Source organism: Xiphias gladius, chromosome 23 (genome assembly GCF_016859285.1).
Source record: "Xiphias gladius isolate SHS-SW01 ecotype Sanya breed wild chromosome 23, ASM1685928v1, whole genome shotgun sequence".
Taxonomy (NCBI): Eukaryota; Metazoa; Chordata; class Actinopteri; order Istiophoriformes; family Xiphiidae; genus Xiphias; species Xiphias gladius.
In genome coordinates this window covers 14,397,611-14,522,412 of record NC_053422.1, presented here as the reverse complement: position 1 = coordinate 14,522,412, position 124,802 = coordinate 14,397,611, and the positions used below count along the sequence as shown (strand labels likewise).

Genomic DNA, 124,802 nt, shown 5'->3' with positions numbered 1-124,802 from the left:
GACTATCTAATGCATGTATACTGTTTGTTCAAGAAAAATATATGTCTAAAATTGTGCATAAAATCCGTGTGTGTGTAACACATAGGGACACTAAAGTGCTGAGTTATGCCTCCTGCACTGTGTCAGTATTGTGATCATTTATTAAAGGGGCATGGGAATAAAAATAAGTGAAACAGTCCATGATGGAGGCAAATGAAAATACTGTCTCTCATGGGTGGAAGGGAACGCAGCACTTTGAACGAACTTTTTTAAAAAGAGTTTCACCCATAGATCTATGAAACATCAAACTGTATGATCAGACTTTGCTTAACAGTTATAGCAGTTGTGATTTGGACTGATCAAACTGTAAATAGATGAACAGCTGCAATAGTTATGCAACAGAATCCTAATACAATTGCACCATTAAACTGGGATGCGACTTTGAATTCAGAAGTGGAACAAGGAGGCTGTGTCAACTCTCATGTGATTTTCATGGCCCAAAAGTGCTGTTTATGTGATCTCTCCACACTGTAGTTACAGTATATGCTCAGCAATGTCTGGCCCAGTTCTACAGTTTTAGAAGGGAGGTTATGCTCGTTTTTGGTGGAGAAGACAAATTAAGTGTGTATAATCTACCCCAGAGAGCAAAGACGTCAACCAACAACAAATATGATGTTATGATTCCCTTACATTCATTCAGACGAACAGTGTTAAGTGAATCAGTTTGGGATATAAATTGCGTATGGTTTAAATTGGTCTGTTTAAATGCAGAGAGTGAATGGGAGAGATTGGACTAGAGGGTAGCAATCAGTGAGTGGGCCACACGTAAAGAATATTATTATAACAGAAGACAAACTGAGAATCCCTGCAGCAAGGATAGAGAGAGTAAATTCACAATAAACACTGAGCTCTGACAATCTATTTGTAAATGTATTTGTTTGTGTGTGTGTGTGTGTGTGTGTGTGTGTGTGTGTGTGTGTGTGTGTGTGTGTGTGTGTGTCTGTGTGTGTGTCTGTGTGTGTGTGTGTGTGTGCGTGTGTGTGTTTGTATGAGCGCTATGTTCCACTCTATTTTTTAACGGACAAGTTTAGAATTACAAGCAGATTAAAGCCAAGTATGAAGGTGAATGTAGGTGTATAAAATGTCTTCACAAGTATAGTAGTAGAGGCTTGTGCGTGTGTGTGTGTACTGGGTGCCTAGAGGCTTTCAAACTATTTTGGCTGAAAGTCATGCAGCTTCTCTATATAGTGTGTTAAAGGTTAATCCCTCTCTCTCTCCATTTCTGCAAGACACGCCCTCCTTTGTTTTGTTCTGCTTACCTTAGCTACACCCTTGAGGTTTTTGGAATGTGTGTGTGTGTGTGTGTGTGTGTGTGTGTGTGTCTGTGTGTGTGTGTGTGTGTGTGTGTGTATGGAAAAACAAACTATTGGTTGTCTATTCGCTGAAGATAATAGGCTAGAGCCAACAAAATGCATGGAGAAAGTTAGGGTTATAATCTAAGCCTGGGTCAGGGTCTACAGTATACAGTCACTCTAAATGACCTTCATTATTGTTGTTATCAGTGGAACAAAACAAGGTGAATGGAAGTCAGTGCTGTCTTGGTACAAATAAACAACAACTATCACTGGAGGCAGGAAAGGACAAGGACCCCCAAACTGCCCAGCTCCAACCACAACCTGAAATGAAGAGGACACACACCAAACACACAGCAGGCAAACTCAACTCCCACCGGCGAGAACGTGAACTAGTGCCGTCTAACTGCTCTTACCTTACCTCACTCTGATCACACTGAATCACTGCGAGTAACAGCTCAAAGCTAAGTCTGACCAAATCATAAGGGCAATTATGTAATTTGAAGAATGTGGTGAAAAAAACGCTCTGCTTTTATTTGTTTTTTGTGACTGATCAAAGTGCTTTTGAGACTTTACAGGCCTTAGAGTTACGAAAAGTTAGCTGTTGTTAATGCATGAAATATTCTACTGTATGTCAGAGCAAGCACTGATGCACTCTGAAATCACATCATGAATGATTTTTTGAGCCAGAAGAGAACAAAAATGAAAGTAAACAGACACATCAAGTGAGCGATGCAAGAGGAAGGCTGTGTCCTGAACGGGGGATATATTTGTGATGCTATATGTGATCATAGAGATCTTATGGGTGAAATAATACATTTTACATCTGTGTGTGTATGTGTGTGTGTATGTGTGTGTGTGTGTGTATGTGTGTGTTCGTTTTTCTGCTTATCGTTTTTATGTTTGCTTGTGATTCATGTTTCCCACGGCACAAGAGAGAATTATGAATACAGCGTAACACCAGCTGAGTGCAACATACACAGACAATTCAAGAAAAAAATGAATGAAAAACAAGTACTATTTGAGATATATTAATGATCTCTTACTTTGCAATACGTTACACGGGTAATCTAGTTTTGGATAGACAAACGATAAACAAATCTGATTGACTAAATTGTGAGTGCCAGCATTTTCTGATTAATAAACAAACTGCTGTGGCAAAAAAAAAGGGAAATTCTGGATAGTGTTTAGGATATAAGAACATGTACTACATTGATTTTGTATGACTGTTGCAAACCTGCGAACACTTATATTTGTCAATTGGGATCTTCGGAGTCAGTTTCAACCTTGCAATTACTCAGGAATTTGATGAATACATAGCAATCCCTCACTAGGAATCTGTTCGTTCTTATGTCCCCTTGAGACAAATGGGAGTTACAACGGGGATCAGAGCACAACAGTGGTGAAAAGACAGTGGCTCAGTGGGCACATGACTACAGCACAATACAAGCCACATATTCAAATACACAACAACATGAAACAAACATCACATCAATTCGCCATATTACGCCTCTTATTCTGTTCTGATTACCAGTAATATTTTATTGTTATCACAGTATAGAGACTAGTAAAACCTATATGGCTTGATTGGACCCAAACTGAGCTTTCTGGACACAAACGCAACAGAAATGCATCATTACCATGAAATCGTTGGAAGATTTGTAAAGGTAGATGTTAAAATCATGAACAAAATAGAGAGAAATCCTGGAGGCAAATGGTCTTTATTTATGCTACTGTAAACATGTGCAAATGGTTTCTTTTTTTCCCAGCAGGATTTCCTCCGGTCTCCAGAACTTTTTTGCCCTTCCCAACGCTCTTCCTTATGTTTAACATGTATTTTATATGAAAATTTGACAGCCTTGGGGAAAATAAACCGTTGGAACAGATGTGTGTAACCCAATCTCATCAACACTGCCTTGTGAGGAATAACATCTCAGCTGCCAGACTCCACTGCTAATCTTTCAAGTGCTTGAAATATTCAGCCAGACTTTCACGGTCAAGAGGCTTCTGAGATGAGTGTTGTTGTTGTTGTTGCCTTTGTTATTGTTGTTGCTGTTCAGAGCCTGAGTGGTAACGTGGCAGGTGCAACTGCAAGACTGGTCGGTTGGGTGCCTGATGTACACACTTTTACAAAACTGCAGCCGCCACTCCCAGATACACACACACACACACACACACACACACACACACACACACACACACACACACACACACACACACACACACACACACACACACACACATCCAAACACAAACATGCTTTTAGACAATCAACATAAGCACATTCACACACATTAAGCTCAGTGGGGGCTCTGAGAGAGACCAGATTGCATGTTCAGAGAGTGTCAAATGGTCAGGTTGCTGATCTCAGCGTGGAGCTGATGTACACTTCACAGGGAATCAAAAAGTTATGAACCAAAACACAGATGCTTTTCTTCTTTTTTTTTTCTGGGAATACGGATTCAAATCTAATCTGTGATGGTTAATAATGCAACTACATTAGATTATTTACTGTAGCAAAAATATTTTGAAATCCAAACCATAAACAAGTCGAGGGGGCCATAGGGCAAAGTGAGGAAAGGGCAGTAAAGTAATGAAATCCATAAAACAGTAATAGGTTGACGCTCAGTCTTATTACCATCCAATATGGCAGTGACCTCTGCCTGCTGAACTGCTGGGCCAGCATTAGTTAAAAGAAAAATGAGGGTTTCGCTACATGTTTGTGTGTATGTGTTTGTGTGTGTATGTGTATGTGGCAGGTGGATTGTGGGTGGGTGGATTTCTTCCTCAAAACACATAAAAACCCGTCAGCTCCACAGCAGACCACTTGCTCCCTCTTAAGGTTTTTTTCCTTCCAGTCCCTATCAATCTACCACTCCCACAACCCCCTGGGGGCTGGAGTTGAGAAACAGCCCTGCTGGATGCTGCTGCCACACCAGATGATCATCTTTCCCCTCCTTGCCCTTCTTGTTGCCGAGCCACCTGTCCGGTGCTCAGGTCCAAACAGTCTCTCACCTTCAAACACTGTCTCGTTCCACTTTCTTTTGCTGTGTTCACTTCTCTTATCTGCTGTGTTTTCTTTATTGTTTTATATGTTTCTGTCTTTGCCGTGCTATCGCGTTTAAGCACTTAATTGAGGAATTATTAAATTAATTCTGTTGTGACGCTTTCATTACTGTAATAAGCTCTGATTCATTTCAGTGGGTGGAAAAAAAAAAAAGGGGACAGCGTGAATGCTAATGTGACACATCGCCAAATGAGAGAGTGGCAACAGGGGTGGCTGGGCAGGAAGCCCTGTCATCCATCATTCCCCTCTCACTTTCCTCAGGGTTTTCCTAACAGAGCAGAGCCCTTCGTCCTCTCCAAGCCAAAACAAGAGTTTTATATGTGAGATGTGTAAATCCCCCAGAAGAGATGTGGCAGCAGTTAAATGAGTCAAACGATATTCACATTCATGGCACACACAAACAAATGAGCACAGCATTTGCAAATAGATACAATAAATTCTGCCAAGTGATGATTTTGCCAAGTTTTAGGGACAACTGCAGAGAAAGCAGACTGTTGAAACAGTTATTACAACCTCGGTTCAAGCAGAATCTGAAACCTGAACAGAAATAACAAAGCATATTGAGGCCTAGGATCTTTGAACTCGGAATGATGCCAAAACCAAACACATCACAGCGATTAAACAATCTTCCATCTAATATTGATCCCAGTAGTCGCAGTGTGCCCTGGAGCTCAGCGGACAGGCTGCAGGTCGCATTTTTGATGGCTGCACTGACAGGACCTGAACTGCACTTTCATCGTGAAATGAAATATTCAAAAACAAACAACGACAAAAAAAGCAGGGAACGTGCACAACATACAGTACCTGTAAGATCCCATACAGCCATAAATGCGAAAATCAAAAATACACTACATTACACAAATACCCACCAGAAAACAAGCAAGGATACATGAAACAAAAAAAAACAAAAAACGTACAAGCATGAATCTCTCACTCTTTCAGCAGCAAATATGAGATGATGCATGACCTGTAATCCGCAGGCATGAAGTAATCTGAGTGAATGTGCATTTGGATTATCAGTCTGGAACAGTCTAATCTGAAACACTTCTCAAACTGGTTGACCGAGAGGTCATGAAAGAGCTTCAGCAATGTGGAGATGCAGTGTAACAGTGTTTGCTTCTGTGTTGTCAGGATGATGAGTAGCAGAGGAGGTCTCACCCAGCTTTGAAGTCCAACTGGGCAGGTGCAGACCACTAGTTCTACAGCTTCAGCTACATAATATATGCTGCAGCAGTTTTAGTTTACTTGGGTTCTAGTCCCGAGTTTACCTCCTCTGTTGGCAGATATCAAGCATGTAACTTGTTTCTGTCCTCACTGGCTCATTGGTTACTCTTTAGAGTTCCTTTGGCTGCTACCACACCCTTATATGAGATTCAGCTTTGTGACTTCTATCATTTATCATGATGCATTGTGTGACAGCTGCTATGACAGGCCAACCAGCTCCCTGATCAGATTTAGGATGTGCAAATTGACTTTTCTGTTGAACCTAGCTTGCATCATGCTTCCTCATGAACTGCTAAAATTTATTCATCTCTTCCACTTTCAAAAATTTGCTTACAACTGCCCAAAGATTTTACAAATGTAAGTGAAAATATCATGTTATCACTTTTAAATAGGCCTTGTGTATTAGGACCTTTGGATATTTCATGGGTTGATATTAGTGCCCTTGGAGATGATTAATAGTAGGAACACAATTCAGTTATTGATGCATATTCTAATAACACGCCTTCAGAAGAAAATCCATGTCACTCATCGCACTTTTTTGGTTAATTTGATCTTTTTTTTTTTGTAAAGTCTCCCTGGGTGAGATATCTTTTCACTCATCATACACTTCAGAGACTGACACTAAAACCTGACATTTAGTACTGATATTTTTTATCTATTGGAGGGATGAAGCTGCAACCAACCATTTAACTCCTAAGATGATACTTGACCTCTAAAATGTTGCCTTTGCACATGCATATTCACCAACAACTGATGCGCTGTCTTACTATCACCATGTTTTACTTTTGCTCTCTGTGTCGCAGCTGTGTGACTGACTGCATGCGCTATCTCTGATGTAGTCTGTAGGGATTAGATTCCCAGATAGGGGACAAGTAGCCGCTCTGTTACATGTGAAATTCCATCAGACCAAATTAATGCAAATGACTCCAGCTGCAAATGCTCACAGAGCATCCTTATTTAACACGCACACACACTTTGCTGGAGAAGAAAAATGGCCACGTACACACATTAACACATCAGCGTGTGCGCATATGTAGACTTGCACACATGCATGTTCACACGTATTTTGTTAACAGGAAGTCACACATTCTAAACAGGAGACGATAATGGTCCTATCCCAGTGTCTGTCCATTTGCTAATGTCCCATATGCGCTTGCTTGGTTAGAATTCAGCCCTTCTGCCTGTCTGCATTTGTTTCAATGAGTCACAAAGTGGGAGTGCATCCCTTCTGTGTAAATAAAGCATTAGTTAAAGGAAAAACCCATCCCAAAATAGACTTTCTGATATAATCAGTATGTAACAGACACTGCATCTTATTATTTCCTGTAATTTTGTAATCAAGTGTGATGTGCTTTTTTCATGCTTTGTCAAGTCAGTGATTTCATTTCCGAGAATAATCTTTCACCTAAAATGAGGATTTTAATAAAAAGGTTGTATGTATGATACAGTAATTGTTGGCATGTAGCTGGTAGTACCTTTTATTTGAAACACTTTTCCTGACTATACTGCCTTCTGGTGTAGTGATGCTACTGCGGTAGGAGAGATTCAAATGTCTGCCTGTTTTTCCAGTGGTATGTAATTGTTGAACACTGGTTCATAATGGCTATTTATGAAAACAAGCCCTGAATCCTTCGTTGTGATGGATTTAAGTTCATTGTTCATTTATCTATCCACTGTAGCTGCACTGGAAATACAAGAACAACAAAAAGCATCCAGCATCAAATAAGAGACACGGCTTAGAAATGCATAAAAACACACATTACCAAATGCTTAATGTTGATCTTTAGCTGTGTTGTAAGGTTTTTTTGTAAACCAAATATTGAGGGGAAAATACTGCTAAATTTAGAATTGATCTTATTTATATGACACAATGTCTGTTCATCTTGCAAGTTTTCTCAAACTATATATAAAAAACTATAGAAATTTTAGAATTTTGTACTAAAAAACAACAGCAGCAGCCACTGTTTCCTAGAGAGTCATCTAATCTCTCTGTTTACCATTCAAATGTATTCTGACACCTTCTCTCTACTTACACTACATCAGTAGTCACAGTTTGCCATCAAATCCAAGTAATATGCACTGTTGAAGATCTGGCATGAGGTTTTGTATTGGCTTTGAATTTGGATTTACAGTTTGTGGGTTGAAAAAAAGCAAACTGTGCACGGATCTTCAGCAAAATTTGATGAGCTTGACCGCCACACGACACAGAGGAAAGGCTGAACACTCAATCTACGGCAGAATAATTAAGTTTAACATTTTTGGGCCAGTCCTCCTCTCCCCTGCAAATGTGAAAGAATGGAAGAGTTTTCTGTCAACACTCCAGTTTGTGTTCAATTCAAGTGGACAAGTTTGCCTGGACAACACCCGGAGGAGGCATAAGAGATGAGAGGCACTTTTCCTCCAAAAACCCCACTTATTATTTCCTGGAGCTATGTGGGTTTATTCTGACTGCAGGAAGTCTGGAGACTGTGCACAGACACAAAGCGATAGTAGATTTACATCAAAGAACATTTAGTGAATCACAGGAATAAACTCAAATTTCTGTTGCTTGAGTCAGTTGCAGAGAAAGTACATGAAAGGCTACATTCTGTCAACTTACAGTTATTTGAAGGAGAAATGTCACGAATGCGTTGAAAATACTTATTTTATAATAATAACCACACATTTTTCAAATGGTTCATATATAATTTTGAAAACATTTACAGTTCTAGAGAAGAGATGTGTTCTGCAGCCAGCAGCCAAGAATATAATTTCAGCCAAGAAATGTCTGGATACACTGCAAACCACAATCAATACAAAGCACCTCCGACCAGAGTTCTGTATTGGAATTTTAACAGATTAATGTATCAAATTAGCATTAAGTTCACTTGACATTTATTACTGGAGTGCATATTGATGTTTTTAAACAGAAGAAATAATAATTTGATCTTTCTTCTGAATCAAATATATATAGTATGACATGACCATGCTTATAGTCATCATAAACTTAAATTGAAAGTCATTATGATATTACTATATTATCATCATTATCATCATCATTGCTATCATTTTCTACACTGGAGTGTTTTTTTAGTTTTGTTTTTTTTTAGCACTGAAATTTGTTTGCAAAATCCTCTTAGAAATTGCTGTAAGTTCCTGGATCACACGGCTCGGATGAAGGATGTCTTAAACCTGTTGCCACAGCTCTTCCATTTACAGTAACATCAATCCACATGGCAGTTAAGCCTCATGAATGATGTCCACTTCACTGGTGTTTACCAATCCCTTTTTTTTTCACTTGACCCACAAGCTCACCACTCATCTTACTTCTCCTGCTCTCTATCATGCCCCATTTGACATGTGTACCATGACAGGATTTATCTGCCTCAGGAGAATAAAGACACGGTGCAAAGGCTCCCCAGACTCCTTTTCCAGCTCGCAACAGGGATACAATCTTATTGATTTGTCCATCAGTGAACCTACAGACTACAATAAGAGATGAGTGAAAGCCTCCACCTGAGAGCTGTTGACCTTTTTTTTCATGTGATCAAACTGATACTGTGATCAAATTGGCCTGTTGTATTACATTGTATTCCTGGTCTGAAGAGCTACAAGATGAGTGATGTAAGGCAGCCCCACACCATAAATTAGCCTTGTCTGGAGCCTGTTGTCTCCTTTTAATAATAATAGGAGACAGGACGTTCACAAAGGTTGGTGCTTAATGAGCAACTGTAATTGTACATGTGCTGTTTCTGAGTCATAGGACACTTTATCAGGGTGATAAGAACAGGGCAGTAGAGGCCTGGGGTTAAAACTGTCTCCTTCACATAGTTTAACAATCTGTCTCAAGCTCTTTCAGAGGATTTTAACGTGGTCGTGTTTGTACTTTGAGAATACCCTTCCACTGAGGTAAATATCCAGTTTATTTGACTTTCAGGCTGTGAATGACTTTCAGATTGTCGCTCAACACGTTAACACCGATGAATCATTTGAAGTACTTTGGGCAGAAATCAGTCATTGACTAGAGCTCTGTTCACAGTCTCAAGTATGAATACCTCCTAAACGTGCAAGCGAGCAAGCCGGTTTTCAAATGCAATCAAAAAAGACAACCCAGTGTGTGGGACTCGAACATCACTTGCACATGCACACCAAAGTGCATCTTCTGGTGATGCCTGGAGTCATTTGTGACTTGTATCACTTTAGAAAGCACACAGCACAGGGACATTGGCATTAAAAGTAGGTTGCCAGAAAATAAACTTTGGGGGAAAATGTTGTGCAGCATACGAAAATCAGATCAGAAACGAGACAAAATACAGCACAGATCTGCATCCATCAAGTCTGAGCCTAATCTTGTTTGTTGAATAAGAGGCCTCAGAAGAAATACTGTAAATGGTCAGCTTCATTTTAATGATTCATATGACACTGAAAACTGGTGTGTGCAGCTGGAGTCTCAAATGAGCAGCCCGAATGGGGTATATGAGCCCATTATTCTTTTACCGGTGTAAATTTAAGCCATTCCAATATGTATATGGATGTGTTGCCATCTGGTGGTTATACACAGTCCCACCACTGACTGTGCTGCCTGCAGTGGACTGTGATACAGAGTATTTATACTTAGTCAATTATTCTCAAAACAATGAATCTTCTTTTGTGAGATCTAATGGAAAAGTTGGAAAAACAAGAGTTAAATCTTACTAAGAATCAAGAAAAATATAGTTTATTTAGAAGACAAAGGGGGAGGCTTGGAGAAAGTTTTTGTTTTAAAACTTCAGAACGCAAGCTTGAGAATTATGGTAGTTACACACCATAATGCAAAACATCATAACAAACAGTTCTTTCAATTGATTTCCTAAACAAAGAAAAGAAGAACTGCCTCAAGATTCTGAATTTCAGGTGGTTATTTTTCACAGGTTTTAATATACAAAAAAAAAAAAAAAAATTATGGGAGTTAAAAGACAACTGTGGTGCTTTGTGAATTCTCTAAGAAGATACAATCATTACGTTTCATGTACACCTAGCTGCAAAAAAAATAACTTGTCGCCCACCTCATGGAAAGAGTCAAATGAACAACTGGAACCACCTCCAATTCAAAAAGTCAAGGTCTATAAACAAACATCATGACAATATTTAGACACAAATAGAATAAGTCACCAATAAAACAACAAAAACGAGAAAAAACACACAGCAAGGTACACATCTCACAAACTCAGGCTGTCTCTCTCACACTTCTTCATCATATGACACAACACAGTTTTTAAAAGGCCAGAGTAATTCACATGGACATTTTAACATGAAAAAACTTTGGAATTCCTCAATTTTTGGTGCTATTTTCAACGTGGAGGGCCTCTCCTTTCTAAAACCTGCCACCTCCTGTATGTCCCAAAAACAGTTTACATGAAGTATGAGACTTTTGATTAAAAATTAAAACATTTACAAAATGATTAATAAGGTTATTTCACTTTCTTTCCATGTCAAGTCTCTAGTAGTCATCTATTTCACCACTGAGTCAGTCAGGTTACTGTAGTGCTCAACTCAATATGTGTGAACATATTGTTAGTGTCACATGTGACCTCTTATGATGTTGTCTGTAAAACGACTCCCTTTTCACTTGCCCTTTCCCTCTGCCATGTCCTTGCTCTTGTCCCGTGGTATACGGCCCATATTGTAAAATTCTGGGTTTGGCCTCATGTCGGTGAGATGGGCGAGCCGGTTGGACATGGCAAAGAAGGCAGCAATGGCAGCGATGTCCCAAGCATCCTCACGGTCAAAGCCCACTTCCTCCAAAGACTGGAAGTGCTGTTCTGTGATGGTGTCGCAGCGACACACAGCCATCGCAAAATCCAGCATGGCACGCTCCCGTGGTCCCAGCTCGGCAATCTCATAGTTAACAACAATCTGGGTGACAGTAGGGAGACAGCTGATTAGACAGAGTGGAAACATTTGTTTTGCTCTGATTGGTTTCTAGTTAGTCAGAAAGATCCCAAAAATAAAACACAACATATGCAAACGATATAAAAACAATGTGAAATATACAGATGTGAAAATGTGAATAATTGAAGCACACAATGTGCCGTTGTAAATGCATCTTAAAAAAAAGAACATGATTAATACAATATATACAATATTTTTCTTTTCCTTCCCATTACAAACACACTGTGAAATGTATTTTGAAAAAACTTGCATGCAGTGGCAGATATGTATTATTTATGAGTTAGAATGTACACAGTTGTGTTGATCATTCTGATCATTAAAAAAAATTTAAAAATTGCCCCAAATACTCTGGATCTATTGCCAGTAGGCATGAGGTAGGCAGCAATTTCTCTATTTAATACTTTCCATACATTACAACACACATCTGCTTTCAGCTGGGTCCCTGAACTGACCAGAATAACCGACTACTATATAAAACTGTGTATTACAGTAAGCAGAGCAGAGGCAAATCGGTGAAAGGTGATACCTGATCGGAAAGAGTGGGTTTCTTAGAGTAGATGCGGTGCAATGCACTGTGGGATACCACACAGTAAAGGCAGTTGTTGTGGATGCTGGTTGCCACTACAATCAGCTCACGATCTGCCTTGGTTAATCTGCCTGGAAGACATTAGATGTTGAATTAATGTGAAACCAGAAAAAAAAACCAAAAAAAAAACACATGGACAGACTAGTGACACGTTCACACAACAATTTTAGGTTACACCTCAGGAAATACTTGGAAAAGAGTTCTAAAAATACGACTATCAGGAAGGCTACTTTGATGAGTAGATCATCAGTCCATGTTCCAGATTTGAGTTATTTCAGGTCACGGCTTTACTCAACAAAGTTATACAGATAAATCAGTGAACAAGTTTTCTTGGAACAGGCCCCTTTTATTCAGGGAGTGGCCACAATACCAGAAACACTTGGAAAAAATCTCATGCAAAAGACCCTTATAATTCAGGGTCTGCATTTCTCCTTAGATACGCAAAAAGTCACAGCTCACACGTAGGCTAACAAAACACCCACTCAAGTGTATTTCACAAAATGAAAACAAAAACAAAAGACCAACTGAAGTTTAAAACCCACAAACCCTGATACCGCATGTATTCCATAGATCTCTTGCACCAGTGATGACATCCTCTTTATTACTACATTCAGTGGGTCGTAGAGAGCAGACACATTCAGGTGATTACACAGCAGCCCGACTGACACCTCAACAAGCGGCGCATGTGCCAGCAATTGGTCCACCAATACCCACCAATCCCCATCGTTACCACAGGTGTCCTTCTGTTTTAGTTTATTCAGTTTAACTTGATTCTATTTTGACACCTGATTCGCTGCATTGTTAAAAGGAGCTGATGAGTAAATGTCTTTTAAATATTGTATAAATGCTATTTTATATCACTTCCATAGAAAGCTTCTTTATGGCACATGTTTTGATAAGCATATAACTATGTAATGTGGTCTTTCATACAAATTGGCACATGACTACCTTCACAAGTTCTTCAACTTGCCAGCTCAGAGAAGATATTTAGAGAAAAAAAAGTAACTAAAAACAGCAGCATATAAACTAACTTGTCAGGCAGCGGGAAATTATTCTCTCTCTTTCTTACAGTGGGAATGCCAGAGGTAAACTCCCCAACTAGAGCTAAAAATTTAAATGATGTGCTCTGTGCCAAAGTCACCTGAAAACTACAGACTCCGTGAGAGACTAGATGCAGCCTGCGTAACTGAATCTGTGTGTCTGACCACCTTTCCACTCTTACATTGGGTGCAAACCGTCAATCCACAGCGCCTCTTTAAAGCGCCACTCTGTATGGGATGGATTGGGTTTCCTCCACACGACTCCGGCACACCAAACAGCACATGCAACGACAGTTTGTTCATTTTGTCTCCCTACCTGACATGTACCTGATATGTTTCTTACTGGACCGCATTCGCCACAGCTTTGGCCACACTACCTGCCACTGTCTGATCATCAGCTGTAAACAGTTCTGCATCCCACCTGCCACCCCATGTACCCCCTGCACTCCAAAATACGTTCTCCATGCCCCCGCTGCCTACAAAGAGCAGCACACCAGAAAAGCCAAATAGTGTGCAACCCTGAAATAAAAGAGTCAACAATACTCCCTAATTAAAGGCATCCATCTTGACAAATGACATCTTGGCTTATTCAAGCGTTGGATGATGTGTCGTCTGCCACTGTAGAACAAACGTGCTGGGAATTGTAGTGCTGAATTTGAAACTGAATCTGAAAATGAAGTGCTGTCGTCGAGGTGCGTATGATCTCGTGCAAGACCTCTGAGAAGCTACTTGCACTTACTGCACTTACCCTCACCTTGTTAACCTGGTCACTCAGGTTAACAAGGTGAGGGACAGTACAGTACAGTACAGTGCAGTGTTAGCAGAAAACATAAACACACACACACACACACACCTGTCTCCTTGTTCATTAGCTCATTGTAGTAGGCGAAGAAAGCTCTGAACTCTGCTGGCCTATGAGAGAGGACTTTGAAGACATTTGGCAAAAAGCCTCCCTGTAAAGAAACGTGAGGTTTAGCAGGTAGTAAATCTGACTATTTTGACAATGTTAATGTGCAGTAGATTAAAATGCCTCAAATATCAAAGTTCTTTGGTTTTTTGTTACCTTTGACTCCACTTCCTCCATCAGCTCCACTATATCATAAGGTAAGTCTTTCTTGTAAGGAACTGGATAGCGACTGATTTTCTCCGGAGGCGGGTCGCTCGACAAAAGTCTGGTCCCCGTCCCCGCCACCGCCTTTCCCCGCGACACGCAGCCCGACCGGAGGGACGCCTGGGGAGAGGCGTAACATGAGTCCTGCGGAGAACGGGACTAGGGGCAGCGCACGGTAGGAAAAAAAAAGAAAAAGTATCCGGCAACTTACAAGCTGCGTGAACACAGGAGGACGAAACAGCCTGGAGACGAGGTTGCTCGCCATGTCAGTCAGCTGAGAAAAGCGGGCTGGTTTTTGGTGTAATTTCGCCTCGTCGGGCCGGAAAGTGCAGGAGAGCTTCCCAGAGGGGGAGTGTCGAGACCAGCAGTGAGCTCGGATAGTTCAGTCTCCCCACGGTGTCTAAGGAAGTCGGTTACCTGTGGCACAATTACAAACTATTTTTGATCAGTCTTTCCAACTTTAAGTCACCAGTCACTGTTGTTCAATTAATGTTACCCTAAATGTGATAGGTTATATATTAGGATCCTATGTTGGCTAGTTATATAAAGTGATAATCGTGAGTAAACTTACAATTTGTCTGGTGGTCTTGTTAGAAATCCTCTGTTTTGCTTCGGTGACATGAGATGTTCACCGTCCAGTCTCACAACCCAATCATTGTTGCGGCCCTGAGTCACGCCTGCTGTCTCTCTCCGCCCTCATGCACCATTCCTCCCCACCGCCAGGAGTCAGGCTGTAGTGTGGACCGGGCAGTGTTGCCATCGGGCTTTTATGCCCGTATTGTTAGGCCGTTTACAGCCAAGAAACCACACAGAAAAATCATTTAGTTTAAGTTGAAGATAATTACAATAAGGCCTGTGGTTGGGGTTGGTGAGAGTTTTGCGTCTGATTTGTTCCACAGGCCGTGCGGTCCCTGAGAGACAGCAACCAGGGCAACAAAAGTCGGCGTCATCGGCGGTCGACTCGATGCCCCGGAAGGAACTTTGTTATGAAAGAGCGACCGGTTCTCATTCATGAAGTAAAGCACGGCTTGGGTAATTTATCAAAACAAGATTATCAGTCGAGGCCAAATTGAACATTACAACCGAAATGTTTTACCATGTAAGTATAGACATTATTCTACCTGTATATGAGCCGACTATTAGCGCTGAACAGATGTTTATAAATGTTTGCCTAGCGTAATCGCTGCTTGGTTAGCATTGCTAATGTAGCTGAACAAAACTTTTTTCCAAATCGTGTTTTGTCATATTGGCATGCAGAAACACTAGCGCCCCCCCCCCCCCCAACAAAATCACTTTAGAAGCACCAGCAGTTTGTAAAACACTTAGAACACTAAAATATCTGTAACATTATGCGTTCACTAACAATGGAAGCGTCGTCTCATAATGCACGCACTTTTTGTGTTCACAGATTTCTCTGGAGCATGAAATCTTATTACACCCGAGGTATTTTGGTCCGAACCTCCTCAACACCGTGAAGCAGAAGCTTTTCACAGAAGTGGAGGGTACCTGCACTGGCAAGTGAGTGGCTGCAACACTCAATTGTGTGCATAAGATTAATTAAATGATATAATTTGACTGGACAGTGTTAACGTGCCATTTTCTTGACATGCAACATATATTAGATTGGATCAGATGTCCCTGAAGTTCAGTGAACCCAACCCAACCCAAATCAAACACATGTGTACACACTTTCAGGTGAAGAGGCAGAAATAAACAAATAGGCACTTTCCTGTATCCTGGTATTAATTGCCTCAGGATTGTCAGTGCTATTTGAGAACTTGTGTCAAAATATGTTTAATGACTTTAAAACCTTAAGTTTAACTGTAGTTATTTTGAATCTTCCAGACCTATGGCCAAAAGTTTAGAGTTTAGACTTGGCAATTTAAAAAAACCAAAAAAACAAAACTTTAAAACCAAAGGAAACAGATCAGGGCCATTATTTATTTTGGCCGTTAAGTTGTCATGACAATATAAAAACGCATAACAAATATATACATTTTGGATTCATATTCCTGCATAGAAAAGCTTGACATATGCATGTTGTTTATTTCTGTCGTTCAGGTATGGCTTCGTCATTGCTGTCACCACCATTGACAACATCGGGGCAGGTGTAATCCAGCCAGGCAGAGGGTTTGTCCTGTACCCAGTCAAATACAAGGCCATTGTGTTCCGCCCATTTAAAGGGGAAGTGGTTGATGCTGTGGTCACTCAGGTTAACAAGGTGAGGGACAGTACAGTGCAGTGTTAGCAGGCACTGTGCAGAATTTTTAGGCTTGAACGTAATTTTAATAGGATGTTGGCCTTTTAATTCCCACTGTGGCCTTTCTCCAAAGCTTGCTACCATCACCACAATCCCTCCATGCAGTTCTCTGGATGATACTATAATACATCATCTTGACACTGCATTGCTTAATAAACTTTTGTAATGTGCACTTTAACTTCTGTAGCATATTATAAATGGTTATTTTAATAGGTAAAACTCATGTTTACATATGTTTTCTGATTGATCACTTGGTTAAAAAGTGAAACGAGATGCATTGTGATATCAGATATATTAATTATAAAGAAAATAATGTACGTCATGATTTTGACCATGATAATTATTCTGGTACATGCCTAAGTTGAATGGAATTCTTTATTGTTGAAGCACCTAGATTTGAACTTTATTATAAAATGCTTTGAGTTAAGATTGGTTGATGTTTTAAATATGAAGTGTGCCATATTTAAATTATATTTTTTCCTGTGTCTTGCAGGTTGGATTATTCACAGAAATTGGTCCCATGTCCTGCTTCATCTCTCGCCATGTAAGTCAGTGTAACATCTACAGTTGTTGACTGAATTGGTTGCCTTTGGTAGATGTTCAGATATATATTTTGTATCTTATTTCTCACAAGAAAATTTCTTTTTGCAGTCCATCCCCTCAGAAATGGAGTTTGACCCCAATTCTAATCCTCCTTGTTATAAAACAGTAGATGAGGTAAGAATATTCAGTTTTGTTATTACCAGCCACTGGTTGGAAAAATTTTACATATTACACAAAAGTGTTTAACAAAACAAATGCCATTTACAGCTGAAAAAAAACTTCCAGGTAAACCAGGTAATTATAGTCACACTGTCTAAAGAAGGTATTTTTCAGGAAATGTAAGCGATCAGGACTGGAGAGTCAAGTATAGCATCATAAATTCTTTATGCAAAGTAGCTATGTGCTGCTCACTGCTGTTCTGCTCCTGTCACTTTACTGTTGCTGAGTCTTGCATTTAAGAACATTTTCTTCTCTTGTTTTCAAGGACATTGTAATCCAGCAAGATGATGAGATTCGGCTAAAGATTGTGGGAACAAGAGTGGACAAGAATGACATTGTAAGTGTTTTCTTTCTTTTAAAAAAAAAGAAAAAAAAAGGATATATTTTTTCTTGCCACAGGAAAAAAAATAACAAAAAATATATGACTATAACTCAGATGCTACATTGTAGTTTATAGAAATGGCGCACGTATGTTAATTTACAGAGAGTTAAAAGCAAGCTTTTCCCTTGTTTTCCAGTTTGCTATTGGATCTCTCATGGATGATTATCTGGGTGAGTATTACACCACAGAACATTGTCATACAGGTGGTAAATATTCTCATTAAATGGGCATGAATTGATAATATGAATTGCATTATGTAAAATTATTCTGCCCAATAATGAAAATGTTCATCGTCTGACAAAACAGGCTTTTTGTTGCTTAAGTTTGGTTACTGTGGTTGCAACGGAACAAATCTAGGCATCCTGTTGATAAAATTTTTTTATTTTCTGTTTTGTGATTGATCGCTGAACTTGCATTCAACTTTATTTCCAGGTCTTGTGAGCTGATGTGCCCCAGAGGATGCTCATCACATGGGACATTTTATGTAGTTGCCTATTTCTTTCTTTGTTAAAATTTAATATTTTTCTACACTGATTCATATGGGAGGGTGACAGGTGGTGAAGCCCCATGGCTACTTTGTGTTTTATTATTGTGTTCTACAGTCTTTGTAGGTTTTTATTGGAAGTGGTGCAAGATTCAAAGAAAATGTTGTTAACCAACAATACAGAAGCAATTCATATACTTAATTTACAGTTTTTTCATATAGCATTCGTAATTTCCATCTCAACTATATATTGTTTGTTTTTTGTATGTGGACTGTAATAAAACATTTTATTTGTTCTTATATTTTTGTATCCTTTTCTGTTTAAAACGTCAGATGTTATGTTAATGTGATCTTTTTTGTGTGAAAATAGATTTGATGCGCTGCTGTAACTGTATGCCATCAGTAGATCATGATTATACATTTTAAAATCAGACCAGATGCGTTGAAATGTGGCAGAGCATCACCCCGCCGGTACAAAACATGAGACGAAACGCGAACGCGGACACTTCAGGGGCGCGCACGTCATGTGTCCCTAAATACGTATGAGCGCGCCCTCGTTCTTTCTTTCTCTCGTCCTGAAGATGGCGGCAGGGGTGAGTAAGATGGAGAGATGGCCGGTCACGGAGCTCTCTTTAAACTTTACTGGCGCAATCCGCTGAAAATCAGCCCCATCGTCGCTCTTACTGAGTACATTTGCATGTAAACAACGCTCTCTGTTTGTTAGGTAGCTGTTATAGGGTGTATTTAGCAAGATTTTTAATTCAGAGTTCATTCTAACTGAGGTTAGCCCTTGCTATCCTGACGTTGCATTGAAACTGAATGACGCCCCTTTCCTGGCCCAGGCTTGTGCCACGTTACCCGAGCTAATTTCATGCTGTATATAATGTGCTGTTAAATTTGTTGATGTTTTCGCTTAACCCCATTACCTCTGTCTACTTTTGGCAGCGTAAAGGCTGGCCTTTTTTTCGCGATTATGATTGAATGCTATTCAAACGAAGACTCCGGTCATATCACCGGCAATGATGGCTAGTTAGCATTTAAAGCGAGCTAATAGCCACGTGAATATAACTGTTTTTGCTAGTAGTTGGTTACCAGACGTACATTTGGGAGTGGTAGCCAGCTTCTATGACAGTTTTTAAGCTTCACCCTGTTCCCCTTTTTGGCCAGTGCGTATTAAGCGGTCAACCATCTGTATTTGGATGGCATCGTTCTTTTATGTTTAGAGTACTCAGTGTCCCAAGTTACCTCTTGAATGGATTGGCGGCTTTATTTACCAGTTTTACCTTATTCCGGATTTTTCATAGTGTTTTTTAAGGCGATAGTATGCAGCTGTCTTACTTGAAAAATGGTGATACATGTTGAATTATTTTTGTTGCTTTTGATTTAGTAATCTCAGTGTTGTCTCCCCTCCTTTCAGACTCTGTACACGTACCCAGAGAACTGGCGGGCCTTCAAGGCCCAGATTGCAGCCCAGTACAGTGGTGCTCGCCTCAAAGTTGCCAGCAACCCCCCTGCCTTCACCTTCGGGCAGACGAACCGTACTCCTGCCTTCATTACCAACTTCCCTCTGGGCAAGGTTAGTGCTGTTGGTGTAGCGGGTGAAATGGGATTGGTCCAGTTTTGAATATGCATCTGTTTTCAGTTTCGAGGGTCTCCTTTATCAAAGCAGATCTTTTGGTACTGTTAGCTATGAATATGGTCAAAACAGTCGCTGCATTTATTCCTGAACTTTACTCATTGACCAATTGCTAAATGTAATTCAGTAAAAGGGCTTTAAACACTTTGACTACACCATTGTGTACTTACAAATCTGCTAATGCACTTAAATGTTTTTCTTTTTTTTCCTCTGGATAATATACTAAATGTGTTTTTCAAGTATTCTTTCTATTCTGCCATTGTTTGTAGGTACCAGCCTACCAGGGAGATGACGGCTTCTGTCTGTTTGAGAGTAATGCCATTGCTCACTACCGTAAGTCTCAGATTTACTAATAAATGAATGGTTCTTGCCTTATGCACTCTGTTTTGGTGTTCATTCAAAACGTCTATTTACAGTTAAGTCTTAAAGGAAGTAGAGTAAACGCCACTTCGTTTAATAGACAGTTTCTCCATGAAGACTTAAATGTTAATCACAAGTGTAGAGTTTGTGGTGGAGTATGTCATTCGAGCCAGCAGAATATTAAATTCACAGGTCACTTAAAAAAAAAAAAAAAAAATTAGCGCTCTCATGGCAGATATTTAGATTGTTCATTGTAGAGGTGGGCCAAATGTTTGAAATTTCTGTTGCACATCTATGCTCCGTTCTGTCAAATTTTTAAGTAGTCTGCACTTGTAACTGCATTTCCATGCATGTGGTTAAAAGCAATACATTTCTGCTGAAATGCTGAGTTCATGCCATTAAAACATTTATTGTATGTGTTCAGTGCACAAAATGTGGAATGGCTCTGAAATTTTGAATTTTTTTTTTTTTTTAATTAATTACAAACCACATTAATCACATCAAAAACATTTTTATTTCTTTCAACTACAGTGAGCAATGATGCCCTGCGGGGTGCCACTCCCCAGGCTGCAGCCCAGGTGCTGCAGTGGGTGAGCTTTGCTGACTCAGAGATCATCCCTCCAGCCAGTTCATGGGTCTTCCCCACTCTGGGAATCATGCAGTTCAACAAGCAGGTATGCAGCTCAGCATTTTCTGGCCAAGCTAAAGACTTAAATGATTATATTTATATCTGTGGTGGAAGGCGGGTGCCAGTTGGCCAGAGTGCAACGCCCTGCTGTTGTGACTTGGTACTTGACTATATAGTAGACTTTAAATATTGCGCAATTCTGCATAGTCATCTTTTTGTCTGGGTCTGTTCAGGCCACAGAGCAAGCCAAGGAGGATGTGAAAAGGGCCCTTACGGTGCTGAATCAGCACCTGAACACCCGTACCTTCCTTGTGGGAGAGAGGGTCAGCCTTGCTGACATCACCGTGGTCTGCTCCATGCTCTGGCTCTACAAACAGGTTTGATATGCACACAGCAGATAAGTTACACAAACAGCCACACACACTCACTGGTAAATAATTTTGACATTTCTTGGGACAACACTTGATCTATGAAATGATATTTGAGCCGAGATGCTCTCCTAAAGACCTTGACACCTCTCTTTATCTTATAGGTCCTTGAGCCTTCTTTCCGTCAGCCATACCTCAATGTGACCCGCTGGTTTGTCACCTGTGTCAACCAGCCCCAGTTCAAGGCTGTCCTTGGAGAGGTCAAGCTGTGTGAAAAGATGGCCCAGTTTGATGGTAAGTTACAGCAATGAGATCAATTAGATTGAAGGGTGAATATAGTACTTTCCTTTTGTCACTGAATTCTTTATTGTTCAGCTGAAATATCTAAAAAAAAAAAAAAAAAAAAAAGTAATAAAATAGTTGTGCAGCCTTATTTATTTTTGGCTGGATCGCAACAGCAGGCCCAGCCGTATAAACGCAAATGTCCGTGAATGACTGACTAGTGCGTGATAAAGTCAAACCATTGGTCAGCTGAATGTTACGTGGCTGAGTGCTGAAAAACCATTGGGCGGTTGGCCGAGTGTTGGAGTTTCCCTTATGGCCATTGCTCTTTCAAAATGAATTGGCGAAAACAGTTTCTATTGCATCATTGGGGCGGTGTTTACAGGCAGTCTTTCCAACTTTTGGCGCCGTTGTCGCTAGATTTATCGAGTTTTCACACCTCTCTAGCAACTCTTCTTAATGAAATTACCCAGCAAGAAATCTAGTGAGTTTTTTTTACAAACGTTCACTACTTTCCGAACAACAGCTGACACAGATGAATGAGCCTTTAACTTTCTCTGAGTGATCATTTTACAAGTAAATACAGCTGAAATCAGACTTTGTCAGATGATGTTGCAGTTACACAATCAAGATCTTAGTAATGCAGAGCATTAGCTTAGAAATGGCTTTGAAGTGACTGCTGGTTAACGTAGTGCTAATGGGCCGCGTTGCAGTCACTATTTCATATGTTCCGTTGTCTGATTAACAGAAACAGAAAAACGTGTAAATGAGAACAGCTTTATTGGGAATTCAGCTGTCTTAAATTACTTTATATGTGAGCACAGACAGTAGGAGAGAGGCAAACAAAAAGCGTGGTCCAGCCATACACTAGGTTTTGACCTAGCCTTGTTACACTACATGGGTCTCCTGCATCCCTTGGTAAATTGCTTGTTATATTTCACAATTAATTTCCGAAGTCCTTGCCAGTGAGTGGTCCCAGAGACTGCAAAACCAAAGACAGATAACTGGAACATTTAAAAAAAAAAAACATGTTTTTCATTGTTTTGTTCTATTTGTCCAGCCAAGAAGTTTGCTGAGATGCAGCCCAAGAAAGAGGCCCCTCCTAAGAAAGAGAAGGGAGGAAAAGAGGCAGCCAAGCCCCAGGAGAAAAAAGAAAAGAAAAAGGAAGAGAAGAAGCCTGTTGCAGAAGAGGAGATGGACGACTGTGATGCTGTTTTGGCTGCTGAGCCCAAAGCCAAGGACCCCTTTGCACACCTGCCAAAGAGGTGTGCAAAATCTGTAGGCTTTTCTTGTCTTTAGTATTCGTTTTGGAATGCAGTTTCATTTTTATCATCCAGAATTTGTCACATGTCTAGGTAAAAAATTTATAGGTTTGTGAACCGGCAGTGGCCAACCATGTGCCATGGAGGGCCAACAGTCTGCAGCCTTTTATTCCAACTGATTACCTCAACAGAATATTCCTGAGTGTTTCCCCTCTGCTTAAAAGGAATAGTAGTCAGTGGGGCGAGGTTGACTCTCAATGGGGCATTTGGAGCATTTGATTACATATTTAACATTGAATCACTCACAGGGCAAGATGTTTGGTCACAAGACCGTGTGTTGGGCAGTAATGGGCCTGTACACCTCTCAGGAAACTCCCCTCTTCGGGCAAAGCAGATGCATCCCCTGTCATTGGGCAAGGCAGTGTCCAATCGTGGCACCAAGTCTTAATCTGACCGGGGAAGAGAAACTCAAGACCATATTCATCCCAGTCATCTCTGTTTCAGTGAGCAAAAGGCTGGTTCATGCTATGGCCACAAACAAGATTCAACGAGATGGAGTAGGTTGTGTAGGTATTTCCAAGTGCTTTAGTATGGACTTTGTCACTGGCCAAAGCTGATTTTATTTTATTTATTTTTTTAATATTTCTTAACCTTGTCATTCTCTCCCTTCCTACATGTAGAAACAGCAGACATATATGACTGGATCTGTCTCCCTTTTCTGTTGTTTTTAGCACATTTGTCATGGATGAATTCAAGAGGAAGTACTCCAACGAGGACACCCTGACAGTAGCCCTTCCCCACTTCTGGGAGCAGTTTGACCGTGAAGGATACTCCATCTGGTATAGCCAGTACAAATACCCCGAGGAGCTTACGCTTACCTTCAAGAGCTGCAACCTTATCACAGGTGAGACTCAGCAGCAGCCAATTTACCCAACATGCTGATCGACCGAATGGAATGACTTCAGGGCTTGTGTAGTAAATTGACTTAATTTTTGTGAAGGTACATTTATTTGTTTTTCAGTCCTACTTAGTTGTTATCTTGAGCGACATGGTGGCTCAGTGGATGGAAAGAGAGCCCAGAAAGGGGTTTTGGCCATGGTCCTCCTAGTATGGGCGTTTTCTGGTTCATGCATTGGCATGAGTTTTCTCCATTTAAGGTTGGCTCCCATGGTCCAAACACAATCAGTAGATTCTTCTCATATTTTAATGTGAACACAAGAGTTTGTACGCCTCTTTGGCAAGTAGAAAGTAAAAGATAAGTGCTGATGAAGTATGAATATTCGACAAATCTTTATCTTTCAATAGTGGCTTACACCATGTTTATACATATTAAAGGTTACATGTATGTAAATGTTTTTGTTTTTTGTTTTTTTTAAATAATGGAATGTGTGTTAAGAAATTGAATTCTTCAACATCAGCTATAGGACTAATGTGTACAGTCTTAAATGACAGACCTGTATCTCTACATCTGTGGGTTTGGTTTTGGTCCATATTTCAGTGAAGCTAAGCTTTTTGGGGGAAGTTCATCGGGATTGTGTTCAGATAATACATAACTAAGGATAAGTAAACAAGGGTTGGTCACTGCTCAAGCCAGTGCTGAAGAATTTTAAAACCTCACCTGCCTCTCAAAAGATACAATGCAATATCTTAGTTTTCTTGGCGCCAAGATAACCATGGCCTCCCCAGTAATGTTCTTGAAGAGAGTGAAGAAAAAAGAGGACGTTTGAATTGTCTGAGTAAACATGTTTTTTTTTTTTTTAAATGACATCTGATATTGAAATTGTTAAAGAATGCATAATGGTGTGTACCAGGGTCTGTGTTCAAATGCAAGACTGTTTGATTAGAAATAGGCCTGTACTAAAATCAAGAGTCAGCCCTCTGTGGGGAAAGCAGAGTGTCCCCTGTCATTGGGCAAGGCAGTGTCCATGCATGGCACCAAGTCTTAATCTGACGGGGGAAGAGAAACTTGAGACCATATTCATCCCAGTCATCTCTTTCAGTGGGTAATAGGCTGGTTCATGCTGTGGTCACAGTAAAACAAGACTGACGTTGGGTTACTGAAGTGTTAGTCTGAACTGCTCTACCCATATTTTAGTTGGAGCCTTTTTCTTTGGCTATATCTGACAGTTGGGCATGAAGTTGTGAATCATCCAGATTAACTTCTTGGAGTTAGGTGTTTTGTTGCACGTCTTTTACAACAAACTCTGGTTACAAACATGACGGCATTGTTCTGTGTGTCAAGTAAATTTGCTATTACACTGTATGTTGTATATTTTTCTTTCTGTCCATTGATTAAAATACCCACCATGTATTAAATGACCTCCTTGTTCTTCACAGGTATGTTCCAGCGCCTTGACAAACTCAGAAAAAATGCCTTCGCTAGCGTCATCTTATTTGGCACCAACAATGACAGCAGCATCTCTGGCATCTGGATCTTCAGAGGCCAGGACCTGGCCTTCACTGTAAGTATTTAAAAGAGTAAACACACTTTGCATGTTGCAATGACTTTATAACGTCCCCATCCTCAAGCATTGACTGCCTGTTTTTGACAAACTGATTTGTTTCCTAAGAGACAAAATGATGGATTGGATGATGGATTTATTATTTTGGGGTTAGTAGATAGTCCCCAGTCATTGGGCAAGGCAGTGTCCAATCATGGCACCAAGTCTTAATCTGACAGGGGAAGAGAAACTCAAGACCATATTCATCCCAGTCATCTCTGTTTCAGTGAGTAAAAGGCTGGTTCATGCTATGGGCACATTAAACAATATTAAAACAGAGTTTGAGAAAATTAGTCTTATTGGCAATTGCTTTAAAATTTGCCATTATTTGGAATGTTATAGCGCACTGCAGTTTAAATGGTCTGCATTTGAATGCTCACCATGTGATGGTCCAAGTATTCCCTGCTGGATAAACTGGCATGAGCTAATCATCTGATAATCGGTGGTTGTGATACACCATCAGTTTATCAAACCCCAGGGTTAATTCACTCTCATTCAAATAAGCCATTGTTTTTATTCCTCCCTTAGCTGTCTGAAGATTGGCAGATTGACTATGAATCATACGACTGGCGCAAGCTGGATCCAGACAGCGAGGAGTGCAAGACCATGGTAAAGGAGTACTTTGCCTGGGAGGGAGACTTCAAGCACATGGGTAAAGCCTTCAACCAGGGCAAGATCTTCAAGTGAGAGGACACTGGGACAGTCTGAACGAAAGCACTCTGCGCTTCTGCTCTCCACAATTTAAAAACTACAGACTTTCAGCCAACACGTGCTAACTTAAATGCAAGAATGACTTGGAATGAAAGAGTTTAAAGACAAGTGAATTTTGTCTCAGTGGCCCCAAAGTGGGTTTTTGTTGTTTTGACCTGCGAAATAAAGCATTTTCCATAATGCCACCTGTGGAATTTGATGTCTGGTGTATGATTTCATTCTGAATGTTTTTAAAGCTTAGGGTTGTTTTTGTTTTTTTTACTATTCAATTTAATTTAATTTAATTTTTTTATTTTTTTGGAATGGCAACCCATCTACAAATGCATTTGATTTTTCTACATCATTTCCAATAAGTGCCACCCAGAAAAGGAACAAAGAGAAAATGCTATGGTGAGAACATTTTATTTGGTGCACACCATGGTCAATAAACAGACCTGCAAAGTAATGCAACGGCAGTTGATAAATTTGCCTTTTTATTTATTTTTTTAAAATGTCATCTTAATCAGAAGTTGAAGGTTATAAACTTGCTGCAGCTATTTATCTGTTCAGTAGACTGACATCACTGTTGTACGGTACAGCAGTACATACTTCTTACCACACCCAACGGTAGTGGAGGGTGTGGCTGGAGAGGTATCAGATTTGAATATATCAACCAGAAGGTGTCAGTGAAACCATGCTTTTCAGCTTGATATCAAGTTGCTATAACATTTGTGAGTTACTACACTTTCTGTTCCACTTACACTGTTGGTTCTGTGAATGGGTGAATACATGTAGCATCTAGGAACAATTTTAGTCTGTAACACTTCCGGTAGTCCCAAGCAGCTGCTGTTCCTAAATAGTGTAGAATATAGGTCCAGCTGGTGTTGCAGTGTTCTGTAATCCCTGCAGAGGGCAGGCAAAGATTTATTACTGGAAAGCTGATGGGCTTGTATGGAGGGCCTCCAATAAAAGGAGCTCAGCCGAGCTCTGTGGTTTGCGCAAACTAAGGCGAGAATGTCGTCTGCTTTAAACTATGGACTTGTTTTGATGTTGCTTGTACATCACCAAGGAGAGGAACCCTGGAGCAACTCTTTATAAAGAACATTGAAATGGATGTTGCTTGAAATGTCATCATCAAGGCGTCTACAAGTTTTATGTTCATTGGTTATAAGCATAAAACATGTTTACGTTTAAATTACTCTTGAATAAGACACCAGAAAATTTAGCTTTGTCATATTCTAAGTTAAATCCACTTACATGTTCATTTTATGAATACATTAAATCTGCATTGATGAAATGAGAAAAGCCTGCACACTGAAACAAAATTACAAATTTATCTAAGCAGACAATTTTGGTATGCCAGTTATATCTTTAAATTAGTCCTTACTATTTAATACTATGAAGAAGTACATACATTGAGTATATTTTAAATGCTTAGTATTTGAGAATTAATTATATACTTGACGTGAAACACATAAAAATCTGTTGTATGGTTTGACCACACCCCACTCAAATGCTGTGTTTCAGATGGTACTTCTGCAAGTTGGTATCATCAAAGAAGAAAAACATAGTATTAAGAGGGATAGACCATGTATAGGCCATTTTCTGTGCATACATAGATTCAGTTATCCTCTCATGTCAGACTGAATGCCTAAACTGAAGGTAAAAACCTTTCATTTTCCTTTCAATTATATTGATTATAGAAAATGTTTTTGAAACTTTTTGAATTTTGTCTGTGCCAGGTGGAGTTAATGTTGGACAAAGACAAAGAACTGATTTAATCAGACACACACAACTGTATTAAAAATTGTGTAACACATTATTCATTGTTGACCGTTTGCACACCTGCGGCGGATTTCTTTGTCGGGTGCATCACTGTTTGTTGTATGAACAGTTGCTACAGGTAAAACAGGACACCTGGACAAGCCCATTTAACGTTTATTGATATTCATATTATGAACTCACATCATTTGAATGTCAGTTTGGAGATGTTCAGTGATATATTTCACACAATCAACCTTTGTTTAATCACTGAATATGTTAAAGTCTAAAGTCTAGAAAATCTTGGGTGGATCTCTTTTTGTCTCTGACATACACACACATTCACAAACAAATGCGAGATGCACCAGAGAGGAATCTCATCCTGGAGTGATTCAGGTGTGTCATTTTTTCCAGCTTGCTAAGCGTGAATGAAGATCCTTTTGGCGCAACCATCTTCCACCATAGTGTTGAATCAGGGAGGCCATTTTAGTTTGTTCTGCGGTCTCAGGGAAATCAGAAAATGGAAATGTTCCCATAACAGCAAAGCGCCCAAGTCCTTGAACGCATGACTCACCCATCCTGTGGATCACGGTGGAAGAGGGCTGTAACTTGAGCAAATAACTTCGACTTCACTCACAGCATCGCGGCAGTTAAAAGACTCCTGACGGCTAACCCTTTGACTGCTGAAAGAGGGGTGTTACAAAAGCCGTCTCGTTCATGCAATCAAATGTGAAATTCATTTCATATTTGATTGCTTTTTCCCACGCAAAAGCAGCAACATAAAGTCCATACAATATTCTGGTCCTTATTTGTGTTTAGTAACTGCGGAGTTAAAAAGCTAAACTAAACTAAGCCACAAGAACAATATGCAGTCTTATGCCAACAGCAACATTTTCTCTTCCAGCGCTGCCAGCCTTCCTCCCCCTGGTCTCTCTTTCTGCCTTGGCCACAGACTCACTACTTATTTTTCCTTCCTCTGTCTCGATCCTTACTCCCTGCCTGGACATCTTTTTTTTTCTATGTCTGTGCATGGGGGGGGGGGGCCTCTTAAAAGCAGTTGCAGCAGTTAGGAGTGCTAGCGAGGGAGGAACAGAGAGAGAGGCTGTATTGTTTCACCACACAGAGTCTCTGTGTGGCTGTCAGCCCCCTGTAGGAGCTTTAGGCATGGTATGCATGTGCTGAGCATCTGGTGGTTACAAGACACACATCTGGAAAAGAGTGAGGCGGTCGGTGGAGGGCTTGGAACAGCGAGGTGAAGAGCTAACAGTGGGGAGTCCAGTGTTGAAATCCAACACCGTTTTCTCTGAAGAACCTCAGTATATTGCAATATAATGCAGTTACTCCTCTATGGGTTTAGCATTTTTTGTGACTCTAAAATGAGACAGTTATAATTAGACAGGGTAATTTGCAGGTTTTTTTTTTTTTGGGGGGGGGGGTGTAACTGTGGCTGCAAAGTTTTCTTCCCCTTAAACATATTTACAGTTCTGCTATATTGTTTGGGCCTAATTGCCAATACGAGAGTGTTGTCAGTGTTGTCAGCTGTAGGGACGTCTCTAAGCGGAGAGAGGCAGCACTCAGCCACCACACGTATCAAGTCCCACCCCCGGAGTTTTATGGAGTTTTCCCTAGACTCTAGTCTTGGGTTGGGCTCCAAGTCTCACTGACACACACGCGCGCACACATACACATACACACACACACACACACACACACACACACACACACACATTAAACTTGGGCAAAAGGAATGGGGGCAGAAAAATGGATCCTTAGTCAGCACTTGAGGCTGCTGCTTCACCTCGAGTGTCCTCTCCTTTGCATTTGAGGTACAGCCAGGGACTGGTGAATGCTAAACTGGAATTCAAACAAACACGAGTAAGGACTCTGATAAATACAAATAAAAAAAGAGGAAAATTATGAAAACTATGCAAACTTGGTGGTAGAAATTCATATCTACATACATGCTAGTGTTTCTTCTATTACGAAAGAAGAGTGACTTTCGGATCTTAACCTCTGTTCTGGAGTGAGGGGCGTTTCCTTCCATTAGTGTACTTAAAGGGGTGCGAGCTGCAAATTTCTCCGTGGCACTGAAATGCAGAACAGTAATTCAGTACTGGAATGGAATGAGGGAGGTCAAAGGTGAGTCTGCTGAGGGGAAATAGCTGAAGAAGGCAAGGAAAGACAAGATGATATGATATAGTAACCAAGCAGTCCTGGCTATATAACAAGGCCTACAAGTAACATCCTTAAACAAGTCACTGTTTAGAGGAGTGATTATTAATTATGTATTTTCTCGGCGAGTTTGTGTTCCCCTGCAACAGAGGTTGCCAGCGTGAGAGTGGAGTGGAAAGTGCGTGACACGAGGGAAGAGAGGAGAGGTACTGTGGAGGGAAAACAGACAGCCCCTGCACTTTTGGACATGAAACCCCAGAGTTGCTTCTGGCTCATATTACCAGAATCTGGAGGTGGGGCACGAGGAGTGATGTTGTCAAACTAAAGCAAAATGTAATACGCCCTACCATGACTCTCAAGTGCCGAAATATTGATGACTGCCCTGGAAAAACAGACTTGAGTAATAAGATAAAATAAAAATATAATAACAATGATATAATAATAGCAATAATTGATTCCCTTTTGTCCTTCCCTTCGGTACGTCTATTAACACACAGTATTGTATATTAATAAATATAACATTCAAAAATTAGTCAGATCAGTATCAGTCAATTTGTGGTTTGGCTGCATACTGATCCTTTGATCTTTAAAGTGGTTGCTGGCTATTCATAATCTTCTCATGAAACAAAACTACTAGTAGTATTTGTCCTGTTGTAAATAGTTTAATTGCAAGTGCAAGAACTAAACTCACCGCAGTTTATACTAACTTCCATTGTTTCACTTCCTTTAAAGATATTTAATAGATTTTCTCTTGCCATGCTCCATTAAGCAAGAGGCTGTCGAGACCTGGATGAGCTTTCTGAACAAACAGGTACCCAAACCCTGCTTGGGAAATAATTGATTGCCGTTTCATGTATTGACTTGGTGGTGGTTTACATCCCACCCACTGAAAGAGTTGGAGTGTTGGAAATTTTACAGCGACGACTGGAATGCGCTGCTCAGGAAGGTATCTGCTGGTGTTGAGGCACAACAGATGGTAGGTGAGCCACACACAGAGGAGAAGCTCCTGCAAAACCCCTTATCGCACTGACTAGATCAATTATTCAAAACATTTACAGTAAACGGCGACTGATTGTCAGACGCTGTAAAGTAACTGCTCACACAGTAGACTAATCACATGGAAACACAGTGGTATTTGTGTGATTGTGTCAAGTCTGCGGAGTTGCTTCACTGTCTGTTGGCTGATGTACCTGTAGGTAAGTCTACAGTAACGTTATTATTCCGACTGCACAATGTGTTTGCAGTGGCAAGCCCAAACCCGTGAAAGGTGTTGCCAGCATCGGTCTGTTTAGATGAGTCTAGTCCCCACACATAAAAAGACCATTCAAGCTGCATAGGAAAAACAGGAAGGGGGGGGGGTAATCATCCTCTCTGAGAAAAAAAAAAGCCAACAATTACAAACTTTGTGCAAAAAAGTAGAGCAGAGTTCCTTACTACATTACAAACAGCTTTTTGGCATGTGATATTTATCCATACACACACAGAGCATTGCTATGGAAACATCCCTGCAAGTACCTGCCCCCTTGCTTATTATGTTGCTATAGCAGCCATCCCAGATTAGTTTCTTTTTTTCCCCCCGTCCCTCCCTCGTGTTCGTGACTCACAACTTTACAGTGGAAACCACAATTCAGTCTGTCTCTTATTCCCCTTTTTTCCTTTACATTCTTTTTCTGCCCCCAAAGGAACAACTCGCTTTTCTGAATCATCAGTGTGTGTTTGTGTGTGTGTGTGTGTGTGTGTGTGTGTGTGTGTGTGTGTGTGTGTGTGTGTGTCTGTGAGTAAGGGTGCACAAGCTGTGGGGAATTCCAAAAAGATTACCAATGATGAGTTACTATGGTGATGGCAAATATCAGGCGGGGTGACCTGTGTGTTGCAAGATAGTGTATCTTGAGTACTTTGCGCCGTCATTAGCTGACTGTGATTTCTAACTCTGCTCTCAGTGGTTACTTCAGGTCCACTTTGTTTTGAGAAGTCCCAGCTTGCTTACTCATAGGGCTGCAGGGGCAGGAGAGCACAAAATCATGTGTGGTAATACCTTGCATCCAGTGTAACAGAAAATATATCTGGTAATTGATTTGAGGCTAAAATTTTTGCTGATGTGTTGAACAGGAACATTATCCCCCTGGTTTTGCCTCAGCTCCATGGTCTAATTAATTTAGCGAGAAGATGAAGGAAATCCAATTATCAGTGTTAATTAAATTAACTTAGATGGAAGTTAATTTAAAAAAGAGACATATTCACATAGAGGATGAGGCCATTTCTTAACTTTCACAGCAATTTTACAAGTCAGGAATTTTCCAATTATATTTAAAGCTTCACTGGTCTCAGTTTGAAAAAATTAGGGATCGAAGGAATAGTCAGTAATTTTCGCTCAGATGACTAAGAATCTATTTTATCAAAAGAGATGACAGGTTAACATTTCAAATTTTATTCAAACATGTTTGGAGTTTTTTCTATTATAAGCAATGATGGAGGACATATTCAGTTCCTTTTCTTAAGTAACAGTAAGAAATACCACACTGTAAAAGTGCCCCACTGCAAGTACATGTCCTGCATTCAAAATCATAATTAAAACAGCTATTTTTATAATAACAATGTTTCAAATGACAACGTGAAAGCAATGTGACATTGTGAAAGGAGTCGCTCACGATGAACCTATGGAGAATTATCACCTGAATGTGCAGCTCATTGTTTAGCCGCAGCTTTACTGTTTTGGTTCAGTCTCACCGCTCTCACAGCAGCGTTTTCAGTCGCAACAGGCAGCTGTTTTCAGAGAAAAAGCTTTAAAAACCCATTGTACACTACCTGCCCAACACCAAACAGCACAGAGACTCCGAGTCAGCTATTTCTTTTTGTAGTTAGCAGATAACAAAAACAGAGTTAAAAGAAGAGTGAATTTTGGATTTACATTCTTCAGGTGGCTGTAAAACATGACTCAAAATGAATTTTAACATTGCGGGAATTAAAATTCATTTTATTGTTGTAGCAGGTTGAGGTGGAGAAAAATGTAAGTACTTAATATACTGTTAGGTGGTGTAATCTATAAAATCTGTGGAGTCATTTCTTGTAAAATTGATAACATGTATAATGTTTTGAGTAAATGAAGTAACTAGTAACTATAGCTGTGAAATAAATACAGTGGAGTAAAAGGTGCAATAGTTTCCTCTGAGATCTTGTGATCTTGCACATGTATAAAGTAGCATTCATTCAGTACCATTCATTAACTGCTCCTGGATGAATTACTGTAGTTACATTCCACCACTGATTATAAAGAAAAGATCCCACTACTTTGGATAGTAATGAAGTGCAGTATTTCAGATGTTAATGAATTAGGTATCAGTTAGTAAGTGTGTTTATTTGTATAAGAACATATCAGAGTACTTGCTTAGACTATACAGTGAAAAAATAGGCTAAAAAAAGTTGAAATTCAGGTTATTCATTTCCAAACACTAATTGTATGTCTTCTGTTTTCTTTTCTTTTCTTTTCTTTTCTTTTCTTTTCTTTCCATTTTTTTCTCCTCTTTTCTGTTCTCATTCCTATTCTATTAAAATGCATGACATTATTTGACACTGCATTGCATTTGATTACAATTCAATTCTTCTCATGATACTACATAAACACTATGTTGATCTGAGGGGGATTAACAACAATCTTTAGAGTCAAGTATTTGATTTGATTGATACTGTTATCACAACAATGCAGATAAGTAAATGATAGTTTCAGAAATTCCACTGATAATATGTGACTCACTGTGTTTTTATTAACCGTACATATACAAGTAATAAAACATATCTGTCATCGTCCTGAGTTAAGGACTGGAGCTGAAAGAGTAGATTCTGCAGGTGATCAGAAAAAACTTGCATTCATTACAATCTTTATACCGGAGAAAGGTGGATTTTTATCACGATTACTATTTCCTTACAACCTCGGAATCCTGCAGATTCACTATTTTTGAAATCCTGTTGAAATAAACAGTAAAAGGACAGAGAGAAAATATCAAAGACAAATAAAACAGCGGAGACTTCATTTTGTATTAATAAACTGGAAACAGGAGTAGGAGCATATGATAAGGTCATTATTTGTGCTGCTTAATTTCTGCAGCTTTCTTGATTCATCTTCAACAACAGTGCATTCATTCATTTACGAAGAACACAAGCTGAATCTGTAGTACATTTCCTTTGACATTCTTTGACACTGACAATGCCTCTTTGACAATGTTTATCTGACTGTTGCTTCAGCATTGGCTAGTGAAACTCTTTTCCCAATATTGACAATGATACATTGTGTCAAAGAATCTAATGAAGTTTGTATACAAAGAACTCTTCTATTTGCACACAATCTGGTTTGTGTAGTAAAGTGCTCGCTTTTAACAGTTATCTTTCCAAATGCAAACTGGACTGTTAACTGGACTGGTATGACTTTTAAGTTTGCTGACAATCTCAAACAACTACAACTGCAGCAAGCAAGATCCCTTTCAGTGAAAGCAGACACTTTGAATAGGTTGGCTGTTAATGTAAATCACTGTTTTGTTTGGGAATACTGCCAGTGTTTTCAATTCAGACCAGATGGTGATTAAATCACACCGACACATGAACTTTAAAAATCTGACACATGCTGTTGCAGAAATAAGTTATTGATTACACCTTACTTACATAATACTTGATAATTTATCATTTTAATTTTACTATAATTTTGTAGTAATCGCTTCTAACAAAGAAGGGACGAGAAACAAAGAAATAAAGAGCAGAAATCACTGAGTTACATTCTCAAGTGTGTTGGAATAAAATCCTTCTATTGCATCTCATGTTCATGAATTATCTTGGTGACTCATACAAACAGGCCATTTGCCAAGTACAGTGCTTGCATTGTCTGAATTTAGGAAAGAATTTCAGTTAATAACTATGACATTTTGTAGATATAATACAATAATTTTTTTTCTATTTTGACCACATTCTAACTTTTACCAGCTATTTTCAAAAATATTGTACATTCCGTTGGATTAAAAACTTTCTGAAATGTGTTCAGATAGTCCTTTGTGTCTGATTAAACCTGCATTATACAATCAAATGTGCAACTCCCACCCATCTGACTCTTATATCTTTGGGCAGGGCCAAATAGTTGCTCAAGGAGATTTGATTTATTTGAATTTAAATAATCATTCGATCCGGGTTTGGCGTCACTTTTCTCTAATCATATCACAAGTTAGAGTTTTGCTCAGGCCAGTGCCATGTGACTTCCCTTGTCCTACGTACATTAATCATACACACAAGCTCACATGTAGACAAACAAGCACATGCAGGCACACACACACACACACACACACACACACACACACACACACACACACACACACACACACACACACACACACACACACACAAACACAAACACACACACACACACGTTCACAATCCATGCCCATCTAATCCTCTGATTTTCCTCTCCTTTACAGCCTGAGCTACCCTGTTTTCATTGTAGTCATGGGCCGTGACTCATCGTGCGTCTGAGCCAAACTATTTGTGTTGTTTCACACTGGCTGACACACCTAGGACCAGGAAACACACCCATTCCCACATATCCTTGTATTCAACTAGAGCGACCTGCCACAAAGCAGTAAGAGGCAGAGGGAATCGAGTGTGTGAAAACTTGCACTGGATGTGCAGAAATATTCTGGACATCTCCCTCATGTTTAAGTTTATTCCTATTGCACAATCCATGTTGTAGTTGTCTCAGAGCTCATTCTCTTCTACTTATCTTTATCTTGATCTCCAACTCCTGCTGTTGATTGTTTTAGACTTAATAAGAATGAATCAATGAGTGATAAAGGTTTTTTAATCTAGATTTACCTCATCAGTTTAAGAATGAGTCCTTGAGTAAGAATGAAAGTGCAAAAATATGGTCATTCTGAGCAGTAAAACACATGCAGTAGGGCAAGAGTTCACCGTGGGGTTGTTTTGTGGCCGTAAACATTGAAAACCTGCAGAAAAGAAAAAGTTGTTGAGCAGGACACAGTTCAGACAGGAGTCCTCCAGTTTACATGTGCACACTTCACAGGAGTTGTCTGTCTCGAAGCAGTAACTGCACCAAGGTGAAACTGTTCTTCAAAGGCAACAACAGCCACACCTCACCTGCACCAAGTCAAACATGCGTGGAGCTCTGCAAACAGGTGCAGTAGCAGGACACTTTGTTTGGGGAGGAGAATGATCATTTTTGCCGATGCAGCAAAGGTGTTGTGTAGCCGATATTCTAAATTCTGTCGAAAAGCACCAGAGGGTTACTTTAAAAAAAGACATCATGTGGACAATAGAAATGATCTCTGCAGTCAATGAAATGACGTAATACAGGTTGTTCACCTACTCAATCACATAATATGTTTTCACAAAAATATCTGATTCCTATAGTACTCTGTTTTATGTTTGGAGCCTTTTTACTGTCCTCTGGAATTGTTTGTTTAAAACACTGTTACAGTCCAAAGAGTAAAGCAATACCACAATTCATAGAAACTAGGCTTCCTGCTTATCTTACACATGGTTGGGATTACTCCTTCACTTTTATCTCAGCATGCACACAATTACAAGCAACTGCACTCGCATGCACACACACAAACAGTGGGTCTTCTTTCTGTGGGACAGCTGCACCCTGTTTTTGAGAGAAAACTAAATCAGAGCTCTCTTGGATGTTGGGTGTAATGTAGTAATATCAAAATATGTGTGTGTGCACACGTACAAGCAAGTATGTGTTTGAATGTCTATATGTGTGTGTGTGTGTGTGTGCCACTCCCTGTCTGTTCCCCACAAAGCCACACAGTAATTTCTGTTTGCTCTACTCCTTGCATGTTGTATGCTATTTCACCTCACGGAGCATCGGTGTGACATGTGAACAGGGTGGTAAGGGGTGTTTCAAGGAGTCTGAACATTGATGGGAGACATGAACAAGGACACACAAATTAACACACATACATGCACATACATCCGCATCACACATGACGTCCCCTTTGCATAACTGTATGCAGACAAATATCCTACATCCGTTTGTCCCAACCAGGAGTATTTGTACAGGTGGAGGTGCTTCTGTGAAGAGATTATAGAGTAACTCCACTAATTAGAAAAACAAACAAACTAGAAATTACGGTTTCAATTAAAGATATATCCTGATATTGACTCAGCTGTAACACCAAAAAACTAAGTTACGATTGAGACTGTGTGAAAACTAGTTAGCAAGTGAGCAGAGACAACAGTTTAGTTAATAGATAAATGGTTTAAATGGATAGCTCTAGTTAATTCATTAAAAATTCAACTTAGTTACGTAAAAGTAATGGATAAATGGTTGAAATTGTTAGCTAGAATAATGCATAAGTGTTTTAAAATAGTGATCTAGAAGAAGTGGATAAAAAGTTTGAAATAGCTAGCTAAAAGTAATGGATAAATGGTTGAAATACATAGCTGAGAGAAATTGAAATTGAAAAATAGAGAAAAGTCATGGGTAAATGGTTAATATAGCTAGCTGAAAGTAATATATAAACGGCAGAAATATGTGAAAGTAATGGAGAAAATGGTTGAAATGACTAAATGTAATGGGACAATAGTTGAAAAGCAATTAGTTACAAGTGATGGATAGTTGAAATACAATGTGAAAAGACACGAATAAACGGTTAAAATGATAAAAAAAATAATGGATAAATGATCGAAATGTTCAGCGTCTGCTACTCAAAGTGGTAGCAGTACAAATGCAAACTTGAACAACGCTACCTAAACATTGAGAGTTCAAATTATAGTAACAATATCCACTTTTACAATAAAATTGTTGATTAACATCTGCTTTAAAATCAGTTCAAATGAAGACATGACGGATGGTGTTGATCAGGAGGTACTTGAGTTCATCTGACAGGGCTGTGTGGGTAGGTCAGACACCTAAAATATTGTTTTAATTACTGAACTCACGTTGTATCAGACATTTTTATCTATAACCCTGTAGGGTCTCATTTGCTGACCCAATATTACTCATAATCCTAGGCTGAATCAGTTTGAGGAACCACCCAATATGACTGTGTCAGTGGTTAATGTCATCTCTTTTATTTCACCACCACACTGAAACAGATGCACAAATTCAACTCTGCCATTGTATAACTCTCAGTGTAAATTTGCAAAAATGTGAGTTTTCTTGAACAAAAGTTGTGGAAAAAAATATTTTTGAATATTCAGACTGAGTTAGGATGCATACTGTTTTGCTCTGGCTGGCCCTGCATTAGAGTTTGTAGAGACAAGATCAGCCATGACAATCATCTCTGTCATGGCTGTAAAGTATTCTTAAAATACTTGAAATAACAGTGGTCTGTAAGAGGAACCGTACCTATGAAAAAGGAAGAGTTTCAATCTAAAATAAAGTCTTTCATATGACACTGGCTATTACAAAATTAAGCAGCGAAGACAGTACGGTATTCCTACTAACAATTTCTGAGACTTTTCAATTGCTGTTTTCATCTTACGAAATTGGTGATTGCGATTGATGTTTTTTAAATCTAGAAGAGAAATAAAGTTATTTAATATAAAACTTCCAGCTAATGCAGTTCAGTAAAATCTGGTTCATGGTGGGCATTGTTGAAACAAATAACATCTGTGACAAAGACAGAAAATCCTGTCTTGTAAATAGATGCTTTGCCCTTTGTTTGTAAGTAAAGGACTCATTTCTGAGTACTTTAGTTAATGATAACTTTATGTCAGTTTGTGTGCAGTAATTTAAATGCTGTAATAACATGTTTATGTCATTGTCTATCATATGACACCCATTTTGTGGTGCGTTACTCTGTTTACTTCGTTCTTATCCTGAAATCTGAAACAAAAACTGATGAAAAACAATTTTTAAAAGTTTAACTTTTTTTAAATGACACGAAGCTAAGAAAAAAAAAGACAGTGGATTTGGACTGCTGTGCTGTCTCGCATAAATGTATAAGCATTTATGCGAGACAGTCAAAGGCCATCCTTTGTGTACTGGCATCTGTTGAGTATAGTGAGGTGTGTCATGTGCCTTGAATTAGCTCAAAACGGTAAAAAATTATGTCCAGTTTTGGTATTACTACTGGCAGCAAAAATTAAGCAAAAATGTCCAGCCCATGGCAAAAATGTCACATAAGGACAAATTTTTTGCTTACATAATGTATGACTCAAAAGATATCTTCACAGTCATTGCTCACTTTGACAGAATAAGAACTTTTTAGAAACACAGTTTCAAAAGTAAAGACTGCTGTTATGATTTGGAGATAAATGTAGGTACTTATGGAAATTTAATTTTGGTGTTTTACAAGGAATTAACATTTATTTTCATTCTTTAAAGCAGAAGTTACTTTTCCTGTTGCATGTCATCGGAGCCCTCAATGTAAAGCAGTGGGTGGTCCCACGGCTGCTGAGGACCACTCCCTTGCTCCGGTTCCCTCCCCTGCATTCCCCTCCTTTTGCAAACCAGGAGCCCTACCCAGCTCCCTGTCCAACCACTCTGCTCAGCCCCGAAGAGCAGCCACATAGAAAAAAAAAGAAGTTAAATTCAACTCACAGCAGAGGAGGGAGGGAGCGAGGGGGGAGAAAACGCCCTGGAAACTTGGTTGATCAAGAAATAGGAAAGGAGTGACATAGTCCTAACAGACTGCAACGCTGTGACTGGAAGAAGTGCTTTTCTTGGGCTGGGGAGAAGGGGAGAGGACATGTTTTCAAGGATGCTCAAGCTGGTGTGAGGCTTCTTGGGCGCAAAGACTGCGCACAGGTAATGATACGCTTTTTTCTTCCTTCAGGTTGAAGTGAATGTCTTTTTTAAACTGTGTTTCCGATCTTTGTGGCCAGTTGTGCTTTGCTTAAAACTTAATTGTGCTACAAGGTAGAAATTCACTCATTCACACATAAGTTGACCAAAGTTTAAACAACAAAGTTGCAAAAGTGTCAAAGTTATGAGTCCGACATTCCTGTAATATTCCAATTGGCACTTGTGGCGAATGTGTATCGGTGGTAAGAATAAAGTGACTTTATAATGTGTTAATCTCCTGTGGTATCCTATGGTTTTTCCTATGAGAAGGTTTTGCTGTGGTGTTTAGTTCTATGATTGTATGATGAGTGTTTTCTGTGAGGATATAAAGTGGCAGTAATTGTGTGTGACTATCATCATGAGCTTTAAATACTGATTTAAAATAGTGCAGCACATGAGAGGTGGGTGTGTACCCACAGCCACCACATGAATGCAGAGGACTTGACTTGAGTTGCGCACTTCACTTTTCCTCTAACCACACACAAAGGTTGTTATCCAGTGTGTAAATAAGTGCTGAATCCACTGTTCTAGAGATAATATAGGGTATCGTCATATGATTGTAGTCCCTTTGGATATGAGAGGTAATATCTCTTCACTCTGTATTTATATAGCCATTTGAGTGTTGTGCAACGTGGAGGTCCTCCATATAAATAATCCCTAGACTTTGGGATAACAAACTTTTTTACAGCACTGGAATATCCCACACACTAGTTAAAGTTTGAATGGAGGAAGTGCCAGAGAGAGCTTCTGTGTGTGTGGATGTTATTGATCAGGTATTTCTCTTATCTGTCCAACGCCCTTTGCTGAGACTTGGAAGTTTAAAACGTAAAGGTACTTCCCTTTGATAGCCTGCAGCAGCAAGCTTGGGTGTGGATTCCTCTCCTTCACCTCCCTCCGCCACCCCTCCTTTTTTTCTCCTTCCCTTTTTGCTTCGCTGTCTCGTCGCAGAGGCACACCCTTTACAGCCAAAAATATATAAATAACTAAATTAAAAAAAACAACAAAAAAAAAAAATATGATTCAGACAGTCGTCGCAGTGCGTCTCTCCAGGCACATCCAATGGTCTTTCATGGGATATCCAGGGGGTTCCAGCAGAATGAAAAGTATTGATCTGAACTTTTTCTTTGCCTGTCCGCTTGGTTGTAGGGTGCTGTATAATTATCAGTCAAATGGAACTATGACAATCTCATATATGGGCCTTTTTAATGCATACTGCTTTTGTGGAATGTGCTGAACTTGTCTGAAGGTTCTTACTATGATATAAACCAGTTTTTGAACGTGGCGTACCTCCTTTCCAGCTAGTGTTACATAAGAGAAAGTTGCAAACTATCACTGCCGCTTTGTACTCTGGCATGTATTTTTTTTTTAAGTCTTAACGCAGAGAGGTTTCTCTTTCTCTCTTTTACCTTGGGTCTCTTAACCTAGGCTCCCGGCCAGGGTGTGCAGGGGAGGAGAGAGGGGAGAAAAGGAGAAGGAGGGAGGAAGACGGGGTAGGAGAGACAGGGAGTGAGAAAGTGAGGGGGGATGGGGCGGGGCGGGGGCAAGGAGGGGAGTAATGGAATGTAGTGGTTTGGAAAGACAAGCTAATTGAAGCCAGGTTTGAGGCATAGAGGGGGAGCGAAGACTTTGCACATTTGTAGGAAGAGAGAAACGCATTTTAAAAACCCAAAAGCTGACAGATGTTAATTTTTCCAACTAACGTATATATTTAAAGCATAAACATCATCTTTGCAGGTGTGGTTCAATCTAGAACCATCATATATAGTCTGCGCTCTGTTTGATGTGATGTATTTGTTCGAGTTGAGGACAAAGCAAAAAAAAAAAAAAAAATCCAAACCAGACATAATCCTTTGTTGAATCTCACTTGGAAGTCAAATTTTTTCTGTGTGCAGTTGCCTGCCCTCCACAGCTCCCTCTTGCCACACCCAAAAGTCATTCCAGTGCACTGATAGGGAGAGCCGCTTTTTGCTCCGCTCTGCACAGTCTTTTCTACAATGTGCACTTAACTCATGTTTAGTGCCCCAAAGCTGTAAATGTCTGGCATTTCTCAAATTGGTCTTGTCAAGATGATTGATTGTGACACAGACTGCTTGAAGAGCCAAATAGTGACACAGGGCTGAAAGGTCGTGGGGTAGTAGGGCGTCATTTAAGCCATAACATGTTTGATGTTCTTAGCATTTCAAAAATTCATGTTTTACATGCTGATGATAGGGCGAGAAGTACTGTATTCCATATGTTACTACAGATGGAGAGTTTTGCTGCAAGAAAGAGTATGGACTTATAAAAACAAAATAAATATGGAACCTATATTTCAAGTGTGGAAACTTTCAGAACTGGTTCTTGACTGCCTGCAGCTGAAATGCCTGTTAGTTAACAGTGCCTCATCTTGGCCTGGGGCGGTAACTGTTTATTCAGATACTTGCGCAGTCTACCACTGCAGCAGTACAGAGGCTTTATTATGTTGCCACCTAAATTAATGTGAGACCTTTGGAATTCCAAAAACCACATTGTGAAATTTTGAAGAAGATTTCTTGATAAAATGTTGCTCAGTCATCATAGCCGATATCCCACTGTGAGAGCCACTCGTGGTTATTTTGTCGCACCCATGTGACAAACAGCATCTTTACTAGCCTGAAGAAAAGGACATGCCCCTTGATTGACTGGAGTCTTAGCTCGACCATGTCAAAACAAACGTCACAGCATATATTCTTGCTCTGTTGACTGGCAGCGCAGACGAGGGGAGCAGTGTTACTCAGCCGTGCCAGTGCGAAACGGAAAGAAACTGTTCTCTAGCACACTTCCTCTGCTATTTCCTCATAGGTTTGTTGAGTGGGTGGTTGGAGGGAAGGAAAGCGTGGAAAGGAAAAAAGAGGGAGGTGGATGTAGCGAATAAGTTGAAAGAAGGGAGGGTGATTGCAGTCAAACTGTAGTTTATTTTTTTGCACACATGGCGTTCCTTTAGAAGCAAAGCTGGGCTCTCTGACCTCCTGAAGTTCCACCAGATTCACTAAAGTCCCACCCTAGAGACCGGTTAAATGAAACAATAGCAAATTTGTAGGTACACAACTGTACCAGTGAGGGAGGTTTAATTTTCCCCCAGCTGCAAATAAACATCTAACTGTATTGTGTGATTTTAGAAAGTCTTTCTAAGCAAGCCACCCAGCAGCCACTCCCTTCTCATCCATCCAGTGCCAGTTAGGAATGTTTCAGCATGTCCTGAGTATGCTCTATGGATTGCTTATCATTAACATCGGCTGCCTTGTTGTTGAGCAATAGTGCTTCTAGAGGTATGATATGTCAGTCATGACTCTCATATAATACCCCTCTAAGTAACATGCATGCACATGCATATAGTTCAGACTTTTTTTGTTGCTTGAAGCTCGGTGGGAGTTTTGCAAGCATGTCATTTAAAAAAGGGTGTGAATCATTTTTCTGATAAGCCAGTCGAAAAAAACAACAAATCTTACATAACTGTAGCTGTGCTGCACTGCCAAACTGCCCCCCACTAACTGCCTGACCTGCACCCCAACCCCCACAAACACTGTTATGTTGCGCTGCACAAGGAATGACATGCAGCATCTGTTACAAAAACTATTTGGAGTGAGGCGCCCAAAATGTCAGGGCAGCAGGGCTTGGAATGTAAATTTAGAAATACATTCAGCTTTGTTTAGGCTTTCTTTATCTGGCACAAGATACTCAAGGGTGGCACTAACCCCAAACCCTCACAGTCCAACACTCTCTCTTGTTCTAAACAACTCTGCACTACTCTGGTGTGGTCTAAATAGTAAGTATGAATACATATCCTAACACATTGCTTATGCTTCAAGGTCTACAGCTAAGGAGGCCTTATATCTATATATACTCTCCTGCTATGGTTTCCATCCAGCCCACCTCTTAACCTACTTGCCTCCTGCTCCATGAATGGACTTGCATTCGTTCTTATTCAAACAGCAGCTGCGTAAGACTGAAAGAAATCCCAACTAAATTGCCAAACAAAACTGAGTTGAAGTTGGACAGTTATATGGCATGGTTATATAAGGCTGGTATAGTTGTCTGCAAACCTCAAATGATATCTTAATTACGTGGCGGAACTGTAAAAACTTCACTGTCTCTCTTTTCCTCTTTCTGCTGTAACTAGTTATGCCAGTTATGCCCTCCTCATCTCAGTTATTCTGTATGTCTCTGTGCAGAAGAAACATGGCTGTGCTTTTCCTTATCCTGTTTTTTTTACTTTGGTAGTGCTCAATTTTTTTTTTTTTTGCTCTGAAACTGCCTGTATGAACCAGCCCAGGATCACTTCTCATTTCAGAACTTCAGCTATAATCAAAATGTTGCGTTTCATTTTTTACAAAAATGTTACTGTTGTATTATTTCAATTATTATGTCACCTATCTTGTGTAGCCCAATATTCCATATAATGTCTCAGAGCGATTTCCAGGCACACCACAGTAACAGGTCATGATTTCAGCCTAAGTTCCTAAAAAGACAAAGAAAAACTCCGCTTAAAACCTTAGTGCATGAGGAAAAAATGGAAGAAACCCCAGGAGAGGAAATTCAAAATGAGATCCTCCCTCCTTGGATGTGTAGTGGTGTAACAGAGATCAATGATTAACGATAGTGGCCATGGGTTATCTGGCACTTACCACCACATACAGTATAGAACCTTTCCGCTACTGTACTTTTGTGAACTTGAGGCTTAAATATAATTTAAATTAAAATCAATGCATAGTTGAAATGTACTCTCAGCGCAATCCCTCATCTTGTTTGTGATCTCATAAAAGTGAGAGAAGAGTGTTTTAAGAGTTTTCATCAGTTTTTCCATTTAGCGCACAACTCCTGCCAAAGTCACAATGGTTTAATCAGCAGCAGGCCAAGTTGGCGTCAGTGGGCAGGCTTTGGTCTTCTGCAGGACTTGTGGTTTGGTTTAGGGCTATGTGGACTATGGAGTGCAGAAAGAACCATTTATTTTGATGTGCATTCCTTTTATATGCGTCGCACATGCATGCCCTTTCTGCATTTTTGAGGGGAGAGTGAACCTATGGTGGAGCCCGCTCTGTATTTGTTGTCCTTGCTGCGTCAAACTACAATGCAGAGAGGGGAACACAGTCTATTTTTTTTGGACAAAAAGACTGATTTGGTCACTGCTCCTCTCTCCCTATTTCCCTCTCTGCACTGAGACCTTTTTATTTGCTTATAATCAAATCTTATCACTCACCAGCACCGTCGGGCCTGATTCACTTACGATTGAGCTTTAATCATTATCACACTGCTCCTGTTTTCTGTTCACTAAACTTATTGGATTTGGCAATCAACCAGTGGGATTGACTAAAACCACTTTGATCAGTTTCCAGTGTGCTGTGACCTACTTAAGTACAAACTATGACAGTCAGTCAGTCCAGGTATGTGCCCTCAAGGCATAGAAGAAGAGATAAGTCCTGGAGTTGGCTGGAAATGGATAGTGGTGAGGTGTAATGTGCTGTTTGTTGTATCAACCGAGTGCACAGGTGGAGCCAGCTAAAATAATTATGATAACAATGTTGATATGGATGATGAACATGCATAGAATCCATTTAGCCGACTCTGTGTTACTTCTCAGCGTTCTTCTGAGAGAGTGCGTTTCAGGTTGCCATTAAATGTGCATATCTGGCTGAATGTGGCGTTCTTGTTTATTTGAGCAGAACCTGGAGGTGGGGGGGGGGGGGGCCTTCAGGAAGGGTGCAGGGTGGGCAGCACAGAATGAAGCTGGAGTCAGAGTCTGAGAGAAAGAGGACATTTCTTTGGAGTTAGTCACTGTGGGGAGAGGCTGGGCTCCCTTCCAGCTGGCCTGATGGCTCTATCAAGGAATGTGTGTGACTGGAGGCCTGGGTGGGGCTGTGCACTGAGCTGGTCCCTCTGTAAGCAGAGAAACAGAGGCAAAGCGATGTGATCCACCTCGTGGACTGTGGCGCGGTATTTCTACTCTTCAACATGGCATGTGTTTTTATTTGCTTTCCCCACTGGTGGTGACCACATTTCACCTTACTGTGCATGCCTGTGTGTGGTCTCACCATCGTATTGAGTACAGAAATTGGGGCAAACCCCTTTTTTTATCTTTTGAGTTTGTTTACTCAGATATGGTCATTTAAAAAAAATTCGACTTCATGAGACTATATTTGGTATTTTTATTTCATACATCTAGAGGTTATCACAAATCACATTCATCAACAAATCTAACAAAAAATTTTAATAAGTCTATCACTTACACTTTATCTAATTTTGTTTAGGGCATCACTGATACAAGCCGGTTCTAACTCATGTCTAACCATTAGACTGGCACCTTGGAAAATCACACTCAGTCAGCCCTGTACCTGAATGACTCCCCAACATGGCGGTCTGATGAATATGCCTCTGTAACTAGAGTATGGGCTAGAGAGTGTACACAGCTGCTGTGGCTGCCTACACAAACATATAATGACAACCATGTGCTCGCTGGCATTTATCTCAGCTATGTCCCATCTATTTTAGTATAGGACCAGTTCAAAAAGGCAGTCAACAACAGTGCATTCTTGGGCAAAACTTTAAAGCATTTTTTAGAGCCTTGCAACAATATTGCTGTTTTTAAAGGACATGTTTGCTCACTTTCTCTCTATTGCATTTATTATTTGGCATAGGTAGTTAAAACCTGACTGTTTAGAAATGGTTTCAGAGTCTCACAAACACAGCTATTTGACATAATTTTCACCACAGTAATGAGCCCTTTATTTTATTGAACATGGGGGACTGGGGAGGGGGAGGTTAATGATGGGGTTGGAGAGCCTGTCTCAGAAGAATTTTTCTGAGGGACATGTTCCCACCGGCATATGCCTGTCTGTACACACATCAACTCTGGTTCTGTTTGTACTGAGACTGACAAAGAGAAGGCTTTGTTTCACAATAGGCCGGTGGGTTGAAGCAATAATCCTTGTAGGTCTTGTAAGATTTTGGGCTAGTTACAGTGGGTAAAAGTAAGATTGACTTGGCATGCAGAATGAAACTCAGAATCCAAATAAGAAATACAGTTGCGACAGCAATATTTTACTGCCATATTGGCTTATATGGCTGCTCATCTCTGCTGTTACTCCCTGTTACAAGGATTTTCTACCTCACACCTGGGAAGGGAAGTCTTTTCTCAGAGTCATCGCTCAAAGAACAAATGTAGAGCAGAGGAATTCACAAACATATTTCAGAGAACATATCCTTTTAGAATTCCTCTACAACTGTATTTGCTTCTTTTTAACTCTCAATTTCAAATTCCATCAAACTGAACAGAATCCTGGATATATAGTGTGTTAGTGTGTCCATCTATTTTGTCTTTGGCATATCTAAGAGCCACACCAAACAAGCAGCTGGATTTATTTACTAAAATGGATTTTGCATAATTACTTGCCAGGATCAATACTGCTACCATGGGTTGGTTAATTATTAAAGCCTCTGAAGTTTCTGATTGGTCATGGAGTGTCCATTGAGCACGCACACTTAAATGTCATGAGTAAACCTTGACTCTAACACCAGCATATGTGGCTTTATGTCATGTGGGGACAGAACTCTTAATGCATCAGTGACTTGTATGAATGAAGAGTGTTATTGCGTAAAAGAGCAGCATGATGAATTCAGTTAATGAAGAATTGATGAATTCAGAGTTGCTTTTGTATTGCTCATGATAATTTAATTAAAAAAAAAAAATCATATTAAGTAAACCCCAATCCTTTTCTTGTTTTTTGTCAACAGAAGTCAAGAAAGAAGAACCACAGCATCAGACTGAAGCCCTTGGCATTGCTTGAGCAATCCAAGGTAAGTGTCCTTAGACCTGATGCAAAAGATCCGCACACCACATCTGTGGTGTAAAGAATATTAAATTTCATACTACCCATCACTCCACTCAAAGGCCATCTAGTCAGTGTCACCTTAGAACAGCGTTCTCTCATGTGGCCAGATGCCAAACCTCTGTTGGAACGTTTGTTGCAAATCCTCCTTTGAACCTGGAAGGTCATGTCACTGTCATTCAGCTGTGAAAGGCCTGCTTGTGGAAACCTGACACTTGGCTTCTTCTTGCTCCCTGTGCCTCCTCATGCACCCCTCCTTCCTCCACCAGCGACCACCTGTTCCACTCAAACCCCTTTCCCCTTCTTATGAAACAACATTGCCAAAAGCCCGCCAAGCTCACACTGTTCTAACTGTTTGTGGTCAGCTTCTTTGGAAGGTTTATTCCTTTTGAGTGGAGGAAAAGCTAGCTGAAGAGGCAATGCTTATCCCAAAGTGTACACATCCCAAAGTGTATGGTAGAGGTGTATCCTCTACCATACATACCAGGCCATAATAAAAGGTGATAGATAGATAAGCTCATCTATCTCCCTTTACCCTAATTTTCTCCCTGCCTCCACGATTTCTTTTTGGCTTTTTGGAAAAATCTAATTTTGTGTGACCTTCAACTATGCTTTAGATGACATCACAAATCAAATTTAAGGACATGTGACACTAGGATTATCACTCACAGACATGAAAGACAGAGAAATGAAAGGGAAAGAATAGAGGACTGGTTGATTGTCATGTTGCCTGATCATTTTGAGTCACAAACTGTCTGCCTGTCTTATGATCCCAAGAACAGAGGCTTACTTATTTAGCATCAGTTTACATCACAATCCATATTTAATCATATGATCATTTTGGATCATTATTTGGATTCATCTTTGCTCTATATTCAAAATAGTTGATGCTATCTAAGAGCATCTTCTAAGTTTGTCCAAAGATGGATGTTCTGACACTAGAGAATAAGTTTACTGAAGAGTGAAAAAGGAAAGGGAGACATTCATGTGAATACTCAGGATGCCCTATGCACAGTATGGCGCTGTAAGGCTCTGAGAAGACTTGTCAGTAATAGCCCCAAATTTTTTCATTTCTACTTGGCTGTCTTACCCCCTCTTCACTGTTAACTTGTAGGCTAACATTCCACAGAACAGTTTCACAAGCAGTCCCCCCCCCCTTCTCTCTTGCTATCTCGCTCACTTTCATTTTTTTTTTTAACCATTTCCTCTTCTTTCCATCGCACTCCCTCCCTCTAAGTTCCTTCCTTCCCTCCTATATTGATGCAAGCCTCAGCTCCTCCCTGTAGCTTGCTGTGAGAAATATGTCAAAGCTGTGAGAACAAGGACGACCCAAACAGTTCATTCTCTATCATGGAGAGCCTCAGAGCAAGGGTAAAATGCAGGAGGTGGAAAGGAAGTTTAAATATGAAAGGTGATTATGTATGAAAATAGTCAGATGGATAGGGTAAGAGTAAGTAAGAGAGTTGTGTCCAGAGGTTATCCCTATGAGTGAGAGTTTGAGAAATGAACAAGACAACTGTTTTCGCTTCCTTGCTCTTGGGGAATTTTTGTGAACACATGGATGTTTCCTTCCCCTTCCCACTGTGAGTTTTTTTTTCTAAAAACGTAATCCAGCCAACAATAATACGAGTCTTGTTTGAGAGTTAAAATGCTTCATCTTCACCCCTCACAAACGCTAAAGTAGTTTTATGCAATATCAATAAGCCCTGACAAGCATGTGGAAGAATGAAAAAAGTGAGTAAACTAAGTTCATGCGAAAAGTTTTTCAGCTGTTTTCGTCTGCTTTCATTTACTGAGTGGTGGAGTTGGATGTGTGAACTTAGCTGCATTGTGACCTATGGGGAAAACACAAATTCTTTTGGTTCAGTCCAAATACTCTCAAGCTGGGATCAGAGGGACCTGGTTAAAATAGTATAACTGGCAGTGGAATTTTATCCATATGAATTAATTGGGCAAAGGTGAATCTTTGGCACTGCAAAGTGCCTTATTTGTCCCCTCCATACTCACACATTTCAGCTGTATTTGATGCCTATAATTGGACAGATACTGTAAAGCTTGAGGTCTCGACAAGACTCATATTTCAAACTTCAGTTAAGTCACCCTTACAGACACAGTGAGATTGAAAAAGGGAGGAGGAAACAGAGAGAGGGAGGGGGAAGAAGATCAGGTTGTGGATGCCTGCGAGTGGTTGGCGTTATCTTTGGCATAAACACCATCGCTATTTCTGATATTATCACTGTCAGTGGCCCTGGCCCTTCTTATTCAATCCTGACAGTCTGGGAAAAAGTTATTTAGAGAGAGGCCTTAATATTACATCAAAGCATTGCATGCATTTTCCAGTATTCCCAGTCATGCAGGACCAGTCTATTTATAGACTTGCGTTAATTGGTGTATTGCATGTTATGTATCCTTGGACAGGGAGACCAGTTTGGAAATCACTCTGCATTCCAAAATGTTTGCTTATTAATGCTTTCTCACACACTGTACGTTTGACAAAAATCTGCTCTGTTAATTTTAGTATCATCATCTTTATTGACACAGAAGTTTTGACAGTTCTGTTTTCGATGTTTTTTTTGGTAATTACGATGTTGTACAGTTTGATAGGTTAGGTTGACATGCAAATGTTCAGGCAAAGAGCAGATAAATTTTGTCAAAACATTTGATGTATACATATATGTCAAAAATGTACAATATATTCTGTCTCTATGTCAAGCCACCGGAGCAAATCCAGGCATAGTTACTGTATGCCTGGTAATATTTTTAATATGCTACCTAAATAATAATAATTAAAAAAAGCTATTGAGAAAACATTTCCTATGGTTGAGATAAAAAAAACCTTTTTGTATTTCTATCTTTGTGAGGACAATCATTAGCATAATGCATTCCCTAGCTCCTTACCCTAACCTTAACCATCACAACTAAATGCCCAACCCAAACGCTTACCCTAAAGTTCAGCCTAAGCCTAATTCTAACCAAAACCCTAAAACCAAGTCTAAACCGTCAAACAGCCCTTGGAAGATGTGTCAGAAAGTGAGGATTGGCCTAAATGTCCTCACTTTCCCCAAATGTCATCACGCTGATGATTTAAAACTCAAACCGGTCCTATACAATGTATAGCCATACAAGCACACTCACATTCACACACACACACACACACACACACACACACACACACACACACACACACACACACACACACACACACACACACACACACACTCACGCACACAGTGTCTCTTCTTCCAAACTTCTCATTTGTTTAAAATATTGTATGTTGGCAGTGTGGAAAGAGTGGCAGATGGCCGTTGAGCAAGTGATGCATATTACCGACCCTTTTGAAACAGCTGTTTCTTTATCTTTGCCTCAGGTTCCTCTTGTTCCCAGCAGCTTGTTATCTTGCAGAGCAGTGTGGAAATTTCAATGAATGGGGAGGGGATTTGTGGCTTACTGGTTTAATTATGTTGTTTACAGTGGTGCAAAAATAGTATGGAAAAAACATGTTTTTTAAAGTAATTATTTCTCAGATTTTTAATTTTACTGACAGATAATTTAAAAAACAGTGAGAATGTAAAGCCAGAATAAAAATTTGTAAGTAGTTTTTTCTCAGTCAATTTTTTTCCCATAAAAAGTCTTATATAGACCTTAAATTGGTGTTTCTGATCACATGGAAATCCAACTTTACAACTAGAATCTGGGCAAAGCATTCTGCCTTCCAAATAAAGGCTCAATTTGTCTCCACTGACATGTTACAGGCTGGTTAAGGCAGTTTCTTCTGAGGTTACAGGTCTTATTTCGTTATATATTCAAGGGTGTGTGAATTGAATGAACGGCCACAGCTTGTTATGCATTATCAGTCTTTATGTTGTCACCGTAAATAATGGTTTTAGAGGAAGCCTAGCAAAGACAAGCCAAGTGAATGGGAATGGGTCACAAAGAGGAAGAAGACATGAAAATTAGGTGAATTGCTGACCACCCAGAAGTTGTACCTTGCCATACTCTGCACAGGTATGGCGTAGGGTGATGAAGCTAGTAAAAATCCTCTACTGTCCCATTCGAAGTTGGACTCTGGTTGTCAAGTCCACCCCATAAAAACACAAGCAACAAGTCACCACCATGACTCACATCCTGTTTCTTTTGTGTCATCCCATGGATAGGCTTTTACCATTTATATTGTCTGATTACAGGCAAATAGACAATTTGCTGAAACCCACTGAACTGCTGCACAGTTTGATGTGGTAAGCTGCACAAGGCAGCAGCAGAATGATTCTCTCAGTGAAATTACTGTGGTTTTACAGCTTTTATTAGTGTCTCACGGAGCAATCTCATTCAACAAAGAGTTTCAGTACTGTCAAGTTTTGACTGGTTGCTTTTGGTGTGATAAAGTCAAATGGTCAAGCAATGAAAACACAGCACACTGAATGAACTTGTGTTTTTTTTTACAACAAAAATCTTTTTGGTTTTGGATAGCAGACAGCTTTTTCTTTTTTCCTGGCTTTCTGCTCTCTTTTCACTGTTCCAGTAATTATTATCTAGATTCTCCATAGTCAGTGGACCCTCTGGACAATGAACTTTTGGTTTATGCATTGAACCATTAAATGGTTCAGGTGGTAGAAAGGGTAGTCTTTTAATGTTAGGGTTGGTGATTTGGTTCCCTGTGTTTTCATGTATATGCAAAGCATCTTTGAGCAAGAAATGAAACATCAAATTGCTCCTGAAGTGTGTGTATGTATGTGAAAAACTGACAAAAATGTGTGCCAAATGTATGCAAGGTAAAAAAAATGTAAACCATTGACTAGGTAAAGACACATGGCTCAGACCGCATTATGTAATTGAAAGGGTGGATTGTGGTGAATTTGGTGATAATGAAACAATGGGGAGAGTGGGTACTACTCCGCATGTTTGAGGAGGCAGGTCAAAGAATGATGTAAACAATCCTTATTATCATTGTGATGTTTGTTAAATATGTTTACTACAATGTACATAGACGGTTACAGAAAAGTTAAGCATGCCTGTAAACTGGCTTGATATGAGCAGATAGAAAAATGGTTAATTGTTGCAATCATTGTTTGCTTATTCAAAAGGATTCTGTATCATGGCCACAATATCTAGTAAAGTCTAATGACCACACCCAATAAGTAACATGATATGTGCTGTTGTATTGCTGATATGTGATTTTGTATGTGCTTTTTGTAATTGAAAGGGTGGATTGTGGTGAATTTGGTGATAATGAAACAATGGGGAGAGTGGGTACTACTCTGCATGTTTGAGGAGGCAGGTCAAAGAATGATGTAAACAATCCTTATTATCATTGTGATGTTTGTTAAATGTGTTTACTACAGTGTACATAGACGGTTACAGAAAAGTTAAGCATGCCTGTAAACTGGCTTGATATGAGCAGATAGAAAAATGGTTAATTGTTGCAATCATTGTTTGCTTATTCAAAATGATTCCGTATCATGGCCACAATATCTAGTAAAGTCTAATGACCACACCCAATAAGTAACATGATATGTGCTTTTGTATTGCTGAGTGCACCTTAAAGGTGATAAACTTTGTGATGCAGTGAAATATATGGTCAACCTAGACTGAAACTGATATGTAGCTGTCATTAATGAACAAAATAAGAAGTTTTGGTGTGCATTGTGTGTATGGGCATATAGAAATATGTAATTTTTTGATTAACACGTGGATGTGTATGTGTGTTGATGAGAGAGCGTGTGGTAACATGTTGATGTACAACATGTTACTGTGCATGTCTGCACCTCTGTGTGTGTTTTCCTAAAGCAAAGCAGCTTTAACCATCATTGTTCTCCATATTGACATTGGACCTTGGGTGTAGGCACAGAATCGGGCTGCTTTCCTCAGGGTAGGGTGTGGTCTGACTCCAACCAAACTTCCAAAACACAGAGCACCTTATAGGGAGGGAGAAGATGGTTTGCTGTTTTGGGGAGGTAGAGGCTCTGTTGTCTGACAGAGTTTTAACACCATCTAGTGTTCACTATTAGATCCTACAAGCCAGACCTACTTTTAGAGCGGCATTGGTAAATGTTTAATACAGACAAATTTATCATTTATTTTAAGGATGAAAGAGGAACATTTTGTCTGGAATAAAATACCTTGTGAATTCAAAGTGATGTTATTTAGTTGTTTGTCTTAATCATTACTGATGTGTTTTTTTTTTATGTAGGAAAACCAAGGAAGATTTTCTATCACACCAGGGGTTAAATAGAGGAAAACATAAACAAGGTATTTTATGAAGTTAAAGTCACAATTAAACCCTTGTATTTTCTATATTTCCTCATGTATACCTACATGCAAATTCACAACTTCTTAGCAGCAACCTTGTGTTTTTTATTCTTGAACCCATTATTCTAATGGTTATGTTTGCAGATGGCTGAAGAGGAAGAAACCAGGGAGGTACTCTTTCCAGACTGGGAGGGTCCAGACAAAACTGGCTTGACCATTGAACAGACAAGTGGAGGAGAGATATTTGTTAAGGAGGTGAAAGGAGAGTCACCTGCAGCACGATCAGGAAAAGTATATGAAGGTAACAAATTCCTTTTTTTGTCTCAAACCAGTGTCTTTCATCGAATATGAAGTAAGATTGGTCTCACCTATGTACCGTCTAATCCCTAGTATTCTTAACACACTTTTTTGCTGCCGTCTCCTCTTAATTCACAGGTGACCAGATTGTGGGTGCCACTATTTACTTTGATAACATGAGCTCAGAAGAAACAGCTGAGCTACTGAAGACACTGAACCGCCACAAGGTTGGACTGAAACTACAAAACAAAGACAAATCCCCTTACTGCTCGCCCTTGAGCACACCGTGTCGTTCACCAATGGGCACACTGACATGGGAAGGGAAGACCCGGTTTGGAGGTTCCAGTCCAGACATCATCCTTGTACGTTTTTTTTTTTTTAAGTTATATGATATCCAAGTTGTTTGTAGGGAAGCCACTGAACAAAATACATGGTATAATAACATTTCTATGTTGTATACTTGCTTGTCTTGTTCTATCAACAGAGTGGGGATGATGAGGACTATAAGAGAATATACACAAAAAAGATCAAACCAAGGCTGAAGTCTGAAGACCTTGCAGAGGGAGTAGATGTTCGCACAGAACGGCACAGCAGCACAAGCAGTGATGGCAGTACAATTACTACCATCACCCGCCGCATCACTACCTACACTGTGGATGTGCCAGGTGGCATAAGTGAACAACTTGAACTTTCAAGCCCAGAGGTCAAGGGGCTAAGGCACGAATCTGGAGATGGCTCTCCTCGTATCAGAATCTCACATGGCAGCCCTTCAGGTAAAGAGGGAGCAGAAGAGGGAGTTTTTGACTCAAGCAATGTCTCTTACACTGGGCCACACATTAGCTCCACAGAGACACGCTGGGGCAGTGGGGGAGTTAAGACCACAACAATTACAAGAGAGGCAGAAAAAGAAAGAGGTACAGGTCTAAGATTTAAAGGGCCAAACTTTGGAATTACAGGTAGTGGCCAGGGAGGGTTTGATATCTCAAGAGGGAGTGGAGAGCAAGGGGATGGAATCATTCAGGTGTCAGAAACAAGCATGACACTGAGAGATAGCACAAACACTGGGAGTAGGCATGTTACAATAGGAGGGTTGGGAGGAGCAGAGGTAAAGTCGACCGGTGAGAATGGAGGGTCAATTAGTCTGTCTTTACCAGGAAAAGGCATGATGTATACTACATCCATGGATAAAACACAGGAAGGAAGTGTTGACACCAGTTTAAGTGAGAGAACAAAGGTGAAGGTATCTGAAATTACCATCAGTCACCCGCAGACAAAGGGATCAGGCAGTATTGATATTCCGAATGTCAGACATGGTGGAGGTTCCATAGATGCTGATATTGAATTGAGAGGTGGCCGGATAGGAGGATCAGCAGTAACATTAGGCAATGTTACCTCAGGATATTCCTCAGGGCCAGGCAAGATTTCAGTGGCAGGTGTGGATGTTAACCTCACAAGTTCAAAGTTGAAAGGTGAAGTTGATGTCAACCTGCCAAGCACAAAGGGAGGAATAAAAGCATCTGGAATAGACACAGAAATTCCTGGCTATGAAACTGAGGGCACTGTGAGCGGCATAAAAATGTCAACAATCAAGATGCCTGGATTTGGAATGAAAGGAATCAAGAAAGAGGGAACTAGTCTTGAGGTTAAACTCAGTGGTGATGCAGATATGTCAGTACCTGTCAAACATGAAGAGGTGCGAACATCAGAACTAGACATGAAAGGGACAGATATGCAAATCAAAGGTTCTAGTGCTAATATTCAAGGGCCAGTTGTGCATGTAAAACTTCCAGAGGCTGACGGTGACTTCACAGCACCTGAAATAAACTCTAGCATTCAACTACCAAAGAGTGATAGCAAATACAAAATGGAGGTGTCTAGGGTTCAAGGGTTATTTGACATTAAAGCACCACAAGCTGTTGGTGAAAGCAGTTATGTAAAAACAAAACGAACCAAAGCTGACATTGATGCTAAAGCATTTAAAGTTGACATTAAAGCACCAGAGGTTGATGGTGGGGGAACTACTGTTAAATCAGGAGGACTAGAATTCGAGATGTCATCCAAAGAAGGACCGACAATGCCAGACTGGGACATCAACCTGAAAGGATCCGAGCTAAAGGGAGATGTGTCAGTTCCAAACATTGAGGGACAAACAACAAAACCAGTTCAAATCAAAGGACCAGAGGTTGATACTGAAATACATAAAGGTGGATCTGAGGTGCCTAAAATCAAAATTCCATCGTTTGGCTTTACAGGACCTAAGGCAGAGGCTCCAGACTTTGATATAAAACTTACCAAACCCAAAATTGATGTCAAAGCCAATGTAGGTGACATTAAAGGATCCAAAGTTAATGTTGAAAGCCCGGATGTAGACATAAAAGCCCCAAAAGGGAAAGATATTGAAATGCCTAAAATCAAAATGCCATCCTTTAGCATTAAAGGTCCGAAAGTGGAGGGTACAGATGTTGATGTAAACCTTCCCAAAGCGAACATTGATGTGAAAGCACCTGAGGTTGACATTAAAGCTCCAGAGATTGACATTGAGGGCCCTGATGCAAAAATCAAGGGTCCTAAAGTCAAGATGCCAACAATAAAAGGACCCAAGATGCCAGATTTTGACATCAAAGTAAAAGGTCCTAAAGTTGAGGGAGATGTGGATGTTTCACTTCCAAAGATTGAAGGAGATATAAAAGCTCCTGAAATTGATATTGAAGGACCAGATGTCGAAATTGAAGGCCATAAGGGTGGATTCAAAATGCCTAAATTTAAAATTCCATCCTTTGGAATAAAAGGTCCAAAAGTAGAAGGCCCAGATGTCGATGTAACACTTCCCAAAGCCAACATTGATGTGAAAGTGCCTGAGGTTGACATTAAAGCTCCAGAGATTGATATTGAAGGACCGAGTGCAAAACTCAAAGGACCCAAACTCAACATGCCAACCATTTCAGGACCAAAAATCTCTATGCCAGATGTGGATTTCAATCTGAAAGGTCCCAAAGTCAAGGGTGATGTGGATGTGTCAGCTCCAAAGATAGAGGGAGAAATAAAAACACCTGAAGTTGACATCAAAGGTCCAGAAATTGATATAGAAGGGCCTAAGGGTGGATTTGAAATGCCTAAAATCAAAATGCCATCATTTGGCTTTAAAGGTCCAAAAGTGGAGGGTCCAGATGTTGATGTAAACCTTCCCAAAGCGAACATTGATGTGAAAGCACCTGAGGTTGACATTAAAGCTCCAGAGATTGACATTGAAGGCCCTGATGCGAAAATCAAGGGACCCAAAGTCAAGATGCCAACAATAAAAGGACCCAAGATGCCGGATTTTGACATCAAAGTAAAATGTCCTAAAGTTGAGGGAGATGTGGATGTTTCACTTCCAAAGATTGAAGGAGAAATAAAAGCCCCTGAAATTGATATTGAAGGACCAGATGTCGAAATTGAAGGCCATAAGGGTGGATTCAAAATGCCTAAATTTAAAATTCCATCCTTTGGAATGAAAGGTCCAAAAGTAGAAGGCCCAGATGTCGATGTAACACTTCCCAAAGCCAACATTGACGTGAAAGCACCTGATGTTGACATCAAATCACCAGAGCTTGATATTGAAGGACCGAGTGCAAAACTCAAAGGACCCAAATTCAACATGCCGTCAATTTCAGGACCGAAACTCTCCATGCCAGATGTGGATTTCAATCTGAAAGGTCCCAAAGTCAAGGGTGATGTGGATGTGTCAGCTCCAAAGATAGAGGGAGAAATAAAAACACCTGAATTTGACATCAGAGGTCCAGAAATTGACATTGAAGGGCCTAAGGGTGGATTTGAAATGCCGAAAATCAAAATGCCATCATTTGGCTTTAAAGGTCCAAAAGTTGAAGGCCCAGATGTTGATGTAAACCTTCCCAAAGCGAACATTGATGTGAAAGCACCTGAGGTTGACATTAAAGCTCCAGACATTGACATTGACATTGAGGGCCCTGACGCAAAAATCAAGGGACCAAAAGTCAAGATGCCAACAATTTCAGGACCGAAACTCTCCATGCCAGATGTGGATTTCAATCTGAAAGGTCCCAAAGTCAAAGGTGATGTGGATGTGTCCGCTCCAAAGATAGAAGGAGAAATAAAAACACCTGAAGTTGACATCAAGGGTCCAGAGCTTGACATTGAAGGGCCTAAGGGTGGATTTGAAATGCCTAAAATCAAAATGCCATCATTTGGCTTTAAAGGTCCAAAAGTGGAGGGTCCAGATATTGATATAAACCTTCCCAAAGCCAACATTGATGTGAAAGCACCTGAGGTTGACATTAAAGCTCCAGAGATTGACATTGAGGGCCCTGATGCAAAAATCAAGGGACCTAAAGTCAAGATGCCAACAATAAAAGGACCAAAAGCCAGCGGATTTTTGACATCCAAAAAAAAAGGTCCTAAATGAGAGAGATGATGTTGTTTTTCACCCAAAGATTGGAAAGAGAAAATAAAGCTCCTGAGGTGAATAGGAAGACCCAGATGTGTTGATTGCCATAAAGGTATTCAAATTCAAAAAAAATAAAATTAAAATCCCATTCCTTGAAAAGAAAAAAAGTAAGAGGCCCAGGATGATGATGTAACACTTCCCAACCAAAACATTGAAGTGAAAGCAAAAAGCATGAATCACCAGACATTGATATTGAGCTGATATAGAAGGACCAGGCTCAAAGGACCCAAATTCAACATGCCAACAATTTCAGGACCAAAACTCTCCATGCCAGATGTGGATTTCAATCTGAAAGGTCCCAAACTCAAAGGTGAAGTGGATGTGTCCGCTCCAAAGATAGAAGGAGAAATAAAAACACCTGAAGTTGACATCAAAGGTCCAGAGCTTGACATTGAAGGGCCTAAGGGTGGATTTGAAATGCCGAAAATCAAAATGCCATCATTTGGCTTTAAAGGTCCAAAAGTGGAGGGTCCAGATGTTGATGTAAACCTTCCCAAAGCCAACATTGATGTGAAAGCACCTGAGGTTGACATTAAAGCTCCAGAGATTGACATTGAGGGCCCTGATGCAAAAATCAAGGGACCCAAAGTCAAGATGCCAACACTAAAGGGACCCAAGATGCCAGATTTTGACATCCAGCTAAAAGGTCCTAAAATTGAGGGAGATGTGGATGTTTCACTTCCAAAGATTGAAGGAGAAATAAAAGCTCCTGAGGTTGATATTGAAGGACCAGATGTCGACATTGAAGGCCATAAAGGTGGATTCAAAATGCCTAAATTTAAAATTCCATCCTTTGGAATGAAAGGTCCAAAAGTAGAAGGCCCAGATGTCGATGTAACACTTCCCAAAGCCAACATTGACGTGAAAGCACCTGACGTTGACATCAAATCACCAGAGCTTGATATTGAAGGACCGAGTGCAAAACTCAAAGGACCCAAATTCAACATGCCAACAATTTCGGGACCGAAACTTTCCATGCCAGATGTGGATTTCAATCTGAAAGGTCCCAAAGTCAAAGGTGATGTGGATGTGTCAGTTCCAAAGATAGAGGGAGAAATACAAACACCTGAAGTCGACATCAAAGGTCCAGAGGTGGACATCGAAGGGTCTAAGGGTGGATTTGAAATGCCTAAAATCAAAATGCCATCATTTGGCTTTAAAGGTCCAAAAGTGGAAGGTCCGGATGTTGATATAAACCTTCCCAAAGCCAACATCGATGTGAAAGCACCTGAGGTTGACATTAAAGCTCCAGAGATTGACATTGAGGGCCCTGATGCAAAAATCAAGGGACCTAAAGTCAAGATGCCAGCAATAAAAGGACCCAAGGTGCCAGATTTTGACATCAAACTAAAGGGTCCTAAAATTGAGGGAGATGTGGATGTTTCACTTCCAAAGATTGAAGGAGAAATAAAAACTCCAGAAGTTGATATTGAAGGACCAGATGTCGACATTGAAGGCCACAAAGGCGGATTCAAAATGCCTAAATTTAAAATTCCATCCTTTGGAATGAAAGGTCCAAAAGTAGAAGGCCCAGATATCGATGTAACACTTCCCAAAGCCAACATTGATGTGAAAGTACCTGATGTTGACATCAAATCACCAGAGCTTGATATTGAAGGACCGAGTGCAAAACTCAAAGGACCCAAACTCAACATGCCAACCATTTCGGGACCGAAACTCTCCATGCCAGATGTGGATTTCAATCTGAAAGGTCCCAAAGTCAAAGGTGAAGTGGATGTGTCCGCTCCAAAGATAGAGGGAGAAATAAAAACACCTGAAATTGACATCAAAGGTCCAGAGCTTGACATCGAAGGGTCTAAGGGTGGATTTGAAATGCCTAAAATCAAAATGCCATCATTTGGCTTTAAAGGTCCAAAAGTGGAGGGTCCAGATATTGATATAAACCTTCCCAATGCCAACATTGATGTGAAAGCACCTGAAGTTGACATTAAAGCTCCAGAGATTGACATTGAGGGCCCCGATGCAAAAATCAAGGGACCAAAAGTCAAGATGCCAACAATGAAAGGACCCAAGGTCCCAGATTTTGACATCAAAGTAAAAGGTCCTAAAGTTGCGGGAGATCTGGATGTTTCACTTCCAAAGATTGAAGGAGAAATAATAGCCCCTGAAGTTGATATTGAAGGACCAGATGTCGACATTGAAGGCCATAAAGGTGGATTCAAAATGCCTAAATTTAAAATTCCATCCTTTGGAATGAAAGGTCCAAAAGTAGAAGGCCCAGATGTCGATGTAACACTTCCCAAAGCCAACATTGACGTGAAAGCACCTGACGTTGACATCAAATCACCAGAGCTTGATATTGAAGGACCGAGTGCAAAACTCAAAGGACCCAAATTCAACATGCCAACAATTTCAGGACCAAAACTCTCCATGCCAGATGTGGATTTAAATCTGAAAGGTCCCAAACTCAAAGGTGATGTGTCAGCTCCAAAGATAGAGGGAGAAATAAAAACACCTGAAGTTGACATCAGAGGTCCAGAAATTGACATTGAAGGGCCTAAGGGTGGATTTGAAATGCCTAAGATCAAAATGCCATCATTTGGCTTTAAAGGTCCAAAAGTGGAGGGTCCAGATGTTGATATAAACCTTCCCAAAGCCAACATTGATGTGAAAGCACCTGAGGTTGAAATTAAAGCTCCAGAGATTGACATTGAGGGCCCTGACGCAAAAATCAAGGGACCCAAAGTCAAGATGCCAACAATTTCAGGACCAAAACTCTCCATGCCAGAAGTGGATTTCAATCTGAAAGGTCCCAAAGTCAAGGGTGATGTGGATGTGTCAATTCCAAAGATTGAAGGAAACATAGCAGCACCCAAAGTGGACATTAAAGTTCCGGACATTGACATTGAAGGAACAAAAGGCGGAATTGAAATACCTAAAATCAAAATTCCATCCTTTGGAATAAAAAGTCCAAAAGTAGAAGGCCCAGATGTTGACGTAACCCTTCCCAAAGCCAACATTGATGTGAAAGCGCCTGACGTTGACATCAAATCACCAGAGCTTGATATTGAAGGACCGAGTGCAAAACTCAAAGGACCCAAATTCAACATGCCGACAATTTCAGGACCGAAACTCTCCATGCCAGATGTGGATTTCAGTGTAAAAGGTCCAAAAGTCAAGGCTGATGTGGATTTGCCAGCTCCAAAGATAGAGGGAGAAATAAAAACACCTGAAATTGACATCAAAGGCCCTAACCTTGATTTTGAATCTCCAGCAGGAGAATTTACTGGGCCAAAGATGAAGTTACCAAAAATATCTGGACCTAAAATGTCATTGCCAGATCACATCAACCTTAAGGGGCCAAAGTTGAAGGGTGATGTGAAAGGAGATGTTCAACTGCCAAAAGCTGAACTTCAGGGACCAGATGTTACAGTTGATGTTCCAGAAATTAGCACAAAGAAAACAAAATTTAAAATGCCAAAGTTTGGATTTAAGGGTCCAAAGATAAAGGCCCCAGAAACTGATGTGAAACTGGGTCAAGGGGATATCAGTATCAAGGGAAAAACTGGTAGCTCAGAAGGTCTTGATGTTGACCTAGGATTGCCTGGTCCAAAGACTAAAGGATCCAAATTCAAGATGCCAAAATTTGGTTTCAAAGGCCCAAAGGCTGAATTGCCAGAAGTTGATGTTAATCTTCCCAAAGCTGATATGAACATTGAAGGACCAGATGTTAACATTGAGAATCTTGATGGCAAAATCAAAGGAACAAAACTGAAAATGCCAGAGGTTGACTTTGAGAGTCCTAGTGGCAAGATCAAAGGACCCAAATTCAACATGCCAACCATTTCAGGACCAAAAATTTCTATGCCAGATGTGGATTTCAATCTAAAAGGTCCCGAACTCAAAGGTGGTGTGGATGTGTCAGTTCCAAAGATTAAAGGAGACATAAAAGCACCTGAAGTTGAAATCAAAGTTCCAGAGGTTGACATTGAAGGTCCTAAAGGTGGATTTGAGATGCCTAAAATCAAAATGCCATCATTTGGCATCAAAGGTCCAAAAGTGGAGGGTCCAGATGTTGATATTAATCTCCCCAAAGCAAACATTGATTTTAAGGGACCTAAAGTTGACATTAAAGGGCCGGAAGTTGATGCTGATGGTTCTGATGCAAAACTGAAAGGCCCGAAAATCAAACTGCCATCAATATCAGGACCCAAGCTTCCAGATTGGGATATCAATCTGAAAAGACCCAATCTAAAGGGAGATGTGAGTGTGGTAGGTCCCAATATTGAGGGAGATATAGAAGCTCCTAAAGTAGACATTGAAGTACCAGAAGTTGACTTGGAGAGTCCTAGTGGCAAGATCAAGGGACCCAAATTCAAAATGCCAATTATCTCAGGGCCAAAAATCTCTATGCCAGATGTGGATTTCAATCTGAAAGGTCCCAAACTCAAAGGTGATGTGGATGTGTCAGCTCCAAAGATTGAAGGAGACATAAAAGCACCTGATGTTGACATCAAAGGTCCAGAGGTTGATATCGAAGGTCCTAAAGGTGGATTTGACATGCCCAAAATCAAAATGCCATCATTTGGCTTTAAAGGTCCAAATGTGGAGGGTCCAGATGTTGATATAAAACTTCCCAAGGCTAATATTGATGTTAACCCACCCGAAGTTGACATTAAAGGATCAGGAGTTGATGTTGAAGGTCCTGATGTAAAACTCAAAGGACCAAGAATCAAACTGCCATCACTATCAGGACCCAGGATGCCAGATTGGGACATTAGTCTGCAAGGGCCCAAAATGAAGGGAGATGTCGACGTGTCAGTTCCAAAGATCGAGGGTGATATGAAAGCTCCCAAGCTGGAAATTGAAGGGCCAGATGTTGACCTTGAGGGACACAAAGGAGGATTTAAAATGCCTAAATTCAAAATGCCATCCTTTGGGGTGAAAGGTCCAAATGTAGAAGGGCCTGAAGTTGATGTCAACCTCCCAAAAGCTGATATTGATATTAAAGCCCCTGAATTGGATATCAAAGGACCAGAAATTGACTTTGAGAGTCCTAGTGGCAAGATCAAAGGACCCAAATTCCACATGCCAACCATTTCAGGGCCAAAAATCTCTATGCCAGATGTGGATTTTAATCTGAAAAGTCCCAAACTCAAAGGTGATGTGGACGCGTCAGCCCCAAAGATTGAAGGAGACATAAAAGGACCTGAAATTGACATTAAATGTCCAGAGGTTGATATCGAAGGTCCTAGAGGTGGTTTTGAGATGCCTAAAATCAAAATGCCATCATTTGGCTTTAAAGGTCCAAAACTGGAGGGTCCAGATATTGACATAAACCTCCCCAAAGCAAACATTGATGTAAAGGCACCTAAAGTTGACATTAAAGGGCCGGAATTTGACGTTGAAGGTCCCGATGCAAAACTCAAAGGGCCCAAAATCAAACTGCCATCAATATCAGGTCCCACAATGCCAGATTGGGACATTAGTCTGAAAGGGCCCAAAATGAAGGGAGATGTCGACGTGTCAGTTCCAAAGATCGAGGGTGATATAAAAGCTCCCAAGCTGGACATTGAAGGACCAGATGTTGACATTGAAGGCCACAAAGGAGGATTTAAAATGCCTAAATTCAAAATGCCATCCTTTGGGGGGAAAGGTCCGAAACTTGAAGGGCCAGAAGTTGATGTCAGCCTCCCGAAAGCTGATATTGATATTAAAGCCCCTGAATTGGATATCAAAGGACCAGAAGTTGACTTTGAGAGTCCTAGTGGCAAGATCAAAGGACCCAAATTCAACATGCCAACAATTTCAGGACCAAAAATCTCCATGCCAGATGTGGATTTCAATATGAAAGGTCCCAAACTCAAAGGTGATGTGGACGTGTCAGCTCCAAAGATTGAAGGAGACATAAAAGGACCTGAAATTGATATCAAATGTCCAGAGGTTGACATTGAAGGTCCTAAAGGTGGATTTGAGATGCCTAAAATCAAAATGCCATCATTTGGCATCAAAGGTCCAAAAGTGGAGGGTCCAGATGTTGATATTAATCTCCCCAAAGCAAACATTGATGTTAAGGCACCTGAAGTTGACATTAAAGGGCCGGAAGTTGATGTTGAATGCCCTGATGCAAAACTCAAAGGGCCCAAAATCAAACTGCCATCAATATCAGGACCCAAGCTTCCAGATTGGGACATTAGTCTGAAAGGGCCCAAAATGAAGGGCGATGTTGATGTGTCAGTTCCGAAGATTGAGGGTGATATAAAAGCTCCTGACGTTGACATTGAAGGACCAGATTTTGACATTGAAGGCCACAAAGGAGGATTTAAAATGCCTAAATTCAAAATGCCATCCTTTGGGGGGAAAGGTCCGAATGTAGAATTGCCAGAGGTTGAAGTCAACCTCCCAAAAACTGATATTGATATTAAAGCCCCTGAATTGGATATCAAAGGACCAGAAGTTGACTTTGAGAGTCCTAGTGGCAAGATCAAAGGACCCAAATTCAACATGCCAACCATTTCAGGACCGAAAATCTCTATGCCAGATGTGGATTTCAATCTGAAAGGTCCCAAACTAAAAGGTGATATGGATGCGTCAGGTCCAAAGATTGAAGGAGACATAAGAGCACCTGAAGTTGATATCAAAGGTCCAGAGGTTGAAATTGAGGGATCGAAGGGTGGTTTTGAGATGCCTAAAATCAAAATGCCATCATTTGGCTTTAAAGGTCCAAATGTGGAGGGTCCAGATATTGATATTAATCTCCCCAAAGCAAACATTGATTTTAAGTCACCTGAAATTGATTTGAAAGGGCCCGAAGTTGATGTTGAATGCCCTGATGCAAAACTCAAAGGACCCAAATTTAAGCTTCCCTCCATATCAGGTCCCACAATGCCAGATTGGGACATTAGTCTGAAAGGACCAAAATTAAAGGGAGACGTAGATATGTCAGTTCCAAAGATCGAGGGTGATATAAAAGCTCCCAAGCTGGACATTGAAGGACCAGATGTTGACATTGAAGGCCACAAAGGAGGATTTAAAATGCCTAAATTCAAAATGCCATCCTTTGGGGGGAAAGGTCCAAAACTTGAAGGGCCAGAAGTTGATGTCAGCCTCCCAAAAGCTGATATTGATATTAAAGCCCCTGAATTGGATATCAAAGGACCAGAAGTTGACTTTGAGAGTCCTAGTGGCAAGATCAAAGGACCCAAATTCAACATGCCAACCATTTCAGGACCGAAAATCTCCATGCCAGATGTGGATTTCAATATGAAAGGTCCCAAACTCAAAGGTGATATGGATGTGTCAGGTCCAAAGATTGAAGGAGACATAAAAGGACCTGAAGTTGATATCAAAGGTCCTGAGGTTGATATTGAGGGATCAAAGGGTGGTTTTGAGATGCCTAAAATTAAGATGCCATCATTTGGCTTTAAAGGTCCAAAACTGGAGGGTCCAGATGTTGATATTAATCTCCCAAAAGCAAACATTGATTTTAAGTCACCTGAAATTGATTTGAAAGGGCCGGAAGTTGATATTGAATGCCCTGATGCAAAACTCAAAGGACCCAAATTTAAGCTTCCCTCCATATCAGGTCCCACAATGCCAGATTGGGACATTAGTCTGAAAGGGCCCAAAATGAAGGGAGATGTTGATGTGTCAGTTCCAAAGATCGAGGGTGATATAAAAGCTCCTAAGCTGGACATTGAAGGACCAGATGTTGACATTGAAGGCCACAAAGGAGGATTTAAAATGCCTAAATTCAAAATGCCATCCTTTGGGGGGAAAGGTCCAAAACTTGAAGGGCCAGAAGTTGATGTCAGCCTCCCGAAAGCTGATATTGATATTAAAGCCCCTGAATTGGATATCAAAGGACCAGAAGTTGACTTTGAGAGTCCTAGTGGCAAGATCAAAGGACCCAAATTCAACATGCCAACCATTTCAGGACCGAAAATCTCCATGCCAGATGTGGATTTCAATATGAAAGGTCCCAAACTCAAAGGTGATATGGATGTGTCAGGTCCAAAGATTGAAGGAGACATAAAAGCACCTGAAGTTGATATCAAAGGTCCAGAGGTTGATATTGAGGGATCGAAGGGTGGTTTTGAGATGCCTAAAATCAAAATGCCATCATTTGGCTTTAAAGGTCCAAAACTGGAGGGTCCAGATGTTGATATTAATCTCCCAAAAGCAAACGTTGATTTTAAGTCACCTGAAATTGATTTGAAAGGGCCGGAAGTTGATATTGAATGCCCTGATGCAAAACTCAAAGGACCCAAATTTAAGCTTCCCTCCATATCAGGTCCCACAATGCCAGATTGGGACATTAGTCTGAAAGGGCCCAAAATGAAGGGGGATGTCGACGTGTCAGTTCCAAAGATCGAGGGTGATATAAAAGCTCCCAAGATGGACATTGAAGGACCAGATATTGACATTGAAGGCCACAAAGGAGGATTTAAAATGCCTAAATTCAAAATGCCATCCTTTGGGGGGAAAGGTCCAAAACTTGAAGGGCCAGAAGTTGATGTAAACCTCCCGAAAGCAGATATTGATATTAAAGCCCCTGAATTGGATATCAAAGGACCAGAAGTTGACTTTGAGAGTCCTAGTGGCAAGATCAAAGGACCCAAATTCCACATGCCAACCATTTCAGGACCGAAAATCTCTATGCCAGATGTGGATTTCAATATGAAAGGTCCCAAACTCAAAGGTGACGTGGATGTGTCAGGTCCAAAGATTGAAGGAGACATAAAAGCACCTGAAGTTGATATCAAAGGTCCAGAGGTTGATATCGAGGGATCGAAGGGTGGTTTTGAGATGCCTAAAATCAAAATGCCATCATTTGGCTTTAAAGGTCCAAAAGTGGAGGGTCCAGATGTTGATATTAATCTCCCCAAAGCAAACATTGATTTTAAATCACCTGAAATTGATTTGAAAGGGCCCGAAGTTGATGTTGAATGCCCTGATGCAAAACTCAAAGGACCCAAATTTAAGCTTCCCTCCATATCAGGTCCCACAATGCCAGATTGGGACATTAGTCTGAAAGGGCCCAAAATGAAGGGAGATGTTGATGTGTCAGTTCCAAAGATCGAGGGTGATATAAAAGCTCCCACGCTGGACATTGAAGGACCAGATGTTGACATTGAAGGCCACAAAGGAGGATTTAAAATGCCTAAATTCAAAATGCCATCCTTTGGGGGGAAAGGTCCAAAACTTGAAGGGCCAGAAGTTGATGTCAGCCTCCCGAAAGCTGATATTGATATTAAAGCCCCTGAATTGGATATCAAAGGACCAGAAGTTGACTTTGAGAGTCCTAGTGGCAAGATCAAAGGACCCAAATTCAACATGCCAACCATTTCAGGACCAAAAATCTCCATGCCAGATGTGGATTTCAATATGAAAGGTCCCAAACTCAAAGGTGATATGGATGTGTCAGGTCCAAAGATTGAAGGAGACATAAAAGGACCTGAAGTTGATATCAAAGGTCCAGAGGTTGATATTGAGGGATCGAAGGGTGGTTTTGAGATGCCTAAAATCAAAATGCCATCATTTGGCTTTAAAGGTCCAAAACTGGAGGGTCCAGATGTTGATATTAATCTCCCAAAAGCAAACATTGATTTTAAGTCACCTGACATTGATTTGAAAGGGCCGGAAGTTGATGTTGATTGCCCTGATGCAAAACTCAAAGGACCCAAATTTAAGCTTCCCTCCATATCAGGTCCCACAATGCCAGATTGGGACATTAGTCTGAAAGGGCCCAAAATGAAGGGAGATGTTGATGTGTCAGTTCCAAAGATCGAGGGTGACATAAAAGCTCCCAAGCTGGACATTGAAGGACCAGATGTTGACATTGAAGGCCACAAAGGAGGATTTAAAATGCCTAAATTCAAAATGCCATCCTTTGGGGGGAAAGGTCCGAAACTTGAAGGGCCAGAAGTTGATGTCAGCCTCCCGAAAGCTGATATTGATATTAAAGCCCCTGAATTGGATATCAAAGGACCAGAAGTTGACTTTGAGAGTCCTAGTGGCAAGATCAAAGGACCCAAATTCCACATGCCAACCATTTCAGGACCGAAAATCTCCATGCCAGATGTGGATTTCAATCTGAAAGGTCCCAAACTCAAAGGTGATATGGATGTGTCAGGTCCAAAGATTGAAGGAGACATAAAAGCACCTGAAGTTGATATCAAATGTCCAGAGGTTGAAATCGAGGGATCTAAAGGTGGATTTGAGATGCCTAAAATCAAAATGCCATCATTTGGCTTTAAAGGTCCAAAAGTGGAGGGTCCAGATGTTGATATTAATCTCCCAAAAGCAAACATTGATTTTAAATCACCTGAAATTGATTTGAAAGGGCCCGAAGTTGATGTTGAATGCCCTGATGCAAAACTCAAAGGACCCAAATTTAAGCTTCCCTCCATATCAGGTCCCACAATGCCAGATTGGGACATTAGTCTGAAAGGGCCTAAAATGAAGGGGGATGTCGACGTGTCAGTTCCAAAGATCGAGGGTGATATAAAAGCTCCCAAGCTGGACATTGAAGGACCAGATGTTGACATTGAAGGCCACAAAGGAGGATTTAAAATGCCTAAATTCAAAATGCCATCCTTTGGGGGGAAAGGTCCAAAACTTGAAGGGCCAGAAGTTGATGTCAGCCTCCCGAAAGCTGATATTGATATTAAAGCCCCTGAATTGGATATCAAAGGACCAGAAGTTGACTTTGAGAGTCCTAGTGGCAAGATCAAAGGACCCAAATTCCACATGCCAACCATTTCAGGACCGAAAATCTCTATGCCAGATGTGGATTTCAATCTGAAAGGTCCCAAACTCAAAGGTGATGTGGACGTGTCAGCTCCAAAGATTGAAGGAGACATAAAAGCACCTGAAGTTGATATCAAAGGTCCTGAGGTTGATATCGAGGGATCAAAGGGTGGTTTTGAGATGCCTAAAATTAAGATGCCATCATTTGGCTTTAAAGGTCCAAAACTGGAGGGTCCAGATGTTGATATCAATCTCCCAAAAGCAAACATTGATTTTAAATCACCTGAAATTGATTTGAAAGGGCCCGAAGTTGATGTTGAATGCCCCGATGCAAAACTCAAAGGACCCAAATTTAAGCTTCCCTCCATATCAGGTCCCACAATGCCAGATTGGGACATTAGTCTGAAAGGGCCCAAAATGAAGGGGGATGTCGACGTGTCAGTTCCAAAGATCGAGGGTGATATAAAAGCTCCCAAGCTGGACATTGAAGGACCAGATGTTGACATTGAAGGCCACAAAGGAGGATTTAAAATGCCTAAATTCAAAATGCCATCCTTTGGGGGGAAAGGTCCAAAACTTGAAGGGCCAGAAGTTGATGTCAGCCTCCCGAAAGCTGATATTGATATTAAAGCCCCTGAATTGGATATCAAAGGACCAGAAGTTGACTTTGACAGTCCTAGTGGCAAGATCAAAGGACCCAAATTCCACATGCCAACCATTTCAGGACCGAAAATCTCTATGCCAGATGTGGATTTCAATCTGAAAGGTCCCACACTCAAAGGTGATGTGGACGTGTCAGCTCCAAAGATTGAAGGAGACATAAAAGCACCTGAAGTTGATATCAAAGGTCCTGAGGTTGATATCGAGGGATCAAAGGGTGGTTTTGAGATGCCTAAAATTAAGATGCCATCATTTGGCTTTAAAGGTCCAAAACTGGAGGGTCCAGATGTTGATATTAATCTCCCAAAAGCAAACATTGATTTTAAGTCACCTGAAATTGATTTGAAAGGGCCGGAAGTTGATGTTGAATGCCCTGATGCAAAACTCAAAGGACCCAAATTTAAGCTTCCCTCCATATCAGGTCCCACAATGCCAGATTGGGACATTAGTCTGAAAGGGCCTAAAATGAAGGGGGATGTCGACGTGTCAGTTCCAAAGATCGAGGGTGATATAAAAGCTCCTAAGCTGGACATTGAAGGACCAGATGTTGACATTGAAGGCCACAAAGGAGGATTTAAAATGCCTAAATTCAAAATGCCATCCTTTGGGGGGAAAGGTCCAAAACTTGAAGGGCCAGAAGTTGATGTCAGCCTCCCGAAAGCTGATATTGATATTAAAGCCCCTGAATTGGATATCAAAGGACCAGAAGTTGACTTTGAGAGTCCTAGTGGCAAGATCAAAGGACCCAAATTCCACATGCCAACCATTTCAGGACCAAAAATCTCCATGCCAGATGTGGATTTCAATATGAAAGGTCCCAAACTCAAAGGTGATATGGATGTGTCAGGTCCAAAGATTGAAGGAGACATAAGAGCACCTCAAATTGACATTAAATGTCCAGAGGTTGATATTGAAGGTCCTAAAGGTGGATTTGAGATGCCTAAAATCAAAATGCCATCATTTGGCATCAAAGGTCCAAAACTGGAGGGTCCAGATGTTGACATAAACCTCCCAAAAGCTAACATTGATGTTAAAGGACCTAAAGTTGACATTAAAGGGCCGGAAGTTGACGTTGAAGGTCCTGATGCAAAACTCAAAGGACCCAAATTTAAGCTTCCCTCCATATCAGGTCCCACAATGCCAGATTGGGACATTAGTCTGAAAGGGCCTAAAATGAAGGGGGATGTCGACGTGTCAGTTCCAAAGATCGAGGGTGACATAAAAGCTCCTAAGCTGGACATTGAAGGACCAGATGTTGACATCGAAGGTCACAAAGGAGGATTTAAAATGCCTAAATTCAAAATGCCATCCTTTGGAGTAAAAGGCCCAAATGTGGAAGGGCCAGAAGTTGATGTCAGCCTCCCAAAAGCTGATATTAATATTAAAGCTCCTGAATTGGATATTAAAGGACCAGAAGTTGACTTTGAGAGTCCTAGTGGCAAGATCAAAGGACCCAAATTCAACACACCAACCATTTCAGGACCGAAAATCTCTATGCCAGATGTGGATTTCAATATGAAAGGTCCCACACTCAAAGGTGATGTGGATGTGTCAGGTCCAAAGATTGAAGGAGACATAAAAGCACCTGAAGTTGACTTCAAAGGTCCAAAGGTTGATATCGAAGGTCCTAAAGGTGGATTTGAGATGCCCAAAATCAAAATGCCATCATTTGGCATCAAAGGTCCAAGACTGGAGGGTCCAGATGTTGACATAAATCTCCCAAAAGCTAACGTTGACGTTAAGGGACCTAAAGTTGACATTAAAGGGCCGGAATTTGATGTTGAAGGTCCCGATGCAAAACTCAAAGGACCCAAATTTAAGCTTCCCTCCATATCAGGTCCCACAATGCCAGATTGGGACATTAGTCTGAAAGGGCCCAAAATGAAGGGAGATGTCGATGTGTCAGTTCCAAAGATCGAGGGTGATATAAAAGCTCCCAAGCTAGACATTGAAGGACCAGATGTTGACATTGAAGGCCACAAAGGAGGATTTAAAATGCCTAAATTCAAAATGCCATCCTTTGGAGTAAAAGTTCCAAATGTTGAAGGGCCAGAAGTTGATGTCAGCCTCCCGAAAGCTGATATTGATATTAAAGCCCCTGAATTAGATATCAAAGGACCAGAAGTTGACTTTGAGAGTCCTAGTGGCAAGGTCAAAGGACCCAAATTCAACATGCCAACCATTTCAGGACCAAAAATTTCCATGCCAGATGTGGATTTCAATCTGAAAGTTCCCAAAGTCAAAGGTGATGTGGATGTGTCAGTACCAACATTTGAAGGAGACATAAAAGCCCCTGAAGTTGACATCAAAGGTCCAGGTTTTGATATCGAAGGGCCAAAAGGTGGATTTGAAATGCCTAAAGTCAAAATGCCATCACTGAACATTAAAGGTCCAAAAGTGGAGGGTCCAGATGTTGATGTAAACCTTCCCAAAGCTGACATTGATCTGAAAGCACCTGATATTGACATCAAATCTCCAGAAATTGACATTGAAGGCACTGACTCAAAAATCAAAGGATCCAAAGTTAAGATTTCAACCATAAAAGGACCAAAGATGCCAGATTTTGATATTGATATTGGAGGACCCAAACTCAAAGGTCATGTGGATTTGTCAGCTCCAAAGACTGAAGGAGACATAAAAATACCTGCCATTGACATCAAAGGTCCAGAGTTTGACGTTGAAGGACTTAAGGGTGGAGTCGAAATGCCTAAAGTTAAAATTCCATCAATGAACATTAAAGGTCCAAAATTTAAGGGTCCAGGCATTGACATAAACCTTCCCAAATCTAACATCGATTTTATAGCACCTGATCTTGATATAAACCCTAAGGGGCCTAAAATCAAAGGAGAGATTGATGCTTCATTGCCCAAATTGGAAGGAGATATCAAAGGTGCAAATGCTAACATTAAAGTACCAACCATCACTATGGAAGGAGTAAAGACAGGTGTTACGTTTCCTAAGTTCAAAGGTCCTAAGTTTGGAATGAAATCCTCAGACGTGGAGGGCCCTGAGTCCATGGTTAAGACACCCATGTTCAGTGTAGGAGTAAAAGGTTCCAAAACAGAAGTCAGTCTCCCAGATACTGAAGCGAGTCTGGACGCCCCTGATATTGACATCAATGTAAAGGGGAAAAAGGGTAAATTTAAGCTTCCTAAAGTGAAAGGAAAGGCTAAAAAAACTGATCTTGACATAGAAACACCAGCAGTAGACCTGGATGTAGACACACCCAATATCCATGTCAAAGGAACAAAGACAAAGAAGCCTCTTTTTGGTAAGCTTCATTTTCCTGATGTGGAATTAGACATCAAATCACCAAAAGTGAAGGGCGATGGATCTTTATCAGCGGGACTGAAATCCCCTGACATAGATTTGCCCTCTGCTAGCCTGAACACCAGTATTGAGGGTTCTGGTATTGACAGTTCAAATGTTAGTTTGGAAGGGTCAGATGTGAAATTAAAGAGTCCTAATGTTAAAATGCTAAATGTGAAAGGTGGAGCAGACATTGATGCAAGTATTTCAGGGCGCAGTGCAAGTGGTGATCTTCAATACCCAGAGGGTTCAGTAACATTTCCCAAAATCAAGGTACCCAAATTTGGTATTGCTCTGCCTCAGCTGGAAGGCCAAGATGGGGGCAGAAATGTTGAATCAGAACTTTCAGCTAGTGGAGGAATAAACATACAGTCTCCATCTGTTAGTTGCCAAGCCGGTTCACAAAATATTGAGGTTCCCAGTCCAGAACTGAGGCACAGTGAAGGCAAGGTAAAGGTAAAGATGTCAAAATTATTTGGCAAATCAAAAGCAAAGGGCAGTAGTGCAGGTGACCTTCGGGGACCAGAGGTAGAATTAACTACTAGTGGAAAGGGCAGTAAGGTGTCTAAAGACCTAAGTGTACACACTGGGGAACTGATGGGTGGAAACTTAGAACTAGAGGGTGATCCTGGACTCAGTGTGTCAACTAAAGGCAAGTCAGCCTCACTGGATCTATTCAAGAAGTCAAGGCATCGGTCTTCTTCTCTGAGTGATGAAGGGGGGCTTGCAGTCAGTTCTCCTTCAGCTCACCTAGAAGCTGAGGGTGGCGACATTTCATTAGACCTAGGAGGAAGCAAAGTCAAAGGAAAGAAAGGCAAGCTGAAGTTTGGCACCTTTGGAGGTTTTGGTTCAAAGTCAAAGGGCTCATATGAAGTGACACTTGGTGAGGACAGTGAAGCAGGAGCAGAGGGAAGTGCAAGTGTTTCTCTACCCTCTAAAAAGTCGAGATTGTCTTCATCCTCAAGTAGTGACAGTGGTTCAAAAGGTGGTTTTAGGTTCCCAAGAGTTGAACTATCTGTTTCACCAAAAAAATGATTAATTATGAAACAACTTAAACTCTCTCATGTACAATGAAATACATTCCCCTAATATGGTAAATCCTTTAAACTTTATCTCTTTGAAACCTAAGGGGACATACACAATCATCTCAATCAGTTAATCACCAGTAATTCTTTTTTTTTTTATCAATTAGACAGGAGTGCATGAGATTGTTTAAAATCCCTTCAAACTGTAAATAAGATTAATTTGTATTGTAATAATAAATATTGTGTTTTTTTGTACATAGTCCAGATTTATTGAAAATATGCCATTTACCAAATATTCATCAATAGTTTATTACAGGGTCTGTCAGTTTGTCCTATTTCATTCTATTAAATGAATGTTTTTAATGAACGGGTGTCGTATATTTGTATCCAGGGGTCTATTGCACAGAACAGATAGCTACAATAATTATTTTGAAGGAAATGTTGTTTATACACCAGACACAAATATAAACAGTTACCACTTTTTATGTATGAGATGATTTCATTTTCAAGCTTTGATCTTATATAATCAGTGCAGAAGCATATATATGCAACATAGAGCTGGCCCTGTATAACACATTCTAAAGAGTGATGGTGTTGTATATACCCTAATTGCAAAGACAATCCTTGTTTGGAAACTATGAACTCTCTAAAATGCTGTCAGTACTTTTCTGTTCATTTTTAAGAAAATTTATTCAACCTTAAATTCTATGCCTTTTACCGAAAATATGCATTTCTCTTAATTTGTTTTAAACATGTTTTGCTTCCTAATCCTGTGTCATTTTCATTCTTATCTGTTTAATGATCCTCTGTTATTTCCTTTGTCACTCTCTCTTTGTACACACCTCTTATGATTACGTAAAAACACTGTCACAAATAAACAGTCACCTTTTGATGTCATTTATTTGCAAACAAAATCTGAGTTGATAGAGAGTTGCATAGTTTTGATAAGATATGATGGCAACAGAACATGATTCTTTGGGTCTATTCTTTTGTGTGCATTCTGCCAAATAAACTGAATAAAAACATTTATAGAATTTATAATGTTTCTTAAATCAGGATTTGCCAGTTTCTTAATCACATTATATGATGTGATATGATATGATATGATACGATATTATAAGATGATATGGGCTATAATTAAATTTGTCTGTATCTAGTTCCACATTACAGTAATTTTATCCAAGTATTCATTTTCCATTAAAATCCATCATGTCGTTCAACTACATTACCTTGAAAAGTTTACCATATGTCTAAGGCCATTATGCTCTCACATGTATTTCAGTGAAAACTTTATGCAGTGGTGAAGGAGGCACTTCAATTATTACTCATTTTATGTTTATTTTTTATACTTATATTTTGATGAAGATATACCTGTTAGGAATCATCCATCAATTCATCTGATTTGTTCACCACTGATGCAGAGACATAACAGCTAATAGTGGATGAAGGGATACATTAAATCTAGTTAAAAGTTCAGTGAACAGTGGGCTGTAACACTCCATTTCCAAAACATAAAGATATATTCTCTCAGTGTACATTCATATACTATGGCATACAATAGGGTTGCAGCTGAAATGGAACATTACTATAATGAGTGGAATCAGGTTTATTTAAAGATGTTGGGGACACCCCTTTAAGAGTATATTCCTATTAAACTAAACTGAATATGAAATAAGTAGTAGTAAGCAGTAAGTAGTTTTATTTTGTTTTGGTGTTTGCCTTAATTGATGTGAGGAAATGCAAACTAATGAAGCATTTATGTATGGACTATCAGTGAAAGAATGGCTCATATAAAAGGCATTTGGGCAGTTAAAACTATCCTGCATATCTACTGCACATTGGTAAAATAACAGGTTGCAAAGGTTAAAAAAAGAAATGCTTAAATAAACATAACCAGAAACAAGAAATGTGTTTTGCTATAAAAACTTCTGGGATGTAACTGACATGGTAACAGGGCACTTAACCAAAAAAACAAAACAAACAAACAACAACCCCCTCCTAAAATCAGCATTTCACCTAATCCAAAAACTCAAAAAACAAAACAAACATACAAAAACAACAAATATCTGTGACATCACTTGGTGGTTTCTGAAAGGACTTATGAAGCCTGAATTTGGCAATTTTTCCTTCCTTTGTCATCTTTGTGGTAAAGCAGCTAGTACCATGTAGCGCTTGGTTTAGATGTAAAAATACCAACAACACCAAAAAATAAGTAGGCCTGTGCCTACTTAACATGTTTACAGTTTAACTTACCTTTTGTAGTATGTCATGTCACTATCAGGCCACCAAGTGATCTTCTGCTTCAATGTGCATCCACACATTCTAAGGGAATTAAATGGCAACAACAAGATTAGTATGTATTGAGTTCAAAAACCTTTTTTTTTATTTATTTATTTATTTATCACATGAACTTTCCCATATGTACAAACCTTGTTTAAGGGTAGGACATTGCCAGGATTGGATAGGATAGCCAAATAAATACATCTTTTTTCTAAACACTCCTATGGTGTACATTCAATGCACACTTTGCAATATGCAGGGTGCTGTATTTCAGTACGAATGCTGCTAATGTACATTTCCATATACATTTCAATTAACAGTTATTCTTTTGGTAGCAGCTTTTATCCAAAGCGACTTACAAGTGGCTGTAGCCACTGCTGTTACCAAAAGTGGCCACCGCTGCTGCCAAAATGGGGGGACGGTTAGTGGTGGAAATATCCCTTATGCACGCTCATTCGTTGGCCATTCTTTGTATCAACTGTGGACCAAAAAGAGCACTTGAAGGTGGAGGACGAAGCTCTTCCTGTCCACTCTGTCTGGAGGACCAGCTGTTTTTCACCGAGATGGGGAATGCGTCACTTCCCATAATTGCTAAGTCTTTGTTGTTGCATGCTCCTGCTAAAATTAATATCAAGAGGGAATTTGCATTAGGATTTTTATGTACAGTGTAGGGCTTAGCTTTGTTTTGGTGATTTTGGTAATTGCTAGTTTCTTTGCTTATGCAGCTGTTATCTACCTAGCTATGTGAAGTACTGCTATAGGTAGGTATTCTTCACGTTTTCTCCACAAACACAGTATATTTGGTTACGATTTTTAAATCATTCAGAATCTAATGGGTTTATCTATAAGTTTGCTTCATTATTCTTAGTTCTTCACATTATAGACATTTAACTACTTTTTGCCATTAAGCACATATCTATGTACTGATTGTCCCCCTCAATGTCATGACACTTAATTTGATAATAAAACATTGTCTCCTTCAAGCCATTATTATTAGCATGCATACATTAATAGTTACCTGCTGCCTGTAACATGCAGCATATCAAGTGGATTAAATGTACAAAAATCTACCTAAATCTGTCTAAATCCTGTCTAAACCTGGTGACAAAGATCAAAACCTAGATGCTAAATATCAGCTCTCTGCATATTCTTATGAGAGCTAGCTGACTAAACTATGGTTGGGATTTAGTTAATTTTAGGCAATTAAAACTATTTGGTTAAGGTTAAACTTGCAATAACTGATTTTTTGGCCACTTTGGAGCAGGAGAAAACAAGTAATTAATATAACTTTGACATATCACCTTTTAATAATATGGTGAACCTTATTTACACATCTAGCACTTATGGGGCAATATTATCATTCATTCAAAGTCGTGTTTATGAATTTTTTAAATATAAGTCCAATATTCACTCTCCTTTAAAGTCTGTTTTTGGTTTCTACCAACTCCTGATGGGAAATATCTGGCTTTTTAGCTGCCAAATTTTCCACTATGATCACCAGCTAGTCGTTAACTGTGTCCTTCTGTTACGTCCATTTTTTGTGACTTAGAGAGGACAATCAAGTATTCACACAACTGCAAGAGGTTTCCTGTTGGAAAACCATAAATAATGGTTATGTGATATGACTAGACAATCACATTTTATTGCACTGTTGTGTTTTACAAATAGTAAATTATTATACTGCCAAGAAAAAAACTGTTCATTGATATTTTTGAAAGTGGATTCATTCACATATCTTTACTCTCAAAAAATATGATCCCACTGTTCACATTATATACAAGATAACTCAAAGTTGGCTTGAATGTGGGAATGTTGAAAAGAATAGGATAATTCTGGCAAAATAAAAATGTTTTATAGCCCTTTGAAATGCCTTTAACAATGACACAGTGTATTGAAGGGTCTTATTAAGAGAAATGAAAAGTACGCCACACAGTGGCTGAATTATAATACACCCCCGGTGTTACAAGGATTTGATATTCACTGATCAGCCACATCATTAAAAGCAGTTACCACTTTTAATATATTGGCTGAATGGTGTATACAGTATATACAGTATATAAAGTGTGGTCAAAAAGTCTGAGACTACTTTCCCATTCAACTGTTGGACTTTGGACCCCACTGTATATACTGTATATACCATTCAGCCAAAACATTAAAACTTGCACGTGGTTTTAATGTTGTTGCTGATCGGTGTATACATCTTCAAAACACTTGAGACTTCTGACTGACCTTTTGTGTTTAATTAATTCTGGACTGTAATTTATCCAACTCATAGATTAATGCAAAGCTGCATAATTATTTGCAGTTTTTAAAACTTTTGATTACTGTTAATTACTATTTATATGGCATTATATAACCTTAAACTGTATTTGCAGTACACAGATATGGGCTAGTGTCAGTAATAATAGTTTTTATCAAGCAGAAGTTTGAGATCTTCACATATTAAACACATTCAAACCCATTAAAACAAGTGTTAGAGAAACATGGTTTGTAGGTTAAGGCTTTGTGAAAGCAGTGTTGTGCCTGAAACACAGGATGTGATCCCATTGCCCCTAGTTGCATGAATGCAATTGTTGTGGTAGTGCAGAGGAAGGAACTTATCAGGAGTTTCCTTTAAAAGAGGAAAGTGCCCCTTTCCTTTCTGGAGAGGCAAACATTTTTGGGCTGAACGAGGGACACAGGAGATGAAAAAATTGGAACAGTGCTGCACACTTTTGATGTGTAAGTTATTGGATTACATGTACAGTAGATCTGCAATGATAGTCATTCATTTTAGAGAATAATTCCACTGTTTGAATGCTGAGGAGTAACACTTAGAATCAATTTTTCAGGTAAGAAGAAAGATTACTGATTGTACTTGTTTATTTTTCACACATTTTTCAAAGACATTTGCTGTCATTTATTATACATTACCATAGAGGAGAGTATTCCCAGAAAAAAAGATTTTAATTTAACCACTAGCATATCTTTTTACGATGCATTCTTGTTACCTGCTTATGTTCAGATGTGTCTAAACCATATATGCTATTGATTGAGGAGGTGCAGTAACCTTGTCTGCTGGTTCAGCCATAAATGGAACATTAAACATAATTTTCCCATAAATCCTGAACTTGTCCCTCCTGACCTCCGTAGTGAGTGAAAGGCTCAAACTCATTTCTTCACCATGGCCACGGACATATAAGGTCAGCGATGTTTCAGCAAGGAATTAGAGATTCATTTGAAGGTAGTATTTTATGTTGCTCTGAAATTCCAAATCCGCATTTATATGTGTACAGTATGCTTTAGTTTAAATGCTGTGTGAGTACTGGTGAGTATGTGAGCACATTAGTGTGTGTGTGTGTGTTTGTGTGTGTGTGTGTCTGTGGATGTGTTTTTCATTGCATTTTTATTTGCTGAGCTGTAGCCCCTACTCCCGTGAATATGGACAATGGTCAGTTATATTTGAAATATCATTGCCCAACACAGCATAGAATTTAAGATGTGAGGCCTTGCTTTCATCTTTCCAGTAAGCATTTAGTTGATATTCATGCTAGGATCTTGCAGTTGTAGCTGTTGGCAGAGGGGGTTTCCACATTTATCCAGAATACTCCAGAGTATAACTTTGTGACTACAATGTAAAATGTATATTTGTGTATGGGTGTGTAAAAAAAATAAAATATATATATATATATATATATATATATATATATATATATATATATATATAACATGAATGTTGTAGTTACTCCTCTTTTTCTGACATGGTACTTCACTTTTTAATGATTACAGTCCTTAATATATGACACAATTCCCTTCCAGTAATACATATAATTTATTAGAATAAAACAAACATATAAGGCATTTAACTTTTCCAGCCTGATTTCTTGTGCAAGTGGGGGTCGTCTACCTGTCTTGCACACCCAAAGAACAGCCATCCAGGCATGTAGGTAAAGTGTGTTCACTGGGGAGGCAGATGTTGGATGATAACACCACACCAGTCTGACATCTGACATCTCATGTGTCATGCAGAGTGCAGCCAGATGGTGTCCTTGACTCTTCCAAGAATAAAAGAGGTTACCCAGTATGATGTGTTACTACACATTAGATCATATCTCACTCTAATAGACCTTTATCTTTATGATATACCTAGACTTTATAGACAAGATAGCGTCGACAAAATATCCTATATATATTTTATGTAACAATAATAGGAGTGCTTTTATTAAGAATCCATTGTCATGTGCTGGTGGATAATGCATTAAAGCTAGAGAGGATTTTGAACGATAGTTTAGTTTCTGTATTAATGTGTTTTTAGTGGTCATGAGAGATTCTAGGGAAATTATTATTTCCCTTTTTTTACATTCAGTTTCTCCTTGTGTTTTGGGTAAAAATCAGCACATATACAGCTTTATTTAAAGATTGTTTATAAAAGTTGCTTTCATAATATGTTGGGTTTAAAATGGTATCAAGTGCAAAGGAGTATCAAGTTCCTCCTGGACTAAAATAAATGCATGGGGGATTCATGAGTAGAATTTCTGTGCAATAGGAAAGAGAGGGGATATTAAAGTATCACTGAGTTCTGTTTTCATGAGTTCATGCATACACCTGAAGCTATCTGGGGTGATAATGACATTTAGTGATTGAGGCAGGAATATTCTATCAGGGAATAACAACAGAACCAAGAAAGTACATAATTAGATTGTATTGTTACAAAATTAACTGCAGCATGGGAAAAGATATGGACAATAATATTCCTTATTATCATTTTGTTCAGTTAAACAAAATTATTATTTACATGATGTATGCATGTAGTTAAGAGTGTCCTATTATGGTTGTAGAAAAGCAGAATGAGGTTATTGACACAATCATTTTAGGAACATTTAAACATAAAGTATTGCATGTTATTACAGCACTTAATACGAGTAGTTATAGCATCACTCAGTACATCACCATAAAAGATGTGTGAAACATACTAAACTTATGATCAATAAATACTGTAAATCCAAAGGTCTTGCTGCATTTAATTAGTGGAAATCATTTATTTAGTTATTACATTATAGATGATCACTGTCTCTGTTTTGAAATGGTTGATGTCAAAAGGTGAATCTGCAAGGCAGAGCAAACCAAGATGGCTCCTCTTCAGGACAAATGAAACCCCAGAGCAACTGAACTGGTGCTGTAGTGGATAAACCAGCTCAAAGCATGTGTATAAACCCTTTCAATAATCAGAATCCTCAGTGGGGACCAGTTACCGTATGCTGGTCCTTTTGGGCTCTAAAATAACATAATACAATGTAAAATATTTTTATAACCAGAAAGGGCTCTTATTAATAATTCAGTGTTTTGCCTCTTGACTGTGAAAATAATGTTTGAATCTCATCCATTCTTATTGTATCATTAGCAGAAACACTTGGCTATAAACAAAGGATGAACCACAAACTTCATGCAGTCTTACAATCTTCTTTAGTTTCTACCATAGACTTGATTTGAATAATGCATTGACCTGAAAATTTTATAATGTGTATTTCTTGATCTTACAGTGGTTGTGGGAACATCCTCATCTGTGTAGTAATCATAATCTCTGTCTCTACTGTGTTGGTGTTTGGCATGTGTGAAAAACAAAAAGAGATATTTTCATCTAATACTAGTAGGAAGGACTACTGAGCTGTAAAGCATTTAGAGATGCTTCAGTATTCAAGACACAAGAATTTGTGAGTGGCTGGAAAAAGTGTTCATATCATCCTTAGCTGTAAATATGTTATTTATAATCAGAGAATGGAGGCAATGTGCTGTCTGGGAGTGGAAGATATATAAACATCTTTTATAGATCAGGTCAATGCCTGTGTATCTATCCCATCAAATAACATGGGCAGTTGTCCTTTAGGTAGATACTAGTGGACACAGTAGCACAGTAGCAAACCTGCAGTGGGAGGTGGTGGAGGCGGATGAGAGATTGTACAATACTGAAATCCAGCAGTTTGAGTGCAGGGTTCTCCTTTGTTATGGAGGTGGACATTTGGAACGAGTACATAAAAACATTACGGCATTTTCATCAATTTCCCAGGAATGTGAATGTCAGTGTGTAAGCTTGTCTTGGTTAAAAACCATGAAAACAAAGTGTTAATAGGGAGCTCAGATGCCAAAAAGTAACACAGACTGAGTAATACCAATGTAAAAAATCCATAAATCCTGACCTGATGCTATGCAGTATCAATCAGGTAGGAAAAGGCTTGTTATGTTTCAAATATTTCACGATTCACAATTCATTTCTAAATCTAATTAACACCTGCCCCCTGGGTTCATAGTTTCCTCTGACAACTGGATTGTAATAAAGAATCTAAAACACTCAGATCCAATAGTGTTGACAAAATACCCTACAGCTCACCTTCATGCCACTCTTTTCATATGCTGGTGAAGCTGTCAGCATCAATCAAATGCCCCCAAAAATTACTTTGTATGCTGTTTCATGCCCCAGTGCCTTTGAAGTAGGAGTTTAGTTGTGGTATCTTAATTACCTACAATGGTGGAGTATTAAGCTTATGCGGCAGCAGGATCTATTTTTGAAATGTAAAAGACTGTTTTCTGAAGCCCTGACTGGGGAAGAGGCAGCTTACTGACCTTGAAGGTTCATCACTATGTAGTTTTTCAGTTGTGAGAGCAGGGGGCTTTCAAGACAGTGACTGAAGGAGAATTCTTTTTTCTGCATGGCTACCTACACTGAGACGTTCCCCCATGGAATTCTGTTTGATGCGAGAATAGCAGACTGCACAGATGTATGTTAGTTTGAGATAAATTTCACTTGCCTTTAACAGTGGGAGTTGATGTGTGTTGGTTATTTATGAGTTATTAATGTACCCCTGCTATTCTTCATATGTGTGTATCCACATACATTAATGTATTACAAGCTCCTACTAATAGCCCTGATCATACAGTGTAGTTCGTTGTCTCCCTCATTGCCTTCTTCAGCAAGCAGTGATTTACTTTGTTAAGGTGTGACCTCACCATCCTGGCTCCATGATACCCCACCTCCCTCTGCAAGCGCAGGCAACATTGATCTTACACGAACATACACATAGTCAAACAGGCACACATACAAGAGCAGCAGAGGGGACAGGGTAGGGCTGGCGAGATTTTCTCATTTTATTTCCAGGGTATATGTGTCTATCTCTTGCTGTGCGTGTGTGTGTGTGTGTGTGCACAGAAGAGACAACCAGGGAGGGAGAGAGAGAAAGCGAAACAGGGGAGGCGAAGGGGAGGGAGTGTGGATCATGCATGTGCATTAACTCAGCTCCAGCGGCACAGCAGCAGCAGCAGCAGGAGCAGCAACAGCAGCAGCAAACAGAAACAGCAGCAGCACAGGAGGAAAGAGAGAGAAAGAAAGAGAGGGAGAGTTGGAGGGAGGGTAGTAGTCTTAGGCACAGGAACAAAAGCTGCAGAGGACTGCTTTCCATCTCCACTATAAGAACAACGGAGGTGGGGGTGGTCATGATAGTAGTGAGACAATAACGGAAGAAAAGAGGCACATTGTAGTCAGTGAGGACTGAAACCAAGGCTCTATCCTTCTCTGCTCTCCATGTTTTTGGGGACTCAACGTACCATTGCCTTCGTCTCCAAACCCAGAGGAGGATGTCTGTGTCGGGGAAGAAGGAATTTGACGTGAAGCAGATCCTCAGGCTCCGCTGGCGCTGGTTCAGCCATTCATCCCAAGGTTCGGCTGGCGGTGGAGGTGGTGGCAGTGGCGGGGTAGGAGGCTACATCCAACAGGATGGCCTGGATCACAGAGGGACGTCCACACAGGGTCGGCTGAAGAGTCACTCGCGGGAGAGAGGTGTTGGAGGACTACGGAAAACTAACAGCCCCGTCCACAGCATCTTGGCACCAACGCCAGGGCCCACACCTGTCTATGTCAGAGCTGGGACTCAATCATGGAACCATCAACAGAACACCATCCAAGGTCTCCAGGTCAATGAGGAGACTTCAAAGAGCAGTTCCTCACCCAGTGCCACAAGGAAAGAAGATGCCAACACTGGCCAGGAAGATGTGAAGAGCAGCGGCACAGAAGAACCTGCAGAGGTTGAGGCCAGAGAGAGGTATGACTGTTCATAGGTATTACGTACTTAAGAGACAAAGATTGAAGCAGAATGCTATTTGGGAACACATGGTTCCCTCACATTTCATAGTGAAAGTATAGCTGCTAAATAAAATCTGCATCTAATGGGGGAAGTCTGATGTCTGAGGCAGAACACCAGGATTAAAAAGTGAGAATGTTTTGTTGTGATCAGGAAAGATGCGTAAAACCCTGCTTTAAACAATAAATGCTGCTTACACAGCACATAAGTCATCCATAAAATAACAGCCATACATAAAATCTGTTTTCAACATTTCTGAGATTAAACACATTCATACTGTATCTGAAGAGAGTGTCCGCAGCATTTTAACTTAATTCAGTATTGGCAGTGCCATGCTTCATGTAGATTCTTTATTTTTAGATAAAATTAAATTATCTGCAAAGCTATTATTTTCCAATTTACTCAGGCTAGTCACCCGCCACCGTGGCTCACCTAGGGACAGCTCACTTTCATTGTCCACAGCATGTTAGGCAGGCTAAACCAATAAAGCATCCTTTTAATTATTCAGTGGACCGAAAGCCAAGGCTTTTTCTGCTCCCTTGTCTGTGTTGTGGTCCAGATTACATGCACAGTATGCCTTTGCCTGGTTCCTCGGAGTATTTCATTTTTACACAGCACAGTAATGCTTTCTTTCATAGATTTAAAAGTGGATAGCGGGAAAGGGCAATTACATCATGTACCGGACCTATAAAAAGAGGGAGTAGTGCAATCACATGAATTATCCAGACTGTCATTACAAACACTCTAAAAACCAAAAGCCAGCATACCTAGTGGCTGGCACAGGTTATTGAATTCATTTTCCACCAAAATCTTTCTGCATTCCCATGCCATCAAACTCTCAGGGTCATAGAGGTTTTTTCCAGCTATAAATCCCACCCCCTGCCTTTCCAGGTTGTGTGTTTTCCCCCTGTCTTCCATGTGATCCTACATCTTCTTCCTGGAAGTAAACAGGTTAGAGATGTGTGTGTGTGTGTGTGTGTGTGTGTGTGTGTGTGTGTGTGTGTGTGTGTGTGTGTGCGTGTGCTGTCTGACAGAACACTAAAAGCACCTCACATCAAGGATGAAAAGACCAACTCTTCTTTTATCTTGTCCGTGACATTCTAAGGTGATTGGTCCTTAAGCCTTTTCTGATTCCTGCGCGCTTTTGTTCCATGCACCTGGTGATGAAATAAACAATGGAAGTGAACCGGGCCTTTGTTTTAGAAAGAGCTCACTGTGATTAAACCGTTTTTTATAAATAACCACACTTTACCTACAGCCAAAAATGTGTCAATATGGATTAAATAAATGCCTTGGACAGTGGACAGTTGGGTTCCCTGAACAGAACATGAATTATTCTGAGTTAAGATACAGTTTTGGAATCAGCGTGATGTTCTGCTCTCCGTGTTGGCATAATTGGCAGATGTTCATGTTTTGGGGTCCCTATGTGTGAAAAGTGCATGCATAAAAGATGTGCCTTACAGTAAAAATGTGTAACTCTCCGGCTCCCAGGGGGACCTTGAGTTCATGCTGGCCATGTAAAATACAGCACAGCCATCATATTTTGACAATGATACTGAAATATTAAAATGGTTCTGCTCTGTTGGATCATAAAATATATCCCTGGCTCAGAACTACTGGACTGTAGCGATTCCCATTTTTGAATTTAATAATCAGCAATGAAATCTGACTTAAAAGTCCTTCGAATTGGTTAGATTCTTTTACCCCACCCAAACTGTTTACGGTGTACACAGAAAATAAATATTCTATCCTGATGGCAGGGTATCATTAAGAATATTTTGACAGACAGTTGCATCACTTTTTCCTTACATAGAAATAAATGAATCACCCTGTCAGCAACTGTTTTACATAATTATTAAATCCAGGAATAATTTTTTTTCTGACCATTCAGTGGCTTCAAAAGCAAGAAAGGCAGCAAAAATTAGTTTGACATCAGCAGTTAGCAGGGAAATACAGAGCTGCGTGTTGCATGATGCCACTTTTCAATCTAGCTTGTGTGTAATGGAAATGCAGTCACTCGATAACTGTGAAGGACTAGTTGCTGGAAATTATATTTGGACACGCACTGCATCTGTAGATGTATAAAATTGCACAGCAAATTAGGCTAGTGACTTTGTGACACATCGTGGCTTGCATGTTCATCGGTGGCTAAGCAGATGTGTGGATGTCACTGAGATATGCACATTCATTTACTCCACCAGCTGGGTGGCCCTATTACGTCTCACATCATAAATCCTTGACACATAATTTGTCACAATCCCTCAGGCTGGCTCTAGAAATGAATTCTACCGGCTGTGAAAAATACAAAAGTTTTAGCCGTTCCTCTGTAGTTGGAAAATATGTTTCAGTCATTTTGTGGTACATGCCTCTCAGTGATTAGTTTCATTCACACAATGTCTACAAGAAATCCGTCCTATCAGTTTCTTCCATTTTTTCATTGATTTGGTTTCTCACATCTGTTATTAATATAAGCTTGCTGTCAAAACGATCTAACTGGGAAAGTCAATGAAAACAGCTCAGGCTAACTCGTAGGTGTGCCTTGTTGGTGTAAATAATGTGGTAAAAGTATCCATTTAGAATTCTGAGTGTGTTGAAGATTTGATTTTTTATATTTATATTCTTATTAAGGATAAATAATAATGTATATGTGTACATTAGTTCACTGGTATTTACTGTATGTGGCGGCAAGGCTCTTGGAAACTCTGAGCAAATGAAACAGATCTTTGTCTTTGTATCTGATGTAGTTAATTATTTTTTGTCGCACATTCTAAAAACCTGTGTGGGTACCATGAGTGCTGAAGATAACACAAAAAATACGTTGACTCATATATGTCATGGTCTGTGCTGGTACAATTATGCTCATACTATTAGCGTTCTCCTGAGTTTAGTTAACCGTTCTCATCTAACTGGCTGGTACACATCTACAGAGCTGTTAAATCAGCTCTGTAGTGAAGTAAGTAGGATATAATACTTTGTTGTTTCCCACCCTTGCTCCTAATGCCCTAACATATCTATAAACGATGTATTTGTTCTGTCCTCATGACTTTCATCCAAATAACCTCTCTATATTGTCGGCAGAAAATATATGACAGAAGTTAACCTGAACGGAATGGAAACCCTGACCTCTCCCACATAAACACTAACAGAGGCTTGAGTCAGCGGGCTGTTAGTTTGAATGATATCTCAATTCTCTCTCTACCGCCTTGGAAAAGAAAAACCACCACCTCTCCCCCTGTCAACAGCAGTAATTCAGATATTTGTCGGATGCCTCATAACACCACAAGGCTCAGAGGGTCTTGGTCTTGGTCTTGGTTTACATGTGACACCTCCAGCAGAGGTGTCCTCAAGATGCTGTAAATTGCATAATACACTACCTCTGTTGTAATCTCAAATCCAAAGGGATTAGGAGATTTTATGAACACATATAATTGACTCTGACTGTGCTTTAACTTCGCAAAATCAGCATTCTGTACGCAACAAGGCCATCTCAGATAGAATCTAATCATTCAGTTTTCAGGAGCACTTTTTTGTGCTTGGGGTGAAGAGATACAGAAGCATTATATGATGTATTTATCACTCATTTCGCTTCAAAGGTGGATTAGTCATTTTTCCCCCCAAATGGACCTAATTTAAAGAACACAATCCCTGACACAGCTTTCTATGAATTTTACATGGGTACTATTAGTAGGGGCCATGACTTAGTTTCCAGTCACCAGTGTCCTGAGGCTCACATCCAGTAATTTGAATTGAAAAAGAATCACAGAGGCACGGACAACTGTGACCAATTTGAAAATCTGATAGTGTAGATAAAAAAAACAACTAAATCATATTGAACTGCAGGGAGGTATTTTGGAAAATTTCCAGTAGGTTTACTATAACATGCACAGTTAGAATAGACAATACAATTACGATACGTGTTAGGATTTTAGGAAAATGCTAAATTATTAAATTCATTTGTGAAATAATTCACCTAGTTTTAGTGTCCCCCCATATTAACAAGAAAACCTTAAGACTTCTAAGTCTTAGGGTTTAAGACCACCACCCTAGATAGACTGCAAATACATATAGGATATAAATACCTAGATCTATATATATCTAATATATACAGTAGACTAATTGCAACCCAGGACCCAGCACTTTAATGTTGTGGATCAATTTGTTTATTGACTAAATCAGATGTAAATAAATTACAGACAAACCAACAATGATGACAGTCTCATACACAGCGAAACAGCGAGTAGCTTTCTGCTAAGATCCGCACATTTTTCACTTACAGGATGCATCGACCCCCCAACACACACACACACACACACACACACACACACACACACACACACACACACACACACACACACACACACAACACACAGACACATACAATTTACAACAAATTTCTCACCATTAGAATGCACAGCTCGGCATTGTGATCATAGTTAATCTATGAAAAAGGATTGAAAACCATTGATTGAAAATTCGAATCAAAATTTACCATACTGTAAAATTTAGCATACAAGCACCAAGGCAGGTCCAGTATTAATATGCTGTACTTAACAACATAAAGAGAGAAGTCTCTATTTAAAATATATTCATGTCCTGGCACATAATTACTCAGTGGCTTCAAACAGATATCTCCCTTATCTGTGCAAGTTATATTATGCAGAACTCCATTATTAAACCAATAGATATTTTGAATGATAATTTTTCATTTTCACCGTGCAAGATTTATCTCCTCCTGATTTAGTTTCTTAATGTTTAAAACAGGAATCAGTAACTCAACTGTTGTGTGTGGTGTTCATTATCTGATCACAGACAGTGTGCTGACATGATCTTCTGCGCCACACTTCTTTACAGGGTGTGTGGTTTCGGTAAAAAAGAAGGCAATATTTCATTTCTGTCAATAGCTGTGGCAAATTTTCAACATAAAGGGCCCCTTGGAGCCGATTTCAAAAGACATGGTTCCTGTCTGCAGCCACATTTCCTACATCATTATCAATATTAAGCAAGTATGTCCATGATAACAATAGCATCAGAAGATGTCTCATCGCTTGGATCAAGTTATTAGAGTCAGTGTATACATTTTCTATCCACACAGAGCCGAGTCGCAGTATACTGACTCTAAAAGTACAGAGGCATAAAGATCTCATTGAATATATAGACTTGGCACATAATGCATGAGGCTTTGTAGGAGTTGTTGGATTCTCTACCCAACTCGAACTACTCAGCAGCCTTCAGGAGCAAATGGCTGTTATAATCCATTTTGAAAGAGACATTTCCCATTTGGCCCAGGCAGGCACGACTTTCCCTCTCGTAGAGGGATGGAGTTGACACTAGCTGGAACAAGACTCAGATTCTCAGCACCACGTCTGACTCATAACCTTTACAGCTAGCGGCTAATCTGGGCTGATGAAAGCACATCTTGATTCATCTAACCATTCATCTAGGAGGGCAGTGTCAGCACAGTGAGAACGTGATTACAGCAGATGGAACAGAGGGAGGGACATTAAACATAATATTTTAAGTAACCCCTCTGTATCATTATTAATGAGTATCTTTTCTTTGCATGATTGCATTTGTCTTTATCTTGTGCTTAAAAAATAGCACATGGATTTTTTACAAACACAACCTAAAAACAGGCTCCTAGTCTTGACAATACAGGAAAAAAAACTGCATAGCATCTGCTTCACCTGCATAGCAGAGTTTTTGGAATATGCAGTGTCTTTTCTCAGATACAATCAGTCCCATTGCGGTGTGACAGCTTTGGGAAGGTTTTAGGCGGTAGGTGCTCACTAATGGAAATATGATGTGTAGGATAGGTGGGATGAATCTTCTATTCTATTCTGTTTTTTTTTTCATTCAATATTGTTGGTTAATTTACCTTCTTATCGTTCTCACCGGCCCATTGAAATTCGCTGTAGACCCCAAAAGAAATCCATAGGGCCCTGTTAGGCTCTGTGAGTCTTTTTGAATTGCTTAGTAATATTTGATGTGCAGCATTGTCCCTACAGCAGTTTCTCTGGAGTAAGGTGTTCCAGGGCTTTAGTGCCTCACTAAAATTGGGCTATACCTCTGATATTCCAACCCACTACTGAAGGCGAAGTGTACACCTCAGAGAAATTTACTGCTCCCCAGAATGTGATACCAAAGCAATTAGTGTCGGAGAGATTGGTAGGCATGAAAAATCCTTAGAGCGTGCCTTGGAGCCAATACAAAGGCAATGCTTCTCAGTTTTATGGCCCCATTGCTTATTCAGTCTTGTTTGGTGTTCATCTCCAAGACTCCAGAGTCAGTGGAGAATTATCGTGACAGAGCAATAAATTACTCTTGCGTTTAGCATAAAGTCTCCCAATAAAGATTAGACTATAGGATACTGCAGTGACCGGAGAAAAATATAAACAATTCCCGAGGGAAAATTTTGTTGCTTTTGGGAATCAAAGAGGAAAAAGTTACATACTCGGCTAAAAACTTTATAATAGTGTGTTAATCAGGACATCAATAAGAGCCATCAGCCCTTACATCCTTCCTGCATTATCAGTCTTAGTATGTGTCAATACATTGTGCTGCCAAGCGTTACAGGATTCTCAGTGCATTTGTATTGACATATCTGTAACTTTACTAGTTTATGCAGCTCTCATATCAGCGTGTGAGTGATAATGAGTGGGGACATGAAGTGTCTCTTTAAATAGCAGTGACATTTTTTCTTGAGCCCTATCAGTCTTTACACAGCAGAAGCACCATGAGATGACAGTAAATTCCCTCGGAGAGACAGCTTGGGTCTGTTTATGTGGCGTAACAAACAACCTTAAATGTCAATGAGTGGACTTGCTCTGTGAAGGACACCAAAGTGACTGGGCTGCATTATTGGTCACGAGTCTGAGGGATTATGTGGATGCCTGTAAAAAAGCATGTAATCTAGCAGCCTGTTGGGACAGAGACCCAGCCTTGCCACAATGCTGTGAGGAACAGGCTTGTTCACTTGTTAAGTCCCTGTCTTTGGAAAACACACATGCACACACAGATATGCAGACACACAGGAACAGAGACAAAGACATGCTCACATACAGACACAAGGAAATTCTGTCTGGAAAGCTGTTGCATAGATTGTGGTGCTTGCTTGTCCCATTGGATTGAGGTGCTTAGTTATCCACTTATGTACGGAGTTTAGTCCATAACCGTTTTAATTTCAGTTTAGAGTGGTAAGAATGATGCAGATGCACCACAGGGAATAGATGGTTCATGGGTACCATGTGTCCAAATAATCTCTTTTGTGTCCTCAATAATTTGTTGCTTATCTTGCTGTGTGCAGCTCTATAATTTCCTTTTTGATTTGGAAGAGGAGTATGAACAGTTAGCAAAATTGATTAATTAGTTTAATTAATTTGTCTTCCTGAATTAAAATTTCCTTATTAATTTCACCTGTAGTGTCTCATATTCCTTTTTTCTCGTCCCCTCAAATGAAATCGTTGCTCACAGTTTATTATATCTTACAGATGTCTATGTCTAAACGAATAGTAATGGACAAGCTTAATGCAACAAACCTCATGTAGTCTTCTAAATGTTTGTTTTAAAAGACACTGCATACCATGTTGTTGCAGGAGCAAATAGGTTCTAATGCAATACCAAAATATTAAGAAAGCAGAAAAGTGTTTCCATCAAAAAATATACATTCAAATCACAGAAAGCAAAGCAAAGATGCTGTAGTTTACAGAAAGACTTAATTGCTTTGGTGTTTGTTTGTTTTTTGTCAAACCACATCTCTTTCATCTTCCTCCCTCCTTGCTTGTCTTCCACAGGTTGGCTTTGAGCACCTTCTCCAGAATGAACACCAATTCCTCAGATGAGTTTTTCCAGGCCACAAATCATGCAGAACAGACTTTCCGTAAGATGGAGACCTACCTCCAGCACAAGCAGCTGTGTGATGTCCTCTTGATAGCAGGGGATCACAAGATACCAGCTCACAGGTTGTTGTTTGTGCTTCTGTCCTCTTTGATTTTAGTAATTACACCTGCATCTGCTTTAGTTTAGAGTTACAGAGCTCATCTGGATTCACATAAATTGTCAATGTGCCCATGCAGGCTTTGGTCCAGGCCCAAGTTCACACGTATTTGGTCAGTCCAATCCATCTGAGGAATAATTGAATACGTTTTTAGATTTAAAGCAAGATGCTTCTGCTTTTCAGGTGACAGCTGACAGTAAAGATATGCAAACTCCATGGTCACTGCTTTGCATCTAAATAATGTTAACTGATGTGATCTAATTACACCTCAGCCCTTCCTCGTTTCCAAAGTACATTTGCTACATGGAAGAATACTGTGATCCACTACATAGAGGTGTCAATATTTGGGCATCCAGCCCTTGGTTGAATGGCTGAACGGAACAGATTGCATGACATCCCCTGAATGCTGAAAAGCATTGTGTTCACCAAGTGCATGCGCTTGTACATCTATCCGCCAGCGTATTTTGTTAGTTGATCCAGACAGATTCATGAAACAGAAACCAGAATGCTCCACAGAGAGAGAAAAAAGTATCAGTGAATGACCTAGTTGGGTGAAATGAACAGCTCTTTGACTGCCTGTTTCTGTGTGGCTTTATATTTGCTCATAGGACAGAACCAAGTTAGGCAGGAATGGTGTATAGACATCATAAATGACACATGATATTATAACTATACAGTGGCTTCACCTTAATTTTGGTGAGATTTAATTTTAAATTGCAATTTTTATCAAACAATCTAGACACAATAACACATAATGCCAAAGTGAAAACAGGTTTTTGGAAATTTTTGCAGATTTATTGAAAATCGACAACTGAAATATCTTATTTGCAAAAGTATTCAGACTCTTTGCTGTTGCACTTCAAATTTTGGTCAAGTGCATCCTGTTTGCTTTCATTATCCCTGAGAAAAGACTGAATTGTTTGAACATAGTTTAGAAAAGCATATGCGTGTGCATACAAGGTCCCACAATTCACACTGTATGTCAGAAAAAAAAAACAAAGATCTTTTTGTATTTTCTGGTCTGATGAGACGAAATTGAACTCTTTGGGCAAAACTCCAAACACTATATCTGGCGAACACCAGACACTGCTCATCAACTGGCTAATTCCATCGGATCAAAGGGGCTACTTCAAAGAACTAATTAAAGGGTCTGAGTGCTTTTGTAAATGAGAGATTTTAGTTTTTGATTTTTAATAAATTTGCAAAAAATGTCTAAAAACATAATGGGTTACTGGGGGTGGACTGATGAGAAAAATGGGAATTTTATCCATTTACAATTAAATCTATAACAAACAAAGTGGGCAAAAGTAAAGGGTCAGAATACTTTCTGAGGCTACTGTAAATTTTAGAAAACACAAGATAATGGAGATATGGGTGTATACTGTAGGACTGTGTCACTCGATCTCAATTACTTGTAATGCCATATGATCTCTCTTTTCCTTTATGAATCAACCAGTGTGTAATGCGAGCTACATAAATGAGTAAACATAATTAGAGGTCTGACCAGAATAGCTAAAGGCAACGTGAAATATATTGGTTAATTTCATTCAGCATACACTAACAAAGTGGAATGATACAGAATATTTTTTTTTGGGGGGGGGTGATAAGGTATTCTCAATTTCTCACAGTAACTGAGCATGCTGTAAAAGCACACAAGTGGTATAAATCACTGTACTACATGAAATTACAACACCAACAGTATAATGTCATTCAATATATGCCCTTTCTTATGAAGCAATGAATTTGAGGGCATGAAACACAATCTAAGGATTGATTCACTAATCCCTTTAAATAATTAGCATATAGATCTCCCACAGACATTGAATGTAATGTACAGTAGAGGAGCATTCATTCAGGATTTTTTTCCTTATGGCAGACTGGTCCTGAGTGCTGTGTCAGACTACTTTGCTGCCATGTTCACCAGCGACGTGAGAGAGGCAAAGCAGGAAGAGATCAAGATGGAGGGAGTGGATCCAGAGGCCCTCAGATCCCTCGTTCATTTTGCCTACACTGGTGAGTGCTTGTAAAGACATTCACTAGCTCTCGTAAGTAGTTATGAGAATTCTGAGATCCAGCGTGATTAAAATGGATCAATAAGACTATTCATCAAAGGGCTTACTGACTCGACAGCACTTCAACATAAAACTGCTTTATTTTACCAGGAAAATTGTCCTTAAATCTCCCACCATATGTTTAAATCACTTCCACAGCATTTTTTTTTTTAATATTCTGAGGAGAAACTTTTTCGATAAGTATTTTTACTGTTAAGTCTTAATTTAATTTTACTGCTAATATTTGTTGCCATTTGCTTGATTAAAATGTTGATTGCAATACTTCTCCCAACACTGTGTTAGCCATTCAGTAATGACATAAAAATGTATGTTGCTTGTCCTGACATTGCAGGTGTCCTTGAGCTGAAAGAGGAGACCATTGAGAGTTTATTGGCGGCAGCCTGCCTCCTCCAGCTTTCACAAGTCATTCAGGTTTGCTGTAACTTTCTGATGAAACAGCTTCATCCCTCCAATTGCCTGGGGATACGCTCCTTTGCAGACGCCCAGGGCTGCATGGACCTGCTCAATGTGGCTCATAACTACACCATGGTAGGCGGGTGAACAGAGCCAGACAACATTTACATGGCTGGGTGGGCTAAATTATTTATTTTGTTATAAGGGATGGCACTCTCAAAGTGACTCTTCATTAAATGAATACACAAGGGCAGCTGTAGTAGTGAAAGCTATGATAGTAACAGGAGTATTTAAAATATGACCTTAATTACCCAGCACACACTGTAGTGGATCATATGAAATCTGCTCCATATAATCTAGGGTACTTACAAGAGTCCAGTTTTAGCACTTACCTAAATTTTATTTCCTTATATTAACTCCGGTTATACCCTGCGTGGTAGCTAATGTTTTGTCATTTCAGTCAGTAAATACAATACGTATAGAAATTGAAAGGCTGGATGTATTGTAAATAACACAATGGAATATTTGTGACTATCCTCTGTGTTGAGGCTAGTCGATTTAAATAACCTGTCATAACCTGTAAAGGAAGGAACTGTTGGTGTCTTATCTATTTATATCATCTAACTTCAGCAGAAGAATGACTGACATCCACATTTGAATAGAAATTGAATAGTTTCATGCTTGCACTTTGTCTAATTTGGTTACGTGGCTGTCAGTAAGAGATACCATAGTTGCCGCAGATTGATTAGTGCACCGCCAGGCTCGTGAAAATGCGATTTCTATGTATCTCTGCGGGTAATATTTGCATTGGATTAAGATTCATGCACATGTTTGTCAGATAACTTCTTACCGGCCACGCAGAAGTGACAGCACGAGGCAGGCGTTATCTCCTAAAGGACATCTGCTCAGCCTGTTTACAGACAGCCCTATCCAGGACCAGGAGGTTAATCTAATCATCAAACTGCACAAGAGGGCCGACTTCCTGTTCAATCACTTCAGTAATGAGCAGGGAGAGCTGTGGGCTTCCTGGAAGTCCATCCTCTGGGTTCTAAGTGGAGCGAGTTGTGTTTTGATAAGCTTGTTTTTCCTGGTTGAGAGTGGCAGCCGAGATCTGTCTCTGACATCCTTTTCCTAAATGAAAGAGTTGCCCTTTTTATGTTGCAGTAGATAAAAATGTAATTTTGTATCATTCGGGGTGACAGTACTTCTTTTCAGCAATAAAACTATATTTCAGTTACATATCTCAGTAAACACTACGGGATTTAGATTTAGTAAATGAATCCCAATTTTAGAAAGTAACAAGACACAACGGTCTGTCTATGCCAGCCTCTGTAAATTACATGGTAATCGAAGAGTTCTTGAATGGTAATTCTCCCAGCCTCCCTCCGATTAAACATCAGCAGTCCTCCTCTTCAGAAAACGCTGTTATTACACGATTACTCTTTTCCAGTGGTTAAATCAATTAGTATTCTCTCCCGCTGTTCGTGTTTTCCAAGCAGTTCTCTCACCAATGAGTTTGCCAGCATCTGGAAAACACATCCTTTTAAATGCTTATGAAACAAACTCTGTTGAGCTTTTAATTTAGTCATCAGCTGTTCTGGATTAGTAATTACAAATAATTGGTCTAAAGCAACGTCAAAGAGTTGGATGGGATTTCTTTCTCAACATTGCCACAACAGATCAATACACGTCCCTCATTTCATTAAGGCTCTCTGTGCTAAGCTCTTAAAATCTGTTCTTATAATAGATCAGACCAAGACACTGTAATTTGTTGCATGTTGATGATCAATAGCGTGCTTGTTAGTCGTAATTGTCGAGCATCCACTCCATAGCGAACGCTTGATTTGTCAAAGTTAGTCTGGCACCTTAATAATTAATACTCAGCTGCATTGTCCAGAAAGGAAACGGGGTGTGATTATGGCCAAGGTTTGCTCTGTATGTCTGTATGTCATGTGTTTTAATGTTGGACATACCATAGAGGCACAGAGAGGGGAGGGTGTTTTATATAGCATAATCTCTAATGGAACTGCCCAGAGACAATGTCCTTGAAGAGCTAGCCATGCAGTGCTGTAATATCGCCTGGGCTTCTGCCTGGTAAATGGAAGATCAATCTTTAGGAAGGCAATAGAGAGCAGCTTCCACAAAACTTAGAGCTGGACACCACCTTGGTGTGATGTTAATGCTGGTGTGCAGTGCCTTTCTGTTTCTCATTAAAGGGCTTGTAAAGGCTTTGCGGTGCCATGTATGATCACCAGGAAAAATGGTTTATGAGCTCATGAGGAGGTTTTTTCAAGCTGTTTAATGCCAGATTGATTTGGAGCCTGCTGCTGTGTTGATCATTTGATTTAATGAGCTAAGTAAAACAGATGACAGTTTCATCTGTTCCTTCAAAATTTTGAGAAGCGGAGAGTATTTCACTTCAGTTATGTTAGAAATTGTAGCTGGAGACCTCCAAATTGGCATTCTCTATCTGCTTGTGTACATTCTTTTTCACCTCTCTGTTCCTGTGACATTTGGTCCTCATAGGTATAGAAATACGAACACACACACACACACACACACACACACACCCACACACACATACATAAACACACACACACATACACAATGCTGCACCAAGCGTACTCCTCGGCTAATGACTGATGATTATCTGCCTCCTCCATGTCTCCTCTATGTTCCAGGAACACTTCCTGGAGGTCATTCAGAACCAGGAGTTCCTGCTGCTCCCCACGGCTGAGATTGTTAAGCTGCTCTCCAGCGATGACATCAACGTTCCCGATGAAGAAACCATCTTCCAAGCTCTGATGATGTGGGTGCGGTATGATGTCCAGCATCGACAGCAGGACCTCGGGGTGCTTCTCGCCTACATCCGCCTGCCTCTTCTTCCTCCACAGGTGAGATTGCGCATAAAGGGGCAGAGGTGGTGGCTGAAGAAATAGTATGGTCAGGATACTGTGATACTTTTACTTAAGTTTGTAGCTGAGAACTAAGCTGTCAAAGATTTTCATTTTACTATCATCTAAAACAAAAGAAAGCAGCAAATCCTCACAACTGAGATGCTGGGACCAGGGACTTTTAAGCATTTTTGTTTGAAAAAAAGCTAAAATTATTATTGAAAATCAAAATAATTGTAAAGTTACCTGCAACTACTGCCCTTTGGATAATCACTTTGTTAGTCGTTGAAGTAAAAGAATTCTCTCCTCTTATTGATAAATCAAAATGGCAGTATGACAGCTACACAAGTTTTTATATGCACTGTCATGCTATAAATAGCTCACTTATGTTTGAATTGTTTTTGTTTTACAAACACTGCAACTCATGTTTTATGAATGCTTTATTTCTGAGAAGCACTGTTTTATAACTGTGTCATCCTAATTTACATAACATCAAACACAGCAGCTTTTTTGGCAGATCTGAAGTATGAAAATATCTGCAGCTTTATTTTCACTGACAGATTACTTTCCAAAACTAATTATGGTCATGTGAATTTTATATTTCACTTTATGAAGAATACATGCAGGAAAAAAATAACGCAAAGTGTCGTTTTTTTTGTAAAGAATAATGAAGTAAATGTTTTTATGAATGGAAAATATGTGGAAAACACGATCTAACACATAAGTTATCTCATTGATTGGCTTGGGAGATGTTGTTTGCTGTGAGGTAAATAAAAACAGAAATGAATCTTTTTTGTTTATCAGAACGGGTTCTGTATTTATTAGAAAGGATGAGCAGAGCAGTGCTGCTGACATTTACTTGCAGGCATAACAAGATCAACAAATCCATTCAAAACTTTTAGTCATGAAAATGAAATATACAGTAAAATATTCAATAAACCACATAGAAAACGTCATCCTAGACAAGCTTAATGTTATATGGACACTTAAGACTGATAAGAAGATATTTTTTTAAATAAAATTTGATGCACTGTTTGGAAAAATGCATACCAATGACTGCACTGACTGCCAAAGGTTTTATGAAAATGTAGGTTTGCTGCATTGAAATAAACAACATGGTAACAGTCTTTATAGTAATGTTTTTACGACTGACTTTTATTTGCTTTTACCAAATCTGAAGATAAGAATTTGGCTTTCTTCACGGTCTTATAAAAATATCCTCACTTAACTCGATCATAGATTAATCCTTTAAGTTGGAGTTATCCATTGTTCCAGAATGGGATCAAGAACTGTATAGTAATTTTCAACACTATTATGTGAGTTTATCCGTTTTCCCAAAGTTCTTTCAACTGTTCTTCACGTTGCACATAAACTGGTCAGGTTTAGCATGGTCTTAGATTAGCGGGCAGTTCATTGCATCCCTTCGAAAGTTTTTTGTATAAACAACAGTAAAACCTACTGATTGATTTCTTGTAATGTAGCTCCTTGCAGATCTGGAAAACAACAAGATGTTCTCTGATGATCTGGAATGCCAAAAGCTGCTGATGGAGGCCATGAAGTACCATCTTCTGCCTGAACGCCGCCCCATGTTTCAAAGCCCTAGAACCAAACCTAGAAAGTCCACTGTGGGTGCACTTTACGCTGTAGGAGGGATGGATGCCACCAAAGGTATGGCCCATTTCCAGGAGGTAGCAACACACATCAGCGTGGTTTATCTGATTGTAACACTTTTTGTGTCTGTGTTTTTTAGGCTCGACCACCATAGAAAAGTATGACCTGCGGACAAACACTTGGGTCCAGGTTGGAGTTATGAATGGACGTCGACTGCAGTTTGGCGTGGCGGTGATAGACAACAAGCTGTATGTGGTTGGAGGGAGAGATGGACTCAAGACGTCCAACATGGTGGAGTCCTACAATCCAATCAATAAAGTGTGGTCCACCATGCCCCCCATGTCCACGCACAGACATGGACTTGGTGAGTGTGTCTTGTGAGGCAACTGTACTTCACTTATTTAATTTAAAAGAAAGTAAGGAAGTAATACATTAATAGAATAATCCTATTTTCTCCTAACAAAATCAGCATTGTTAAGTCAGCCTTTCCAAAATGTACAGTCACTTATTACTCATCAAAATTTTACAGACTTCAAAGGAAGTCTGGACACTCTCGAAGAGCTAAAATTACAGTAGGGTTGTCACTAAAGATTATTATCGTTCTCAGTTAGGTTGCCAATTATTTTCTCAATAAACCAATTAATAGTTTCATGAACAGATTTATTTATTATATATTTGTCACTATTCTCAAAGATCCACTTATATTATGTGTTTTTTTCTAATATTTTTGGTAGATTTCCTCTAACCTTGCCTTGCTTCTAACCACGACTTTTACTGTTTTCAGAGGATGTTGACAATAAAACACAATTCTTTAAACTATTTCACTGTTTGTGGTTTAAGCTCAATCAGGCTACCTGTTATGGAAAACCAGAAATTGCAGGATGCATGCTCAGAGGGATCACAGCTGGCATGCTGTACAAAAAAAAAAGAGAAACATTTCTCTTTGAGATAGAACTTTGATATTTTCCCATTCCCCTATCAAAGCTTGGCAGGCTGTGCTGGCCCTGCTCTTTCTCAACCTTCCCTGCCCAATAAATCTCATATCAGAAACTGTGAATATTTTGATTCACAGTTGAAATAGGTCTGGGTAAGAGAACAGGGAGATCTTGTCAAAGCATTCAGCTAACTCACCCAGTGTGGTCGGAGGTATCAGAGAGCCCAGGAGATCACACTGTACAGATTACCTATGTTGACTTTGATCTTTCCGGTAGCAAATATCTCTTGCTGCTTTGCTTGTGGCGTGCATATTTTGAGTCTGTCTACCAACATCCCTGCGTGGCCATTTCCTGCTGAGTGCATTACGGGTAAAGACAAGAAAAAGAAAAGCATTTTGTTTTTTATTCCAAAACCAATAGTCAGTAATAGAAGGGAGCTTCACAATGAGAATTGTTTTTATGTCATTCGAGGTTCTCTGGATGCTGTATTGCCCTTGTGTTCCCTCGAAATAATTGAACTCTGAGCAAAGGAAGTAAGGGTGGTAATATAAAAATCTATTGTGTTAAAACATCCTCTGCATTGTGACCGATGAAAACCACTTTCCTCTGTGACTTGGGAATGAGGGACGACAACACGGTTTTATAGTCTTCCTGTTTTTTGAATAGATTCGGTCAGCTGTATGACTCACTGTGCTCAGTTCTTAAATGGGAAATGTACCTCCACTTCAGCTCTCTCCAAGAACTGTTGAAAGAGTTGAAAGAGGTTGATTTAGAAATATCATTTTATTTCTTTTCATTGATTATTCCCTAACATGTACTTTACATTACTTTTAGCTGACATTATGCTTTATGATGAGAATTTGAAAAACAAAGTTATCTTTGTTTCATTAGCCTCAAGGAGGTATTGAATTACATAATATGGTACATAATATACAATTGAAATACATAATATAAAATGTTCCTGTCCTCATTCATTAAGTATTTATAGTGGTAATAATGATTGGAGGTACACTATGGTTTTGCTTTTCAATATACAGTTACACATATTAGCACAAGTACTTACTGGTATCATTAATCATCGAATCCTCTTCTTCTTTTACAAACTCACACATCAAAAAAGCGGGTTTGTTGGGTAACGTGCGCCGCTTGCATCCATTTACGCAGGTATTGCTGTGCTGGAGGGCCCCATGTATGCTGTAGGAGGCCATGATGGCTGGAGCTATCTCAACACAGTGGAGCGCTGGGACCCGCAGGCCAGGCAGTGGAACTACGTGGCCAGTATGTCGACACCACGGAGCACCATGGGAGTCACAGCACTCAATGGAAAGTAAGTGGGACTGTTTTTAATCAAACCTACAGAATGTCCTCAACATAGCCTTTTGATGAAAATGTGCAACCTTAAACTTTCAGGCAAAGTATATTGTTGTCTCTGAGGTTGAGGTCACTGGCGCTACAGACACTGAGGAGGCAGACAAGTACAGGCAATTTACACTAAAAAAGGAATGCCACTGTTTGATTTTGAAAGAGTCCTGTATGCCTAAAAATTTCACTTTGCTATATAAATGCAGAAAAGCTGAATATTCCAGTGTTATAATGACCAGTGTTCTTGCACGTTCTTACATGTTTTAGCCAATTTTGTTACAAAATCATCTTCTTCATAGACTTTCTTGAACTTTAACAATGATCATCGTGTCTGCTTTTGTTTTTGCCAAATATAAGTTTTCTTTTCTTGCAACAAGAATCTGACTTTGACTAAAAAAAGAGAAAAGAAAAAAAAGAAAGGCAGATACTGTGTTTCTCTAGAAGATTTAATCATCTGCAAGTTAATTTGTATACAGTATTAACGGAATTCCAAATATCTATAACACTATAGCATGCCTTGCTCTGTGAAGCAGTCAGCAGTAATGTGATTGGGAACTTGGAATAGAGCATGCAATAACACAGGCATGGTTGTGTAACACACGGTGCACTGGTCCAGGAAAAGCTCAAGTATACTATTAGTGTGCTAATAGTTTGACAACATTATACCTCTTGAATGCAGAATTGACCTTTGAGGTCTGTGTGAGATAAACTACAGTGCAGCTGTGCAGTATTCAGCAGCCCAGAGCAGAGGCTGTTCTGATTAGTGTGGTAATTTATACAGTGTAATACACTCTATAAAAGCAAAACACTTTATGTATTTGTATGTATTAAATGCCTTTCAACACTATTTGGAAGTAAATTAAGGAAGGAACAGACCAGCTCTAAGCCTAATTTAAATATGTGTGTGTGTGCTGAAGAAGAAGAGAGGCTGCTGCTCGGCTACATCCAGTATTCAGTGTTGAAGTTGATGCTGAGTTATATCTGCATCTAGGTCAAAAATAGAAAACAAGGAAACTGTTTCCCTAGCCTCTACTTTCTTCGCTGTTGGGCCTGTGAGCTACAAGCACTTAAAACACTGATGTGATCTTTCTGGGAGAGAACACTCTCAAGGAAACGGCCTTTGAAAAATTCTATCCAGCGCTCAGTGCTGTATCTTGTAAAAATCTGTCACATTGTCACTGTTCTGTCACTATTTTTTCAAACATCTGACAACTGATGTAAGCTTATCTTGCCAGCTTCAGCAGTGCTGAGTGTTCATGTCAAATATTTGAGATTTTGAACCCATTTTATTTAATTGCTCAGACTGTTTGCGGTAGGTGGCCGGGACGGCAGCTCGTGTCTGAGGTCGATGGAGTGCTTCGATCCACACACCAACAAGTGGAGCATGTGTGCTCCCATGGCCAAGAGGCGAGGAGGAGTGGGTGTGGCGACATACAACAACTTCCTGTATGCCGTAGGCGGACACGACGCCCCTGCCTCCAACCACTGTTCTAGACTCTCCGACTGTGTCGAGAGGTCGGTAAAATGCTTTTCCTCGTAAGCAGTTTTGGATTGCATTTGGTGGAACTCAGTCATGGATGGGGACGAGGCTGTTGACTTTCCGATAAGAACAAAAGAGAGTTAAACTCCTCTCCCCGATGCTGCATTTTGAGACATGTCAGTGTTATACTACATGATACTAAACTGAAGAGATCATAGTTTCCACACATGGTTTTATTTTCCAGTATCTGGCACCATCTGGTGGCCATAACATCCTCCTGACGACACACTAGTGGAGCACCTTCAGTTGTAATTCACATGTTCTTCCCATAAATCTTTATGTTTAAAGACACATTGTTGCAACAATACACTTCAGACACTAACTAATGCCACTAATTGATTTCACAAGTGGTACTACTAAAATTAAATGTTTTCTCTGCTCCTACAGATTGCTTTGGCACATATATTTTGTTTCATCTAATCCTCCATGACTTTTTGATAACTGATAGGATGCATGTATACCAACTGACTGGGCATGCATGAATTCAACACTTTCTGATTGTTACATATCTTTTGGGTCTTGTCAGCGTGTTATAGTTGTCTCCACTGCCTGGCAAAGCAATGTTAAAACTTGTAACTAAAAATTTTTGATGCACCGGAATTGTTCGGCACTTTTAACATTTTAATCGGCTTAATGAACTTGTCAAATTGAACCATTTTGATTATATCAGTAACTACTCAGTCCCGTATTCGTGTGATTATGGCTTTTTCACCTATAGAGTGAAAACATACAGTGTTGGGATCTGCTATTTAAATGCATGATACTTAAGAACTTAATATTTAGATGCTTTCTCTTGCATGTATTTGATTATTTTGGTTAAAACTGACAAAAAAAACAAACAAACATAATTTGAATGACTTAATTACTTAGAAATCATATAACGTGCCTTTTGTTTCCCACATCTAAGTGGTCAACATGGTGGAAAAGATGAGTCACTGATGAGTCCAGCTCTCTCCGGACCCAGGATCCAGCAGCTGCTGTTCAAGAGACAGATTAGCCAGAGTTTCACTTAGGTTCTCTGTGCTGAAAGGAGTTCCCACCAGTGACCCTTCGTACATCTGTGCTTTAATAGAGTGAACAGTGTCTCAACTAGTAGGGATGAGACGCTGTTTTCCTCTTGTCTGACCATACCATCTTTTGACCAAGTTTTGGAATTACAGGTACGACCCAAAGACGGACATGTGGACCACTGTGTCCTCCCTCAGTGTTCCCCGGGACGCAGTGGGTGTGTGCCTGCTTGGTGACAGGCTGTATGCTGTGGGTGGATATGATGGCCAGACATATCTGAACACTGTTGAGTCCTACGATGCACAGAACAATGAGTGGACTGAGGTAATTAGGTCAACTAAACCTTATTTATCACAGTTACACAACATTCTTTAAATATTATATTATTTTTGTTTAAATGCAAATAAAAATATTATCATGCACATTTTATTATAGGGAACATTATTGACACAACATTCTTGTGTTAAATTTTTTTGGCAGAACTGGTTACATGTAACATCAGGGTTCCATTTAACGACCTTCAGGAAGATAAATCTGCTGAAGTCACTGAGTCCTATCAATATTTTATAGCTTGCTTTTCTTTTTTTTTTGCGATATGTTTTTCCAGTCTTGCCTCTGGAACCCTCTTATCTGCATGCAGTAAAATTGGATTTTTTTTTTTGTAACACAGACTCAGATGAGAGGCTGCATGTTAACCTCTGTGTCTTCCTGTAGGAGGTCCCTCTCAACATTGGCAGGGCAGGCGCCTGTGTGGTGGTGGTGAAATTGCCTTGAGTGTTTTTCTCATGACAGCAGGGGAAGCAAATGAGGGAGCTGCAAAGAAAACTGGACAAACAAAACACCAGATCAAGGACACATCCTCCGAGAGTCATGTTTTTTTTTTTTTTTTCTTTAACTCGGCTTTCCAGATTTTTCAGAGGGAAACACAGACAGAGCCTTGCCTGTAAATCATTGTTTCTATCATTAGTGGACATGTCTGTCCACTGGGGAAGACTTGTTCAGAAACTGGAATGCACTGCACATTCTCCACATTCTCAACCGATCAAGAATCTTCATAGACTTGGCTAAGCTGTAGCAAGTCAGTGCCAAGCCTCTGTTGTACTGGTTTGTTATACTAGTTTTATGAAAAGTTCTGTGTGTGTCCGTAACATTAAATGTAAAAGTTACATTTTGAGTAAATAAGGCTAACTCCAGGTTTGTTTCTACAAAAACATTTCCTATCAGTGCCATCACATACAGTATATTTTTTGGGTTTATATTTCCCTTTATAGCCACTCAAATGAAAATTGTTATAATACGTAAATGTAACTATGTACCAATGTCTTTCCTTAGTGGGTGGTCTGCAGATTCTCTCGCTTTAGCGAGGAAGACCACTGCGAACACTGAGGCTGATGAGTTTGCCCAGGCTGGTTTGGAGTTTGGGAATGAAATTAAACTTTTTTTGCTGAATAGTATATTTGGACATTTTTCTTGAGTTCTTTTTTTATTGAGCCTGTAGCTACAGAACACCAAAGTCATTTGCTTGTCCTGTTACGCATTAAATAAAGGTTTACAAAATTGTAAATTACAGAAAATATATCATATTGATATTTCACATTGCTGTACAGATTTTTGTGAACTTTCTGAAACTATGTTTGTGTTGATAGAATCATGCCTAAACCAGTGCACTGGTGACTGCAGTTGTTATTGTTCTTTTGGCTTTATTTCTGGGCATGCTAGCTGAGCTAATGTTTTATTTGATTTATACAATATTATATATCAAGATCATTGTCTCTTCTGTATTTTAAGGATTTAATGCCTTCTTGGCCATCTAGATCATTTTCACGTAGTCAGCTCAGCTATTGGATTAACCCTGAGGAAACAGCAAACCATGGCTAAGTGGCACAAGGTGCACCCAAACCACCCATCTGAGACAGTTTCGAGTATTGTTTTGTTGGTGCAGCCCTTGGAAACTGGATTTCTACAGCACTTCCCTAATGTGATTCTGATTAGAATTTTTAGATTTGTAGTAAGTTCTTCGGATGCTCATAAAAGTTAACATTACTAACTTGAGAACTATTTGTAATTGTAATTATAACATGTTTTGGGGCCAAATGTTACTTTTTATGTTTTTAATCATAATTTTTTACAGCATGCAAACCTACAAATAAAATGACTTCAGTCTTCTCTGCATGATCAAATCCATGTGAGAGCCGAATGTGGCCCCTTTAGCGGGCAGATTTTGATTTCTCTTGTTCTGCTTTAAGTAAACTAAACTCATTCTTTCACTAAACAGACTTGGAAGCTACTTTGATGTCAGAATTAACCTCAGTTTTGTTGTCACTGCAGCACCCACTTCTTAAATCACACAATCATGTTTGTTGATATCGCTCTGGGTTTTCACTTTTCGTCAACAGAATGGGGACCAACTGCTATTGCTTGCCTTTGTTTTTTTCCATTGTTTACCCTCCAATAGTTCCCTCCACTCTCCTCTTGCTTGTTTGATTAGATTTCAGTGTTTTTCTGCATACACAATACTGGCTTATTTGTCCACATGTACAGATGTATTTCAGAAACCTGTAGGCATTTTTTAGAAAACACAAAATATCAGACACACATTAGAGCAAAACCCCTTTCGCACCATCCATATCTCAGTTGATGCAAAGATTAATCTCCTTCTCTAATTTTCTTATTTCTGTTTCTGTTTATCTGTGTCTCCTCCTGTCAGATCTTATCAAGGAAATCAATAAAGGATAATAGCTTTCACCTAAGTCCACCTCCGAGTATAATATTACTGATGCCCCAACATGTAGAATGTTTATCTCAATATATCTCTGTCCAATTAATTCGGGAAGCATAGAGTAATGGCTGGAGGAACATGAGAGCATAATGATGAAAATAGCTTTATTCAATTTGTCCCTGCATCGGATAGGATTGTTGCAAAAATGCAAGATTCTCTTCTTTTCCTTTCTTTTCTGTGATATTCTTCTCCTGGCTCAGTATAGCCCAATCTTAAATTCCACATCTCTTAGACTAAACTAGTCTCCCAACTCAGTCCGGGTGCCACCCATAGGTCAGCAACTGCAGTTAAAAACACAGTGACAAACAATGAGAGAGAGGGCACTGCGTGATGAGACCATGATGCAATACATCACCCTAAAGTCATCAGGTTTCTAAGTCAGATTGTAACTTAAAGAGCCCAAGGAAAAATGTGTTGTATCTTACAGTACAACATTACCATATTATACTTTCATCTATCCGACTGATTTAAAAAAAAATCTCTCTCTACATTTTTTATGGAATCCTTAAGTGACAAAAACCGCTGATAATTTAGAAATAAGGTAGCACACAGCACTGACTGAACTGAAAGCTGTTTTGTGTTAGCTGATGTGGGACATCTCTGACGTAGAAATGCTGTTATGATTATCTTTAGAATCCTTATTTAACCCTTTTACTGTAAATATTTAACATGACCTAAATCCCTTGAAATAAGCATCTTACTTCAAAAGAGGAACCTTGGTTCCTCTTTAAATTTAGTCTCAAGCAGTTTATTAATACTTCTGTATATTGTACATTATAGGAACCATTAGTGACATACACAGATTATCATGGCAGCAATTAAAATCAAAGTATGTCAGCACAATACATCACAAAACAACTAATTCTTCTCTCAATTTGTAAATTCCCAGCACAAAACATGCAGGCGTACTCCCAAAATAATAAGAAATAAAAGGTACATTTTGGGTTGAGTCAGCCAAATATATAAAATGTAAAACATGCATTTAATGATTCCAACACCAAATGAATTTGTTTCATATTTCAGAGGCTGAATGAATTAGAATAAAATCCTCTATCCCTTAGTGACCCCCATTTTTAAAGCCAGAGAAAGAAACAGACAACTTAGAGAGTGAGTTTTAAGCTTTGAGAAAGATGAGATTATTATTTTTAGTTGTTATTTTCAGTGTGGAAAAAAACAAAAAACAAAAAGTAGGAATGGGATAGGGTTTTTTTCCTTTTAGTGCAGAAGCCTCAAAAAGAACCTGCAATGTCAAATTCTAATACATGTACGTTGTAATAAAATTATGTAAAGTGTCTAAACATGCATCCTCCATTCTGGTTTTGTTAGTGAGTGTTCAGCTTAGTTCTTAGCATCGTAGCAGTTTGATTTTTAGTTTTATTTCACCAGTATTTCTCTCTTACACACACACACACACACACACGCGCGCGCGCGCGCACACACACACACACATATACTGTATGCTCCTTCATGGTGATGTAATCATATCATAAATTATCAAGAGAGGGTGCTGTTGCACTGCAGAGGGTGTACCAACCCACACTTACCACTGCAAACGGCAAATCAAAGATCTCCAATACCATTACTGTTCATAATAAATGTCAACCGGCATTAAGAATTCCAAGGACAAATACTTGAGTTAATAACCCTGCATAATTATTGAGACATGATGATGAAATGTTGGGAAATTGAATGTTAAGGCGTCACCTTCTCTTACTTTCAAATGAGCATCTTGCTGAGTTTTAAGGGGAGCACGAATCCTGCGAACGAGATGAGTTCTGACTTGAGGGATGATTTATCAGGTTTTAAAGGGATTCTGGCATCACAAAAGTCTGAACAATCTCTCATAATTGTGGGACAAATGTAGACAGATTCTTCTATTTTGAGCTCTGCTCCTAGCCCCTTTTTGATATTTTTTTTTTTTAGAAGAGAGGGAGCAGCTCCCCTTCATACTTTATTCTTTTTTCTCTGACAGTGAGAGATGGAAAGTGATGAGAGAAAGATGCAACAGCACAGGATGAGCTGCAAACATTGTACTATATTGATTGATGGTTGTTAATACATACCACATGTGTACCATTTTGCTTTCTTATATATTATATATTTCTGGATTTAGGAGGAATGACCGGTTCCATAAATTACCAACCACTGTTACAGGCACAGAATTTTGGATTTCTCTGAACACATTTTTCATCTGCCAGATAAATGATAACGCTGCCTAATTGTTTGCTTTGAAAATACAGTCTCAGAACTTCAGTATAGATCAGTTGGTCTAATGCTCACTGAATGATTCTTAAAAAAAAAAAAGGGGGGGATTTGGATGGTTTATTTTTCAAAACGGTATTCTACGGAAGACTGAGAAAGAAAAAAAAACAGCATGTGAGGGATCATCTTCACCACGGGGACGAAAGACAAGATGGATCCCTCTACAAGTGCCACAACAAACTGTCAACTTAGAATACGATTGTCTCGTCAAGCCTGCTTAAATAAGCCTGTTAACATGGCACTTTTGATATCTTGCGATACAGTGCCATGTCAGGCAAAATGCTGTGTCTTCTCTTCCCGGGTGATAGCAAATAGATTTTACACTGCAACAATTTTTCGCTGAATTCAGAGAGAGGCAAAGATTTAACATATCACACAGGCAGTGGGACAATATCTAACAACAGAGAGATGTGTTTAGCGTTCAGCTCGACAGTCCAGGTGAATTTGAGAATTCACCTGCTTGAGGACCTACACCACAAACCATGGCCTCTTAGTGACATTGTTGGTGATGAAGTAGTTAGCTTAGCTTTCATGAGTCTAGCACCGATACAAAGAATGACAGTTGCTTTTCTCGTCTGATCAAAGGCAGCCGACAAGTGCTGTAGAATGTTTCTCCCTCCATCCTCCCCCCACACCCTGTCTCTAACTAATGATAGTTGAATACATTGTCATCTCATTATCTTTGAAGAGGGGAAAGATCCCTCCCGTATGAGTGGGCACTGTGTCTCTTGCCATCAGATGGGCCCTAAGATTGGTGAAGCGCATTCTCGTCTCATTATGCTGAGTGAGAGATATCAGACACATCCCATCTGCCTAACGCCCTCCACACACATGCTGCCATGGTTCAGCCATACAGGCTGGTTCACAAATACTGAAAGTAGTTTATCTGTAATTCTATAACTCAGCTACGAGACTGGTATTCTAAGCCGGTTCAGACACTGCTATCAGCTATATCACTGTATGCTTAAATATCGCTGTCAGTATTAAGAGAATAAACAATTACTTTGGATCCAATTGGTTATTGGATGAGTATAAGCAGGACTGGCTATTACAGTGGTTACCATCAAAGAGCCCTTGACTCTTAGACATGTGTCTTGTCTGCATTTCATATCATCGTTAATATTGCAGCATATCATGTAGTTTATTTTTTAATGGTTTTAAACTAGAACACAAAACTCGTTTACCCCCAGGCAACTGGCTGCAAGGCTTTTAGTGGTTCCTCTTCACAAATGAAAGGAGAAAAAAATTTCACTTGTGAAATCCCTCCCAATTTTCCAATTTGCAAACCCATCTCCAGGGTAAAGAAACAGTACTTAAGAACCTATTACACAATCACACAATCTGATGGAATCACGCCACAAACTGCAACCTGAATAATCAACGTGATAAGGTTCATATACAGGAAATATATACTTTTAAATTAAACTTTTCAACTTTCAATTAAAAAAAAACTGCAGTCCAGTTACATTAGGTATAATTTTGCTGCTTGTGTGACCATTCTAATATAAATGTATGGTGCTCAAAGCCAAAAGCCACCAATAGTAATATGTGACAGAAATGCCAAATTGGTCCCAGTTTCTCTTGACTGGCTCTAACAGATGTCATGGGCCGATTGCCAAAACATCTTATCGTGGACACAGTACAGTGAAACCAAAACACTGATCTACATGATGGATGTCAGATCAAAATGAATCCAGCCATGGTTTTACCAGCTTTGAATTCATGCATGGGGAAGCCTGTCAGGGGCGAGAGATGATGTGGACACTGGCTCTCACTGTTTGTCAAGATTTTACATCCCTCCCCCTCGCTACTCGTTTGAAGCAAGTCATCTGCTGTCTAGCAGCTTGCTGCCAGTACGCCTGAGAATCTAGATTCAACATTTGTGGACTTCTCACAGGAATGAATGCAATTAAACTGTTTTGTGGGTGTGAAGCCTCCCTTTGCATACACCGTGCAATTTATCATTTTAATGGGCCTCAACTTTCCCAGGGAACATGCTTTAATTTGGTAACTACACTTGTCTATTCCTTATTTTATGCATCTAATTCTGACAGTAAACCAGTGACCCATCAATGGCACTTTTTTTTTTTTTCATTGCAGTTTTGCCTTTTTGGAAGACTGGGCAGAATAAAGAAATACAGAACTAAAAGCAGACTTTTGAAAGTTGAACATCAAATGATGTTTTGACATCAAATGGAATAATAAGGAAACATCAAAACCTGAAAAAGATCACATACGCAAACAACCCAATTCTTTAAATGAGATGTGTTGTTTGTTTTCTGACTGATATAACCATGATGACAAAGTTGCACTTGTCCAACTCACTTTCTAAACCTTTGCAGCATCCATAATTCCGAGAACATCATGTCCACTTCAATTACAAAGGTCCTAGCTCCCTGAAGGACACACAATATACATTTTACTGCTTTTTTTTTTCCAGATAAATCTTTTGCAATGCCAGGGAAAAAAAAAAAAAAAAAAAACATCTAGTGTTGCTTGTGTGCCACTATTGTGTCTGCTATGCCTCTTACCCCATATGATCTTTCTCTCGGCACATTACTGCTGTCCCTGCAACACCCGCTTACGAATTACCTCCAGAACTAAATCACTTCCTTTGTCAGACACGACTGCCTTTCTTTCCCTGACCCATTGCTTACTGCTATTGTTAGTGAAGATGAACAGCCAACGACAATTAAAGGTGTGGACCATTACTTCTGCTGTAAGGAAGGTTAGGACTCATGCTTTACAGCCTGAGGGAGTGTACTGCCATATCTACATCTGTCATCCAGAGCCATAATGGACGACCTTTGAATGGATGAAGAGCCAACAAATGTCCACTGCTCTGCACGCTTTGGGTCAGGTTTATGCAGCCATGCCGGACGCCTGAAGGATGCAGGCTGAGAATATTATTGAACCGTAGTGAAAGTAAGATAGAGAAATGCGGGCTGCTGCAAAAAAGAAAACACAACCAAGCAGAAAAACTACAAGCCTAACACAACACAATGGGAATTTATTTGAAGCTGTCTGCAATTTGTCAATAGTGTAAAAAAAAAAACCTAGCTCACAATGTTAATTGTAGATTCTGTTTAGGTGATATTGTCTTTATGTTTGGCGTAGGCCTGATATCAATCACTAGTTGCTCATCAGTTTTAATTGTTTAACTGCTTTTGTTTGTAAAAGTGGCCCATGAGGGTTTAATACACCACTTTGCAGTGCATTTAACATTACAGTGCAATCTGAAGACTGGTTTAGAAAATACTAAATGTATACAATTGCTTACTATTATCATAAATTTGGTTTGCACAGGTAAGAGTACTATGAAGGCACTTTTATGGGGACAAAATACAGTATTAACTCACTGGTTACTCAACAGACTCGTTACTCAAGTTGTACGAATTACATGATACCAATATCAGTAGTAATGTTGCTCAACGCAAGGAAGCAACATTTTGGAAACCTAATGTTATCTGCTTTGCTGCCTGCTTTCAGTGTGATTTTAACTAACATATTTTCAGGGTAAAATGTCAGAACTATTACACCAGGTAACTGAAATTCATGTAATATATGGGGAGACAGCTGTTTGACTCACTGATTGACCTGTTGATTTTTTAGCTTCTAATGAACAGATCTTGAGTTAAGACAGTAAAAGTTAACAGAAAAATTCTGCTTAAGTCATAAAATGTACTACAATTTAGTGGCTTCTTTCCCCCAGTTAAATCTTTGGTACCATCTTGCTGTGTTTTTGTACAGCACTGCCCAGAATGATGATGCTTCTGTGTTGTAATAGGTGTAAAAGCTGGTGTTGTTGTCTTTTCTTGCAGCCATATTGGCCAAAGCTGCTTATGCTTTACCCTATCCTCTACTTCTGTTTACCGTTAAAAAAAAAAAAAAAAAGTTTATATACACACACACACACACACACACACACACACACACACACACACACACACACACACACACACACACACACACACACACACACACACACACACACACACACACACACACACACACACACACACACACACACACACATATATATGTGCATATATATAACTTCCTGTGCAGCAAGGGATTTTCCCAGGAAAGTCCTGCCAGACATGGGTGATTTGAGTAACAAAAGGGAAATTAATTCCCGTAAAAACATTACAAATTAATCTTTAAATAACTTTAAATCTTTCATATCTATCTTACGGTGAAATGTTCTCAATTTAAATACCATAGAGAAAGACAGGTCAGGTCAAACCTACTTTAAATCACTGGAGACAAGACCGACTTAACTCTACACATGCACAGTGATGAAATGACAGTTATGTGAATGCATCAATAAAAAAAAGAAATTTCTAAAGTAACAATAACGTGCAAATACAGTGAAGTGAGATTGTAAAACTGAAGACTTCTGCTACAGTGCTTCAGCTGTAGGCGATGTTCTGTAACTACCTACAGATGGGATCTGAACAGAGACACACCGGGATTGATTAATCAATTTTTAGAAAATTTTGTTTCTTGCTTACCCCCAGGCAATCAGCATCACACAGGCAAAACCCACACGGCAGCCATATTGCCAGGAGGATTGCCCACGGTGGACAAAAGCTGAACCTTTCTTATCCTCCTATAGCCTGGTGTCTGAATCTGATAGCGTATGCATGCAGATAACAAGTTCAAAAGATTAATTCTCTTCTTACTACACTTTTTTTTTCTGCATAAAAATCTCTTGTACTCAGAGTAGCCCAAGTCTTTTGTTACATAGCCTGTATCTTGGTGAAGAATTTCCCTTCAAATTCATCCTGAGGCTCATGCCTGATGCCCCATGCAGAGGTGTTAAATTATTTAAGTTGAATCTGTATTTTGTTATAGAAGGGAGTTGCAAGGAATACCAAAACATATCAGGTTACCAGCTATGAGGGCTGCTTTGGGTGAATTAAACGCATGATATTGACCTTGTAAATAGTGGATTTGTACACCTGATCATTACAAAATATTTCCCTTGACTGGCCCTAAGCACATCACATTCTGGCGTGAACTAAAGAAAGATTTCAATGCATAGTGCCAAATTTTAACTAAAAAGGCAAAGTAGGCTCACATTAATATGTCAAAGTATACAATACAGCACCACATACAGTCTTTGAGAAAATACAATGAAGCAAAAATTAAAATTATAAACAATTAAAATATAAAATGTGAACATAGTGCTTGGGTAAATAGTGAATGCCACCAGTTTAATATGTCCAGTGTCCACCTTCTCCTCTCTTGCGCTGTACTGTATGCCTTATGTCCTTCACAGCACAGGAAACCATACATAAAGACCAGGCTTCCCAGCATGCCTCAGGCTCTCCAACATAGTTGCCAGCAGGATGCAACACTGCGAAAGGTGCTGCCTCTTTAAGTCTCCTGTGTGGCATGTTAAGCAATGGTAATCTGCCGCAGTGCAGACAATAAATTCCACTGCATAACTAGGCATCGCCATGACATCGTACCTGGATGGAATATCATATGGGCAGATGGAGGGATAGATGGATGGAGGCCGTGCCCCTTGCAGAATAAATATGCATCCCTAGTGTTGACACAAACAGGATGAAATCTGACAACTACTTGCAGAGTCACCATTTCTGTATTAGAGACAAAAAACAGGGATGTGCATTAATTATTTTTCCCTAGCTTAGTGCTGGTTTGGTCAACATGTGATTCATCTGTTCAGTGCAACAATGGAGCTCAATGCTATGACAAATCTGAAGGCCTGGGCCGTCTTCCCAGCTTAATAGTGTGCCATGTGGAATGATGTAATGCTAAAACACTGCAAAACTTGAGTGCTCACCAGCTTTAGTGAGGGCAGGGGAAAGAGGGAGAAGCAGACTGGAGAGAAAGAGAGAGAGAAAGAGAGAGACAGACACACAGAAGGAGACTCAAAGGGCCTGATTACTGCATATCATCTAGAATACAACTTGTACCACACAAATCTCCAGTGAGATCCCCATACTGTTGGAGTATGATAACAGAAATGAAAAGCTAGTTTGTGCTGGGGCTCTCTTAACACAGCCGCCTCGCAGTGTTGAGGAAAGTGATCTTTGAATGTTCACTGCATGACTTAGACAGCAACTCTGCAGTTACTTGACAAACTGAAAGCTATTTCAGGCTGTCACAAGCAAAATTATTTGGAACACCCTGTAGCAAGGACCTATAATCCCCAACAAAGAAATGTTATTATTCACAACAGTGTGAAAAGAGACAGACCAAAGCTGCCCTGTACTAAGTGTAGGTTTTGCTACGGGTTTTGATCATTTTTATTCTCACTTTTTTCATGAAAATTATTAGACAGGCTTTTTATTCTTTTCACTTCTTTCAAGTACACTTGATAACACTTGATAAAACAGCTCTTTACATAGATATTGCTTCTTACATAAAGGAAACCAGTCAATCCCATTTTTACATGTGACAGCATGCTGTCAAATGTAATGAGAAATGCTAAATTAGATGCAGAGAAATACAAAGATTATTGTTTAATTCTCCTAATCCATTTATATGATCTCTTCCATAAATGTAATTGTTAAACCTCAGCATGCAGTATTAATTATTTAGATTATTTAGAGGCCACACTACATGAATACAACATTGCCTAAAAGTAAACTTAAGCTATTATAACATAATGAGAGACTGATAAAAAATGTTGCTCTCAACTTCAAAAATTAAAATACTTTGTTGAAATTGAGGACAAACATCCACATCAGGTTAATGAATTTCCATAAACATTGGCGAGGTATTACAAGAATAACATTTTGTTCCAGGTTCATGCAACCCAGATTTAAATTGCTTGAAATGAAAATCTGATATGATTATTATTATTATTTTTTATCTCCAACTATAGTCTGTGGGCATATTTTAATCTCATCTCACACTGAGCAAAATATACACAAAGAACACATATGAGATCTTGATCAGAGATTTCAAGAGAATAATCGTCTTAATCCGCAGTTTTGTATTACATTACCACCCAAATTACATTATATCATTAGGCAACATAATTGCAGTTTGTATTTTAAATCATAATTTAGAGAAAAACATTAGATCCAAGGTCTAATGAGGCTGGATTCTTAAAAGGTCTCATAAGAGTAGTTTCTTCATGGTAAGTCTTTATTATTGCACGGCACAAAAATCAATTACAGTTTTATAGAGAATCTTGATCCCTTATGGGAAATTCAGCAAGGAACACTTTGCATTTTTACAGGTCTTCAGGATTTAGATGGCAAACGAAAAGCATTCAAAGGTGACACGTCCTGGGTGTTTCAAAGCAAAAGTCATGCCTCCTTCTCATAATGATAATACTTATAATAATGAAAACCAACTCCAGTATTCAAGCAGTAGTATTCCTGTGTTCAATCACTAAAACCCTATTTAACAGCATATACTGAAATACTGTTTTGTTGCCTTTTTGATGACTATATGACAAACTTGGTATCCAACATTCATGGTCGATTTTCCATTTCTATTCAGATCCCAGACCAATTTGTTGCAGCCCGTAGAAACATGCTCTTTACTATGCATGGTGTTCTAATACCCTTGGCCCTTTTTGGACAAAAGGCAGGGCAGAGAGCCAGGGGCATTTCATTTCATGCTCTGCCTCCTCAACCCCAGATGTTCACCTCGAAAACATCTCCACTGAAACAGGTATGAGCTTAATGGCCTGCAAATTGCCCCGAGCTCAGGTAATGAAATGCAACCTCTGTATAATTTTAATTGAGAAGTCTGGATGGAAATCAAATGATAATGTGCTCCATGCATGGAAAGTTTTCAAGTAACAGTGAAATTTGTGTCTGGTGTGTAAGTGTTGCTTGGGCTAAGGTAAATGGCTTTTTCCTCGTGAGCCTCTCTTCATTTTAAATGTGGATTGCATGGTTTAATAAACGGGTTGGTCATGACTTAGCATCTGGTAAATGAAGCAGAGGATGTACACACCTCTGAATGCACAACAGTGCTCCATATTTACAATTCAATCTGACAGGGTGCCTATTAGAAGCCATAAAGCTGCTCAACTGTTAGATAAGATACCCTCAATAACCCCCACCCCTCCGCCTCAACACAGACACACATAATTCCTGCAGTTAACATTGTTCAGTCAGTGTGTCTTAATTTATATTACATGTAATCTCTGTATGTTTGTTTATTGTGAGTATTGTACAGAGCAGTGCCCCTGTATGTAATTACCCATTATTGTTTCAACAGGTTTGCAAGGAAGCAAAACATTAAATGTTGCTTAAACATTGCATTGATTGATTTTTTTTTTTTTTTTGGCCACTCAAAGTTTATATGGCAAAAGTGTTAGCAAAAAAATGCCTATTTAAACATCCAGCGGACACATAGCAACATTTGCATTCATTCATCTTTCAGATGACCTGACAAATGTAAACTCAATACTCACTCTCTTTTTGTCTCTGTTTTGGTCTCCACCATCTCCCGAAGGAAATATTTGGCTTTTTAGCTCCTAAATGCTCCACTATGTTCACTGGCTAGACGCTAATTTTGTCTGACTGCTGTTTGCTGCTGGGCAGGTAGCGTGCTGTGTGTGTATCAGAGCTTTTTCACTGAAACTCTGCTGTTGGAAATAGGGTTGATGATAGTGTTGAGACTGAACGAAAACAGTTAAGTCTCAGGCCGTAAAACCATAATATTGAGCTGAAAGACTCCACAATGCTTTGTAGAGTTGAGGGAAACTGCAGTGTCAGGTGATAATTCTCTGTGGGCTTATCACTACAAGTGACACCTTTCATGTTGCAAGTAATAGTAATTTTTTTCCATTGTTCATATAAATATATTAATTAGTGCAGCTTTGTCAACAGCTTCTACTCACTGAATATGAGAAGCATCCTCTTCCTTTAAGCTCTAGTAAACTAGATTTACACCACAAGTTAGGTGACAGAGAAGAGGTCACAGTCAACAGGTGTCAGCAATGCAGAGACACTATCAGTGTACTGCACTATGGAATGGGCTTGGAGGACTCAGGGCAACCCAGATTTTGTCAAACTGTCAATTGAAGCCCTATCAATGCGACAAATATAGTATTTGAACCTAAACTTGAGTGACCATGACATGATTTAAAAAAAAAAAATGAAAAAAAAAAAAAACACGGTGTGGATGTTGAGATATAGCTCATGTGTTTGAAATACTACTGAGAGCCTGGCTGGTGAACAGTTTACCAAAAAGCAATTTATCTACAGCAAATTATATGTCTTCTTCGCTGTATTATTTGACATGAGGTGCAGAAGTGCAAACTAAGTGAAGTGCTGGTATCATCACCAGACACCACTGCTTATTTGTCACCTGTCGCACCTCTCCCAGATGTTCACGAGAGACCTGATGAGGTGCACTCTCCCTCTCATTGTCTCTCCAGTCTTCTTAAGGAAGAGGATGGAATTTGTGCTCTGCCTGAAGTTGACTCTCAAGAATGTTGCACAGGTCCACAAGAACACACATACACACACACAGATAGATACACTTAGGGTGTGGATGGACCATATTTGAAAGCCTTCTGACAGGCAGCAGGTGATCGCGCCAAGGCCAGCTGCTCCTGCCCCACCTCTGCTCAGCTGTCCGAGCCCAGAGCAACCTTTGAACAGCCTATTACCCTGACACAGCACCAGGGGAAAGCAATCAGCTCCAGAGGTGCACCGCTCTCACACCAGATGGTGTGGGAGATGAATCGGGCCATTATATTAGTGCTGGATAATTCCTCAGATGAAGCTAATTAAAAAGAAAAATAAGTGCTATCCTCCCTCTTCTTACCTCCTTTGAAATCTGAATGGAAACTCCACTGACACCCTTTCACTTCATGTAAAAAGAGAAACAGGCATTTTTGAGATTCCTCTGATTAACTTTCCTCTAAATTTCAAGAAATAAAGATTTTTTTAAAAACAAAATGAGATAACCACAATTGGAAAAAATACATTCCTAACTAAAATGATTGAAAGAAAATCTGGTGCTTTGTTTTCGGACAAAGAACGCTGTTGACAAAGTAGATACGCTTTACAGACGGGAACCTGTGTATTTTAATTAAACTAAATAAGATCATAATCTGATGAGATCATCAGCACAGGATTGTTTTTATCTAAGTATATTTATAATGCATGTACAGTTATACGATATGGAGATGCTTGTATGAAGATATTAAACACATCAGGAAACAGGAAATTCGTTTGAAATAGGGAAGCTTTCTATAACCTGTCAACACTTGAGATTTTAAAATGACCTTTTTCATCCATGCTCAAAGTCAAAAGCACTCATTAAAGTACAAAATAGAGGTACAGCATCGTCTTACACGCATCTTCCTTATTTTAACCACTCTGAATGTAGTTTGAGTTTACATGGAAAGCTGTGAAATTAACTTTGTGCCTGGTATTGTTTGTAGTCACACCGTGAAAAATACAGTTGAAAAAGTATGTCAAAGAGCTCTGTAAATATGGTACCTGCATTGGCTTAAGCCCAGGCAGACAGAGACAGACGACACCAGAATGTGAATCTCAGTTAGCTTTAAAGGATTTAGGTAAACTCTGAAACAGTGCTTATTGCTCTCTTATCCACTTTTGTGTTAATGAAAAGCATGTCCTGAATCTGTCAAGGGAGATTAGGTGAATATCATTACTATTGTCCTTTTGCCAATGTAGATTCACTGTATCCACATGGATTATAGTCCAGCCCATTCCAACATGTATTACCTCTCTCTGCCGAGGAAACTTCAGGAAGGTTGAGCTAGAAAGAGCTAGAAACCATGTGTCACGGGGAATTCAGAGTGTATCAAAATCTGAGAGGTGGTTCCTACTTTTGACTACACCAATGCAATCCCAAAATCACAGTACTGAACTTAAGAAAGATGATAAGATTCCCTGACCATGATGTCTGTCCACTGAGTTCAATCACAGCCAAAACTGATTTTTCTGTAATGAAAGATTTTTATTCAATTTCGACAACTTGGATTGTCTCATATCAAACTGAGACAGGGCCTAATGCCTTTAAATTACATCACATTATCATATACAGAAAGAGAAATCAACAATGCCTATTGTCTTGTAAGGCTGATCCAATCAGATATGTAATCAACAGACAAGAAGACAGATTTCTATGATATATCATCTTTATTAAGGGACAGCACTGATATCTTTCATGCTTTAATTGTAAATGAATTACAATTTACCCATATTGTGTCCTTAAGCTCTGAAGTTCATTTGGCCACCTAACCGATGATCACTTTATGAAGTATACCATAACATTTCAGACTGATTTCTTTCCCCGGTGCGTTAGTTCTATAATGCTCAGTGCTGAGCATTTTGTTAGTCTTTGGTGTAAAAAAGTTTTTAAAGACAGATCCCCAAATTATAGTGTACAGGCTTGTTCAAATTCAGTCTTTCGGCTGCTCTGAGTGCTCATCTATGGCTCTCAGTGGCTCAATACCACAAAACAGACTTAATGTGTTGATGTTTCCTTTAAATGCCACGAAAATTCATATCAAAGCCAAATTATTCGTATTCAGAATGCTGTGCGTATTTCCATGCTGTTCTGGAGCTTAACTCTCAACTTGGGCACAACATCAGAAATAATTAAATCATTCATCTCAAGCTCCTGCCCCTTAGCTTTTGAAATCAGGGGCAAAAAGCTCTTGGCCTTAATTTCAAGAAAATAGATAGGTTCACCTGCCAATGCCTGGAGATACCTTGAGGGCTTTTCCAGGAAAAGTTGCGAGAACTAAATTATACTTTTAAATTAACCAATTAAAAAAAAAGAAAAAAAACATGTCTTGCTTTACATGTTTATAGAATTTCTTGAGATGAAGCCATATCTGGACTACACATTTAATACATTTGTAGTTGAATATATTTCTATATTTTTTTTTAACATTTTCCACAAATGAAAATTGTAAGAATTTCATATCCTTTTGAAATTGGTTTGGAATAGCGTCTCTTAAATATTCAGATTATACAAACACTGAAAGATTAACAAAAGGATTAAAGCAATCTAAAGTCTCATTTCTTGTTGGATTTTTCAGAACTAAAAGGTACATTTATTCATGGCAGCAGTCAATTACGGCATGTCAGTTCAGAGGAGTGAATCCCGCTTATCAAAGGTCATACTGCTGAGTTGAACACTTCCACTGCAGCCAATGCAATGTTTAGTGTTTAGCCCAAAGCCCTCTGTACGTATTCAGCATTTTAAAAAAATGCTTGACAAAAAAAAAAAACGGGGCTGAGGATGTCAACTCAAAATAGAAAAACGTCAAACACATCCAGAAAATGCAAAACAGCCAGTTGTGCAGTCAGTGTACGTTGGTGTTAGTCAAAAATACATCAGAGGCATGCGAGCTGCTGTCTGAACTGTTGCACCACCTAAACTTTACGTTAAGGCACATGTGCAGTGGTCCACAATAGAAAGGATTCAACAGAAGAGTTTACCTCAATTTTGTTATTGAAATCCCACCCTATTCTAATTCTCTGCAAAGCTTCAACCTGCAATTTATTACTGTTCACTATTCACTTCTCACTTAACTAAAGTGGAACTGTGTAAAACTGAATCAAACCCTCTGCTCCACAATTTTTCTGTTACTGTCACAAGACCTAGACCCTTTTTACAGATCCATCACCAGCACTGAAGTATTAGTCTGAACACAGCGCGGAGCTGAGGGAATTTAAAGAATGAATACAATGATGCCATATATATGCAGAATTTCTACAGAATGAAATTTGTTTTAAAACAGCAATGAAGTTGGGAGAAAGATGGTCCCTTTAAAATACAAAGAATATATCTTAAACGTCTTCAGCAATTTCAGTGGGGTTTTAACATCATAATTTCGATATTACTGGGCACACCAAGAGATCACCTGCCAGTATCTTGTCAAGATAAGTTTGGTACTTCAAACTTAGTTCAAAGCGTTGAAGAGGACTTAAAGCATAAATGAGACTGTCAGTGCCACAGGTTACAGGCTATCACTGAAGCTACGATCAGCTTAAAAATTCATAGAGTATCGATCCTTACACTTGAGCAAAGTTAAATACCAACTATAAAGGCAATATTGATGTATATAGTTCCTGGAGTATAATGTTTAAGATATAAGTTCAGGAGACCACATATTATAGGCCCCAGAGGAGCTCTGCTCAGGTCTCTATTACTCATGTAATGTGCAATACTCTAAATGTTGTAGAGTACGTCTTTTTTAGTTGACTGAGGAAAATGTGAGGAATTAGGGCTGTGTGTACATGCAGGTATTTCTGACTTTTCTTTGCTTGCACAACAGCAACAGAATTAAGTTGAGCAATTTTGAATTGGATCTGGATTTTTATTTTTTTAAACAAAGAAAAGAAAAAAGGGCAGTTTAGAGAAATTCAAAGTCGTGCTTGTCAGATTTTTTCCTTGGGTTATAGACAGGAAGAAAAAAAAAAAAAAAAAATCAGTCAAGCTGGTCATTTGCTTCTCTCTGTACAACTGTAACTCCAGGCCAGTGCTCAACCCTGTATAACAGCTAATCATGCAAATGGCATCAAGAGTGCCACTTTTGTCTATTTCAAAAGGTGAGACACTGTGCCCACACAATACAGGCATTTACACAAGTATCCACACATCTACATAAAACCAACACAAGCATACACTCAAAAACACATACTGTAGACAAACATCACAAAATTTCCATACAGTTACCATTAACAGCCATTCTATCACGCAGAAGCTGCCAGACTACATGAGAGATATACAATCAGTGGCAGAAGTAATCCATAAACTAACCATGCACTTGTCCAAGGTGTAATTTCCATTTTAAGATGTGATTGCATGCAGTTGCTGAGTGAAGAGAATTGGGATTCTGTTTATATATATTTTCTCTATTGATTTTCCTATCACCAGCTGGATACTGCATGATTTAAAAGGTTTGTCTTGCATCTTACCACACAAAATGTCAAGTTATAGACTGTTTCTAACTAGTAAATAAGGCAGTGTTTGTTTGTTTCTCACACTCAAAACCGATGTTATTGCTATTTAATGACCAAGTTAATTCCATGCCTTGAAATTTCAACACTTTGGCTTTGGACAGAGAGATGAGCAACCATATAACTGTAAATTAAAAACACACAAAAATAGTATATGCAAAATAGATATGAACATAGTGTAAATGCAACCTTGAAATGCTAATACTTTGCAAGTCTCAAGAGTTTCTCTGACAGATACTCTGAAGAATAGTTTGATGTTTATGTAAATCATATCTTGCTGACAGATGTAATGCTGTCTTTGGAAGTGCAAACAAAGAAAAACGGGGAAGGGGAAAGTAAGCACTGAGGAGCACGTCTATTGTTTCGACAGCTTGTGTCCCCAGCATCTGGCATCAAGCAGGAACAGCATGTCAAGATTAATGAAATGTTACTTTTATTGATCTACAGCATGCGGTATATAAATATATACTTCTTTAGAAACTGCAGGCACTCATATACTACCCAACAGCGAGTGCAAGCGCAGTTTGTAAAGTTTCTGAAGTTTTAGGGCTGCAAACACAAAAGACAAGGTTTCAGCCATACTGTACCATCATTTAAAAACAAATGTTCAGCGCACGGTTTAGGGAATAGATAATCTTAATGTCTTCCTTGCTATATTCCGGGGCTTTAAATTCCAATCAATGAAGTGAAATTAAAGACCATGTGAATGACTTTCAGCGCGAGTCGACTGAGCGGACTTGTTAGTGGGAGCAGGGGCACGGTGACAAGAGCGTGGCAGAGACTGCTCCCTCACTCTCCTCTCCCCATTTAATTTTCCAATCCACTTCCTCCACATAGTTAGGAGAAGTGAGTTTTGTTCTGGTTTGATACACCATCTAATGAGAGCTACTAAGAGCCTGTTGAAATCATTCCCTAATAACACATTCTGAAGGCTGTGAATGAAGAATATTTTTCCTCTCTCTCCATTCAGGGTTTAATATATTCTTTCACTCACCTCTGTTCCATTTCCATTCCTCCACTGTGTTTCTCCACTTTCATTATCTGTATTTCTGGGCAAAAAAAAAGACTTTGAACAATCATTACACTTTGATTTTATATGATTTTAACAAGCGATGCATTATGGTTTAACAGTATATGGTCCCCACGGATGTACTCCCAAAAAAAATCCAAGAAAGAAGTCTTTGAAACGGCCCCAAAATGAGCAGCAAAGGGTTTGATATTTTTTCCATGCAGAGATTCACAGATGTAAGTGTTGATGCAAGCATAACTTCTTATCTCAATAAGACCATAGGCTTTACCAGGTAACCTTGATTTGATCCGATATTGGTCACACATCTACCATTAAAATGTGTTAAGATCCTGCTTATCAGGCATATATTGTGCAGGCTTCTGATACTTTTGTACCAATAATTAATTATTCAACACTCTGCATGGACAGATGCCCTAT

General features: G+C 39.5%; 5 protein-coding genes across 11 annotated transcripts; 4 read left to right on the top strand and 1 right to left on the bottom strand.

Annotated features, from left to right (window-relative positions):
- Positions 1-10,039: 10,039 nt before the first annotated feature.
- si:ch211-175m2.5 (uncharacterized protein LOC568697 homolog) lies at positions 10,040-14,984 on the bottom strand. Of its 2 annotated transcripts, none has more exons than XM_040120489.1 (6): positions 14,841-14,984; positions 14,481-14,704; positions 14,222-14,389; positions 14,012-14,111; positions 12,059-12,189; positions 10,040-11,496 (listed from the first exon to the last, which is right to left on the bottom strand). In XM_040120489.1, exons 2-6 carry the CDS (start codon positions 14,532-14,534, stop codon positions 11,206-11,208), a joined length of 744 nt encoding a protein of 247 aa, XP_039976423.1. In that variant the 5' UTR covers positions 14,535-14,704; positions 14,841-14,984; the 3' UTR covers positions 10,040-11,205. The 2 variants fall into 2 exon arrangements, with proteins under 2 accessions (XP_039976423.1, XP_039976422.1); XM_040120488.1 differs by having other exon boundaries at positions 14,481-14,686.
- A 245-nt stretch (positions 14,985-15,229) lies between these two features.
- polr2g (RNA polymerase II subunit G) lies at positions 15,230-18,459 on the top strand. Its single transcript, XM_040120491.1, has 8 exons — positions 15,230-15,368; positions 15,678-15,787; positions 16,331-16,490; positions 17,023-17,073; positions 17,181-17,246; positions 17,557-17,628; positions 17,810-17,843; positions 18,106-18,459. The coding sequence occupies exons 1-8, from the start codon at positions 15,357-15,359 to the stop codon at positions 18,117-18,119; spliced, it is 519 nt and encodes a 172-aa protein (XP_039976425.1). The 5' UTR covers positions 15,230-15,356; the 3' UTR covers positions 18,120-18,459.
- Positions 18,460-18,624: 165 nt separating this feature from the next.
- Positions 18,625-26,099, top strand: eef1g (eukaryotic translation elongation factor 1 gamma). The gene is made up of 10 exons (XM_040120206.1): positions 18,625-18,750; positions 19,575-19,733; positions 20,063-20,126; positions 20,685-20,827; positions 21,015-21,158; positions 21,314-21,443; positions 22,492-22,696; positions 23,425-23,597; positions 25,031-25,155; positions 25,723-26,099. Exons 1-10 carry the CDS (start codon positions 18,700-18,702, stop codon positions 25,879-25,881), a joined length of 1,353 nt encoding a protein of 450 aa, XP_039976140.1. The 5' UTR covers positions 18,625-18,699; the 3' UTR covers positions 25,882-26,099.
- Positions 26,100-39,339: 13,240 nt separating this feature from the next.
- Positions 39,340-75,060, top strand: ahnak (AHNAK nucleoprotein). 3 transcript variants are annotated; one of them, XM_040119297.1, is made up of 7 exons: positions 39,340-39,571; positions 47,354-47,416; positions 53,636-53,694; positions 53,839-53,995; positions 54,130-54,353; positions 54,476-57,614; positions 58,680-75,060. In XM_040119297.1, the coding sequence occupies exons 4-7, from the start codon at positions 53,839-53,841 to the stop codon at positions 74,171-74,173; spliced, it is 19,014 nt and encodes a 6,337-aa protein (XP_039975231.1). In that variant the 5' UTR covers positions 39,340-39,571; positions 47,354-47,416; positions 53,636-53,694; the 3' UTR covers positions 74,174-75,060. The 3 variants fall into 3 exon arrangements, with proteins under 3 accessions (XP_039975231.1, XP_039975232.1, XP_039975233.1); XM_040119298.1 differs by having other exon boundaries at positions 54,476-57,628; positions 58,694-75,060; XM_040119299.1 differs by having other exon boundaries at positions 39,341-39,571; positions 54,476-56,920; positions 58,694-75,060.
- A 2,779-nt stretch (positions 75,061-77,839) lies between these two features.
- On the top strand, positions 77,840-105,413 carry klhl4 (kelch-like family member 4). Of its 4 annotated transcripts, XM_040120319.1 has the most exons (12): positions 77,840-79,274; positions 84,043-84,512; positions 92,342-92,509; positions 94,421-94,557; positions 94,948-95,144; positions 97,691-97,903; positions 99,385-99,571; positions 99,654-99,878; positions 101,614-101,776; positions 103,114-103,326; positions 104,512-104,683; positions 105,074-105,413. In XM_040120319.1, the coding sequence occupies exons 2-12, from the start codon at positions 84,049-84,051 to the stop codon at positions 105,131-105,133; spliced, it is 2,199 nt and encodes a 732-aa protein (XP_039976253.1). In that variant the 5' UTR covers positions 77,840-79,274; positions 84,043-84,048; the 3' UTR covers positions 105,134-105,413. The 4 variants fall into 4 exon arrangements, with proteins under 4 accessions (XP_039976253.1, XP_039976256.1, XP_039976255.1 ...); XM_040120322.1 differs by lacking the exon at positions 84,043-84,512 and having other exon boundaries at positions 77,840-79,164; XM_040120321.1 differs by lacking the exon at positions 84,043-84,512.
- The last annotated feature ends 19,389 nt before the right edge of the window (positions 105,414-124,802 follow it).

Bases quoted from the DNA above. Each gene is read 5' to 3' on its own strand.
- si:ch211-175m2.5 (XM_040120489.1), bottom strand. From the start codon at position 14,534: ATGGCGAGCAACCTCGTCTCCAGGCTGTTTCGTCCTCCTGTGTTCACG. The intron at 14,112-14,221 runs GTAACAAAAAAC...GTTTCTTTACAG, and splicing joins TGGAGGAAGTGGAGTCAAAG to GGAGGCTTTTTGCCAAATGT. The intron at 12,190-14,011 runs GTGTGTGTGTGT...AATGTCTTCCAG, and splicing joins GCTAATGAACAAGGAGACAG to GCAGATTAACCAAGGCAGAT.
- polr2g (XM_040120491.1), top strand. The intron at 16,491-17,022 runs GTGAGGGACAGT...TGTGTCTTGCAG, and splicing joins TGGTCACTCAGGTTAACAAG to GTTGGATTATTCACAGAAAT. The intron at 17,629-17,809 runs GTAAGTGTTTTC...CTTGTTTTCCAG, and splicing joins GAGTGGACAAGAATGACATT to TTTGCTATTGGATCTCTCAT.
- eef1g (XM_040120206.1), top strand. From the start codon at position 18,700: ATGAGCGCGCCCTCGTTCTTTCTTTCTCTCGTCCTGAAGATGGCGGCA. The intron at 21,159-21,313 runs GTTTGATATGCA...TTTATCTTATAG, and splicing joins TGCTCTGGCTCTACAAACAG to GTCCTTGAGCCTTCTTTCCG. The intron at 25,156-25,722 runs GTAAGTATTTAA...TTCCTCCCTTAG, and splicing joins GCCAGGACCTGGCCTTCACT to CTGTCTGAAGATTGGCAGAT.
- ahnak (XM_040119297.1), top strand. From the start codon at position 53,839: ATGGCTGAAGAGGAAGAAACCAGGGAGGTACTCTTTCCAGACTGGGAG. The intron at 53,996-54,129 runs GTAACAAATTCC...CTTAATTCACAG, and splicing joins ATCAGGAAAAGTATATGAAG to GTGACCAGATTGTGGGTGCC. The intron at 57,615-58,679 runs GACCCAAATTCA...CCAGGCTCAAAG, and splicing joins ACCGAGTGCAAAACTCAAAG to GACCCAAATTCAACATGCCA.
- klhl4 (XM_040120319.1), top strand. From the start codon at position 84,049: ATGTCTGTGTCGGGGAAGAAGGAATTTGACGTGAAGCAGATCCTCAGG. The intron at 99,572-99,653 runs GTATGGCCCATT...TGTGTTTTTTAG, and splicing joins AGGGATGGATGCCACCAAAG to GCTCGACCACCATAGAAAAG. The intron at 101,777-103,113 runs GTAAGTGGGACT...TTAATTGCTCAG, and splicing joins GTCACAGCACTCAATGGAAA to ACTGTTTGCGGTAGGTGGCC.